Here is a 144,179-nt window from a genome sequence, read left to right on the forward strand (position 1 = left end):
GGGTCTGTCGAGGTGCTAAAGTCACATCCAAACAGTAATGATGCAGAAGGGATCTGTGTGAATCCCAGGATAACTATGGATGCCATTTAAATCCTTCAAGTGTGGCCCCCAAATCCAGCATTCCACAGAAAGGCTGATAATCACTGACTAAGGTAATCTGAGAATGTCTCTATTCCTTGCAAGCCTAATAATGGAATCACCATTTCATAGTTATTGGAAAGGTTGTTGAACAGTCGCTAATTATAATAATAGCTAATAATTGTGGGGTGCTAATCATAACCAGTGTGCTAATATTTTTTCCTAGAAGGTAGGTGCTATTACCATTTCTATTTCAATGGATGCAGCTGAGGCGCAAGGAAATTCAGTAACTTGCTGAAGGTCACATAGCTAGTAAAGACTAGAGCCAGGAAGAGGGATCATTCTTATTCTCTGATTCTAGGGGGAGGGTGTAGCCCAGTGTCTGGGAGTTAGATGGAGTCAGATTTTTCTAACGATAAGCAAGAACATCCAAACAGTAGAATGGGGAGTTTTAGAGAACAGCAAATTCTCCTCTAAGCAGAGGCAGCAATATAGTTTATTAAATGCGCTTTAGAAGAGATTCCTGCATTGGGTGACAGGTTGGACTAAATGCCTTTCAGGTCCTTTCAAAGAACCCCAAATTGTAAGTTTGCATCTTAGTAAAGTTTTGAATAGGGAAATGGACTATATGCTTATTTTTCTTTTAAATATGAACCGCCAAACTTCAATGTATATCGCGATGTGTGAGCTATTTGAGTAGACGTTCATGTTTATGGTCATGAACTTCCTCAGAATTCTTGAGGCACAGTAAAATGATTTTCCCTGTGGGGTTGTTTTCTTTTAGTCTTTTAGCTGAAGTAGTTGTAAAAGCCTTTCTGACCAGCAACAAAATATCTTTCTAAGCTTCAGAAGAGAAATAATTTGCATAAAACATCCTCCCACACTTATTTCTTTAATTGCAGACCAGAAGTACTGATCTTTTCATATGGACTTTCCTGCCACTTCTCACAAATCCTGTGTGTAGTGTGAAGACTACGTGTGTGGCATTAAAGACAGTGTTTGATAGCATTTGGGCTGTTTGGACTCTCCCTTTTAGACTGAAATGATATGTCTGGCTTTGTTTCCAGGGTTACAGAAACTTCTTGGTCTATTTCCATGACTGTGTCCAGTGGAAATGCACTACTCTGCTTTTCAGAAAAGCCTCTATAGGATAATGGAAATGTTAACCCGGAGAAGGAATATAGCTGTCAAAAAGGACTCCTCCTGGTTAACTGGTTCCAAATTTATAATCAGAGTCCAGCAACTGTTGTTTACAGAGGGCCTCTCATGTATGCTGCATTTCATGCAAAAGCCATAGCCAAGGCTACTCAGCCTCCTGCACTATGTTCTTGCTGTCTGAATTGAACTTTATAAAGGCGTTCCTGGAATCGTATTTTAACCAATGTGTTGAGACCTGCCCAGTCCAATTGAAGCTGTGCCGTTATATCCTCATTTGCATCTTTATTGACCAATCAGAGTGGCTCCATAAAGCCCAATCAGAATGCGGGATTCTGACCAATCAGGACAGTGCTATTTGGACCAATCAAACTGTGCAAATTTGGGTTCCTCATTTGTATAAAAATGGACCAGTCAAGACTAGGGTAGGCACTTTCTCTATATAAGTGGGGCCTCCCCCTTGTCTTGGGGAAGTGCATTTTCAGTTTTCTCCTAAGGCTGTGATACCATGGTTTGCAAACTATTCAACTGAAAAAAATCTCCTTTTTCTGCACCCCAGTTTGGGGACTCCTGTTGGCATTGGATTGAAGACAGTGACCTTTGGTCAACAGAGGCATAAGATGGCATCTCTAGTTGGATTTGGCTTTGGTTGAGCTGTTGCTATACCTGACAAAATTGATTTGGTTGTGGTTGATTATTTGGCCTGATGGTGTAAAATGGGCCCTGATGTTTTCCATGGGCAGAATATAAGAGTTGAATTGCATATAATTGCTTTTAAGGTCTTAGAGTAGTAACCATCTTAACCAAATGCATAGAGGTTTAGGGCTGTCATATGTACAACTTATTATTGTACCTACAATTAAGTAGTTAAATTATTTCAATTAAATTGAGTTTATTGAGCATATACTATTTTTTAAAATAAAACTTTATATTTTAGAGCAGGGGTCCCCAACCCCCAGTACACGGACCGGTACCAGTCCGTGGCCTGTTAGGAACCTGACTACACAGCAGGAGGTGAGTGGCTGATGAGCGAGTGAAGCTTCATCTGTATTTGCAGCCACTCCCCAGCACTAACATCACCACCTCAGCTCCACCTCAGATCATCAGGCATTAGATTCTCCTAGGAGCACCAGTCCCTGGTGCCAAAAAGGTTGGGGACCACCATTTTAGAGCTTTTGGGTCAACAACAAAATTGAGTACAAAATACAGAGTTCTCATATATTTCCTGCCCTCATATATACACACCCTGCCCATTATCGATATGCCTCCCCGGAGTGGTACCTTTATTATAATCGATGAATCTATATTGGCACACAATCATCACCCAAAGTCTATACTTTATGGTTCACTCTCGTACATTCTGTGGGTTTAGATAAATGTATGATGACATGTATCCTTCATTATACTATCATACAGAATAATTTCACTGCCTTAAAAATCCTTTGTGCTCTGCCTATTCATCTCCTCTTCCCCTCAGCCCCTGGCAACCACTGATCTTTTTATCATGTCTCTACTTTTGCCTTTTCCACAATGTTATATAGTTGGAATCATATAATATGTAGCCATTTCAAATTTGCTTCTTTTACTTAATAATATGCATTTAAGTTTCTTCCACATCTTTTCACGGCTTGATAGTTCATTTTTTAGTGCTGAATACTATTCCATCGACTAGATATACCACAGTTTATTTATCCATTCAACTACTGAATAACATTTTGGTTGCTTCCAAGTTTTGGCAATTATGAATAAAACTGCTATAAACATCAGTGTGCAGGTTTTTGTGTGGACATAAGTTTTCAACTTGATATTTGGGTAAATACCAAGGAGCACGATTGCTGGAGCATATGGTAAGAGTATATTTAGTTTTGTAAGAAACTGCCAAACTGTCTTCCAAAGTGGCTGTACCACTTTGCATTCCCACCACAATGAATGAGAATTCCTGTTGTTCCACATCCTCACCAGCATTTGGGGATTTCAGTGTTCTGGATTTTGGCTATTCTAACAGAGATGTAGTGGTATCTAATTGTCGTTTTAATTTGCAATTCCCTAAAAACATGTGACATCGAGCATTTTATCATATGCTCGTTTGCCATCTGTATATCTTTTTTGGTAAGATAACTGTTAATATCTTTTGCCCATTTCTGAGATTGGATTGTTCGATTTCTTATTGCTGAGTTTTAAAAGTTCTTTGTATATTTTGAATAACAGTCCTTTATCAGATATGTCTTTTGCAAATATTTTCTCCTAGTCTGTGGCTTATCTTCTCATTCTCCTGAACATATACTATTTTAAGAGTGTTCTGCTACATGTTATATGGGCATGTTCTATTTAAGACAGAATATCTACATTTTAAATTGCTTATTGGGAAATACCTATTTCCTGGATGCTTCTTTTATTTGGTACTGGTGAAGCTCTTTAGTGGATCGTGGTAGTGGTAAACACTCCAGAGAATTGGTATATTTGGGAAACTTGCTTCAATAATGTTTATTATAGTGAGAGGTCCATGATAAATCATGCTTTGGTAACTTATGTATAGAAAAGCTTGAGACTCTGACTTATCTGGAAGACAAGATGTCATTAGAATTCTAAGAAACATTAATGACTGATATTTATATATTTCTTTATGTACCGCTGTCACTGATATAACCTCATTTCAAGATTATGAAGTAGCGATGACTTTAAGAAATATGGTAATTTGGCCAAGAGAAATAAATTTTATTTTATTTGTCTTTTTTTTTACTTTGAAATATTTAAAAATATTTAAAAGAAGACCATTTCTAAATAGCGTAGAGTCACAGGTAGTACATCTCACATGACTTGAAACTTAGAGTCAACATTTTCAAATGAATATGACATGCTTAAACTTCAATAAATGTTAAACAGAACGCATCAGTGCGTCCATTTATAAGCAAAAAATAGGGCCCCAAAACCCAGTGTGAATTGGATATCAGGTACGTTCAATTTGGATGCACTATATAAGCACCCATCAGCTGGGGCGAAGGTCATTTTGGAGCGTAACGTCCAACTCTAAATCTTAAGTGAAAGTGAAATCTTAAATGAAAGTCAAACATTGGGCTGAAGAGTAGAACACACACTAGTGAGACAGCCAATGAGCCTGATCCAATATCTAGAACATGTGCTCTCAACACTCTGTCCAGTCCCAAAGAGGAAGAAATAGTCAAAGTGTTCAAATGTATCATTCCTCTGAGAAAACCAGAGAATGAGAAGGGGCAAGATAGGGCAAGAAAGAGAGGGGACAATCATATCTCTGACCAGGAAGATATGATGGTCACTCAAGTACAGGTCCTTCTTTTTGGTGAGGCTGATACGAATGTTCTTCAAAATTGCCTGAGCTGTGAGGTTTCCAAAGGCAAAGATAAAAAAACAGTTGCAAAGCATTCAGACTAGCAGGACACTGTGGCTAGGGCTCTGCGTGGTGCAAAAATCATGGGTGCAGGATCCTTGCAAGCCTGAGTTCCAGTCTTAGCTGTGTCTTTAATGGTTATATGACCTTGGGCAACTTATTTAAACTTCTGGGTTTGATCTTTTCGTTTGTGAGATGGTATAATAATTTCTGTTATTCAATACTATTGCAGGAATTTATGTCAAGTACGGGCCTATAGTAGGGATTCAATAAATGTTAAATAACTTAAAAAATCATTCAGGCCGTATTCATGTGTTTAATGATTCCACTGTAAGGAGCCCAGATGTACTTCAAATACACTTCTGCTTATACTGCTTGCTTTGGAATTGAAATATTGTGCACTAATGTGTTACCTCCTTAAGAGTGTTATTAAGCATGTTTCTGCTAGGATGCTTCAGTTGAAAATGGCAAAACCCCCAACTCAAACAGCTGGATATTGAATCATTCTTATTCCCAAGAAGAAAGGGACAATGAATATTTGAAGGCAACCAGCAGTCCTTGCCACTCAGGGCCACATGCTTCTTTATTCAGGCCCAGTGTACACAGAGTGTCTTTTGGGGGCACTTCGGTGTTTCTTTCTTGGAAAACCCCAGAAAACACATTTCATGTCTCATCGGCTCAAACTGGGTCTTGTATCTGTTCTTTCATCACTCACTGTGGGGGAGTGTGTGTGGGAGATGGTCAGTGCTGAGAGCTCTCTCCTGGATGGAAGTTGGGGCTGGTTCCCCCAGCCACATCCCTGGGACACTCAAGGACCCATGAATAAAACGGAAGGGACATCAGTACAAAGTTGGCCTCCATTCCATGCAGCCCTCTTTTCACTATCTAAAAAATTCTAGGACTTTTAACCTCTGATAAAAGCCTTGAATTTTAGATCCCTTATTTTTCTTTATGGATTTTTTCTGAAACTTCTCCAGTCTTTCCTGATTCATACTAGGCACAGTAACAAGCAGGCAAATCTCTAAAACTCTCTAAGCTTCAGTTTCCCCACCTATAAATGATGAGCATCATGGTATTTACCTTTCCCCAAATATCAAATGAGATGATACATGTGAGCATTTAATAAAGGTTAAATAATAAACATAATCATGCTTCCTGATTCTTGGATCCTATTCTTCTAGTTGTGTCTTTCTCCGTCATGCTTGTTTCTTTACCTGAAGCCTTTGAAACCTTTTGCTCTGCTCCATCTTCTGTTTTTGTAGTTTGTTTTTCTCTCCTTTGAAATTCTTCTCAATAAATGCCCCTGTGTCTATTTCTGACCGAATCTCTAATTTGCCAAAGTAACTTTCCGTGCCCAGAGGTGTGACAGTAAGGGAAAATGATTCAGGTGGGCAGAGAGGAGAAAAGAAGCTGTGTGGAACAGGTGGAGAGAAGGCTGATGTAGTCCTGCGTCATCCCCTTGCCTCCCCTCACCCCAACAGCCTCACCCCTGCCTAACCAGATGTTGACTTTTCTCCAGGTGGCTGAGTTACTTGGAAAAGGAAGAAGAATGTGCTCTATTTATTCAAGTTAATTTACATAAGAAATACATCCTCAGTCATTAGGTCTTGAAGATAATTGGTCTACATACTGCTTAGTGTTGAGCCTGTGAGTCTATTTAGTTTGGAAATGTAAAGGATAGGCTCTCTCCTGAGAAGTTGAGAAAGCCTCCTCCAGCTGCATCTGAGATGGTTTGTCCTCACCCTCTTACCTCCTTCCAGCCCTCTCTCCTTGTTTATGCGAGGCCAGAGGAGATGGGAGGATCGGCACAGTGTCCCATGAAAAGAGCTGCTCGTGAATCCCCGCCCTTGCATGTAGTGGAGAAGACCAGTGTTTCCCAGAGTGCTGCTTGCTGTTTAGTCTTAATTATCAGGGAGGGGATAATAGCTAACATCAATTGTCAGTCACTCTAAGCACTTTGCAGGTACAGTAATAGTAATAGCTAACAGTTAATAGGGTGCTTACTATGTGCCAAGTGTAGTTTAAATTGTTTTCTATATATTAATTTATGCTATTCCCTAGTACTTCTCTGAACTAACAGCATCTTCGTTTTATAGATGGGGAATGGAGCTCAGGTTAAACAACTTGCTTCGGGTCATTCAGCTAGAGTGAGCCCAGATTAAAACTAAAATTGTTTGGCTCTGTGTTCTTAACTGGTGCATTACTACCTCCCCATGAAGACGTTTTAGTATTATTATCATACTCATTTTACAGATAAGGAAACAAAGGAATAGAAAGAGTCTTGAATTCAAATGCAGCAAGAGATTCTGGAGCCTGGGTCTTACCTGCTATGTCATGCTACCTCCTCCGGGGACATGTGGGAGCATCTCTGACCCCACACTTCACACAGAGAAAGCTGAGGACCACATGTGACGATGAAACTAACCTAGAGCAACTAGTGGCATGGCACAGGATGGAAACCCATAGATCTTGGTATTGCTTCCGGGGCCTGGAGGGGAGTGAGGAAAGCAGGTCAACAAATCATGTCTCTGGCACCAGGAGCAGAATTCACTTGTGCTCTTGCTGACTCCTGATCTCTTCTTTTCACCCGGGGCGCTGTTGGTCAGGGTGTCTTGGGACCAGAGTGGGGCTTTGAAGCATCAAACACCACGCTCATAATCACACCAGTTACATAAGGGAACTAGCAAGGGGAGATATCACTTAAAATGTGATTGATTTATTTATGCTGTGCTTGGTTCCCTAAAGGGTTTATGACAGTATACAGATGCCTCCCATTGTGTTTTGGTTAGGCTTGTGTGACAGGATGGCTGAAACCCCAGCTCTCCCCGCTCTCCTCCCTAGGGACCCAGATGGACCCCCATCATCCTCCTGCACCTGCGTTTTTATCTTTAAATTAGAAACGATGTCTTCCTGGTGGAACTCGGCAAACATTAATGACAATTCATGTAAAGTTCCCAGCACAAGCCTGGCGCCCAGGAGGTGCTCGGTGGATAATGATGAAGATGGTGATGGTGGTGGTGGTGATGATTGTTATAAAGTGGGAGATGATGCAGCAAAGGGAAAACAAGGGCAAGTGTCATAAAACGGAGCCAGATTTAGGCTTATATAAAAATACCTGCCACGAAGCCCTACTGGCTCTCTTGGGGCCAGTGTGAGGGGAGAAACCTGGTCGGTGAATCATTCACAGTGCTCACAAGAGGAAAACAGCGTGCTCGGGAGAGGCAACTTCCCAGGCTGAGGCGGAAAGAAGGATCTCTCTTGAGTCCTTCTGAGGAGGATGCTGCAGTGTTGCAAACTGTGTCCTCAACAACTTCTTCAGCGTAAAACCAGTGACAATTGCCACTGGCTGTCTGTTAATAGAGGCTAATGACAAGAAGCCACCACGTAGTCCAACAGAAAGCATTGCACTGAGGCAGGGCCCAGGCACAGTGTTCTCACTGCCATGACTTCTCCAGGGGGTGAGAGCAGATGCTGATGTGTGTTATGAGGAGGCAGCAAGAGCCCTGGGTCCTCTGCACGTATCGCCTCAGTTAAGTCTTACAACAACCACATGAGATTGGTAATATGATCATCTCCATTTTGCAGCTGAGTAAGCTGAAGTCCGGAAAACAGGCCGCTGGGCTCCTGATTGCTAGCCAGGCTTCCACCCCGATAGGCAGGCTCCTGAGCTGGTGCCATTGCCCCTCTGTTGCTCTGGAAAACTGGTTGGACTCAACATCCTTATGGTGGTCCCTGGCAGGTGAGCCTTTGCCAGATCTTGGGTGGCAGTGAGTTCAAGAACGTGTGAACTCTGACGGGCAAACAAGGCATGAGGCCAGTCAGTGAAGAGCAGTAGTGTCCTTCCCCCATCAGCCGGGATGGCACTGGACCACCACACTCTTGTGCAGGACCTCAAACCCAATGCGCTCATGACCTCAGCTCAGCAAAGGGGAGGCCAAACAGGGGAGCAGGGCCAAGACTCACCTTAGATGGGCATCTTCAACCCACTCTAATGCACAGACAAATGAATCATTGAGGACCCAAAGTTCCCCAGGTATTATGGCTGCAAAAATTTTAGTCTGGAAAAGTGTCAAAGGCAGTTAAATTCCTGTTTTGGCTATTTTGAAAAATGAATATATGGCACCTATAGGATACTCAGTGCGCATTCCTTTTGTTGTGGTTTTTCCTTAATATATTGGACCCCTTAAACTATCTGGCAGGAAATGCTCCCAAAGCCTCCCCACCCTGTAACCACTAGCACAGTAGAATGTTCCAGAAAGGCCAAATATAGTATTGTGCTGTTTCTGCGTGGTAGGCATTGCATGGTTATCACTGTAACACAAGCAGGACTCTTTAAGTGGTGCGGCTTTTGGACTCCTCCTCTTCTCGTGTATCCATATTAATTGGCAGAGCCCCATCTTTCCTTCTGGGAGACCTGGGCCCTGCTCGAGGAGTCCCCTGAGGGCTTGTGGTCTCCTGCTCAGCTCGCCACCCCTGTCCAGTCTTGTCAGGTCCTGGTGGTGACTGCTGTTTTTCTGCCTATGTCACCTCCTGCTGTACAGGGCCCACTTGTCCTCAAAGTTTGGTCCAATGTGGAGGAATTGGAGCCCAGCACAGCACAAGCAATAGCAGAAAGCCAAACGTCCTGTCCCTTACCGGGATCGTGGGCTATGTTCCCTTAAGGCCCTGGCTTGCCATTATCTTCTTGGGTTTGCTCTTCCCCAGGAGCTGCTGTCTGCCCAGCTAACTGCTTCCTCAATCCCCAAATTCTGGTTACTTTCTTAGAGCAGAATTTAGCTCATTTTTTATTTTCCCCTTTACTTTCAGGCCATGCCTGGAGCTTGCTTATCTCACCCATAAAGTCTCATCCATGCTCATGTTGTATGTTTCTTCACTGTAAGATAATTTGTGTCCTAATATGTAAAAGTAGCCACAGTTATGGTTTTAAATAGCATATCCCCCCGCTGCATCATATGTATCAGAGCTTATAGAATAATTGGGAATCAAATTTTTATAAAGTAAGGACAAAATAATGATGTAATAAAAATGACCGGAAATGCACTGTTAAGCCCCCAAAAGACATGAAAAAAACGCAAATGCATATTACTAAATGAAAGAAGCCAATCTGAAAAGGCTACATACTCTATGATTCCAACTATATGACATTCTGGAAAAGGCAAAACTACAGAGACAGTAAAAAGAACAGTGGTTGCCAGGGGTTGAGGGGAGAGAGGGATGAATAGGTGAAGCCCAGAGGCTTTTTAAGGCAGTGAAACCATTCTGTACGATACTATAATGGTGGATATGTGTCACTGTACATTTGTCCAAACCTATAGAATGTACAACAAAAATGAATATAATGAATGTTAACTGCAGACTCTGAGTAATAATGATATGTCAATATGGGTTCATCTAATGTAACAAATGTGCCACTCTGGTGAGGGATGTTAAGAATGAGGGAGGCCGTGTGTGTGTGAGGAGAGTAGGGGTATATGGCAAATCTCTGTTCTGTCTGATCAGTTTTGCTATAAACCTAAAACTACTCTGAAAAAGAAAGTCTACTTTTAAAAAAATGACTCCATATGGGAGATGGCCACACAATATGATTAAGTAAAGAAAAGTGGTGCCAAAAATAAGGGAGAAGAGGAATAGACGGCTAGTGGCTAGGGGGGCCCCACTAGGCTTTCCAGAGAGAAAGTGGAAGTTGGACTGAGGTTGAGAGATGGATGGGATTTGATAACTGGGGAGTAGAGTAGGAGGGTGTCACAGCTTGAGCAAAGGGGTGGGAGGAGAAACAGCTTGAGCAAAGGCGTGACATGTGACCCACAGGACTGAGGGCCGAGCAGGAATCCAGGCTGGCGGGAAGAGTGAAGGTCCTCAGCAGGTAAGAAAGAGAAGCAGAAAGCTGCTGTGGAGCCCCTGCTGATGGTTTTCTGGTAGCATTTCAGAAGTGAACATGTTGATTGCAGTTCACTGGTAGGAGACAATCCAATGTGAACTGCTGGGGTGCAGCTCTGTAATTAAGTCTGTTTTCTTACAACATGTGTTTGTTTATTACAGAGAGCTGTGATAACTTGAGGGTGTTGTATCAACTTTGTCTCACACACCAGCTGAACTCAATGACACTAGCATCTTGGATTCCGACAGACAGGGTGTTATTACTGAACCACCAGGGAGGCAGCATAGGGCTGGACCGTGTTCGTGTGCAGTGTGGGCCCACTTGGCCTGAGTGAAGGCAGCAGAAACACCTTGAGCTGGAACCTCATGCCAGTGTCAGTTACTCCAGTAAATATCAAACTTCAACCTGTGTCTGAGTCACCTGGGTTGTTAAAACATAGAGTGCTGTGCCCTACTCCGAGTTCTTGATTTAGTAGGTCTGAAGCACAGACATAGAATTTGCATTTTTAGCAAGTTGCTAGGTGATGGTGATGCATGATGATGCTGACTGGGAGATCACACTTTGAGAACCACAAGCCTACTCTAGAGCCCCATTATTAACTTATAAAATTTCCCTCTCCAGTGCTGCTTCTGTAAAGGTATACCCTAAGAAACTTCAGATTTGGAGAGAAGAGTGAATGCAAGCCAAAAGATAGAAACAACCCAAATATTGATTAATGGATGAATGGATACACAAAATGTAGTGTATATCCATGTAATGGAATATTATTTAGCCATAAAAAGGAATGAAGTACTGATACTTGCTACAACATAGATGAGCCTTGAAAACATTGTTAAATGAAAGAAGTCAATTAAATAAGATCACATATTGCATGATTCCATTTATATGAAATGTCTGGAATAGGCTAATCCATAGAGACAGTAAGCAGATTGGTGGTTGCCAGAAGCTGGGGGTAGGAGGGAATGGGGACTGACTGCTTACTGGGTTTCTGTTTGGGCTGATGAAAAAGTTCTGGAGCTAGACAGTGGTGATGGTTGCACAACATCGAGTGTGTACTCAGTACCACTGAATTGTACATTTTAAAGTGATTAAAATGGTTAGTTTTACATTACATATATTTTACCGCAATAGTAAATAAAAAGAGTGAGAGGAGTGCTGTTCTAACTCAAATCGTGGGGCCAGCTGAACGATCTACAGGATTAAGGTGGGAAATGCAAGGGGCCTTAAATGAGTGATTCTCAGCCCTATTCATGAAAAATCACCTGGGGAGTTTTGTATGATACCCTTGTCTTAGCTACATCTAAGACCGATTAAATTGAAATCTCTGGAGGTGATGTCTAGGCATCAAGCATATATATATTTTTTAGTTAGTATGTATGACTCGTTTACTTTTTAAAAAAATAAAAAAAAATTTTATGGTGACATTGGTTAACGAAATCCAATAAGTTTCAGCTGTACACTTTAACAGTAAGGTGTATATATATTTAGACTGTATGATCACTTCCCATGGTTAGATTTCTTTCTGTCACCACATATTTGACCCCATTTACCCTGTCTACCTCTCCTCTCCCCACTACCTTCTGGTAACCACTAGTCTATTGTCTATGTCCCATGAATCTGTTTGTTTGTTCTGTTCATTTGTTGCTTTTAGGTTTATATCCCACCTATAAGTGATATCATGTGATTTTCAACTTTTTCTGTCTGGCTTATTTAGCTTAGCATGATTATCTCGAGGTCCATCCATGTTGTTGCAAATGGCAGTATTTCATCTCTTATTACGGCTGAGTAATATTCTATTGCATGTATGTACCACAGCTTCTTTAGCCAATCATCTACTGTAGCTTTGGTTGCTTCCATGTCCTGGCCACTGTGAATAGTGCTGCTATGAATATCAGTGTGCAAATATCTTTTCGGATATGGGTTTTCAAGTCTTTGGGATAAATACCAGTAGAGGGATTGCTGGATCATATGGTAGGTCAATTCTTAGTTTTTTGAGGAAACTCCACAGTTTTCCATAGTAGCTGTACCAATTTGCAGTCCCATCAGCAGAGTATGAGGGTTCCTTTTTCTCTGCAACCTCGCCAATATTTGTTATTGCTTGTCCTGTCGATTATAGCTATTCTAACAGATGTGAGATGGTATCTCATTGTGGTTTTGATTTGCATTTCCCTAATAGCTAGTTATGTTGAGCATCTTTTCATATATTTGTTGGCCATTTGTATGTCCTCTAGGGAGAAGTGTCTGTTCAGGTCCTCTGCCCATTTTTTGATTGGGTCATTTGTTTTTTTGTTGACATTGAGTTGTCTGAGTTCTTCGTACATTTTGGATATTAGGCCCTTATCGGAGGCATTGCTTGCAAATATATTTTCCCATTTGGATGGTTGTCTCTTTACCTTATTGATGGTTTCTTTTGCTGTGCAGAAGCTTTTTAGTTTGATGTAGCTCATTCATTTATTTTTGCTCTTACTTCCCTTGCTTTTGAGGTCAAATTCATAAAATCCTCTTTAAGTCCAAGGTCCTTGAGTTTAGTTCTTATATTTTCTTCTATGCATTTTGTTTCAGGTCTTATATTCAGGTCTTTAATATATTTTGAGTTAATTTTGGTGTGTAGTGATAGACAACAGTCTAGTTTCATTCTTTTGCAGGTGGCTTTCCAATTTTCCCAGCACCATTTATTGAAGAGGCTTTCCTTTCTCCACTGTATGTTTTTGACTTTTTTGTCGAAAATTATTTGCCCACATAAACACGGGTTTACTTCTGGACTCTCGATTCTGTTCCACTGGTCTCTGTGTTTGTTTTACTGCCAATACCATGCCATTTTGATTACTGTCACTTTGTAGTATAATTTGAAGTTGGGCAGAGTGATGCTAGGCATCAAACGTTTTAAAATCCAGCCCCAGATGGTTCTTATATACAACCAGGATTGAGAACACTGGCCCAAAATCTCAAGGGCCAAATGGGCTGATGACATAAATGCAAACTGACTTGAATGTCATCAGAATGAGCCTTTCACCTTCTCCGAACTTTGCTTGGAAGTGGTGTGGAGAGTAGAATGAGGAGGCTTTGGAATTAGTTTGAAAATTGGCTCTGCTACCAACTAGCTGTGTGACCTTGAGCAAACTACATAACCTCTCTGAACGTTTGTTTTTGCCAATGGAAAGTAGAAGTCTGTTTTCTCCTATGGAAAGAACACTATTTCATGTTTTTTGTTTGTTTGTTTTTTGAGGCTTACATAACACAGGACAGTTTCCCAGTTATAACAGTGTCAGACACTGTTTTGTCATCATGCACCTCTGCATCTCCTTCTAGACTGAAAGGGAGACATAGTGCCTTAGTTATGTGAAAACTCTAACCCTGCAGTATCTTGTGCTGTAAATTCAATTTTCTCCCTTTACCTGAGAGGAGATTGGGAATTAGTGATAATGGCCTCTGGAATCTATAATTGGAGAGGGGAAGAGATTGTTAGGCTGGTAGAAATCCTTTTTGCACTCATGCTCACACATTCAGTTGCGTACCAAGCTTTATAACGATGTCAATATACTTTACCATAAAAACAGATAAAATTCACGCACGAATTCCTGACAATAACTAAAACCGTTTGGATTCTTTCATGTTTCTGTTCAGTCCTTATTCGTAGGTAAAATAGGCAATATGTTTTTATTCAACTACAATTATGGCATGGATAAAATTTTATATTATGCTTTTTTTTTACTCTGTACTTTATCTTCTACATTTGTCCATAGTTCTTCATTACTGACATTTTAATGGCTTCATAGTATTTCATTGAGTTGCTTTACTATAATTTACTTTAATATTCCTCTACTGTTAAACCTTTTGATTGCTTCCAAGTTTTCAATATTAGAAACTGTGCTCAATGAAAATATTTCTGCATATAACTTCTAATGTCCTTTGGCTTATTTCCTTAAAACAAAATTCCCATAAGTTACTGGATCAACGGATCTGAACATTTTAAGGCTCTTGAATGCACCATCAAATTGCTTTGGTAAAGAATTATATCAATTTACGCTACTACCAGAGGGTGTGGGTGTATCATTTTCAATAACTTGCCAGCACTGAATTTCTTTTCCTTTCTCTTCTTTTTGTGAAAAGGCTTTATTACACACAGAGCGGAGGGAGCTCAGTCCTTCAAGGCTGCCGCCTTCCTCACATCTGCAAGGGCGTTGCTCAGCCCCTCTCTTCCTCTGGGCATAGATGTGTGTCCCCACCATTTTCTTGATGAACTTCAGGGCCCACTTGTCCTTAGAGACCTTGAGAGCTCTAGGCACAGTGCTCCTCAACTGCAAAGCCACACAGCTCTGGGATTGTGTCCTGCATGACCTTGGTGTGCTCAATGAGGCACTCGTGGTGGCTGCTGTGCCTCAGCTGGCTCACGTTCTCGGTCACCTTGTGACCCTTGTCAAGGCCCATGGCTATGGGGTAGCACAGAGCCATGGCTGCTGCTCCTCAGTGGCTGCTGTGGTGGAAGGCGCCAGCACTGAATGTCCTCATTTGAAAAAGCTTTACAAATTTTAATCTAATTTAATAAAAGCTAATAAGTTCTTGTGTCCATCTTTTTGGCAGCATTACATTCCTTCCCCAGTTCCTTTTGTGGTGGCATCCCACTATTTTGTAAAGTGCTGGGGGACAGTTTACAAACCTTGCACATTATAGAAAATCAGTGATTACTTTTTGAAGCAATGAATAATTCAGATAATCCCTCTTCCTAATAATTCTTTTGATTCTAATAGCAGATATATATATTTTTTACATAAACTAAATTACACTTTATTTCACTTATGTTGGCAGCCTCAGAGCTCTATGTGCTGGAAAAACATATGAAGATTTTCACTTGGTGGGAAGTAGATCTCCCCACAGCACAAAAGGAAAGCAGCTAAATCATTGCTCTTTTCTCCAGCCTCTTTCTGCACTCCCATCTCGTTTCTTGTCTACTCTGGAAGAGCCAGCACGACATGAATAAAGAAAAAGCAATTTGTAGAGTGCACGGGAGAAAAATGAACACAAATAGGCCCTTCCTAAGCTATGGAGCTTAGTTTTCACTCTTTCGAGCAGGAGAGGGTTCATGCATGCCCAGATGATAGTATTTGTACCCATTGATTGGAACAGTGCAGCTTGTGGTGATGGAAAGCTGCTGTGAATTCAATAATCTTTTTAAGTAGCTATGTATGTATTCTATTAATTGCAAGCATGTCTAAATAAATTTTGAAAATAATAATAAAGAACTTGCAGGAGACCAATTTATCCAGCTACATGCAATGGTTGTGGCTCATCTGCGTTCTTGAGTTCTTTGTGTCCTCTTCTGCACAACATTGGGAAATGCTGCTCTGAGAATAAGTCAGTATCTTAATATTATAACTAAGAGGTGCTTAACTAGTTAAAATGACTAAGGAAGTGCCTGTCATTGTCACTTGGACTTGATTGGTATTTATTACTGTAACCTGCTCCCCATTAGGCCTAGGCACTCCTTAATTTTTGAAGATGGCTAAGTTTAAAAGTTCACTTCCTGCCTATCCACTTTCTTCTATCAGTGACAGCAACAAACAATTAATGGCATTTCTTAAATGTCTTGCTGCCTGAAATAACACTTTCTTCCAATTAAAAAGTAACAAAGTCTGCACCTCTTCTCTGTTCCCTTCATTGGCCATAACATCTTGACATCTGCCTTTGTCTCCAGGTTTGTCTAAGACTTAGCTGACCTCTCAGAACAGTATGTTGTATGTTTCTGCTGGGGACAGATTGTTTGTGACTATGAATTCCAAAGGAAAGTTATCCTAGTGGTTTTCAGAGAGTCGACATATACCTGAGGGTCCCCTTGCCAGAGGGCAGCAGGGCCCCCAGAGATCCGACTCATCTCCTAGGTGAGTGATGGATCATGGCCGTGCTTAGGTGGTTGCAGGGCTGCATAACTCATGTACTTACACCCTTTCCCCTTCCCCATTTCCTATAAAGACACGCTGGCTCTCATTTACTCCAGCTTCACTCTTCAACATTCAACTTAGTCCGAATCACATCATGAATTCTTAAACTCAAGGGAGCAGAGAGGTCTTAACCCGCTGGTTTCCAAACCTGGCTTTTCGTCAGAGTCCTTTGGCAAACTTTTCTAAAATATGTGTTCTTGCTCCACACCTGTTCTGATTCATTAGGACCACGTGTAGACATGAAACCTGCATATTTTTGGTATTTTTTTTAACTCATTAGATCACTGGTTTATTATGAGAGGGTGTAACTCAGGAACAGCCAGATGGAGAGTTGCAGAGGACAAGGTGTGTGGGAAGGAGTGCAGAGCTTCCACGCCCCCTCCAGGCACGCCAGTCTCCCAGCACCCACAGAGTTCACCAACCCACAAGCTTTGAACCCTGCATTTGAAAAGCTCTCCTTGTGCTTCCGAAGTTTCCGGACCACCAACCTAACCAGGATCTCAGAGCAAGACTCCCTTGAATATCGTCTCTGGCAGGTGTTCACGCAACTTGCACTGGTATACCTCCAGCTATGGGGCACTCACTACTTTTCACAAGTGGAATAAGTTAAAACAGTTCTTCCTTATGGTGAATTGAAAGGTATTTCCACCATAAAAGTTCTAACTATTGGTCTTAATTACTCCTTTTAGAGCAACATGAAACAAAGTTATTCCTCCTTTTTCCCCAAACACTTGAAGACAACCACGTTTTCCTTTGCAGGCTCTCTCTTCCCATTTCTGGGCTCTCAGTCCTGGTCCTGCTCTGAATATGATTGGAGTGTTTATAATGAGTTTAGATATGTCTTCTAGATTATCTCTCTGAGAACTTTATGGAGTAGTTATCTTCCCAGTGTTAGAGATGACCGAGGTCCAGTCATGTTAAGTGACATGCCCCAGCTCCCACAACTAATAAGTAGCTGAATCAAAATTTGAACAATCTGTCTAACTCTAAAATCTGTACTCTTAGTGAGGATGTTCTGCTCCTAGTTTTTCCTTTCTTTTAAAAAATGCAGATAAATAGATACTTAAATTTAAGTATGTAAAAGTATATCCTTGCTCCCACCAATTTTTCTCTCTAGGGGCAGCCACTGTGACATTGGCGGAGTCCTTCTTAAGCATGCCACAAAAGCCAGAGGTTATGTTCAGAGCAGAAGGGAACACTGGCTCCTTTGCTATGGATGCCGTCTGCAGCGAGTGCCCCCTCTGATTGCATTGTACGCTGGGAGCAATGTGTAGGTCTCTTTGCTCACTCAGAACTCAAAGGCAAGTAAAATTTTAGTTTTTAAAATTTGTTTTAATAAACTATTGTTGATTCAGGTTCTATTCATTTTGTATCCTTGTAAATGGGTTTCTTGATCTTAAAAGGATTGTATGAATCCCCATTATTTTTCTTGTTGGTTGTAACCTATCCTTTCACCTCATATAGATCTTTTAGCCTCCTAGTTTGATCACCTATTAAACTATATAGCTCAATGTCATTCTTATATTTTAATATATATGCTCTCATTGTCCGAATCATTGATAAAAGTTTCATTGAAGACAGAACCAATGGCAGTTTCTGAGCAACTGTAGGGGAATTAATTAATTAGTACTCTTGGGTACAGTTATGCAATCAAATGTGAACACACCCAATGTTTAACTATTCAGTCTTATCTATAAGGGCATGAGAAATTTGGTCAAACGCCTTCCTGTCCACAGTGTTTTCCTGATTAATTAATCTAGTAAGCTTATACAAAAAGGGGAGTATTCAATTTTACTCTTAGCAAACCTATGTGAGTTCCTAATTCTCATCACCTTTCCTCCTTAGCATTCACAGACATCTTTTTCGTAGTCTACTCTAGAATTTTGCTGAGGGTTAATATCAACTTACATTTTTTGGGGTTCTGAGTGACTCAGAAAGGGGCAGAGTTCAGGCTAGGATGTGTTACAGTGGAGCCTGGAGTGGTAGGCAAGGCCAAGGCTAGTGGGATAGTGAACGAAGGCAGCTTGAGTCATGTGGTAGGTAGGTTAGTTAAGTGTATAGATGTCAGGGCTGGTTAATTAGAATGGAGAGTTTTCTAGAAGAGTCTACCCTAAGGATGCATCAAGGGGCAGGGAAAGATCAAGAATGGAATAAAGGCAGATGTTCATTCAGAGAGCAAAATAGCTAGGCAGGGAAAGGCTCGAGGCTGATGTTTGACTGAAACCAAGAAACCAAGAAAGCCCAAGGATCCGGGAGGTGAAGCCGAGGTAAGATAAGAGTGAGGATTGCCCTTGGAGGAGTGAGCTTCCTCATCGGGCCTTGTAATGGGACAACTTCATTCCCTGTCTCAGCAAATGACACTAACTTCCCACTGTCCAAACTAGAAATCTCAATGTCCTCCTTGAATCTTCCTGCTTGCTTATCTCCCCATAGACAGTTTAATCATCACGCCCTATCTTTACCTCTAATATTTCTACCTTAATATTTCCACAACTGCCTATTTCTCTCCATTGCTCTGCCATCACCCTAGCTACTGTCATCTCACTCTCAGATCACTACACAACTACTGCCCTGGCCCTCTTGCCTTCTGGTTTGACTTCCCATTCAGTCTCCACACTGTGGATTGAGTCCTTATTTTGAAACACAAACTTGATTACGTCTCTCCCCTGCTTAAAAGTTCTTCAGTGGTTTTTCTGTTACCTTCAGAATAAAATCAAGCCTTTTAGCAGGAATTAGCTGCCTCTCCCCAGAAAACCTCACTTCCCACTTCCTCCTACTTTATCTTGCATACTTCAGGCTCTGGTGGTTCATGTTTTGGGTGGTCATATTGTACTTGCTCTATTTTATGCCATCAACTATGATGCTCCTGCTGCCAGAAATATCTAGGCCCCTCTTACTGTCATCCACCCGACTAGTCGCTACTTCACTTGGCGTGTCTCCCCTTTCTATCACTCACTCCCCTCCCTGTTGTGAGGAATATGACCTTTGATGCCCTTCTCTTAAATCTTTTATAGGATATGATTACCTTGTATTGTAAAAACTGATTTATTTGCTTTTCTCTCCTCGTTTGTGAGCTTCTTGTGGGACAAAAAATGTCCTGGGGTCCCTAGAGCTTAGCACAGTGCTTGGCACATAGAGGTGAACAAAAAATGTTTGTTGAATCTAATTGTTCACTCATACATTCAGTAGGAATGAGAGAATAGCCCCTTTTTGAAGACCAGCCCTTTAACAAGTTCTCTATCTTGAGGTATGATTTTCCCCTTTCCAAGGCTTAGTCTCCTGGTACGTAATATTTACTGGTGGCAGAAAGGCATTGTTATTTAGAGTTCATTAATGTGGGAGGTATGATACTAGGTCAGATCTTCTAGTTCACAGGGAACTGAAGCTTTTTTGTCTGAAATCCTTGAAGCTTTTTTGGCTGAAATCCTTTTGTAACTTTGCTAAGGTAGCAGGCATTCTGATGCATAGTTGTGAGAGGGCATCAAGTTTGGTGGCCAAGAGGAGGAAAGGAGGAAGAAGGGGGTGGATTTGAGGGTAGGAAGGACCTATGGCTCCAGTCCATCAGAATAGGTGACGTAGGCAATGAGAAAGCGGACGAGGAAGTGTTATTCATCCTAGAGTTTTGAGTATGTGATAAAGTTGGTGAATTGGGGTATTTTGGTGAATATCTATCTATGCTAGGTTTCTCCAGAGAGACAGTTTGTTTAACTTAATCTTATAGACAGACCTGATCTGGTATAAGGTTATATATAAATTGGCCTGTCAGCAGAACATTTGTACTGGTAGTTATTCCTATAATGGTTTTAAGGGATTTGGGGGCTGGCAAAAACTGGGGTAAATGTAGCTGAACAAATGGGTGTTTTAGGGAAAATTTAACTGTAAGGAGCAGTGATTGCTTGGTGATGGTGGCAGCAGAGCATAGAGGAAAAGTCATCTTTAAGCTTCTGCTTTTCAGAAATTGGGGCATAAACTGGGACTACAGTATAGAAGCAACCCAGTTGAGAGCATTTATAAGAATGAAATGCATTTCATACGCACATATGGACAGTTGTAGCCACCCTGGGTTTCTTGCGGGTCTGATGGAAATGAGCTATATTAGCAAATGTATTAGTCAATATCATGAATAGTAGTGAAAGGCTCTGCCTTGAGGAGCTTACGATAACACCAATTACATCCATAACCCAGTTACTGTATTGAGGTACTGGGCATGTGGAAGAGAGTGAATGAAGAGTTGATCCAGGAATACTCCTTGAATACGTTCATTTTTTTGTCAGCATCTCATTCTAGAACTGCTAGAAGTTCCAACTTACAAAATGTCATGCAAACTGAGAAGTAAAGCATGGCCACCATATCTGGGTGTTGGTGTTTAGATAGAAAGCTTACCCAGCAGTTGGCACAGTGGCCAAGCAGTGGCCATGTTCTCTGCCTTTTGCTCCTACTCTCTACTGAGAAATCCAAAGATAGCAGGGCTGAGCTGTGGCAAATTTCTGGGCATTCTTGCCCATTGAGCCTGCTGCCTTGAATGGGGCTGGGTAGTCCTGTGGGCCAGAAGAGAAAATCCGTGTTTCTGGATGCTCCAGACGCTGTGTATATGATGTTGAATCAGTAGGTTTGGTGCTCAGTTTCAGCCTCTCAGACTCTGGAAATGCTGGAGCTCGCAGTGACCTGTGCATAGTATAATGGAATGCCTGATCCTTATCCCTCTAAATGAGATCAATAGGATCAAAATGTGACCTGATGGCCAAGTTCTTATTCCTCAGGTGATCTGTATTTGTGACCTGTCCAATATGGTAGCCACTAGCTATGTATGAGTGTTTATATGAAATTTAAACCGATTAATCAAAATAAGACATTCAGTTGTTAGTCACACTGGCTATATTTCAAGTGCTCCAAAACCACAAGTAGCTAGTGGCTACTGTATTGAAAAGTGCTGATTACAGAACATTTCTGTCACTGAAGAAAGTTCTGTTGAACAGTGCTGGTCTAGATCTCTTTGAAGAAGAATTTGTGAAAAGTCAGGCTCCTGTAGGGTCACCATGCTGGTGGTTTTTAGACCAGGTGAGGATAGAAGACAGTCAATTGTGATGATCAAGAGGCCCTCCTTGTCCCTATTGCTATGAGTCAGAACAGAGGTAATAGAGGTAACTCGTTTTTTTCAGGTCTTCAAAGATCCAGTGAATGACTCCTGAAAGGTGTAAATGTTTGGCAGCTGTTTTCTTGCGGGAGGTCTTCAAAATATATCATGCTTTAAGTTATTATAGCCTAGAAATTTACTTCCACCAGTTAAAAAAAAGTACTTCTGCAAGTTTTTTTTTTTCCATTTTGTTTTTAATATGTAAATCCAGAAGCATGTCAAGGTCTTCAAGACAAGGGTTGTGAAATTAACGTATACTTGAAAATTTTTCCTTAAAAGGTTATGTGTTACTATGCCCTAGATAGTCCTATCTCATATCGTAGGCTTCGGCAAATACTCTTTGGCAAATAATTTGTTCTGTGATGCTGCTAAATCTAACACATGAAAGATGGTCCTTCCCTTAAAAAATTGAGATACACAATACCAATTTCATAAACTTTAATTCACAAACCCTGTGATTATGAGAGGCACTTAAAGTATGATTGGCATTAAGATTACCCTTTATCATTGTGGTAGGCAGAATAATGGCCCCTCCAAAGATGTCTATGTCCTAATTCCCAGGATGTGTGAACATGTTAGTTTATATGGGAAAAGGGACTTTGCAGATGTGATTATGTTAATGATCTTGAGATGGGGAGATTGTCCTGGGTTATCTGAGTGGGCCCAATGTAATCACATGAGTCCCCAAAATAGAGAACCTTTCCCAGTTGTGGTCACAGAGAGAAATATGATCAACAAAAGATGGGTCAGGAAGATGTAACATTGCTGGCTTTGAAAACAGAGGAAGGGGCCATGAGCCAAGGAATGCAGGTGGCCCCTAGAAGCTGGAAAAGGCAAGGAAATAGATTATCCTGTAGAGCCACTGGAAAAAATACAGCCCTGCCCACACCTTAATTTTAGATTTCTGACCTCCAGAACTCTAAGGTAATAACTTTGTGTTGTTGAACCTGCTACATTTGTGGTAATTGTTAGCAGTAGCAATAGGAAACTGATTCACTTTTTATAGAGTGGAGGATTATCAAAAAACTTTTTTTGAAAAATGTAATTTAAGAAGATGGAATATTCATGTTCACTAATCAGTGCATTCTTAGATTGTAGACAATTCTGTATGGAGCCAAATTATAATAAAATCATTGCTTAGTAAGCATAGGAAACTTGTTTAATGATTAGGCTGAGTCCAGAAGGCTACTAAGTCTGTTTCTACGCCTTACTTATTTGGGTAGGTATAAGGCTTCTGAAAGTGTAATCCAGTAGGGAACGTGTCTGCCAAAAACTGGCCTAGTGAACTGGGCAGCAGCTGTGCATGACTGTGGCACTGAAAGCATTCTAATAATTTCGTAGCCTTAGAAAGCTTGTTTTATTTTTTCACAAAGAGGGCCAAAAAAGATGGGTGGAAAATAATTTTGAAAAAAATGTGATCTTGAAGAACTCTTTGTAGGGGCAGCAGGTAGACACTGTGGGATCTGTACCCCAGTGTATACCAGTGTGTGGCTGGTGGTAATTCTCATCATGGGCAAAGAAGGCAGGATCACAGCTTCTGAGGACTGAACATGTTCTCAGCTCTCAAATATAAAATCATAAATGGCCTTGACATTCATGGTGTTAGCCTTGACTCAGATAAGAATGACATTGAGCCTTACCAACCTCTCCAAGTTCCCTCAGTAGACCATGGCTAGGACTGGGAGATGGATCCCTTGTTTTGCTATGGCACAGCAGCACTTGCCTTCCAGAAAGCATTGTTTTACCTTCATAGAGAAAAGTTGTAATAGCTGCCACCAAGAACTCTGGAGTTTTGGCCACCAATTCTAACTCTCACTGGGTGGCTGACCATTTGTCTCCCTCCCTTTTTTTCATATAATAACAGTTTTATAATGAACTTGACTTCACATACAAAGTTAGAATGGCAGTTACACTAAAAATGAACTCATTAAAAAGTTTAAATATCATGTTATAGATATGCATTATCCAAAATTCCAGAATGTATTTAAACAGGTAACAGATATTGCTACCCATTTTTGGACAGATAGTATAACAGCATTGCTGAAACTGGCTCCCAGACAACTGTGGACCATCTACTCCTGTGTCTTAGGGAAGAAAGGAAGTCATGATACAGGCATTATTGATGCAATAATTCATTAATAATTTTCCTTATGACAATGCCAAAATTGGGCTCACATTTGTACTTTGTGAGGCAGCTGATGACTGTTACCCTTCTTCTATTCCTTGAGAGCTACCACTTACGGTATTGACATTATACATGTTCATTTCAAAAGGTACCAGAAATGGGAATATAAACCTTTTCACAAAGCAAAGCAAAATTCTTAGATGGTATCCAGCGTTGGTCTATAATTGATCTTAGACAATAGGACAACATCACCTTCTGGAAGTGATGAGGATTTGGTCCCCTCTAGTTGCAGGAGAAAGGTCCATGAGTTCTTCTATTTCATGGATCAAACTGCTATCATTAGGCCTTGAACCAGTACAGGGTCCTAATTCCTGCTGCTGAGCTGCTGGGTAAGTTAGGGCAGGTGAGGCTAAGGGTAGAACCAAAGCTAAAGGTTGGAGTAGTGCTCATTAAGGGGCTGGTTAGTATAGAATGAGGTTGGCAAGCATTTGGCCAGCAGGGCTTGGACTTAAGACTGAAGACTGGTCTGAGGGTAGTTCAGGGGTTATGGCAGCAAGACAGTTGGGTAAAGGAAGAAGCATACAAAGAAAGCCAGGCTGAGAAAGGCATGAGTTCCGACTGAAGCCAGGGTAAGTGCGTAACAGGTAAGCTAAGGTCACAGTGGGAGGCAGCGGGGTGCCATGGTCAAGAGCGTGGGTTTTTCATTCATGTGGAAGACTTGAATTTAATCCTGTCCTGCCAGTTACTAGCAATGTAATTTGGGTCAACTTACTTAAACCTGTCCCAGTTGAATCATCTCTAAAATTAGAATAATATTTATCCTGCAGGCGATTTTAAGAATTAGAAATAATACATATGAAACACCTCACATACTGTTTCTTCAACTGGGTTTATGGATATACTTTCAGGGGTCTAAATATTCTCTACAAAAATTTTATTTTCCACTCAATTTTTTTTCTTTTTTTAAAACATAGACTTCATATGTTTTTTAGAGCATTTTTAGGGTCATAGCAAAATTAAGTGGAAAGTACAGAGTTCCCATATACCTCCTGCCCCATACATGCACAGCCTCTCCCACTATCAACATCCTCCACCAGGGTGGTACATTTGTTACAGTCAATGAACCTATATTGACACATCATTATCATCCAAAGTCCATAGTTTATTTTAGGATTCAGTCTTGGTGTTGTGTATTCTACAGCTTTGGACAAATGTACAGTGACATGTATCTGCCATTATAGTATCATACAGAATAGTTTCACTGCCCTAAAAATCCTCTGCGCTCTGCCCGTTCATCTCTCCTTTCTTCCCCCTGCACTCCTGCCAACCACTGATCTTTTTACTGTCTCTATAGTCTTGTCTTTTCCAGACTGTCGTATAGTTGGAATCATTGAGTATGTAGCCTTTTCAGACTGGCTTCTCTCACTTAGTAATATGCATTTAAGATTCCTTCATGTTTTTCTTATCTTGATAGCTCTTTTGCTGAATACAATTCCATTGTTTGGATGTACCACAGTTTATTTTATTCATTAGCTCTGAACTTTTAATACGATGCTTTTCAAACTAAGGGGTCTTTGGATCTCTGTGGGGCTAAACATGTATTCTTGAGACTCAAGAGTATTAGAATTTGAGAAACACTAACCTATCATGTAGTAGGTGTTCAATAAATGTAAATAATAAATGACAAGATTATTACTCATAAAAGAGAAGCTAAAAATGTAGTGAAACAGGGCTGGGTGAGGCCTATGTTCATAAGATTTATCCCAGAGAGGAGAATCTTGTCACTTAGATTTGCTGACAAAGCTGTTTTTCTGTGGGCAGGGCAGATATGAGCTTCTTGTATGAGCTACCTGGGGCTGCCCAGTCTTCAAGGCAGATCCTTGGGGCAGATATGGACACTGCTGTGACCTGATAGTTTCTGATAGCCCCATATTTGAAACTTGGAGCATTTTCTCATTTTGGGTTTTCTGACACTATTCCCTTGCTCTGTGATTTTCAGAGATTATGGCGTGATTCCTCAATTACCTCAGCAAGGTCTTCCAGTTCCCAGGCTGTAATTCATGGGGCCTGGAGACCTGGAGTCATTTATAGCTGCTTGGGGCTCCCTCACTATCTCTCCATCTATCTTCAGCTTCTGTTTCCTCTTAACCATCTGTGTTTTGTTTTGCTGGGACTGGAGAGTCTGCTTCCAGATGGCAGGGACAGAAGTAAAACTGCAGCTGGGCAGTTCCATCATCTGTTCCCCCATGCACTCCAGGCCATCACCCTTCTCATTAATTTTCTTGCCCCAAACACAATTTTTATGAGGTCCATTTTTGCTCTCTGAGTGTTTTACAGGTCTGAGGCCAGAGCTATAACAGCACTAAAGCCTCTTCTGTCCTGTCCTGTCCTGTCCTGTCCTGTCCTGTCCTTCTTATATGCTCCTTGCTCTATCCCTTCATTGAAACCTTCCCTGGGCTGAGATAGAGTGGGTTTTATGTATCTCCTCAATGTTCACTTGAATTATGCCTTATTACATTTTCAGAACTTCATTTTTTAGAGCCCTCAATATTTCAAGTCATATTTCCTTTTAGCGCTGGAGTTAACAACCCTTGTTGTACCTTGGAAGGGACTAGAGCAACCAGAGCAACCTTTAAAAAGCACCAGTTCTTGGCCCCAATACAGACCAATTGAACCAAATCTCTAGGCAGGGCTCATGTATAGATTTTTTTTTTTTTAGGATGCCCAAATAACTATAAAAGAAGAAAATGTGTCAAAATGGACTTTATCAAAATTAAAAACTTCTGATCAAAAGATACTGTTAAGAAAAAGAAGAAAGAAGTCATAGCCTGGGAGAAAATATTTGACACATATATATCTGACACAGAACTTGTATCTAGCATATCTTAGCAATTCCTGCAACTCAGTAATAAAAAGACAAAGAGCCCAATTAAAAAACTGGCAAAAAAGCTTTAATAGGCACTTCACAAAGGAAAATATATAAATTACTCATAAGCACATGAAAATATTTAACATCAATGGTCATTAAGGAAATGCAAATTGAAACCAAAATGATATACCCGCTAATGGCTAAGTACCCCCCCCCAAACAAAACAAATAAACAAAATCCTTGACCACATGAGGATGCAATGCAGTGAGACCTCTCATTCATTTCTACTAGGAGAACAAAATGATGTGATCACTTTGGAAATTGGTCTGACAGGTTCTCATAAAGTAAACGTATACCTACCTAACTACGAAAATACTATTTCTAGGTTTTTATCCAAGAGAAATGAAAACATATGTATACTAAAAGGTTTAGGAGCTTCATTAATAGTGGCTCCAAATTGGAAACAATCCAAATATCCCTCACCTAGGGAATGGATGAACAAATAGTAGTATATCCATATAATAAGATGTTACTCAGTAACAGAAAAGGAGAGGACTACTGATGGATCTCAAAATCATGATGCCGAGTGAAAGAATCCACACACAAAAGAGTACCTACTATACAATTCACTTATATGAAGTTCTAGAACAGGCAAAACTAAGATATGGAGAAAGGAATCAGAACAGAGGCTGCCTGTAGGAAGGAGAGCTCTGTGAGTGACTGGGAAGTTCACGAGGGATCTTTCTGGGGTGACAGATAGGTCCTATATCTTGATCGTGGTGTGGGTTTATGCATTTGTCCAAACTCATTTCTTAAACTCATTAAGACACAAAGTGAGGTCTTGAATGGTGTACATTTAAATCTGTACATTCAATTTATATAAATTATACTTCAACCAGGGCAATTCAATGAACTAATTTCCTTAGATGATTTTGCTGCCCAGTAAAGGTTGAGAGGCAATGTTAGGGGGCTTCAGTTCATATTATGTCTTCTATCTTTTCCCTGCAGTTTGAAAAACCTTCTTTCCTAACACCCAGTCCCCTGTCTGCCATCACCCTGCATTCCAATCTCTTGTAATTGGGAACCCCAGAACACCATGAGCATCTTACCTAACATGTCTCTCATTCCTAGCACACCAGCTACAACTCCTTGTTGGTCAAAATGAAACCTAAAACACAGGGTCTCGGGTCATGATGGTGGAGTGGGTAAATGCTGTGCTTGCCTTCTCTCATGACCACATCAAAAGTACAACTAAACTACAGAATAGCCATCATTGAGAGTTGTCTAAAGTTTTGCTGAACAGAAATCCTACAACTGGCGACACACAGAAGAGGCCACCTAAGAGGGGAGGAGATGCTAAAAAGGCTAGTCCCACACTTATATGTGGTGGTTGAGAATCGGGAGAAATATGTAGGCTGCAGAGGTCCCTCTGAGGAGCGAGGAGTCCCAGCCCCACACTGGGATCCCCAGCTCAGAGTTCCACTGCTGGGAAGAGAAGTCCCACAAATTCTGGCTGTGAAAACCAGTGGAAATTGTGGCTGAGTAAGATGGAGGGCTGAGAGAGTCACAGACTTTCCTCTTAAAGGGTCCGCGCACAGACTCACTTGGTGACAGACTCACTTACTCTGAGCTCTAGCTCTAGATCAGGAGCACAAAATGTTCCAGGGACACACAGAGAAGAAATGAGTTGTCTGGCTTCAGGGTGAGGGCTGGAGGGACAGCTTTCTCCCAGATAGAAGTGCTGGCAGAGGGCATTGTTCCTTTACTAAGCCCTCCCCCACCCGGCTTGCAGACGCAGGTGACTGCCATATCTGAGTCTCCGTCAACACAGCTAACACTGGTCACCCCACCCAGGTGATTCCCTGAGACCCTATCCCTCCAGAGATGCAGGCCCGCCCAAGCCACTTCCAGTGGATTTTCCATATAAACGGCCTGTCTTGGCTCATACTGTGGACTTTCCTAAAAACTCTCAAAGCCTCACAAACCCAAATAAGCAGCATCTGACCTTAGCATGCTCCATACCTCTTGCTAAGCAGCCCCAAGCATGGCACCAGCAGCAGCCAGTCTTAGGCTGTGGCTTGGCCTCTAGAGGCACTTGTAAGCTCAGCGTGGATGGCAGCCATCTGAGGATTGCTTTATGACTCATGCCAGGTGGCCCTGGGCAGGGCACAGACTGCAGCTGAACTTGGCCTGTGGCAAGTTCAGGAGGCTCTGGCCTGTATGCCCAGTGTCTGGCTTCGGTCTGAGCCAAAGTACCACCTGGGGTTACATCTGAGGATGACACACCCAAAGAGCAGACAGGGTAGACACTAGAGCCCTGCTAAAGTGAATCTTGCTCTGTAGGGTCAGCCCCTGCACAACAGCTCCTCCACTGGTCACAGCCAGTCATCACAACCAATCAGCCCAAGGGATCAAACCATTGCATTGATGAGCAAATAGCAACCAATGCTCAGCTACAACAGGAGGACACGTACAACCCATACAAGGGACATACCTGGAGCACCCAACCCAGGTGACCAAGGAAGACTGTGCCACTGAGACCCATAGAATACCTAATAAGGCCACTCTACCAAGACCGGGAGACATAGCAGCCCTACCTAATACATAGAAATAAACACAAGTAGGCAGCCAAATGGGAAAACAAAGAAACATGTCCCAAATGAAAAACAAAACAAAGCTCTAGAAAAAAAGCTAAACAAAATGGAGACAAGCAATCTACCAGATGCTGTTCAAAACACTTGTTGTAAGGATACTCAATGAACTTAGGGGAAGAGTAGACAAACTCAGTGAGAACTTTAACAAAGAGCTAGAAAACATAAAAGTGGAGATAGAAAACATAAAAAAGAACCAGTCAGAAGTGAAGACTACAATAACTGAAATGAAGAATACCTTAGGAGGAATTTATAGTAGATTAGATGAAGCGGAGAATCAAATCAGCAATTTGGAAGATATGGTAGCAGAAAACATCCAATCAGAACAGGATAAGAAAAAGGAATCCAAAAAAATTAAGATACTTTAAGGGGCCCCTGAGACACCATCAAGTGTACCAACATTCTTATCATGGGGGGTACCAGAAGGAAAAGAGAGAGAGCAAGGGATTGAGAACTTATTTCAAGAAATAATGACTGAAAACGTCTCTATCCTGGTGAAAGAAATAGACATACAACCACAGGAAGCACAAAAGTCCCAAACAAGATGAACTCAAGGAGGCTCATATCAAGGCATATCACCATTAAAATGCCAAAGTTTAAAAAGAGAGAATCTTAAAAGGAGCAAGAGAAAAGCAGTTAGTTACATACAAAGGAGCTCCCATAAGACTTGTCAGCTGATTTTTCAAGAGAAACTTTGCAGTCCAGAAGGGATTAGCAGGAAATATTCAAAGTGATGAAAAGCAAGGACCTCTAACAAAGATTATTCTACCCAGTAAAGCTATCATTTATAATCAAAGGATAGTTAATGAATTCCCAGAGAAGAAAAAGCTAAAGGAGTTCATCACCACCAAGCCAGTATTACAGGAAATGTTGGAAGGACTTCTTTAAGAGGAAGAAGAAGAAAAAAGAAAAAAAAATTAATAATAAAATGGCAATCATTGCATATCTATCAACAATTACTTTGAATGTAAATGGATTAAATGTTCAAATCAAAAGACATAGGGTGGCTGAATGGATAAGAAAACAGGACCCTTACATATGCTGCGTACAAGAGACTCACTTCGGACTGAAAGTAAAGAGGTGAAAAAAGATATTTCATGAAAATGGAAACAAACAAAAAAGCTGGGGTAGTAATACTTAGACCAGACAAAACAAACTTTAAAACAAAGACTGTAACAAGAGACAAAGAAGGACCCAGTTATCCTACTTCTGAGTATTTATCTGAAGAAACTCAAAACTCTACTTTGAAGGGACATGTGAATCCATATGTTCATTGCAGCATTATTTACAGCAGCCAAGATATGGAGGCATCTTGGGTGTCCCTCAGTGGATGAATGGTTAAAGAAGAGATGGTGTGTGTGTGTGTGTGTGTGTGTGTGTGTGTGTGTGTGTATTACTGAGCCATATTACTGAGCCATAAAAAAGAATGAAGTCTGCCCTCTGCAACAACATGGATGGACCTAGAGGGTCTTGTGCTAAGTGAGTAAATGAGTCAGAGAAAGACAAATATCATATGCGTAATCTAGAGAATGGGATAAACAAACGACAGAAACAAACTCATAGATACAGAAAGCATTTTAATGGTTGTCAGATTGAAGTGTAGGGGATGGGCGAATGGGGAGGGGCTTAAGAAGTACAAATTGGTAGTTACGAAATAGTCATGAGGATGTAGAGTATAGTATGGGGAATCTAGTCAGCAGTATCGTAATAACTATGTATGGTGTCAGATGGGTACTGGACTTATTGGGGTGATCACTTCATAAGTTATATAAATGTCCAATCACTGTGTTACACACCTAAAACTAATATAATATTGTATCTCAACTATAATTCAAAAAAGTAAAAGTATAAAAATTAAACACATAAACGAACACAGAGTCTGCTTGCTGAGCAAGGGAATTGTCAGTAAGTTAACTGGAAAGATAACCAGCTCTTCCTGTGGGCGACCGAGACTTACAGCAGATGTCTGGGGAGTTGAAGTCCTCTGGCTTTGCTCTGTTATCTGTATGCAAAGGTTCATATTATGTTTTGGGAAAGTATCTTTCATCTACTTCATCGGATGGACATGTTTAAGCTTGTAGACTTACTGATTTTGATGAAGGTGAATGTGTTCTTATTTAAAGTAAATTATGTATCTCTTTTGTTAGATCTATTTCTTTTGAATAAAACATACTTCAAAAAATTACTGTTTTCATTCTTAACTCCCTCCCACCAAAACCCAGGGATATCTAGGAGGATGTTTTGACCATGGTGTGTCTATGTTTTCCAGCTTCTTATTGCACATCTCCTATGTCTTGCCATATTTTCTTATCTTTGGGAGATGCCAAGATTGGATTTTAGGTTATTTTTTTGATCTTGTGTCAGTCAGCTATGAGCAATACCGAGTAATATGTCATGTACTCATCAGCCTTAACTGCCCAGAACTCAGCTATAACTAAAAAGTAAATCACAAAGAGACTCCAAAGACAAAAAATGGGTGTCACACAATCCATATATTTTACTCAGAGCTGAGCCCCTTGGATTCTCACTCACAGTCAATTTACTCTTACCTGAGACACAGGTGTAACAATCCTCACAGCCTGGTTCAAAGCACCAAGTTAGAAGCAAACCAGAAGTGGCTCTATAGTCAGGTACATCGGTATCTGTAAAAAGGAACAGCCAACAGGAGAGAAAAGATGGTCTCTTCCATCTTTACCTTAACTTATTAAAATAAAAATGATAGAAAACTCTGGTGGCCATTAGCTTTAGGAGCATATATGTAAAACAATTCTCAATCTCTGGAAGAAAGACCATATTTGAGGTCAACACAAACCGACCTTGAGGGTGGTGCCTTTAAATCACCGAGAAAAGGCTAAATGTTCCCTGCACTTCTGTCCTTAAGGAGGCAGAAGAGTGTGTAATACAGTTTAGGAAGGTTATATCAAAATGGGTGGAAATAAATATTTTGACAGTTCAAGTAAACAAGTTTTAGTATCCTAGACCTTGACTCTCTTGGCTCAGCGCCTTCCCTGGAAGCTCCTGAGTGATGACATCACACTGCCTGAGTGGTGTTTGCAGTGGCAGGACAAGGCCCTCCCTGCTCTCCTCCATAACCAGCCCTTGCTCCCTTCTGCAGCCCTGATGCATGGCTCTGGGCTTCTAATCCGCCATTCTTTCTATTTACTCGGAAGGCCCTGCCTTTCTTCCTCGCAGTCTCTGGTAACTGCCATCCCCTATCTCCTCCTACCTCTAAATTCACAAGACTCTGGGTCTCTGATTGGACTCTTTACTCTGCAAATCAATCTGAAGCTCATTTGTTAATCCCCTGAATCTGAAATGAAAAGAAGCAATGTATACAGAAGTTCTACAGATGAAATGAAAATGTTGCTTGGAGTTTGTTTTTAAATAATTCATCAGGGCTAGGAAAAGGAAAGGCATAGAGAAAACAAGTTAGTTATTTACAACTGTTGGAGTTGGATGTTATGGGAACATTTCATATCAGATGCTCATTTCATATATTAGAAAATGTTCATTTAAAAAGTTTCAAAAGAAAATACGTGATGTCATATAACCTAATTTAAAGGTCTTACTATCATTTCCATGTGAAGCTGAAGAGGGAGCATATATTCACCTTTAACATCAGCTTAAGGTCACTCAAAATTGTGTCCTCAATAACTTCATCCAGGAAACAAAATATCTGGAACTTATTTTTTAAAAAAGAATCTCACAAGTATGTCTGCCTCTTACTGTCCAATGTACTTCATGGTGCAGAGTATTCAGAGCAGCTTTAAAATGTCAACATTAAAGGCAACTCCATGGAGTCAGGGACAAAAGCCAAGGTGAAGTCCTACTTTACCTTCGAAGAGTTCCAGCACCCAAGCTCAAGCCTACAGTTCAGCTCTGCAATTGAGATATCGAAGAGGCCAAGTTTGAACCCACATGAATTCTGTACCTTTGGGGACTTGAATCTTCAGAAACAAGCCTCTCTTTGTAACTTCCCTCCTCCATTGGCTTAGCTTTCCTTCCCTTCCTTTAATTTCTCTTTGCTTCCTCCCTCCCTCCTTTGCTCTCTCCCTTCCTTCCTTCTTTCCTTCTTTATATTTTCTCCCACATTTCTCGCCCGTTTATTGCAGATGATTTAATTATAACTTTAAAATTAAACACTGCCAAAATACCTTTTTTTTGTACTTCTTCCTTCATCTAGATTTATTATCCCCTATGTGCATAGTTCAGATTCCTGAAGAGCTTCTCTCATATAAGTGGAACAACCAAAAAATATTTTCAATACACATTCTTTTTGTTTGTTTCTTTTATCAGCTCTATTTTTTAAAAAATTTTAATTAGTTTCAAGTATACAGTACATTGGTTAGATATCTATATAGTTAGTAAAATGATCCCCCCAATTGCTCCCTCCCTCCCCTGACCCTCCATTTAGCCAATGTATTAATGCTAATTGCATTCTCTATGCCATGCTCCCCATCCCCGTGACCGTCCATCAGCTACTAATTTGTACTTCTATAACCCTTCACCCCATTCTCCCAGCCTCCCAACCCCTTCTCCTCTATCTGTCACCAAATTGTCCACTATATTTGTTCTTTTTTTCAAACTAGTCTGTTTTTGATTAGTTTGTTCTTTTTATTCCTTAAGTTTCACATATAAGTGAAATCATATAGTGTTTATCTTTCTCTATCTGACTTAAATACCTTCTAGGTCCATCAAAGCAATATCTTTTTTCATACTCTTCCTTTTCATATGTAGGGGTCTTGTTTCCTTATCCTTTCAGCCACTCTATCTTTTGGTTGGAGCACTTAATTTTTTTCCATTTAAGGTACTTATTGATAGGAATGTAGTTGTTACCATTCTTTATTCCTGTTTTTGATACATGTTTTTTCTTCTTAAAGAAATCCCTCCAACATTTCCTGTAATACTGGCTTAGTGGTGATAAATTCTTTTAGCTTATTTTTGTCTGGGAAGCTCTTTATCTGTCCTTCAACTCTAAATGATAGCTTTGCTGGATAAAGTATTTTTGGTTGTATATCCTGGGTCTTCATCATGTCGAATATTTTGTGCCAAACCCTTCTGTCCTGCATAGTTTCTTTTGAGAAATCAGCTGCCAGTCTTATGGGTGTTCCCTTGTAGGTAACTATTTGCTTTCCTCTTGCTGCTTTTAATGTTTTTTCTTTGTATTTAAGCTTTGGTATTTTAATTATGATGTGTCTTGGTGTGGGTCTCTTTGGATCCCTGATTTTGGGAATTCTCTGAGCTTCCTGGGGTTTTATGTCCATTTCCTTCACCAAGTTAGGGATGTTTTCTATCATTATTTCTTCAAACAGCTGTTCGACATCTTGATTTTCTTCTGTTATGCCAATCAGACGAATATTTGGAGCCTAATAGTGTCCTATGTGCTCCTTAAATTATTTTTATAGTCTTGGCATCTTTTTCTTGCCATTCCGACTGAGTGTCCTGATCGGCTTTCCTGTCCTCTAGATAGGGCATTTGATCCTTTTCTTTAGTCACTTTGTTTATTCCTTTGTTTATTCTATTTAATTTACTTCTCATCTCAGATAATGTGTTCTCCATTTCAGCCTGGTTCCCTTTTATAATTTCCATTTCCATTTTTATCTCTTTGTTAGAGTTCTCTACATTTCCCAAAAGTTTATTGAGCATCTTTATAACTAGTGTTTTGAACTCTGCATCTGTTTGATTACTTGACTCCATTATATCTGGATCTCTGTTCTGTTTTGTCATATGGTTTCTGCTTCTTTGTCTTCCAATTTTAGCTGACTTTCCATGTCTGTTTCTATGCACTAAGCAAAACTCCTAAGTCTCCCGGTCTTATTAATGTGGATTTGTGAAATAGGTGTCCAGTGGCACAGTCCTGAGAGGGGTTCAGTTGCAGGCCAAATTTAGCCCAAGCCTCTACCCCTCTGGGGCCACCTGTTAAGATTCAGCAAGCAATTTACAGATGCTGTGCTTATAGTTGCCTCAAAAGGCCACACCAGAAACCGAGGCCAGCTGCCTCCACCAGTGTGAGTCTCAGCAAAGAGCACCTGAGTCGCTGAGGATATACCTGGATGTGGCTTTGGTGGGGCCTGAGTTGGGGTAGGTGGGGTTTCAGGGAATCCTCTGGGCAGAACGACCTCTGTTATCCAGTTTGATGATATTACAGCTATTCAGTGGTAGCGGGGAGGGCTCAACAGGGAACAATGGATACTGTGGACACTTCTGTGCAGAGCGAGTCTCGCCTTGGCCCTCACTCTGACAATGTCTCCCTGTAAGTCAGTGGTGCCCCCTGTGCACAGCCCAGTGGGCACTGGTGCTCAGAGCGAGCAGGTCCATCACCCGAAAATCTGTTGGCGGTCACGGCCCCTTTAAGAGGCTTCCGCTGCTGCCGCAGCCTCCATCTCACTCAGCCGCTAGGGACCGGGCGCCCCGTGTCCTCCCTGCATCCTACCTTCTGCAGGGTGATTTCTTGGATTTCTTTGTAGTTGTATGGCTGTTCATCTAGATCTCAGGTGATTTTTCCTTGCTGCTGCTCCTTGTTTCCGTCACAACTTTGATTGGTTGCCAGAGGGATGAACAGAGCCTCTATCATCTATACTCCTTTTTCTTCTTTTAAACCACCACTACTACCACAAAAACCCATAGCATGTTCATATCAGTTCTCATAGTCATTGTAAAGATTAAGCTACAAGTGTGAAAGATAAGGGGAAACTAAGTAGAATAACTTTGATCATCATAATTATAATTTTATTATAGACACTTTTAAACATATAAATGTTTTATCTGACTAATATAATGAATCCTTTGTATCTATCTCCCAACGCCAATAGATGTTCACATGTGGCCAATCTCCTTTTATCTGTCCTCACCCGCTTCCCCCGACTCATTCCTACCGTCCTCCCCACCCCACTCCAGAAAAAGGCATCATCGTATTGTTTTATCTGTAAATACTTCAATAGTATCTCTAAGAGATAAGGTCTATCTTTCTTTTCTAACAATCACAATACCATCATCACATATAACATCACATATAAAATAACAGTAATTTGTTAATATAAAATATTCAGGCAGTGCTCAAATCTCCCTCATTATCTCACCATGTCTTTTTATTCTTAATTTGCTCAAATCAGGATCCAAATGAGATTCACACACTGCATTCAGTTGGAATGTCTCTTGTCTTTTCTAATCTACAGACCTCGTTTACCTCTCTCTTTTTTCTCCCTTGCCATTTATTTATTGAAGAAACTGGAATTTTCAACATTCTTGATTTTGCTGATTGCATCTTCATGGTATTGTTTAACATGTTCCTTTATTACCTGTAATTCCTGCAAGCTTTTAGTTATACCTGGAGGCTCATCACCATTATTAGTAATATCAAAGACTTCACTTCCAAGACCAACAATTTCCATGTATGACACCTTATCACACTGAGTAAGGTGGGTCCCAAACTCTCCTGAGGCAATAAAAATGAGAATAACTACTTTGCAGTAATGTCAAGTCCAGTCCCGGCTGACTTTACCAAAAAAAAAAAAAAAAAGTCTGGTTGGAATCCATCATTAGCTCCATGATGACTATCAGCTAGAATGTATTGGGCCTTTCCTCTGTACATGAGAATGAGCATGGACAGGTGGGAAGACTGTGAACATGGGAGTCAGACAGCTCTAGGTTTGAATTCTAACAGCCTTTTCTTAAGTAAATGCCTTTCCTAGTTAATATTTTTTGGTTTCAAATTCTTTTTTACATGAGGATAATATTTATCTCACCAGGCTGCTGAGATGCACTTGCCATATAGTATGTATTCAATAACCATTTCTTTTCCAACATAAGTTAAAAACGAGAATTGGTATCTAAAACTACAAATTCATAGAGTTTGTTTAAATCCCAATGCAAATATGGTATTCACCGGCTTCATAAACAATAGAGGAAGAAGGCTTTCAAGTAAGCCTTACGAAAGGACATGCAGAAAGGGAAAGGATATGAGAACAGGAAATATTACTCTCTTTCCCTTTTTCATGTACTCAGAAAATTCAGGAAATTCTTCCCAAAAGAAAGCATGACCCGTTTTAACCTAAAATTTTGCTATTCTCTGAACTGTGCTGGCTTGAGAACATATTTCTTTTACCAAAAGATGAGTTCACAATAAATGACTCAGAAACATATGGATGAAATTTCCCTTAAGCCACTCAGGGGATTAGAAATTAAGGGAAAGAGTGCTTGGCAAAATGCGTTTGGGATTTTGCCAAACCTAAACCAACTGAGAAATAGTTAAGACACAAGGCAGATCTCGAATGCTGCCAAGTTTACCCATTTTAGCAGGACAGGGATTTATAATTAGAGCTGCTTAGAAAAGCACGGCCTCATGGGTGGCAAAGGACAGAAAAGCCTTTGTCCTTAACGTCTCAACGGGGTTGCCCTTTCCTGCATGGACCTTTCGCAATGTACACACCCTTTTAATCATCAGGATCCGCAAAGCCACCTCCTGGGCTGCTCGGTTCATCTTCTGCACCAGGCCCCTGACATTCTCTCCAGGCCTCTCTTGTTTCCAAGCCAGGCTGGATGTTTCTCACAGTGGATTCCTGGATGAGGGAGAACAAATCTTGATGGTGTGTTTGAATTACAGTGAAGATCTATAATGGGGAAATATGATGAAGCAATTTCCTTCTCTGACATATATTTTTTTCCTTTGTCTCTTACCTTTGTTACCTTTCCATATTTCTCTGCTTTTCATGTTTTTTTTATTTTCTTCCCCTCTATAAATGAAGGGATTGGATCAGTTGTTTTCAAACTGTGCTGCCTAGAGCCTTTTAAATGCTTGGCTGAGCCCAGTGGAGATAGTGAAAGGGGCTCGCTTCAGAAAGGGGAAGGGGGCTCCTGCTTAAGATTTCAAATGAAGCAAGGGCTCTGAGGTTGAACAATTTGAGAATCATGAGACTGGACAAAATATCATGTCCCGTCTGATGAGACAGTCCTGGTGTCATATGCCACACTTCTCAGTCTCCACTCCTGACACCAATATCACTAAAGATGTGTACTAGCTTTTCTTTCCAGCATTCATCAGAATATGCCTGTGTGTCAGGCACCGTGCTAAGCACTGGGCATTTAGCAATGAACAAAACAGATCTGGTTCCCGCTTCCATAGAGCTAACAGATGACTTGGGGAGGCTGGTGTTAAACAAATGAATATATAAATCTAAATCAAGATATATTCTCCATGAAAAACAAAATCATGGTTGAAGTTTGAGCAGGCCTGGGGTTTGAGAGATACTATAGAGTGCTTCCTGTTCAAAGCATCTCCCCCGCCACTCTACAGCCTGGCTTGCTACTCTATAGACTAGCTGATCACTGTTAAGTCATCAAAAGTTTCCATTAAAACTATATCTCTTCCACTTGATAGGGGAGGGTCAAGAAATACAGAGTACAAAGTGGCTGATGGATCGAGCCAGCAGGTATTACAGAAAGCAAAGAGGACGAACTTGGGAGAACAGATGAGGGGTTTTGGTGGGCAAGGGTGGGAAGACTAACTGCTTAGTGGGCCTGGAGGATGTAAGAGGTTTAGAAAGGAGGTGACTCAAAGTGCAAATAAGGCCATGCCAATGACTCCCTTCACTTATTTCATGGTCGTAGCTAGAACTTACCTTAATTTCTTTCCCTCACTAAGTTTAATATGCTACACGTAGTGTTAACTCATTACTACATCTTACTCCTATTACTATTTCCTTGCCTCTGTCTAGCTCTTTTTCTTTGTACATTTTGTAAAAAGAAAAGGGATTTAAAATAATTTCTGGAGACATTTGCATGGTTTCTACTGTAGGTTTTACATGGTTCCTACTGTAGGTAAGGGGCAATGCCCACCAGTTTTGGCCTATGGTGTACCCGATCACTTATCTGGGTGTATGGAGGGGATTGGGCAGAGGGAGACTGGTTTATCAGCTTAAAGAGTTAAGACTCCTGTAGAGCACTAGATGGCAATATTTCTCTAAATCTAAACTTAGCGAAGGCCAGGACCTGTTGTTGACAGGTCAACCCTGCACAGCTGACAATACTAACACATTCTGTAATAACTGAACTTAGATATAGAGAAGACTGAAGCCAGATCTGGTGGAAGGAGAATCCTCAACAGTTCATCTCTCATGGCTTGTGGTCCATAAGAAAGGCTTAGTGGTGTTAGCTGTTTCTACTCTACCACCACCATTACCACCATCACTACCATAACTGTCATCACCATCACAACCACTATCATCACCATTACCATCACCACCATCACAACCATCATGACAACGATCACTACCACCACCGCCATCACTACCATCACCACCACCACTGTTACTACCTATCACAACCATCACCACCATCATCACCACTACTACTAATTGAGTCACACATGTTGCTATTGTTTTTGTGGGTGCTGAAAATGAAAACTTTATTCAAACCAATTCTGAGAGGAGATACTTAGTTAGAGATATATTTCTTCTTCTTCTTCTTCTTCTTCTTCTTTTTGTAAATATATGCTATAACTAGATTAGCAAACTGCTGCCTGGTATAGAAAATTAAGCAGAATTTCATTAATGAAGAATAATTTGTATTTGACATATCGGTTTTTTGATAGATAAGTAGTTGTTTCTTATCTTAAGCAACATTTGAAAACAGTGTCCTTCTGTGTGAACTGAAAATATCCTCCAGAGTTTTTTGCATTATTAATTTATTTTGCACACTCTTTCTACTTAGCAGCTACCCCCACTTCTCAGGTCCTGTCCTTTTAATTAACAACCTGTCACTGTATTTCAGTGTTTCTGTTGAGGCATACCAACTGAGCCATGATGAGTCAAAACACATCACTTGACAGAGAAACAACATTTGCTGAACTTCTTATACAAATGAGTTGGTCAAATGAACTGTTTCATGTGGATTAAAATTGAACAGAGGTGAGCTTATATGAAAGGCCGGGGATCAAGCTGTGCAAAGGGTAAGAATGGCAAGGGATGAGGTTAGCAAGGCAGAGTTATAGGACCAAAAGTTGATGGCTGGGCACTTATTTTAAATCACCTATTTTATGCCTCCTAGCTTCCACCTGACAGATGTAGATTTTTTTGCATAGATCCATTCATATGTTCAATCAACATTTAATGATTAACTTCTAACATATGCCCAATATGTTTCCATACACTAGGGATACAGCAATGAGCAAGATATCTGCCCTAATAATGCTTACATACTGGTAGAGGAGAAAAACAAAAACAAATATACAAATTGTTGAGTATAATTCAGGCTTGATAAGTGCCAATAAGAAGAATAAAGCAGGATTTGGACATAGCAATAGATGATGGCGTATGTGTTTGAGAGAGAGTGTGTGTGTTTTCGTTGGATAATTTAGTTAGATTCATCAAGGAAGGCTGCTTGGAAGGGATGGCATTTGAACAGACAGACCTGAATGAAATAAGGGATTGAGTCATGGGAGTGTCCCTGAGCTAAAATAAAACCACATGTCACCATTATTATGAACTGACCTAAGTCAATTTGGTCACAATGTACAGCTCTTAGGTTCTTGGTAGTTGATGATGGCTATTGAAAGAAAATTGAGGTAAATAAGGGCGAACTACTCTCCTACAGTTTTCTTTTCAGTTTGTGAAGAAAGGAAATCTTCTACCGAATTTGGTCATTCATATAGAAATTTATTAAGCACTTTTTTATTATCAGGTTCAAATAGTTTACACAAACTGGTAAGCTCAGTGGAGACTCAGCAGTCTGTCCTTTTAGGAGTCCTTACTGCTGCCTTGCTTGAGAGGGTCACTTGAAGTAGAGACAACAACGTACCAGAGGTGGGATTCTGTTACACTGAGACTCAGCAACAGGTGACCAGAGTGCTTCCTAACCTATGCAGAGACACTGGACAGTGCAAGATCAAGCCTCAGGGCCCACCTTTAAGGGTACCCATTAGTGATGGTTAATTTTATGTTTCAACTTGGCTAGGCTATGGTGCCCAGTTGCTCAGTCAAACACCAGTCTAGATGTTACTGTGAAGGCATTTCTTACATGTGATTAACACTTAAATTAGTAAACTTTGAGTAAAACAGTTTACCTCTGTAATGTGGGTGGGCCTCATCCAATCAGTTGAAGGCCTTAAGAGCAAAGACTAAGAAATCCAACCCACAGAGAAAGAAATTCTGACTCCAGATTGCAACATAGAGATTCTGCCTGAGTTTCTAGCCTTTAGACTCATCAGTTGACTCAAGAGTTGCAAGAATAACTTACTCAAATTACCAGTCAGCCAACATGCCTTTTGGCTTTGAGACTTGCTAACCCCACAATCATGTGAGCCAATATCTTAAGATAAATCTCAATCTCTCTCTCTCTCTTTCTCTCCCCCCACTCCTCCACCCCTTCTTTCCTCTTGGTTCTGTTTCTCTGGAAAACACTGACTCATACAGATTTTGGTACCAGGAAGTGAGGAGTAACCATTACAAATACCTAAAAATGTGAAAGTGGTTTTGGAATTGGGTAAGAGTAGGGGCTAATAAATTTGAAGTACATGGTAGAAAAAGCCTAGATTGCTTTGAAGAGGTTGTTGGTAGAAATATGAATGCTAAAAGAGATTCTAGTGAGAGCTCAGAAAGAAAGGACTGTAGAGAAAGTCTCTATTGTCTTAGAGAACTCATATATTAACATAAACAGAATGATGCTAGAAATAATGAGTGTTAATGGTGCTTCCTGTGAGGCCTCAGAATCTGGGATTCAGACAGGCATGGAGGCAAGACGATGTGAAGAGACACAGGGAGAAGAGAGCTACCTACAAGTAAAGGAGAGAGGCCTAGAACAGACCCTCCCTCACAGCCATCGGAAGGAACCAACTGTGCCAATATCTTGATCTTAGATTTCTACTTCTAGCCTCCAGAATTGTGTGACAGTAAGTATCTGTTGTGGAAGCCACCTGGTCTGTGGTGCTTTGTTATGGCAGCCACATCATGCAAATACGGTGCTGTAAGCCTCAATGATTTCCTGTACCCTATTTGTCACCCATCAAATTCTCTGGGAGCAGGTGCTGGTATAATATTTGGGATGCAAAATGTTTATTAGGGATTAAACCCTGTAAAAAGAAGGGGAAGGAACAATCATCAGAAACAAATGCAAATGACATGAAACCAATTAACATATATGGCCAGCTAGTTCTGCTCTAAAAAAAGCTTGAAATAATTGAATATCAGAAAAAGTATAGATAATTTTTAAACTTCATTTATACTTATTACACTTATTTCCCCTTACTAGTTTATAGAATATGATGTAATTAGGGATTTATCTATTTCCATATTGATGGAGCTTTATAGTCTACAACTTGAAGGGGATTTTTAATGCTAACAATATATTATGAATGTTAATAAAATAATAATATTCAGAAAAATTTAAGTTCAATAAAATTTAAGGTAAATTTTTTTAAAAGGAGTGAGAAGGAATCAGGGAAAAGCTGAATGATAATGCATGTTCAAGGAGGCCTCAGCTAACCCGACGCTGCGCACCAGATTGAATACTGCCCATTGGGATTGCCTTGCATTAAGTCAGAATGACTGGGATTTTATTTCCACTTGGCTCAGTCAATGGATAAGGCTTGTCTCAAGAAGGATGGCCGCAGGCAAGGAGGCTCTGCAATAAAAACCAACACTGAAGGAGTGGGCAGGTGAAGGTGTTTGCTGTCCACACTCCCCATGGTCGATGGGCGAGCCCTTCCTGGGGAAACCTGGCCATGCATCTCCTGTCTATCCCACTGTTCATGGAACAAACAGTGAAGAATGGTACGTGGCTAAAATGTTTTAGCCACGCTACCTATCTTGAATACCTTTATTTTACCACGAAGAGTTCATTTCTAATATACATCATACTTATTAACAATGAACTAATTTCAACAATAAAAATCTATTTCTGACATTCACAATGCTAATTAACAAAGCCTTAGGTATTCAGTGAGACTTCGATCACCAAAGCTCTTGAGGTGGCTGCCTCTGGAGTGTGGCTTTTCTGATAAAATACTAGCTGACTACCCTGGAGGAGAATTTTCCATTAGAGCAACTGACGGCCCTTAGTGTAAAAGCTAAAGCTTAAACAAATGAGCATATACGTAATATGACCAACTCTATCGTGCTGAAGTATTTTAAAATAAATCACAGACATCCCAACAACTCTCACTTAGATATGCTTGTCTTTGAGGTCTTTGACACCTGTTCTCTCACCTGGTCCAATCAGACTGTCTTAGAGATCATTTGGTTGCAAAAACTGGCACCTACTAGAACTAGTTGGAGTTTAATGGGGTACTGTCAGGATACAAAGATTCAACAGGCAACTCCCAGACACTGAGATTAACAATGAAGGCTTTTTGGACCACTCAGAATGGAGCTAGGTGTTGGGATTGCAAGCTTTTCTGGCCTCTCATGGGCCTCAGACTCTTCTCCTTTATGCTTTTCTCTGTGTGTCTGCTCCTGTCTCCCGCTTCCTTCTGCCTTTCCACTTACTCATTGGCACACTTCCCCAGTTTGAGTCTACATAACTACCATCATTTGACCATTGCCATGTCTCTTCAGTCAATGTCTTGAGAGAGAAAAAAAGAAGAGGAGGAAATATAACTAGCATATGGCCTTCCTATGGCCTGGGATCCTTTGAGTTATTTGAGCATTGTGATCCAGTTGTCTGTGGCCAGGGGTGTGGTGTGAGCAGGGTAAATGAGACTCCTCCCTCTAGGCACTGTGGGAGAACAAATTCCCCAAGAGGAAGGTGAAGATGGGAAGGCTCTGACCAGCGCTCTCTGGCATAGCCACTCCAATCCTACGTACTGGTAGTGCAATATCTTGTCAGAAAATTCCCTCACATGCACACTCGTGTGTGTGTGCATGTGTGTGCATGCACGTACACACGTGCACACCATGTGTAGTCAGTTAATCCAATCAAAGAGTTATTGCCATGTGCTCAAATTATAATATTTAAATATGCACCTAATATGTCTTTCTTGATTCTGTTTACGGAAATGTCTTCTCATTATCTTTCTCTGAAACCTTACCTGCTATGGATACCACGTTCTCGGTTGTAACCCGAAGAGGTCTGAATTGACCCTTCCTCAGAGATGGCTACTTCTACCAGCTCTGGGTGTCACAATGGCTAGAATGGTGCAGTTTCTTCCTCACAGACTACACATTTTCAAAGTCTGTGGTCAAATGGCTCATGGCCAACCCTATTCTAGAGTAGACTCTCCAAGGAAACTCTGGTCTCTACCTAAGCTCTAACAACCAGACCTCAGTGTAAGTCATCAACCCAGGGATTTGATCATGAAAGCAGAGCTGTTTTCTAGCCTGGGTACATAGAAACCTCAGATTGTTCTTGATGTTTTTCTTCATGCTTATTTGCATCATTTAGAATTTCTCAGGGACACTGGTGTGTCAACTAAGCTTATCAGCCAGGCATCCTTAAGCAGGCATAGCAATGACGCTAGGAGAACCCTGTGTTCAGCTTGCTGGAACTGCTTACTTCTGCCTAGGGCAGAGATAAGGCAGCCCTTGACCAGGATTGCAGGCTCCTTCATTCCCCATGTCCTTTCCCCCTGGCCTCATACAGGGGCAGAGCCTTTATCTCCAGTCAGAGGAAATACAGAAAAAGTGGAAACATCTCAGGCAGAAAGGACCCTGTCAAATTGGAGGCCTCAGAAATACCTATAAAGAAAAGTCATGTGGTTCCTTCCCAGACTCCCTTCGTTAGGGGTAGGAATAGGAGAGACCTGAGTAAAAACCTGTATTTACCTGTTCCCCCTCCCCCTTCCTTCTTAAGTTCATATGCCTAGAGAATTCATTGACTTCCATAAATAATTAGATAAGTATTTGCTAACATATTTTCCCCTGAAGTTTTTTGGAGAGGGGTGTCTAAAACTGAGGCAATGAATAAAATTTTTTTTCTTCTTTTCAGTTTTACTTCAACCTGGCTACCCTGGCAAGTATTCTCAAGTGCCAAACGGTCCAGACCTGTGTGGTTAGACCAGTAGTACTGGCCCTTGCCCCATGGCCCAGGAGACTTCCACCTGCGGTAGGGCAGGGCCATGGGGCTCTCGAGCTTCTGCTCCTTGCTGCTGCCTGATGTCTGTCTAGGTTTGTGGGTGATTCTACACACCAACTTTTCCATAGAGTCCCTCACGTGCAAATGGCTCTCAGATCAGCCATTAGGGGTCCCCTCGCTGCAGAGCCTCTGGTCTGTCTGGCTTGGTCATCTGCCTTCACAGCCCCCATTCCCAGGCCTTTGCCTAGGGATCCTTAGGGGTTAGGGATCTACCAAACAAAGCCCACAAAGCATTTGTTCATCCTGTCCCTTTTTGTCACAGTCTATCTGGATGATTCATTGGCAAGTGCCGATGACCCATTAGCGTGATCCCTGAGCTTAAAACACCAGAAAGCCTGCTTCTCTCTGAGAGCTGAGAGTACCCAGACTCCAGAAACCCCTTCAATTACTTCCTGAGAAACAACTCCTCCCTGCCCTACCTGCTCAGTGATTGACAGTGGGTCTTCTTGTTATAGCAGTAAACAATAAACAAAGGAAAGAACAAGTCAAAAACAAACCAGATTTAATTTTCAGTTTTGTAGATTCTTTCCCTTTACCCCTCCTGCACACAAACATTGTTTCTTCCCAATGGATACAGGAGTAGAAATATGAGAAAAGAGGTGGTAGGAGAGAGGACACCATTCTATTTAAAAGGACACATGTATAGACATATGTATGCGGGTGTTCTGTATGAGCCAATAATCGAGACAGAGGCACTACCAGTGTAGTGATCTGGAATCCAGACTCTGGAGCCCAATTGCGTGGGTCTGAGTCCTGGCTCTATCACTAACCCTGGGCTAGTTATCGAACTTCTCTATGGCTTGGTTTCCCCATCTAGTAAAATGGGGGATAATATTAGTACAACTGTCTCATAGCGTTGTGACTAAATAAGTTAACACATATTAAACATGTAGAAAAGAGTCTGGCATTTAGAAGGACTGGATAAAATGATTGATATATTATTATTGATTTCCATGATATAATATTTCTTTTTCTGTCACTATAAACTTGATTATCACAGCTTGTAAGTGGGGGGCAAGTCTAATTTATAATTTATTTGTAATGAATATATAGTTTCTTCCAAAAAAAGGTTTAAAGTGGTTGAACAATGACAGTAACTGGAGAATTCATCAGTGAGGTTCTTGTTTGTAGTCTTTTCGTAAAGGATAATAATTTTTAACTAGAGGGAAACACTGCCTTTTTGATTGTTTGTTTATGATGGTGGTACAGTAAAAAGCCCCCAATCCTTAAATAACGGATCTCGATAAAATAATAGGAATGATGTAGTGCTCAGTAACTCTTGTTGGAATGCAGGAATACTGTTTTTGAGCAGCTATGATGTGCCAGGACTAGATATTTTACACAGGTGATCCCTTTCATTCTCACAATCAGCTTAGTAATGGAGAAGGCACTGTTTTTCCCACTTTGCAGAAGAGGAAGCAAAGTCAGGGGTTTAAGTGACCTGCCCAGTTCACAAAAAAGGTAAATTGGAGAGTGGGGTTCAAGGCTAAGTCCAAGGCCAAAGACTTACTGCTCTGCCCTCACCCACCTTCTGATTGGGCAAGACACTTAACTTCTCCAGATTCTACAGAGGGAAAATGAAAGGAACTGGTATCTCCTGCCTCTTCACATCGGGATGAGAAAGGACAGGCCCCTTGTCGAGGTGCCTACCATTTTAATCTTGTGGAATTCATATCCCTTTTTGACATGCAAAGAGGCTGTAAACAATGAGCCTGACCTTAATTCAAACTCTAAGTAATTACGTTTCACAAGGAATGTAAACAGGGCTTTAATTGATTCATATGCTTGCAATTGGTGGTTCATTTATTACTGTCATCTCCATAATAGCCTCTTTCTGGGATCTGGGGACTGGGTTTCCACTGATTCGAGCTCAGGTCCAACATTTCTTAGTTGATTCATTCATTTTTTTAACAAGTTAATGGTGCTGTGATCTTTTCTGGGCTACAATCATGAACAAAGCAGACATGGCCCTGCTTCATGGTGCTCACAGTCGGATGGGCTGTAAAATGACCACAGAAAGAAATACACAGTGAAAACTGTGGTAAGAATCATGGTGAAAGGAACAAAAGTGCTTGGAGGGAGAATGATTAGGAACGGGTGGTCAAGGAAGGGACTCTTTGAAGAAGAACATTTAATTGAAGATGTGCAAGTTGAAAAGGAGCCAGTCAGAGGAAAGTGAAGTGTGTTTTCTTTATATATAAAGTAACATACACGTATTAGTCATTTACTGCTGCTGCTGCTCTCTTCCCACTATTGTTAACAATGTTTTTAGGGTACAAGACAGAGACCAAGATGGCAGTGAGATTTGCTGCCTTTCTCAATAATGCCTGGGCCAAGGAGCCAGTGTTGGTCGTGTCTTTCATCATCGAGGGCCCAGATATAATTATGCCCCACTCAGCCCTTACACCAATCATGCCACTATGATCAACCAGGCCACGCCCTACAAACTACACAGTGCCCTCTGGGATGATGGGAATGTGCCCATGTGCCAGCCACTCCAAGACCCCCAATACCCAAGTGTGGAGTGGCTAAAGAGACTACGAGCATCTCTGTTGACAGAGAGGAGACTCTTCCCCTTGGAGCCCCCAATAAAAGTGTGAAAACCAACCCCAGAAAAAAAATGATCTAGAAGAGTTACTGTATGATCCAGCAAAACTTCTAGGTATTTATCCAAGAACATAAAAACATGTTCATGAAAAAACTTGCATAGCAATGTTCACGGCAGTATTATTCATAATAGCCAAAAAGTAGGAAAAAACCCAAATGTCTATTATTGATGAATGAATGAATTAAATGTGGGATATCCATACAATAACATTATTTGGCAATAAAAATAAGTGAATTACTCACTCATGCTACAACATGGATGAACCATGAAAACATTATGATAAATGAAAGAAGTGTCAAAAAGACCACATATTGTATAATTCAACTTATATGAAATGTCCAAGATAGAGAAATCTAGAGAGACAGAAAGTAGATTAGTCGTTGCCAGGGGCTGTGGGAGGGAGTTGGAGGGACATGGGACTGTTAAGGGATGCAGGGTGATGAAAATGTTCTAAAATTGATTATGGCGACAGTTGCACAATTCTGAATACACTAAAAAAATCCTCACTGAACTGTAAACTTTAAGTAGATGCATTGTATAGTATATGCATTATATCTCAGTAAAGCCGTTATTAAAAGTAAGAATAATCTGGAGTTTTTTGGAGGCTTGAACTGAGCTCAGGCCCATGCTCACCATCGTCTTAGGCTCCCAGAGTTCTGTCCCCTGGAGTCATTCAGTGTCAACCCCTGGGGAAACCATGCTTATTCACTTATCCACCCCTGAAGCCAGGGAAGGAGCCCCGCCAGTGGATCCTGAGGGCTGAAAAATAGCAGAATATGTCACCCCAAAATACAACTGTAGGAGTTTAGACATGATACTCCAGAATATGATGCTTCAGTGTATTGATAATTTTGAGCTGAGGGCACTTATAAAACAGCAAATGCAAGGAGACACTTTCTCTGAATTCCTTCATCTGCCTAAAGACAGATCTCCCAAAAAGAACCCAATTGTCCTAAATCCCCTGCCTGGGAATTTTATCAACCAAGGAAGATTGACCATTATCACAGGAAAGGAGATTATTAGTGGATATCACACCCAGACAAACGTTGTCACCAACTATCACACATCCCATCTATTCTTCTGAGGGCCCGTTCTCTTTCCTATTCCCTCCCCTTCCCTATTAAGATGACATTCAAGCCTCAGTTCTAAGACCCAGGAGTTACTCATTTTCCCCTGGGTCTCTCTCATGTTTACATGAGGTATGTGTGTTAATACACTTCTGTTTGTTTTTCACTTGTTAATCTGTCTTTTACTACAGGGGTCTCAGCTAAAAACCCGGAGGGTAGAGGGCAGCTCCAGGGCCTTGGTGTCAGAGGGCCCCTCTCGTGATCCTCAGGGCTAGTCAGAGTGAGTGCTCCTGGGCTTCCAGAAGTGAGGGGGGCTGTGGACTTTCTTTATTTCCTTTCCCACAAGAGCTGAGGGGCTCTCACTGGAGGAGTGTTTGGGGGAGGGAGAGAATGGCACAGGGCAAGGGTATATAAAGTAAATTGATTAATTCCACCATTTTTTGAGCACTAGCTATGCATCTGGTAGAGTGTTCCATGTGAAGCAATTGGGATACAAAGAAGTATAAGAGCTTCCCTGACCTGGAAAAGCTTGCTGAGACTGGCTGAAGACAGACGCATGAGAGAGCTGTGGGTGCGATGTTAACGCAGTGAGCCTGTGAGTACAGGCCCGCAAAGCAGACACAGAAAGAGCTCATTTCTATTCCTACTAGACGCTCCGTGTCATCACATGGCTGCCATCGCTGTGAGTGTAGGCCTAGCTCTGTTCCTCAGGGGCGCCTGTGATGTAGGGCTGTTTGAATGCTGGAACCTAGGTACTGTGTCCTAGGGTTTGGGGTCCTGAAGCCTATAGTTCTAGTACTGTGCAAATGGGAACCATAAACAGAGCTTCCCCACAGATATAAAGGTGACCAGGTTTGCTGGCCAGCCCTGCAATGCCCATGGACCTGCTAAAGAAGCTGAACCTAATTGAATATTCACAGCAGCTCTTCTACTTCTGAAGTCCATAATGTTTCAAGTACATAATAGATCATGTAAGAGTTTGTAGGCTGTGAACAACGCATCCACAGGAAAGTGTATTCCAAGTTCTAAGTCAACAAATGTTTAGAACACAACTCCTTTGCTCATAAATTAGACATTTGCCGTAGCTGGATTTCAGGTAAGTCCCTTTAAATACTTTAAGGGCCTGAATCACTGGGCCAGACACGATGTGGGAGAAGGCTCTCCAGGTCTTTTATGTAAAGCTGGAGAGGTGCCTTCCCTAGAGTTTCCAGCCCTGCTAGGCCCCGGTAGAAACTAGGGTGCTAGAGGTCAGTAATAAGAGATCAAGGCATAGCTAGTGCCTCAGTGTCCTGTTCAGCCTCTGTGTGATTCTGGCCCAGCTGGGTCCTTGGTGCCGGGACCACATGCTTTCAGAAAGAGATGGGTGCTGACAAATGGACAACGGAACATCATAATGGCAGAAACAACCTCTGGGCTGGAAACAGAAGCTGTAGGAGTGAAAGCCCACAACAAATTTCAGACTATGACCGTTAGGATCTCTGGACCAGGAAGGCGATGGAAGGGGAGACTCGCCCTACCCTGGTGAAACGGCAGCATGAAGAACACTGTGCAGTCGGGCTGAAAATTAAACAGATGTGAGTTTCTTTAATTCAAAGGCTTAATTATTCTGACGTTTTCCATAACTTAATCTGAGCCATCACTTCAGCTGTAATTATGCATAATGAAATGGATTATTTACAGTAACTAATATGACAGGAAAAACTGAGAGGTGAGAATTGGTAACTTGGCAACTGTTTATTCATCTGTTTTTTCACCCCGTGTTTATTGAGTACCTACTGTGTTTATTGAGTACCTACTGTGTTTCAGCCTTTGCCATGGTCCTATAGATATCCTATTAGGAAAAAAATAGTATTGCTAGAGCCCATATTATGGGTCAGTCTCTTTCACTTCATTATCTTATGTACTGCTTGCAATAATCCTCCATGGCAGGAATCATTATCCCTGATTTATAGAAGCATAACTGAGATTCTGAAAGGTTAGGTAATTTGCCTAAGGTTACACAGCAAAACCTATGCTTTTTGCCATCTAACCTACCTCACACAGAAACCTACAGACTTAATCTTACTTCCTGGTTTCCTAAGAAAAGTATTGCTTGTTATTTTAAGCAGGCAAGAGAGTGATCAAAATTGTGCTTTGGGGAAATTAAGCTGACAGTTTTCTGTAGGATGCATCGGATGCTACTGAGACAGTCCAGGCCAGAGGCCAGGACCTTAGCCAGAGTGGTGACAGCGAGACTGAGAAAAGGCTGCAGGTGGCACTGTGGAGGCTAGAAGAGGTCTGCCAAGGGCTTGGATGCAATGGGAGGAGAAGGAAGGCAGCCTTACCGCCCGGGTTTGGGAAACAGGAGACACTGAGCCCCAGCTTGGCCACTGACTAGCAGCTTGACCTGGGACAAGTCACTAAAACCTCTCTAAGCCTTATTTCCCTTGTGCTCAGAAGGGTCTATAACCAGCTCACTTAGTCTCAATTCAGAGGCATATAAACTGAAATGGTTTTGTTTTTCCTCCAGTCATTGTTTTCAGCTGCCTCTGTTAAATCTCCCTCAATATCTTGTTTACTGGTCACTTTCGTGGTCCATCATAGTTTTTACAACTTCCATCTCAGAGTCGACTTAAGTCTTATTTCCTGACTTTCATCGCTATCTCTCTCCAGGGCTCATACTGACTAAATGGCCAATGGTGACTAAATGCTGGTTTGCTTGTGGGGGCACATCTGGTCTTTAGAGCTCCTGCGGGAACTTTCGCTGCACATGGCCCCGATGGGGAGGATCTGGCTCTATGTCCCCAACCCCTGCCTGTCACTAACCTTGGGCTGTAGGGTTCCCCTTCCACCATGGGAAGTTCTCAGGTGAAAGGAGCAGGACAGAGGGTCCAAGACCAGCTTCCTTCCACTGTATCTACTACTGTTCTTACTGTACCACGTCAAGGCAGACTGCTCCACCACCATCTGTGCTGCCATTGCTTTTTCTATGAATGGAGGCTGGACCCAAGCCCAGCTGAGTCACTCACCAGGCCTTGTAGCCTGGCACCGGGCTGCATGAGACATGAAAGCACCATTTGGCATAGCACCTGCCTCTGAGGGATGGGCCACATCACTGCCCAGTGGGCAGAAGCCTCACTCCTCCAATAATACTCCTCCACAGACTTCTCTGAGGGCTGGAGTGGCAGCAGCGGTGGGTAGAGTCAAAGGGCAGTGTCTATCGCCACCTTGAGGAGGGGTCTGGCTCCATCTCTGAGTCTGACTCATCAATTCAGTCAGCAGAAAAATTCCCACTTTCCTACCTCTGCGTCCGAGAAAGACAAAATACCTGGTGACAGAGTGATTGAGATCATCATGGATGAATATGCTTATGTCCAGCTTTTACTATCATCTCTGTTCTTTCTTTGGTCTTTGCTTCTTTTGGGGGGCTCTCTGTCCTCATAATAGGTGTGAAATTTTAAGATGGACTCCAAGCTGACAGAGTACCGTGTGGTCATGGAAGCAGGTAACCAAAGAACAAACAGTCCTGTGGTGTTTAAAGTCTCCCTTAGTTACCACCGAGCCTCTGTTTGATTTCTTGCATGGCAACAAAACTAGGAGGGCAAGATGAGTGGCATCTGAAATACACTTTTCTGAAATATACTTATAAAAGGTGGGATACAGCTCCTGGATAATTTGTTAGAAGAGTGCACAGAGGTCAACTCTCAATATGCAGGGAGCAGCCCTTTTCCTGGTTCTCCTGGGTGCCATGTCAGGTAGGAACTCCATTTTGCCATCTCGCTTGCCTTACTCAGTTTATATGATATTATTGTGTGATGAGGTCTCCAAAGAAGAAATTGCCTCTGGGAAGCCTAGATCAACTGTGGGCTTATCGTCATGATGAATGAGATGATGCAGCAACAGGGAGCTCTGGGAGGCTCGGGTAGGGGTAACCCAAAGAACAGGGGTGCCTAAAGAAGCCACAATCTAGCCCACGTTTGTGCAGACTTTACTTTCTCTCTTGTGTTAAATGGCCTGAGCTGTAAGTCCTTCCAAGATCCAAGGTTGGAAAAATAATTTTCCTAGCAGAGCTTTGTGCTGTAGGGGAGGAAAATTTTTCTACTCTCCTAGGTCCTTTTGGCTGGTCTATTAATTAAATCGACATAAGACAAATTAAGAATAGAAAAACAAATTTAATTATGTATGTATGGGGGCCCCATAAGAATACGAGACCTACAGGCAGTCAGGCAATTGAGCCTCACAATTAGAGGATACAGAGAGAATTTTGATCTCCAGGCCCTGCTGAGCTCCCCCAAAGCCCACCACACTTAGCCCATATTCTTTGCAGTTACCTTTGGTGATAGCTGTCTTCCTAGACCAGGACCTCTATCTAAATTCTTTAGGCAGTTAAAGGGGCAGTTAAAAAAAAAAAAGGAAACTGTTCCTGAAGTTTTGGGGCCTTGATTATTTTTAGCCTATAGTAGTCTGCATGCCAAAGTGGAACATTCTGGGGAGAACTTGTTTTGAACCCCTTCAGTGTGTATGTCAAGTCAGTCTTCGTGGAGATTCTAGCCTTTCTCTGGAGACTTTTGGGGGCAACTTGAGGCTAGCGAGTCATCCTGTGGAAAAAATGAGGTACTGAGGGGTGATTGTCTTAGTCTTGGGCAGAGAAAATGCCTTCTGGTGAGAGTCAAAAATCCGACCTACGCTTCTTGCACTCCCTCTTCCTTATTTAAGAGCTTTGAGAATCTTGGATGATCTTTTTAATGCTGTCAGCTTGGATTATTGAAATTGAGGTTTTTAAATTAAATCTTATTTTTGAATAGGTAGTATATGAATAATGTATGGAATTCAATCATGTTAAATTTGCTGATTAATTTGGAGGTAATTGACATTTTTTATAAGTTATACTTCAGTAAAATACTTAGAGGAGTGTCTGGTACGTAGTAAATGCTTAGGAAACGTTAGTCATTATTGTATATGACGCTGAGACTTCCTATCCAAGAACGGGGTTCCAAATACTTGTTCAAGTCTCCATTTGTTTTCCTCAGGAATATTTTAGAATTTCCTTTATAAAGGTCTTGCACATTCTGATTCTGTTTATTTCTAATTCTTTAACTTTCCCTTTTTTTTCCTGCATTTGTAAATGAAATCTTTTCTTCCCTTGTATTTTTAAATTGATATCATAATGTATAAAAGACTATAAATGAATGATCTTATTATTTGTAATGATTTTCAGTTGATTCTCATGCATTTTACAGGTTTGAAAATAATAAAAATTTGTACTTTTCCTCAACTATTTTCTATCCTTGTTTCTTTCTCTTAATTAATTTCTGGGCCTGTACCTTTAGACTGTTATTAACCAATGGTAAGAATGTACATTCTTGTTTTGTTCCCCATTAAGCATGACACTACTTTTTGGTGTAAAATGTTTTATATATTAAGAAAACAGCTCCCCCACCCCAGCTTTATTGAAATATAATAGACAATCAGTTGCTTATATTTACATTATACAATTCAATGAGATTTTTTTTCAATTATAGTTGGCACACAATAACATACCAGTTTCAGTTGTATAGCATACTGATCAGAGATCCATGTAACTCACAAAGTGATCACCCCACTAAATCTAGTACCTGTCTTCTTCCTTACATATTTATTACAACATTATTAACCATCTTTCCCACATTACGCTCTACATCTCCATGTCTCTTCTGCAACTATTCATTTGTACCTCTTAATCTCTTTGCCTTTCTCCCTCCAATCCCCCTCCCATCTAATATCCACCTAAACAGTCTCTGTATCTATGAGTTTATTTCATTTTGTTGTGTTGTTGATTTTGTTCTTTAGAGTCCACATGTATGTGAAATCATGTGATATTTGTCTTTCTTTATCCAACCTATTTCATTCAGCGCAATACCCTCTAGGTCCATCAAGGCAGTATCTTTTTCCATCCCCTTCCTTTTAGTCTGTGTGTGTCTTTTTATCTGAAGGGATCTTATTTTCTTATCCATTCAGCCACTCAATCTTTTGGTTAGAGCACTTAATTCTTTTCCATTTGAGGTACTTGTTGATAAGAATATAATAGTTATTACCATTCTTTATTCCTGTTTTGTCAACATGTTTTTTCTTCTTAAAGAAGTCCCTCCAACATTTCCTGTAATACTGGCGTGGTGGTGATAAATTCCCTTAGCTTATTGTCTCCGAAGCCCTTGATCTGTCCTTCAACTCTAAATGATAGATTTGCTGGTTAAAGTATTCTTGGTTGCAGATCCTGGGTTTTCATCACATCGAATATTTTGTGCCAGACCTTTCTGTCCTGCATAGTTTTTTTTTGAGAAATCAGCTGCCAGTCTTATGGGTGCTCTCTTGTAGGTAATTAACTGCTTTTCTCTTGCTGCTTTTAAGATTCTCTCTTCATATTTAACCTTTGGCATTTTAATTATGATGTGTCTTGGTGTGGGCCCCTTTTGATTTCTGGTTTTTGGGACTCTCTGAGTTTCATGGGGTTGTATGTCTATTTCCTTTACCAGATTAGGGATGTTTTCCATCATTATTTCTTCAAATAACTCTTCAATGTCTTTTTTTTTTCTTCCTAGTACCTCTATGACATGGATATTTTCACATTTAATAGTGTCCTATAGGTTCTCTAAATTATTGTTATAGTCTTGGCTTCTTTTTTCTTGCCATTCTGATTGATTGTCCTTGGCTTCCCCATCTTCTATGCTGGTGATTCGATTCTCTTCTTTATCCACTCTGTTTATTCCATCTAATATACTCTTCATCTCAGATAATGTGTTCTTCGTTTCTGACTGGCTCCTTTTTATAATTTCCATTTCCATTTTTATTTTATTTATTTATTTATTTTTAATCTCTTTGTTGAAGTTCTCACTGAATTCACCTACACTTCCTGGAAGTTCATTGAGCATCTTTATAACCAGTGTTTTGAACTCTGCATCCATTAGATTGCATGACTCCATTATTTCTTGTTCTCTGCTCTTTTCTCTCATATGGTTTCTGCTTCTTTGTCTTCCATTTTGGCTGCCTTTTCATGTCTGTTTCTATGTGCTAAGCAAAGCTCCTAAGTATCTTGGTCTTATTAGTGTGGATTTGTGTAGTAGGTGTCCAATGGCACAGTCCTGAGAGGGGTTCAGTGACAGGCCAAACTTAGCCTCAGCCTGTGCCCCTCTGGGGCCACTAGTTAAGATTCAGCAAGCAATCCACAGATGCTGTGTTTATAGTTGCCTCAAGAGGTCATGCCAGAAACCAAGGCCAGCTGCCACCAGTCTGTCTTGGCACTGCTCTGCAAGGAGCACCTGACTTGCTGAGGATACACCTGGATGTGGCTTGGATGGAGCCACGAGTTGGGGGAGGCGTAGTTTCAGGGAATCCTCTGGGTGGAGTGACCTCTGTTATCCAGTTTGATGATGTCTCAGCTATAATGGCACTGAATCTGCATGCTGGGAGGGGGAAGGGCTCAACAGAGGAACAATGGATACCTTCGGCACTTCTATACAGAGTCTCGCCTTGGCCCTCACTGCAACAACTCAGTGTCCCCCTGTAAGTCCTGCCACTGGTGCTCAGAGCGAGCAGATCCGTCACCACAAGTCCAGTCATCGATACGGCCCCTTTAAGAGATGTCTGCAGCTGCCGGCTGCCACTGCTATGGCCTCTGTCCCACTCAGCTGCTCTGGACCAGGCAGCCTCGCGTCATCTCTCTGACCTACCTCCTCCCATTGCAGGGTGTTTTTAAATTTCTTTCCCTAATTGTTGGGCTTGTTCATCTAGATCCAAGGTGATTTTCCTTGCTGTTTGCTCTTTTTGTCACAACTTTGATTTGGTCGCCAGAGGGATGAACAGAGCCTCTCCCACCTAAGCCAATTTTTCTCTCTCAAGAAAATAGCTTTTTAAAAAAATAGTGGAGAATGCAGAATACAAAATCTTGTTTTAATTTTTAAATTTTTAAATTTTTTCAATTACAGTTGACATTCAATATAATTTTATATTAGTTACAGGCGTATGGCATAGTAATTAGACATTTATATAAGCTTTTATTTTTATTTAGGGTATTTATCTCTAAATCAAAATGGATTTTTAAATCAAATTCTTTTTCAAGATCTATAGAAATAATAATTTGATTTTCCCCTTGATCTGCTAATAAGATAAATAACTGAGTTTCTTAATATTGAACACTCTTTAATCTTAGGCTTTTAGACTCAGCAGAGAGTGGGAGGAAGCTAGGCCTTGAGCAGATGAACTGAAGTAAACATTTGAGGTTTTTCCCAGAAATATAGGCTTTTATAGCCATAATCATTTGAGATAAGAGGTGACGTTTATTGCCATTGGGGGAAGAGTGAGGTTAGAAAAACCCAATGTCTCATACTAAACACTATCATTTAGAACTTTATCATCAGATGTGTGAAAGGAACTAATCACAAAGGTTTGCAAGAAATATTTGAGATTTCTTATAAAAACCACATTCAAATCTCTCCCTCTCCAAATGACCATGATTAGACCATGCTTTTGCTCCTACAGGTCAAATCCTGTTTTTTTTGGAAGGTCTGCTGTGATACAAACTGTTTCTTATCTTTTTTTCAAGTCTAAGAACCTGACCCTTCCCATCACTCTCAAATATCAGGGTCACAGAGGATTGGACAAGGGGGACAGTCATACCAGTACCTGCATTCAAGGTATGAGAAGCAGGCATCACCATAATAATTTGAAACAAAATAACAAGCTCCAGTATCCTATCATTTGGTCTAACTCCTATGTATCTTCCAGGGCCCCACTCAAGCCCCACCTTCCTCATGGAGGCTTCCCAGATTGCCCTAGCTCTTAGTAGGCACTCTTCCAGCTGCACGCTGGTACTCCTCTTGCCTGCACATGGTATGCATGCCAATGGTTTAATAAGTGCCTAACACAGAACAACTGCTCAGTGGAAGGTGGCATTAGTTACTTTACTGTAATTCATCTGGTATGTGTCTGTCCTGTCTCCTCAACTGGAATGTCAGCCCTGCAATAACAGGTTTCATATCTCTTATTGCTCTGTGGTCCCTGAGTGCCACATGCTTACAGGATATCCAATAAATGTTTTTGTTTATCATCATCTCTTTTGGGGTCTTCTTTTTTCGCTTTTACTGATACTCCTTAAATGCAGAAATTTAGATCTTCTGCCTGCTTAATAGTGTCATGTTAATTAGCTTCTGTCCTTTCTACCTCCTATTAAGATGAGAGAAATGAAACAGTTTCTCTTTGAGACACTATAGTGTCTCAAAGACACTATAGGCCCTGCAAGAACATAAACTACACAAAACTCTCAACTGGACCTGTGGAAAGAGTTGAGACAAAACAATCTTCTGACTCTATCAGTACCAAAGGACCATGTGCCATTCCCAGAAGATAGAGGACTTAGCAAAGCCCCTTTGGTATGTTTAAATAAACTGTACACTGAAGTTGTCTACATTTTGAGAAAGCCTCCAGGGAACTAGCTTTTTCAGGGAATTCCAGGGAATTACTCTTATGGAAATGAAAAATACCAAAGTGTTTAATGAAAGAAGGGGTCCATGGTAGCTGGAAGATCTGCATGAATATGAAAAAGGTACTAGGCCCATTGACCTGAGTTTTGTCCACTGAGCCCCCGGCATGGGTCCTGGGAGTTTGGGAGTGGTTTGTACCAGCCTGTAAGCATTGCTCATTAATAACAGTGAGATTAATGATTTGCACTTGATCTGGGCGAGACCCTTGGAGCGCTCTGTTGTGGAAGCTGGCTATGTAACAAGATGGCATCTACATGACCAGCAAAATATAAACATTTCCAGCAGACTCTATTTTGGGCTCCCTGGTTTCAAGATATTAGTGGGTATATTAGTGGCTCCTGATCTGGGCAAGAGCATTTTGTCATGGCCCTTAGGAAAAAGAGTACAGCAGGAGCTGGCCCCTGGCCGCTCCAGTCCTCATGTTGTGAGGCAGCTTTCAATTATGAGGCATATCTTTAATGTTGTTGCTATGCTGCCTTTTCTGTAGCAAACTGTAGATTTATAAGCATTCTTTTTGGGGTCCTGTGAGTCTTCTTTAGCACTTGAACCCTGTTTAATGACCACTGTTAGTATAGTATCACAGTCCTGAGAGATAGGGTTGACAAAGAGCCCCAGAGAAGTTAGGGGACCAGCCCAAAGTCCCAGGTCAAGTAGAAGCAAGGGTCAAACTTGAAGTTGCTCTTTTCACACTTTCCTCTGATTTCTTTCACTACCTTTTTGATTAGTTACTAGAGAATGAAGAGATATTTATTGTCAGTCTCAGGTGAATACTGCCCTGCATACAGAAAACAGCTGTAAGTGAGAGCAGCTGCAACCCAGAGGGAGCGATGACATCAGCCCTCATTCCCTAAACTACATCATTACCTTTAGTGTCCAAGGCCCAGTGTTGGCAGCTTCTTCCTCTATAACTGAAGCTGCAGAGGCCTTAATTATTCTAACACGCACTCCAGGAAAAGGCTTCGTTGGTCCATTTCTGGCAAAGCAGTGATTTTGCTCATTTTAACAAGCGAAGCCATCATCAATCCAGATCTTAACCACAAGTGAGATATTTCAGTGGGCTCAGTGACTGACAATAAATCTTTGGCGTGCTTTTTCTTCTTCAAAGTGTATGCTTCAAGCAATTTTAATTTGATTCTTAATTAAGATGCATGTGTAAGTCAAATTTCATTAAGGCCTCTTTCTTGTTCTACAGCATTCAGACCACCAAAGACAGTTTGGATGACCAGCCTTGGAAGGGAAGCACATGGTATCTTAGGGAGAGCCAGTCCCTGACTCTTAACATTCACCCTACCACTGATTAGTTGGATGCCTTTGGACACACCCTTTAAACTTATTTGCATAATGAATAGGTTAAACATTTTGTGACTTTTTTGTCTTATTAATGCTCTATTTTTAAGGTGAGGAACCTAGCCACTGATTATTATTATTATTATTATTGCTATTACAACTGCTGCTACTATTTTTTTTTTAAGTAGCAAGGAAGTTGGAGAACCTGGGTATTGAATTAAGAGTCAAGAGAGCCCAGCTTAGCTACCTTTCCCCAGAGTGTCTACTATAATTTTAGAATTCAGTTGCATGACCCTGACACACATGAACATCTTCAGCAAGAATGCCAGCATATCCAAGGTCACAGTCCGGCTTTATCCATTCGTGGAAGAGACAGTTTCCAACACAAATTGTTTGAGGGGCACTGGATAGATATCCTTCTCTCTCCAAAACATCTTCCTCACTGCCTGAGAAATATGACCATTCAAGGAAGACTATGAAAAGTTCTGTCAATGTAAGGAGAAAGCATGGAGCCATGCAGAGTCCTGTTCTTGAAGTTAGATGCTTGGGCTGGAAGGCTGGTTCTTTTGTGAAATTAGTCTCTCAAATACAGGGCTTACTGAAATTATAATTAATGTAAGAAGCTCAATGGATACACTCCCAGCAAAGCAAACTAGGAGCTGTCAGCTAGGAATATTAGGGGGGCACAGTTTCCTTAGCTTCCCGTTCCCCAAAGGAGACACGCTGAGGTGGTGGCTACAGCAATCTGCCTGTTTAGAGTGAGGCAGTGGAAAGCCCTGAGTAGAACTTCCCAAGCCTCTCGAACCCGAGCCCACATTGAGCTAATATTTCAGCACGATTCTTTATGTTTTTCCAAAAGCAGCCTTTTATAGATCTCATCACCCAAATCTAATATCTGGGTTGAGGGGCCACTTTCTTACTAGCCCCCAGAGCCATCTTGCTCCACTTACTGAGTATGTAATCTCAGGAGTGTGAAATGGCTATGGCAATACTTACGTCGTGCTGAGAGTGGATGAGATTAGGCAGTAAAGTAGCTAGCACAACGCCTGGTGAGTAGGTGCTTAGTAAACACAAGTGGTTACTGGTGTTAGTTTATTCATTTGGGCTGGGCACCACCTTACTCCAAGGAATTCTTGAGAAAAACCTAGTGAGCTATATCTTTGCTTAGATATGAGCAGAGGCTTCCTTCCTTCTTGGCTGAGGAACAAGTCCTGGGGGTGGGTGGGAGGGGGCGGAGAAATTGACAAATTGCCAATCTTTCATTTTGCTTATGACTATTTTTGTCCTGCTGAATAGAATAGGAAACATGCTCATGAACAGCTGCGGGGGGAGGCAGGGGATTTTCATTTGTGGGAAAAGAGGGCAAGAGGGATTTATGCCTAAAAAATCCAACCCACCAAAGCGACCGATTATTTTGCTCATTTGGAAAAGCTATTTTTGGGAACTATTTGCCTCTAGGTGCTCTAAGTATACTATATAGCTTTTGGTTTTTTATCACAAGAATGCTATAATACTAAAGTCAATTTTAATAGATTAAAAAACCTATTCATATTCACATCACCCTAAACATCAGCTATTTTGATATCTGAGTCCTTGTACCATCCTTGTCAATAAAACTGGATAATTCTACGAGCAAAAATAACTTATGCATAATACATTTTAGTCTTTAATCTAAATAAGATAATTTTAGATTTATGAAAGTTTGTATCAATGAATGTGTTCATATTTCAATTTTTCCTACATTTCCATTATTTCTTTGCATCCCCTCTCCCAAATTTGAAATAAAAACATTCTCTTAAAAAAACCAGTATTTTCCCACATCCTGTTTGTTTCTAGAAACTTTATACCTTCAAGTAGGAGAGATCCTTCCACTGTCACCCTGTACCTCCTCCCATTGCAAGCGGTTTACCTCCGGTGTCTAATGATGGCCAAGATCAGGGACCTGACTGAGAAGTAGCACAGCAGTGTACATTTTGGCTTTGTTACTTACTACGTAGTCTCCCTTTATCCATGGTTTTGCTTTCCACAGTTTCTGTCACCCTCGGTCAACTGCGGTCTGAAATATTGAATGGAAAATTACATAAATTAACAATTCATTAGTTTTAAATTGCATGCTGTTCTGAATAGCGTGATGAAATCTCTTGTCATCTGTAGTCCTCCTTCTCTGTCCTGCTTGGGATGTGAATCATCCCTTTGTCCAGGGTTTCCATGCTGTAAAGACTCCCTTCCTGTTAGTTACTTAGCAGCCATCTCTCAAGGTATCCCAGTGCTTGTGTTCAAGTAACTCTTATTTTAATTATGGCCCCAAAGCAAAAGAGTAGTAATGCTGGTAATTTGGATATGTCAAAGAGAAGCTGTAAAATGCTTCTTTTAAGTGAAAAGGTAAGTACAGAAAGATATTTTGAGAGAGAAACCACATTCATATAACCTTTATTACAGTATATTCTTATAATTGTTCTATTTTATTATTGTTGTAGTAATCTCTTACTTCGCCTAATTTATAAATTAAACTGTAGCATACGTATGTGTATATAGGAAAAAGATAGTATATATAGGGTTTAGCACTGTCTGTGGTTTCAGACATCCACTGGGGGTCTTGGGCCATATCCTTGAGGATAAAGGGGGACTACTGTATTTACATAGCTTGGTTTACTCATCTGTAAAATAATGACATGATATCTATCTGAGAGGATTGTTTTGAGGAGTAAATGACTGAAAGAATTTTACATTATGCCCTATTTGGAACATCAAATAAATTGTAATTGTATTAGTTTCTGCGTCTTGTGTAACAAATTACCACAAATGGGATGGCTTAAAACAACAGACATTTATTCTCTCACAGTTTAGGAGATCAGATGTCTGAAATCAAGGGGTTGGCAGGGTTGGTTCCTGCGAGAAGCTTTGAGGGAGAATCTGTTCCATGCTACCTCACAGCTTCTGGTGGTTGCTTGCCATTCCTTGGCTTGTACCTGCATCCCTTCAATTTTTGCCTCTGTCATAACATTCTTCCGTGTGTATCTGTGTCCTGTCCTTATAAGAACACCAGTCATTGGGTTTAGAGCCCATCCTAATCTAGTAATGATGTCCTCTTAACTAATTACATCTGCAAAGACTCTACTTCCAAATAAAGAACATTCTGAGGTTTGAGGAGGATGTGAATTTTTGGGGGGACACTATTCAACTTCCTATAGTAACCATCATTGTGAAAACATGAAAGAACATGACCTGTTGCTCTCCTCTGTACTGGCCAAGCCTTGCAGAGCATCAAGGAGAAAGCAGAATGTCCCAAGGCTTTCCTGGAAAGAAATATACTTTCTCTTAAATTATAAAATCTCCTGTCTATAATGCAGTCCAAGGCAATTCGCATGCCTTCCCTGAATATCTCATTTCCTTTTCTGTGAAACAGGAGCTTATCAACCAAAGGGTACTGACCAACTCTGTACATGACACCTGTAGCACCCAATAATAACCGATGATTATCCTTGAGATTTCTTATGGATCTGGGGAGATCTACCATGATTTTGGAGCATTCCGGTGATGCACACTCAATTCTCAGATGACCTCATAAATCAAACACTCACACAGAGAAGAAAAAGAAACTCTTGTAACTACCAGGCTCTGTAGGAGAGAGACACTGTCATGGCTAGACTAGGTCCTTTAAGTGGGTGTCTATCTGCTAAGGTGTCATGTTTCTCTTCCCCTGGCTCTTCACAGAGACTGGGAGAAAAGAGAAGGAAAGCAGGGAGACAAGAGAAAAGCAGCAGTCCTGTTTACGGAATGACAGAAGCAGAGCTCATGGTTGTTTGGTGGTGGTTGTTTTCCTGGCTCTGAGAAGATCTCGCATTCCCATTTCCAGTTCTTGGCAAGAGAATCTGTTCTTGGGGAGTGACCAGGTTCCATCGTTGCTCCTAGCTACAAGTTAAAGCCACAGAACAAGTTGTTAAGTCCCTGTTCTCATCACAAGGCTTTGTGTTCATGCCATTTTGCATCTTTTTAAAATCCACAGGAAGTGAGGCACTACACCTAATCCACTTACCTGCTACGAGCAACGTAACAGAGAATGCTCTACCTGAGACTTCAGTGCACAAGTTTTCTGTGAAATTATCAGCATCACTGTCACCTGTGATCTCAGGGTTTCCCCTAATAATCAACTCGAATCCTCTCACCGAAGCCTTCAGGGTGAACTGGCTGTCAGACACTGACTTTGAGGTAAGTACCATCTTATTCTCAATGGGAGCTATCTGCAAAGAGGGGTCCTGAAGATGAGGGGCAGGTGTGATTCTAGATCAGTGGTCATTTCCTCCTCTTTAATATTTCCTCTTGTAAGATCAGGAAGTCCCGTTTGGGGCATCTTCGAACCTTCTGTGCTAGATGCCCCTCTAGACCTTGAACCTTTTTTCTCTACTTAATCCAGTCCAACTGAACATTATGCTCAATTTGTTGCAAAGAAAAGGCTTGTTTCTTATTGCCGACCACCTTCGCATGATATCAAGTGTTAGGTGTGCTGACAGAAACTAGATTCTTTGTGTGGAATAGTTTGAATATTGATCTTCTTAAAGGCCAGACCCTGATAAACTTGTGTCTGGTGATTTTGCTTTCCTATGATTCTTACTTTGAATTGTTCAGAAAGAAATCTATGAGGAAACTTATTTAATACGGAAGAACACACCCTTAGTAAAAATATAAGTGTAAATGTTCAGCCCTACTCTGTGAATGTTTCCTCTTGGATAATTCAGACCCAATCATCCACATTCAAGAACCAAGACACCACTGCTCTGTTTTCTAGTTTGTCATTTGAATCTTTCCAATGTTTTCATCCTCCTTAGGCAGGACAAATCTGATCATTGCATGTTTTCCACTAGTAACCTCAGAGGCCTTCTAAGGATGTTTTTAGGATCCAGGTGTCTGGACCTACTTATAATTCATTGTCCCCCACCTCCACCCTTTCCTCAGCTGGCATAAGAACCTCCCACAGTTATCATCAGCCCTGCCCCTGGTCTTGACTGCCATTGCTGTGGGGTTCTGGTCGGACCCAGTGGGATCAGCCTGCTTGGCCTAGGCACGGTTGCCTCCCTGCGGTACATACTGGGTGTTCTTAAACCCAGCTGATCATCAGAGTCACTGTGGAACCCATGACTTAAGGGCCATAGCCCGAGCATCTGGTATTCTCAGCACCCAAGGGGTAGGTCCTCAGGTATGTAAGGAGCACACATTCAGGTGGCTTCCCCTCAGCATGCAGTGTACATTCCCAGGTCCCAGATGCTGGTTCTGTGACTTATCCGCACTATCTGCTCCCTTGACGTCTGCCTCTTCTTTAACAGCTGTTGCTAGTCTGTTTCTATAAGCCTTGCCAATTGCTTATACTTAGAGAGCATGCAGTATATGCCAGACACAGTTGAACATGCTTTACACATGTTTACTCTCAATTTTTATTTGTACTATTTTATCTGTATTATTCCATAATTTTATTTGTGTTATTACCCTCTCTTTACAATGGGTAAAATGAAGCAAAATTTAACAATAAGGTTAAATAACTTGCCCTGGGTTTACAAGCTGTTAGGTAGCTGAGCTGAAATTGGAATCCAGGCAGTCTGACTTCAGAGCTCTCACCATAATTTGACAATGGCTTTATTGAGATATAATTCACATAGCATACAATTCACCCACTGAAAGTGTACAGTTCAGTGGTTTTTATGATATTCTCAGACCATCACTACAATCTAATGTTAGAATATTTTAATCACTCCAAAATGAAATCCTGACTCCATTAGCAGTCATTTCCCTGCCTCTACCCCTTCAGTCCCTGACAACCACCAATCTACCTTCTGTTTTAATGGATTTACCTATTCTGAGCATTTCATATGAATGGAATCATATTATATATGGTTGTTTATGATTGACTTCTTTCCTATAAGCATAAAATATCATAGCATGGATCAGTACTTTATTCCTTTTTATGGCTGAATAATATTCCACTGTATGGACATACCGAATTTTGTCTATTTATCAGTTGACAGATTTTTGGGTCGTTTCCACTTGAGAGCTCTCATTCACAGTCTCTATAGTCTACTGCCTTTAATGATAATGATGATCATGCTGCTTCAAATTTGCAGAGGTTCCAAAGCACATTCATAGCTTGATTGTTACTTGGTTGTTAACTACTAACTGATATTATCACCACTTAAATATTTTTTTATTTCTAATTTAGAAAAAAGATAACAAAGAGACAGTAAGGTTAATTGATTTTTCCAAGATCACATAGCCATAAAGGATGAAATAAAAACTTAACTCAGGTCTTCTGACTCCCAATCTTAGGCTCCTTCTCCTGCATTGCCATGCATAACTGCTGCTATTTTGATGAGCGCCCAAGTCCTTCTGTATGGGACATGGCCTTCCCACATGCCATGCAGTTCAAGCAGAGCTGTCAGTCAAGAAAGAATTCTAGCCTGTTCCTGACCTCTAGAAATGGCAAATTTCTTAGCCCTTCAATTGATCTAGGCTCAAGTGTTCACCATATTGTCCCAGTTTTGGTGCCCTCCTGGCACCACAGTCTGCAGTTGATACTAGGATGGGCCATGGCTGTGGGCAAACATGGGAGAAGTGGCTCCTCCTTGGGCAACCTTGACACTCTACAGGATAATGAATCTCACAGTGAAGTTTTTGGGCCTGTAGCCTAGAGGTCTGGTCAGTGTTGGCTTTGGGACTCAGTTGCGCAGAGCTTTCTGAGGGTGACCTTTAATCATGACAGAAGCCAGGCCTCTCTGCTTTCAAACACAGCTGTTGAGACTTCTGGTGATGTTGGGGTGGGAGGGGAGGAGGATGGATAAGAACGAGGATAATGATGATGATGATGATGATGATAAGAGCTCGCATTTATGAACCATTTACCATATATTAGGAATTCCCTTGAACATTTTGTAAACTCACTCATTTAATCCTCATAACAACACTATGAAATGGTGTACTATTATATGCATGTTAAAGGTGGGGAAACTGAGGCACAGAGAAGTCGAGCAACTTGCTCAAGTTCACATAGCTAATTGGTGGCAGACTTGAGGTTTGAGATCAGGCAGGCTGGCCCCAAGAGCCCTCGCTCATTACCACCCCCACTGCTGGCTCGCTATTGCCCAGCAAGAGAGATGCCAGAGCCTCATTGGTCCATGTGACTGATCATTGGTCAAAAGATTTTCTCCTAGAGCAGCACCAAGAAGGATAGCTCTGAGAAGCCAGGGAGGTGTGACAGTGGGCTCAGCAGCATAAAAACTGGAGCTCTCTGAGGTCAAGTGGAGGCCACATCTGTCCCTCTTCCATTTGCCTATCTCGGAGCATGACTCTGCTCTGTTCTCATCTACTGTCATGAGCGCTGTGGTATAAATCAGGAAACAGAGGCAGCTGCTCTGGTAAAATTACCTTCCCTAAACAGTTTTTTCCCTAAACAGTAAATATGCTCAGCCTAGTCCAGACAGACCTCGAACTTAATATGCTTTAAACCAGACTTACTACCACAAAAACTGCGGCCAGATTGCCCGCAACCAAATCAAGATTCCCCGCAACCAAATCAAGATTCCCCCATTCTCAGTTGTGGCCTTTTGCAGTTCCTTCTCTATTCTGTTCTAGTCTCCTTATGTATGAAATTAGGAGACTTTTTACTAACCTATTGTTGTTGTGATAAATATTAAAATACCTAACAAAATGGCTTGGCAAGAGCCTGGCATGCAAACGTTTAATAAATGCCGGTAACAACAAGAACAAAAACAACTTTTCCATTTGTGTTGATAGCAACCCAATTCCTTTGGTTCCAAGATATAACATTTTTGGATCTTTTCTGATTGCTCTATTTCCTTCCTCTGGGGTATTAAATCTCGTTCCCAAGGGAAAGGGGCTGTCAATAGGCAATATTGTGGTTAAGGACCTGTCCAGGCTTGGGGTTCAGGAGAGAACTCTAAGCTTAGCAGGAAGCTAGGGTATAAATCAGGAAACAGAGGCAGCTGCTCTGGTAAAATTACCTTCCCTAAACAGTTTTTCCTGAGGGTTTGCTCAGTGCCAGTCATCTAGGTTTTCCATGGATTAGATCATTTAATCCTCACAAAAGCCCTATAAAGCGGATGTTCTTCTTATCTCCATTTTACAAATGGGGAAACTGAGGCTACAGGAAGGTTAAGTAATGGGAAGGCTGGGCTCAGATTCTATGCTCTTGACCGCTATGTTATACCGCCTCTTATTTACCACATGCCAACCATTGATACGGGTCATCTCCACTTGTGTGTATATCAGGCTGATCCTGCTTGTGGATGGAGGCAAGGTTACCTCGTTTTTCCTCTCAACACTCCTTCGTACATTCTCCCTCCACTACACACACTCATTCACGCTGATGGCTGTCCTCTCTTAACCAATCCAGATCTTGCAAAGTCAAACATGATACTTGCTGCCTTCTCCATGAAGCCTTCTCTGACTAAACACAGCTTACAATGAACTCTCTTCCTTCTGATTTTCCATAGTACCCTGATCTAGCTCTTTGTTATAATAACCTTATATTATAACATGTCTGTTTAACCATGGCAAAAATTAACTTACCTAATTCTAATCATGAGGAAACAAAATCAAGGAATGGTGAAGTGACTCTCCCAAGGTCACACAGAAGTTCAGCGGTGGAAATGGAATCAGACCTAAGTGCTTTCCTCACTACAGGATACTGAATGCCTCACTGTCAGGCCCAAGTTGTACTAATAACTAAAAGTTTCTATTAGCATAATTAAAACATTTAATCCTTGATGTCCCAAAAGACTCTGTGCCTTCTGGCAGCTCACCAACAGGGATGTAGATGTTAGAGGTCAGAGACTGGCCTCCAGTTAGCCTAGCCTCCACAGAACCCTCCTACCATGGAGCACCTGGGCTCCTGCTAGCAAAAGTCTAGATTCTGGTGATATCTCTCTGGCGCTGGTTCTTGGTATCCCTCTCACATCTCCAAAACACCTGTAGTGCCAAGAACAATGTTCCAACACTGGAAGAAAGTATGGGAAGGCACACACACAAAACTAAACAGGCAGTTGATGTTAGTAAATATCATTCCTTATTTCTGCAGATGTATCCTTTCCTTGTTTATTCTTGGAAGTGGCCTTGGGAAAATTAGAATGGAGTGATGAGTCAAGATGTAATTTAATAGCAGTCCCAGGAAAGTGTAGCATCTTGTTCTGAAAGATGAGAAAATCCTACTACATTTTGAGTTGTTAAAGGACTTGTCTAGGAGCCTACCCCAAGTAGCGATAGGTTTTTAAATTCTTGGGCTATCCATCTCTAGTCGATGCAACCAGAATTTCTCCTGAATATTTTTCTTTCCTGTGAAAAGCAGCATCATACACAGCAGTCCCTTTAGTGAAGGGTTGCGGGGCTTATGTTTGGAAGGACTAAGGCAAACTACCCGTTCCTTTGAATGTGAGTGAAAAATGGTTTCCAGGATGCTGGTTGCTTCCTTCTTAGTAATATCCCTTTGCAAAACTCAAGCATACAAAGCAGGCCTCTTTCATGTGATTACTAAGAAATCTGCGTTTACTTTTAGGTTGTCACCACTGGAAAGGAGCAACTAGATTTTGAAACAGGACCAAAGATATTTGATTTGCAAATTTACATTAAGGATGACGTTGGTGCCACTGACCTGCAGGTCCTAACTGTCCAGGTAACAGATGTGAATGAGCCACCTCAGTTTCTAGGCAACTTGGCCAAAGGTAAGATACACTGGGGTGTGCAATGAAACCCAGACAGTGGCACAGGGAAGACCCTGGGGGATGGAGAAAAACAGAAAAGTAAATAAACAAGCAGCTGTTTCCCTGAAAAAGGCAGCTGCTTAATGAGCAGGGAATAAATAAAATGTCCTTCAGCCCAGGACTCCCAATAATTGTGCCCAGCAATTTACAAAGCCCTTCACAACCACGGTTTCTCTTAGGCGTCTCTTAGTCCTGGGGAGGCAGCTGAGGATCAGGACCTCAGGTGGATCGTTCTGGAGGAACCTGGGCCAAGCTCATCGGGCTCATCACTGCACACTAGTCATCGACTGACTTGTTCATTCTCTCCATGGATGCTGATGCCTTGAGGGCAGTGTGTGTGTGGCATCTGCCACAGAGTAGAGACAATACACATAAGAGTGAAGGGTAACTTCCTGCACGATCTCCCCCAAGCTCATGGCTTTGAATGCCATTCATACTAACAACCTCCAAGTCTATGTTTTAGTTCAGGTTCTCCTCTGAACTGCCTCAAATATCCAAATGTCTTACCTAACACCTCTACTTGGATAACTAATAGACATCTGTAATATTGTGATTTATAATAAAAAAATATATATATTTGGTCTTCCTCCGTTTCTGACGCAAAGCTCCTAAAACCCTTGGATTTCTTGTGATGAGAGCAATAAAGGTATCTTTTCTTATGTTAATGATGTGGCATTTGAAATGCTCCTAGGTCACCTAAGTATGGCAATTGTGGCCAGTGGAGCCAATCATGTATTTGGAGGGTTGGAACTTTCAGTCCCCTCCACACACACTCTCTCACCCACTGCCGCCACTGCAGGAGGGGAGACTGAGTTCAATCACCAATGGCCAATGATTTAACAAATTATGCCCATGTGTTGAAGCCTCCATAAAAATTCAAAAGGGTGGGGCTCAGAGAGCTTCCAGGTTGGTGGAGATTCAGAGTGGTATGCCTGGAGAGCTGGAAATTCAGTGCTTTTTCTCTGCTTTGTGCCCTATGAACCTCTTCCATCTGGCTGTTCCTGAGTTATATCCTTTCATAATAAACCAGTAATCAAGTAAGTAAAATGTTTCCTTGAGTTCTGTGATTCCCTCTAGCAAATTGAGCACAAAGTGGGGTGGGGTGGGGTGGGGGGGTGTAGAAACCTCAGATTTATAGCTGGTGGGTCAGAAGCATAGGTGACAACCTAAACTTGAATTGAGCTAAATTGTAGAACATCCAGCTGGTGTCAGAGAATTGCTTGATGGTATAAGAACCAGCCCCCCACCCCACACCCATACACACACACACACACACTGGAATTGGTGTCAGAATATGAAATCTCAAACTTAACATGTTCCTAAACCAAATTCTTGACTCCTACTCCACCCCTCTGACCCCCACCATCCCCACCCAAAGCTGCTTTTCCTGTTTTTCCTATTTAAATTAATGGCAACTTCATTCTTCCAGTAGCTTGGACCAAAACAATGAAGTCAACTTTGACTTCTTTCTGTCTCTCACACCCAAGGTAAAATCCATTAGGAAATCTTACCAACTTCTAAACCTGTGCAGAATCCTACTTGTCCCTAGCCTGTTCACCTCTACCTCCACTAGTCATGTCTCGCTTGGGTTGCTGTAGTGGCTGGCTAACTGGGCTCTCTGCTCTGCCCTTGCCCTCTGCTGTTGATTCTCCATATAGTGGCCAGAGGGATCCTGTTATACATCACTTAAATCAAGGCACTCCTTTGCTTAAAACTCTGCAAGATACTTTCCATCTCAGTCAAAAGGAGAGTGAGAGTCTCTTTAAGGCCCCAGCAAATCGGCAAGCCCATACAACCCTCACGGCCTGCCATGTCTTTCCCACACATCTCCTGGTCACCCGCTCTGCACCAGCAGTCCTGGCCTGCTCACCCATCTGTGAGTACTCCAGGCACGACCCTACCTTGGCATCTTGGCATTTGCTCTTTCCTCCTCTTCTTCCCCGGTAACTCTATGGCTCTCCCACATTTCTTTGAGAATTTTGGTTCAAATGTCAACAAACCTTTCATAAGCACTCTATTTCACAGTGTAACCCAACTCAACAACACTTCTTTCCCTGATTTTCCTTCACAATGTTGTTCAATAACTTGCACACATTCTACTCATTTATTTTATTATCGATAAAATAAATATTTTATTATTGATATCTCCACACGAGAATGCAAGCTCATGTGAGCAGGGTTTTGTGTTTTGTCAACTGCTGTATGCCCAATGTGTAGATCAGTAAACATTTGTTTAGTGAAAGCATGAGCAGAGATAAAGTGAATGAAGGCTGAAGATAAGCTGTAAGATGGCTCGAGTTCAAATTTTGATTCTATTCCTTACTGACTGAGGCAACCTCAATACTTCTCTGAGCCTGTTTTCTTATTTATAAAGTGGAAAAAATTACAATACCTACTTTCTAGGGCTGTTAAAGGAGGGAACATATGTTAAGTCCTCAGCACAGTGCCTCAGAACAGAGTGAGTTAATGTTAACATTCTCAGTCATCTCTCAGAGAGATTCTCAGAAGGAGATGCCAGAGAGAGAGCATGACAACTCCTCAGGCAGGACTGGTGGTACCAAGTGACACTGCCTGCTCTTCCCTCCCTCTGACATCCAGGAACTCTGAAGTAGATGAAATCAATTTTTTGTACCCTTTCCTGAGCCTCTGCAGCCCTCTCTCCCCTCTGATTTAGTCTCTTCTCTATTCTATTTAAGGCCTCTCATTTTAGGGACTCGTTTCTGCTAAGATGCTAAGTGCACTTTAAGGGGCGACCTTAGCTCTGTTCAGAAGGAATTTGCACATGAAAGGGGATCTGGAACATGGGGCAGCCTCATCCTGGATGTTCCTACCTGTGGTTACTTTCCAACTCTCTTATCGTCTCCCTCTCCCCCACCAAACAATAGTACCTTAGGTCACCTCTCATTGGAGGAAATACGTGAAGACTTGATGACAGCTTGGCCAACCCTAGCACTTTATTAATTCCCATAAACAAATCCACTCCTACAAGTTGGCTATGGTCTCCCTTATGGCCTTTATTATTCCTGCCCTCTTTCCCACAGTGCCAAAGTGCTTGGTTTACTTGGCCGTGTTTGGTTTCCTTTGGTTTCCTTTGGCTGCTCTGGTTTTGGAATTCCTTGTTTGTTTTATCTAATAAAATGTTTCTTATTTCACTGTGATGTGGGTATAGGTCAAGACCTCTACATAGTGGAAGGAGCAAACCCTGGATTCATTTACCAGGTTGAGGCCTTCGATCCGGAAGACACAAGTCGAAACATACCCCTCAGTGTAAGTCTCCTTGTTAAACTTCTCCACGTTGCTTTTGATTCAGGAGCCTGGCATCTCGGCAGGGTGGGCCTGGGCAGTGACAAGGGGAGGAATATGCTGCCAAAGCATGGAGGACAGAGGAGGTTGGAATGGGTAAGGGGGTTCTGGAGACAGACACCCCAGATTGGCTACATGGTTCTGTGTGATCTTGGACAAATTCTTAACCTCTCTGAGCTTCAATTTCTTCATCTGTCAAATGGAAGAATAATAATACCTACCACAGTAAGGGGATTGTAAATATTAGAGAATGCATGTAAAGCCACTTAGCACAGTGCCTGGCATACTGAAATCGCTCAATATTTTTTAATTCTAAGGTAATAAAAATCCAGGTATATATTTTTAAAATAAGCATAAATCGTATACTCTAAAGAGAGGCATTAACACTTCCTTTTCAGAGATGAAACCAAGCTGCTTGGAGCCAAGTTAAAAAAAAAAATTAAAAGAGAGTCTCAAGAATGCCAAAGAAAAAGAGGAATTATTCTATACAGGAAAGCAGGGGATTCTGTCCTGGAGAGTTGCTTCATGGTTCAGTTTGAGACAACTGCTCTCTCTTCTTTTCCTTTTTAAATCAGTTTCCTTTGATGGAGCTGCCAGTGGAGCTCTTGTAACTATCAAATCTCAGGTGAAGAAGGCTCTTAGCTTGTCCCTGGGCAAGGATGCCCCAGCGCTACCTCTGCCCACCAGAGCGGACGTGGGCACCCACCGCAGCTGGGCAGCCGAGGTTGAAGAGAATAATGTCACTGGACTAACTTTGGAGCAGGCAACACTCCTGCAAACCCCGCCTTACAGAGGAGAGAATACTTGAAATATGACACTCGGGGAATTGGTAACACTAGGAGGCTGTTTCTGCTGTTTGCTGCATGGTTTGCAGCTTCAGTGGGACTACTTTTTCTAAAGGGGAGGAAGTTAGTTAGCCTTGGGAATAAACTCCATAAATAAACAATATAATATGGTCTACAGGCTCTGAAAAAAAGCTGTTTAAAATTATTGGACACATGTTAGGGAATAGTCTGTTATTATTAGAATAAATTCCTTCTGTCAAAAAACAAAAACAACTGTTAGCAAACCTAAAAGGCGCTGGAGAGAAAAAGGGGAGACTTTATTCCGGTAACAGTTTGCAAACTGGGGGGACGCAGTCTCTGGCAAATATCGAAAATGTGCTTTGTGGAGACAAGGGGAATGCTGCATTTTATAGGGAAAGTTCCCACCCTGGTTCCAGATTTCTCCAATATTATGCAAAGGAGGGACCCAAATTGCACACTCTGTTGGTCCAAATTACTCAGTCCTGATTGGTTGGCTTCATGAGGTCTGATTGGTCAATAAAGATGCAAGGCTAGAGCTGCAAGGTTCCGATTGGATGGGGGCAGGTCTCAGTCCATTGATTAAAAGATGAAACTGGAAACTGAAACTGGAAGCACAGTGGAGGAAGTTGCCGGCTCAGTCTGAGATTCTTCTCAGTACACAGAATATGCAAGAGGCCTCTGTCAGCAGATGGCTAGTAGACTCATTTATAAAATTTGGACCCATAGTTGACCATTGGGAGTCCATCCCAGCACATAAAATTTTTCTTGGGGTTCACATCCAATGACTCGTTCTTCTCGGGTTACACTTAACTCCTTTATTTAAGATTCTATTTGCACGAATAAGTAAAATGAATAAACAAATGCTTAATGGGTCCCTATTTTGTACTAAGGACAATACTAGGTGCTTTAAATTTATACTTATTAATAACATACTCTATATTAGTTACGAATGTGTTTGTCTAAAAATAACAGAAAACTTAACCACAGTGGAGGATATGGGATATTTTTTAAGAAGTCCAGAGGCAGACAGGCAGGCGATGCAGAGCTTGCACAGCAGCTCCCCTCAAAAACCTGGGCTCTTCCTATCTTTCTGCTCTTCCATTCAGAGTACGTTGGATATGTCCTCTTTATCTTCACCTCATGATTACAGATGGCTGCTACACCTCCAGCCTTTACCTCTAAGTTCCAGGCAGGAAGAGGAAGAAAAAAAAAGAAAACATGAAGAGGTATAGGGTGAAAGGGACAGGCCAGCCCAGTCTGTCCCTTTTCTTGGTAGGAAAACAAAGACTCTCCTGGAGGTCCTACCCAGAGGACTTCTGCTTATTTCTCACTGGCCAGAACTATCTCCTGTGGCCACTGTTGCTTGATGGTAACCAGGGGAAAAGGGATTTGGGATGGAGATGACGTTAGCAACCCCAAGTATAATACCTCGCTTCAATTTCAACATTTACCAAGAATCCACTATGTGCCAAGTTTTCTATTAGACACTTCGGTTACAAAGATGAGTAAGATGCATCTTTGTATCTCAAGAAGTTTACAGTCTAGATTGGAGACGTTATGCATACACCAAATAATTATAATTCAATAAAGTAATTATTATAAAGTTTGTACAGGATGCAGTGGGAGCAGAGTGGAAGGAATCTCAGCTGCTGAGAAAAGTATTTATTTTTAAATCTACCTTTTTAATATATTTCCAAATTATGCAGAAGGAACAAGGTCATGGCTCCTTTAAAAACACCTCCCAGATCAGGTTGTTCCTTTCAGATGAAGGGAAGCTGCCCAGGTGGGGAGCAAATGCAGCAGGTGTTGCCCCTTTAAAAGAAAATATACCATCAAAAGAGGGCTATGAGCAGCTGCAGCGTCGTGGAAGCTGCAACAGGGTGGCTGCCGCTGTGGCTCCTGCAGCAGCGTCTTTAGGAGTCGTTTGGGGAGGGGGCACTTCCAGTCACAGCAGAAAGTGTTAATGAAGTATTTAACACCTGTGCTGAAACTAACAGCTGCGCAGAAAGTCGACAGCCAGCCTGCAGGAGCAGTGAACAGAATCTAGAATGAACATTTCTCAGACTAGAAAAAGGAAATAACAGTTTAGGCAGTAACATACAGTGGACTTTGTACTTCCACATCTTTTTCTGGTCTCTTCAAGGTGCTAAATGACAAGTTTTGCTCTGTACAAGGAGAAAAAAGATAGGTTAGTTTGCTAATGACCGGACCTGTGCATCTCAACCTTGGCTGTAGATTGAAACCACCAGAGGAACTTAAAACACATACACATATCTGGGTCCCCCCTCTAAAAGTCTGATGTGACTGGCCTGGGGTATGGCCCAGGCATCAGGCTTTTAAAGCCCCCAGGTGATCTCATATGCCGACCGGGCTGAGAATTGCTGCTTTAAGACACGGTTTTCAAACTTCCCAAGTCTCTCTCTGAGTTTGGATTCTGTGGGTCTGGGAGTCTGTGTATTTGCCAAATACTCTGGGCGATTCTTCTGGTCAGAAAGGCTGGGAACACTGGTTTATGACTTTCTCAGAGGGTGTTCAGGCTGCTTTAAATCATGCAGATTCCTGGATTCAGCTTCAGAATGCTGAATTGGAACACACGCTTCCCAGGTGATTCTGATGCACTCCCCCCTTTGAGAACCACTGAACAAACAAACAAACACAGACTTTAATAAACACTGAAGCATGTGCATAAAGCCACCTAGGCTTGGTTTGTGCCTGTCATCTTACCTGATAGGTTCCAGGAGTCACCTTGCTGGTGGCAGCAACTAGAGGAGGAAGGATGAATTAAAACTAGCTATAGGAATTCTCCAGAAACCCCAGCTCCTTTAAAATGACAAATCCTACAACCCTTGGCCAACTTAATGACGTGAAACAGTGTCATAGATGATGTAAAATTGTGGCTAATGCAGAAACCACTGGTCTTTGCTTCCTCATTTTTAGAGAAATTTAAAGAGCATGTGGTCATACCTTGCTGGGACCAGCAGTGGCCAACAGAGCTGGAATGTGAGCCAGAAAGAAGTACTGTGTGTGAATTTTTAAATGTTCTAGTAGCTACATTAAAAAACTAAAACAAAACAGGTAAAATTAATTTTAATATAGTTTATTTAACTCGATATATCTGAACTATTATCATTTCAACGTATAATCAACAAAAACTATTCATGCAATATTTTAGATCCTTTTTTCATAGTAAGTCTTCAGACTTATTGTGTATTTTACACATGCAGCTCAACTCCTTTCAGACCAGCCACACTGCAAAAGTTCAGTAGTCACAGGTGCCTGTGGCTAGTGGCCTCTGTGTCGGATGGTGCAGGCTCAGATCCCGCAGCAGCTCCCCGTCCCTGTGCACCTTCTGTGCTTTGACGGGGTGCAGGTGAAGCACAGAGGCAGGTGTCAATGGTGGGCTCAGCACACAGAGATGCGCAGGATGATCTGCATGTGAATAATTGTATTTACCATCATTTCTTCCCTGGCCCCCTCCCCCTGCCCTTTCTCTGCATCCTGAAGGAGGCTCTGTGAGGCCCGGCCTGCACCCACTCACTCCAGACTCCCTCCCCTACTTCTGCTTGGAAATGGCCACAGTGACTGCTGCACAGCCTCCTCCTCCTCCGGGACCCTAAGGACGTTAATCAGTTTCACAGCTGGAGGCAGAGTGATCTAGTACAGCAATTCCTCCATTAAGGGGCTTTCTCTTGGCCTTTCCATTAGGAAGGACTTTTGCATGAAGTTAAATGTGCTTTGTCTTCACCAGGAAAGACAAAGGATTCAATTAAAAGAGCAAGAACCTTGCTAGTAGCTGGGCTACGGGGAGGGCAATGGAAAGTGATTCTCTCTGCCTCCATCTTGGTCATGGCTCCAAGAAGTGGCGGCAAGTTGTGCTTTTAATCTTCCCGAGAATAAAGTAATTGCCCCGGGATGAGAGTTTTCAGGTCCACTGAGCACCCTGTGTTTCGAGATGAGGGAGAGAACCGAGGCCCTTGCTTGGGCCAGGTAACTCCAGTGAGAACTGAAGTCTCTCACCCAACTCCCGCTCATCCCCTTCTACTGTGTTCTGGAAAATTCTGTCTTTAGTGTCTCACCTCTTTCCCGAGTGACAGCACCCCTTCTTCTTCATGCACCTCCACCCCCACCACACACACACACAGATACACACTACCCATTCACGTGCCCCCCTGGCACCTGCCTGCTAACTCAGGAACCACCACTGAAGTCTGTGAAAAACACATTCTGACCAGGTGCTTGTTAAAATGCTCAAGAAAGGAGAAAGCAGTGGTATTGGACAACTCCCACTCCAAATACATCACCAAATGATGACTGTACATTGGGAGAGACTCTTTCTCAAATAGACAGGGATGATTGTCCTTAAGAATAGTGAAGCCTCAGTCAAAGAACAGGACCCAGGCTAATTATAAAAAAAGAATATGAGAGGATGGGATCTGCAGCTTTATCAGTAAAGGATGACATATCTATAGCATTTTGCGTTTATAAATGTGGCTCTTTTAAAAACATTCAAATGCTTGCCCATAACCCACTTAGCTCACCCACATAACACAATAGAAGAAGCCTGAGCCAAGTTAAGGGCTTGCAGTAGTTTTTTTTTATGGTACTGGTTTTTTTTTTCCTCCTAAGCCCCCTTCCTCCCCACTCCTGTCTCCCACCTCCCACCTCTGAGCTGGAACAGGGATGGAATAGGGAAAAAGAGGAATTAAGGCTTTTATAAAACATTCAGATTACACTGAAAAATATAATAGAAATGTGGCATCATATTTATAACTTACAACAGCCTAGTCAGAAGATGGTGCCCAGTGCTGTTAGCCCTCTGGGGCTGTTAGCCCTTTAGTGGGGGGCGGTGGTTGGGGCATGTTCTCAGTGGCTTTTAGAGTCGTGGACACTCCCTGGACTTGGGAGGGATAAGGGTCCTTTCTTCACTCTGAAAACTTGACTGATCTGTTCTTAGAAGGCTGAATTCTTGTTGCTCAATTCCATTGTAGGCCTGAAAGCAACTGATGGGTACAAACCGGCGCAGGTTGAATTATTATTCACCTGTGACTCCAACTGCAGTAGGGGAGCCAGCCCGGAGGTAGAGTGCCCTCCCCAGGGAGCCTGACATTTCAGGAAACTGGGCCAGCTCCTTCTCACCCTCCTTCCTCCCTACACCAGTGGCACCATAAAGGGTGAATGGGGCAGGAAGCTCTGCTAGTTGTCTTCCACACTGAAGCTTTTGTGTCTGTGAGCAAATGGTAGCTGCCAACGGGCTGCAAATAGAGAAACCTGGGGTGGTGGTAAAGGAATATTCCCAAGCGGGAAAACGGGAGAGCTTGTGTGACAAGCATTTGTTAACCGAATTGATCTGATTACTCAGGACTTTTCTTAGCCAGTACTGGAGCAGAGAGGGGCTGCAGTTGCTTTTCATTCTATTTAATTTCTGTTTTCCAAGAATGAATATCAAGGGAGCAGCTTTGATTAAACAAGCCTTTAAAAGGGGAGAGAATGCCAGGTTTTACAGAAAGCTTTCTGAGTTGCTGGCAAATGGCCACATGACACAATATTTTTAGTCTATGGATATTATCTCCTTTCTAAGTACAAAACTGCTATTCCCATTAACACAAGCTTGCAGGTTCAGGGATAAAGGAAATTAGCCTGGCGCTAAAAGAAAAAAATTAAGATTCCAGGAAATCAGCCTCTTAATAAAATTAAGAAGAATTCCCCATGTTCCTAGTTCTGCAGTTTTACCCTTTCTATCTGCTGCTATTTATTTTTTCTTTCTTGCTGAGATTGAGGGCAAAACTAGAGAAGATTTCATAACCGAGACTAGCATTACCAAATTCAAACAGATTTTAAAAAAATTTTGGCAAGATTTTTGTTGTTGCTTTTAAAAAGATTTTTAAAAAGATTGTAAGATTAAGGTAGGCTTGCTGGTCTCAGATGGGAAATAGGCAAGAAGAAAACCCCAATATTTAACATTTAACAAATATGTTAAATTATGTGTTAGGCACTAGAGATATATCAGTGAAGAAAATGAAGAAGCCCTTCCCCTCATGGACGTTACATTCTAACTGGACAGTAGTAGTTGACAGACACTGAGGTTTACCATGTACTTGGCACTGTTCTAGAACTTTACATGATCCTCCCATGGGGCATGCCCTATTGTTATTACTCTTTGTTGCACAAGCCCTTACAGTTGGAAAATGGCAGAGCCAGGATTCAGATTCAGCTGTCTGGTTACAGGGCCAAAACACTTAACTCAACTGTCCCGATTGGTCACTCTTACATTCCCGATGGGCCTTTGAGTCTTTCTTCTCTGTTCCTATCATAGCCTGTTTTTCTCTCTTGGAGCACCTTTCCCACATCTTCTTTGTATGTTCCCTCAGTTGATCAGAAGCTTTCAGAGAGCAAGACCCGTCTGTAGTCTCTGTGTCCCAAGATCTTACACTGTTGGAGACCGACCGGAACTGGGGACCTATCTCTTAGAGCATTTCCAAACACATGTGGAAAGTCATGCTCATTCAGTGTGTAGTAATGCCTCCTTGAGGTCTATAAACCCTGCCGTTGCATCTAGCTTTAGTCTCAGCTCTGTGGGTACGTGAGGATTCTCTGCAGAGAAGACTCTGCTCAAAGACATGGAACTGCTCTGCGTGCAGGCAGCTGAGGCCCAGGCCACTGCTGCCCAGGCAGTGAGTGGGAGAGTTGGTTGGGGCTTGGGATCTAAACATCACACTCTGAGTGCTGCTAAGTGCTTATATACTGAGTAGGAACCATCTAACTGACCAGTAAGAAAGACTTAGTAAAATAACCCCCTCCAGGAGAATGCTGTGCCATCATTAACCAACCAGGCTATAAAATAAGATTTAGGAATATGAGGAAATGCTCAAGCTATTCCTGAAAATAACAATATTATAATTTTGATTAGAACATCATCCCAATATTTTTGGAGGGTGTATGTTTGCATAGAGAAGAACAGAAGGGTATCCAAGAAAATGAGATTTTTAAAGGTGACTAATATTAAGTTTCTTTTTTATACTTCTCTGTTTTTCCCAATTTTTTTTTTTGTAAAACATATGTTCATTAGAACTAGGCAAATGTTATTAAATAACAAACGGAAAGTAAACACTTTAAAAAATGGTTTAAAAACCTTATATTGGCCCCAGAGGGGACCTTTAATCTATTTTCTGTGCATCCTCTCTTCTCCTGTGAGGAGCTCAGGTGCGATCGCAACGTAGCAAATCACTGGGTTGGAATCCTTGGCTGGTGTTTCTTTTGATTTTAGACTTCAGAGCCTGTGGCTCTGGTTGCAAAACCTCCACCGATGAACTGATCCAGAGATCTAAGGCCTTGTGGAGAGATCATCTCTCATCCTAGTAGGAAATAATGAAATCTTCTAACCTTAGAGTCCTTTAGAACAAATGAATATATACACATGTGAGCCTCAAGTGTGGCTGCAGCCTGTCTCACTTTACAGCATGCATTCAGAGTTAATCCTCAACAATAACGTGGATGAGCAGCTGGTGGTATCATCCCTAAGTCACAGGCAAGGAAGGGACTTGCCCCAGACCCTGTGGTGAGAACCAGAACTCCGGCTCAGCTCTGATCCAGGTCCTTTCCTTGCACTGTTGACTCCACCATGGGAGCAAGGACACAATCTTGATGAGCACCATCTAGAGCACAGGGGCGGTCCTTCCATGGGCTGGCACTTTGTGAGCTGGGCGAATAAGCCTGTGTTCCTGTCAGAACAAGTGGTGCTGGTCAGGAGATCATCGAGAGGGCTGGGCTAAGCACTGGAGCCAAGGAGGACAAAGATTTCATCTCTCCAAGATGTGGGAAGACCTGACCTGTGGCCACAACCCGGAGCTCAGATTTTAAAACAGCCCTTCTATACCTCCAAACCAGCTTTCAACTTGGACTCTGCTAAGTTTCGTTCTCTCTCACACTTGTCCGTTCCCTTTGCCCTTCCATTATTTCAATGAATGATGCTCGTGCATGTTTTTGCACCCCACTATACCATACGTTCTGTTAAAGGTAGAGACCAGATCTCATTTACTTTAGTATCACCCTATTACCTAATGGTAGCTGTGTTTAAATAGTGTTCACTAAAGCCAAGACATAGAATCAAAGCCAGAAATTGTCTTGGGAGGCAGAAATGAGAATGTGGTGACAGAGTTAAAGAGACTAGATCCAGAAGTAGAATGCCCAGACAGGGGCCTTTTATATGTGCTCTATAATCAAAGCAGGATCCAGCGACCAGCTTATGAGGATGTGGCCAATCAGGGACAGAGGCTCAGACCACAGATCTAGAAGTTTCTTGATTTAAGAATCAGTAAGTCTGAGAACTGCCCATTCTTAGACTTGTATACCAGGAATGTACCATGAGCCAAGAATATAAAATGGAAATTGAAAAACTTGTCTTCTGGGGAAAGATGCATAGGTATGTTTAGTTACATTCTTTTTTTCCTTATTTTTCAGTATGCCCTGGTTTCTACCACAAAGAACTTCAGAATGTCTGCTGATGGTAACTTCTTCTCCACAACAGAATTTGACTTTGAAGCAGGACACAATAGGTAGCCTTTGCTAATGACCTTGCTTGAAGTATGACCTCGCTTGAAGTCCCGTTTATCTGAGGGTCAAGGAGCAGGCATGGTACAGCCTGAGGGAAAGTAAGGGGTCCTGAGCAATTTGCTGCCTTCCTGCCAAGTTCAGAGGGTAGCGAGCCCCAAAGGGGAATAGGAAATAAGGCAGTTATCTGGAAGGCCTCTTTCCCCATCCAAAATCTTCATCTCCAGATAATAAGAATGACCGTGTGAGAGAGGGCTCCTGAAGCATCTGGAGGTTGCCTCAGATGCCCCGTCAGCTTGGGGAGGCAGCTGTCAGAGCTGTTTGCTAACATGAAAGCAGGATGCAGGAGGTAAGAAGGCCTCTGAGAAAAGACGTGTGGAGAGTCCAGGGTATGAGGATGAAAACACACGGGCCTTGAGGGCCTACCTAGGTTTGGCTCTTGGCTCTACACCAAGTGTGAGAACCAGGGCTAGTTACTAATCTATGGGAGCCTCAGTTTCCTCACGCGGGCATCATACACACTTTGCTGTGATGTGAGGAGCGATGGAGATGGAGTGTATGACATGGTGGGCATGAGCAGCCTCTTGGTGAGATGGTGGCTGTAAATAACAACTACAGGGTGAGAAATGCAAAAGTGGGTTTTTAGAGATGGGGAAAGAAAGGTGGACATAGCAGATCTGATTCTGTAGGAGCATCTAGAGTGGGATGACCAGAAGGGGACAGAATTCTCCCTCCTCCTACCCCATTTTGAGGCAGTGTCGGCAAAGCTAGATTCCCTCACTTGGGATCTTCCCCTGACAGTCACGATCTCATCGTGGAAGTGAGAGACAGCCAAGGGCTCAGAGCCTCCACATCACTGCAGGTGAACATCGTGAACATCAACGATGAAACCCCGCGCTTCACCAGGTAGGCCTGGGGGCGGTCAGGGCTCCAGGGGTGCAGGTCTACCTCCCTCAGGTGGCCAAGCCTCCTCAGACACACTTAATACAAGACAGTGGGGTGCCCTGGAGAGGAGAGATAAGGGGCCCGAGATCTTCAGTGTCCTTTACCTGGGCTTCTGGACTTCTATCTTCTACTTTTGCTCCCCCTGCCTCTATACCCCAACATTCGCCTGTACCACAGGATTGTGGGTATGTGGGAAGGGGATGGGGCCAGACATGATGCCCCTGGTGCAAGGGCTTATGGAGAAGGTAAATACAGTAGTCCCCTCTTAGCCACGGTTTTGCTTTTCATGGTTTCAGTTACCCAGGGTCAATCATTGTCTGAAAATATGAAATGGAAGATTCCAGAAACAAGAAATTCATAAGTTTTCAATTGCACATGATTCTGAGTAGTGTGACGAATCTTGTGATGTCTGCTCCATTCCACTTGGGATGTGAATTATCCCTTCATTCAGCATATCCACGCCGTATTTGGTCCCCTTACCCTCACCCTTAGTCACTTAGTAGCGTCTGGGTTATCAGATCTACTGTCATGGAATGGCAGTTTTGTGTTCAAATTACCCTTATTTTACTTAATAATGGCCCCAAAGCACAAGAGTAGTGATGGTGGCAATTCAGATATGCCAAAGAAAAGCTGTAAAGTGCTTTCTGTAAGTGAAAAGATTAAAGTTTTTGACTTAATAAGGAAAGAAAAAAAAATCGTATGCTGGAGTTGCTAAGATCTATGGTAGAAACAAACATTCTATCCATGAAATTGCCTAATTTGTAAATTATATTTTATCATAGATATTTATGTATAGGAAAAAATTAGTCTGTATACGATTCGGTACTATCTGGGGGGACTTGGAATGTATTCTACACAAATAAGGGGGAACTACTGTATAAGGCAGGTACTTTTATGATACAGTGCTCAACACTAACAGTAGCAGAATCCTGCAGCCCACATCGTCAGTCAAGACTTTGTAAAACCCACTCTTAGAGTGTTACTCTCTCTGCCTGAGAGGAGGGCGATTCTGATAGTGCCTCAGAGGCTTGCTCACTGCCAGGTGCTCTAAGTTCCTTCGTGCCATGGAGAATCCAGAAAAGAGATCTGGCTGTTTCTGGCAGCTTCTACATCAAGCAGAGGTGAGGAAGGTAAGTGAACCTGGTGGAGGCAGCCTGTGGGAATGTGCCTGGCACCAGCCCAGGCACAAAGGGGAGACCTGAGCCTGTCGGAGATAGGGGTTTAGGAGGGGAAGATGGGATTTTGAGCTAGCATATCCCCTGCAAACAGCCTGGCTGACTGTGTGAGACTGCCCACCCCAGTTGCTGAGGTAGGCTCAGCAGCCAACCACAAGGAAACTGGCAAAGTTGGCTACCTGGGGTTAACTGCATTGATGTCTATGAATAAATTCAGCCTAGGAAACTCTGCAACAAAAACTGGGCCCCAGAACTATGCAGAATGCTTGCAAAAGTATTTTGAGATTAGGAGACATTAGGGCCACCTCATTCCCAGGCTAACCTGGTGTCATTTGGCAAAACACACATTTATGAAACTTCTGGATTTTAGCATGGTCTATACCCCAGTTGCTGGGTGTTGGTATGGAGGGAACAGCAGCAGACACACTCCCATGTAATGTTTCTCATCAACACCTGTTGCCATGTTACACTCAGAAGAATGACACAGTGCATTTCTGCAGAGAGGTTCCTGCAGGAGCACAGCCCCGGCAGTTCATAAATAGTTGTGACATCGAAGCCTGGATTCTGACTCAAGTATTGGCCCACACAGCACTGTGGATTCATCAGTAACCCGCAGAGGGAGGAATGGCTGTGGGGCTAGAGCAGATGCATTCTGCAGTGCCCTCTTCACACCCCCCGTCTGTGAGGTGGGAAAGCAAGCTAATGAGGTTACAAACGGGAAAACAATTTCTTCCAAGGGGCAGAACTTGTAGATCATCTGGTTTGGACTGTGTCTTCCAAAATAAAGCAGTTGACCTCAGCAGAAAGAGAACATAACCTTGGCTGGATGTTTGGGCCAGTCTGAAACTCTGATTCTCATTTTCGGTTTGAGAGATGAACCTGTTAGGCTCCATCCCAGACAGAGAACATGACTCATGTGACCATCTAATCGTTAAAAACAGCCCAGAGCAGTCTACTTCATTTCAAACAGTGTCCCACGGATATTGGTAGGGATGGGTCTGAGAGAGCCTGTGCTCTAGAAGGGAGATTTGGGGTAGGTTGGCTGCCCCGATGTTGCCCAGGCTGCTCAATCAGAGTCAGCTTCACCCCTCAGTCTTCTACAATTTGGAAAAGCTTGCTCGGTTTCAAACTAGGTGCTGATGTTGAGAGCTTTCATGGTTCTCTTGAACCATGATCCTTCTTTTCTCCCCAAATCAGCTCTAAGAGCTAAGACTAACCATAAATTGTTTATCCATTAAATTAAATCCTCAAACTGATCCAAGTATACTGTTAGAGTGTGAAGTAGAAATGTAAAATGTGGAAACAACTCATCTATCTTTACTATTTGTTGAGGTCCTACAATTACTACAACCAAAGCCAGTAGTATTTCTGTTGTTGAAAATGTTTCGCCATTTTATCACTGGGTGGTGACAAACATCTGAATTTTTTATGGACTCATAATGTGTACTCCAGGATTCTGCTATTATTCGAGTTGAGCACTTGATTATAAAAGTACTGGACTTATATTTACTCTCTATATGGTAAGCAGAATGCTTGTTATTTTTTGCAAAGCACTGTGTTTTAGAGTTGGGCAGATAGGTCTTTCTACACTTTTACCCATTTCTTTTGTATTTACTCACAGTCCTTTTCACATAAGGTGTGTGGCAATGTATACACACCTTATGCACTTACTGAATACTCGTTCATAGTTATGAAATCATTGCGGTCACCCAGGATTCATCCTTTCCTTTGAGTGTGGCCACTGGCCCTCATCTATCCATCAACCAGGCTCTGCAGGTCCCGTGTTATAGGAGGAAGGTACGGGCATGTAACTGGCATGAGAGCATTACCCTGTCAGGTGGCTGCAGGGCCCCTGCCTTACTTGTGCTTTGCATAGAGCTTGACTGTGGTCTGAAGGTAACACCTTTACATTAAATGATATTTTATTTATTTTCGGGTCTCGGATCCCCAAACCAAACAAACCAAAGATTTGATCTTCTGCCAGGCTCCATGTCAGGTCAGCCCAGGGGAGAAAGTTTTACCTGAGGAGCTGGAATTTACCAGTAGCCTCACCAATAGCCCCCTTCAGAGGATCCTGATTTCATGGAGTGCCCAGCATGGACTAGATGAGCCTGCAGGACAAGATGTTTTAAATAGCTGCACTAATGACATTTTGAGCTAGAAACTTCCTTGTGATGGGGGGTTGAGGTAAGGGAGGGAAGAGGGGCTGTCCTGTGCCTTGTGGGATGTCTAGCAGCAACCCTGACTTTATCCCCTGGATGGCAACAGCAGCCCTGTCCCTCAGTTATGACAACCAATATAACTGTCCCCAGTTGAGAACCACTGTATTAGGGAAGATGGGATGGTGGGAGGGAGGGTATTCTCCTCTCAAGGTGTCTTGGGTCTGTCCTATGAGAAGCTAGGAACCTGTGATTATCATCTCTGGTGATTCCTTATCATAGTCCTGGTTAAACTTTAAAGTACACATCAGTCCCTCAGACATCTTGTGAAAACGCAAATCCTGATTCCGCGGGCTGGAGAGGGCCTGAGATTTGCACTGCCTGGGAGCCTGTTCGAAATGCAGGGAACACACTTGGAGTAGCAGGGGCAAGGTTGTGAGGGTGGCATGAGTGTCTTGGAGATCCCCTTGTTGGAGGTTAACAGAACCCACTTCAGGTAACCAAAGAAAAATATAACGAGTTAGAAACTGGGGCTCTCAGATGATAGACATAAGGGCTTAGTCCAGCCTAAGGAGCTGGCGCTACAGGCTTCTCTCGCTCTGGTTCCTGCCGCCCCTGCCTCCTTGGCCCCACCCACTTGTCTATTCCTTGACCCATCAGTGGGCACAGTACAGATTCCCTGAGAAGAGGGTGTGTGAGGTAAGTAAACGGATTAATAGGCTGCTTTAGTGGGACATTGCTAGGGAGAGGCCCCGGAGCACTGGGGGTGGCTTCTTGATCTGAACAAGATCACTGTCCCCCAACTTGGAAAGCACCTACAGGAGGTTATTTCACGAGTAGCGGGCGGGCCCAGGGTCTAGGGAGGAGCCCTAGTCAGGAGGTCCCACCTTTCCCTGCCTGCCAGATTCCAGCTGGAGCTTCCTTGTCTTTCTACGTCTGACTCCACATATCCTCCAGGGTGATGAGAAAGAGCTGCAGGAATACCCTGAGCTCAGGAAATGGATGCCATCATCTAGAGCTGAGGTGCAGTCTCCCCTCTTAAAGAAGATCCCACGTGGGAAAATTCACACTTAAGAAACTGGCAAATGAGAGGTGACTATTTGTCCCACTGAAATGATTTTCCCTCAGTAAAAAGACTTCTTGCAAAATTATTTTAAACAATAAGCTTCCCTTGGTGCATTCGAAATTACTCAATTTACCCAAGTTGTGTAGTTAAAACTTCGAACCCACCTGTCATATTACTGGCCTTTTCCAAAGGCAGTGGAGGTCTGAGGAAGGTGGGTACACTGGCAATTTGGGGTTATTTTGCAGAAGTCATCCTTGGAGGGCAGAGAGCTGACTTTGGCTTCTGCCCAGGGGGCTCATTTCTGCATTCAGAGAGCTGACCTCATGATTAATGGTACTTGGAAGGTGCACAGTTCTGTGCATAAATTCTGCCTCCACAAGCAAAAAAAAAAGACAAGAAAGAAATAAAAACTAAGTAGAGCAGAAGCACTAAAATAGTGAAGGTATACAATTTATCTGGTTTTTGGTGTCTGCCATGGGATGGGAGTCAGGAACCTGCAGTTCTGGACATTATGTCCAGATGGATTTTAAATATAATTCAGGAAACTTTTGCACAAGAATCGAGAGAAAGAAAGAAGATGGCTGGACAGACCAACTATCTTTATTTTAAAAAATGTTAATGCTAATCTGAAATGGCACCAGGCTGGGTGAAGTCAGAGACCACAGCCGATGTAAATCAGAGCAATAACAGCATGGTGCTTTCTTTGCTTCCACAGGGATGTGATCTTTGGAAATACAAAAGCCAGTCTCTTCTCCTTTCAGCTGCTGAGTTCTCTCTCTGAGCATGTTGATGCAGCTTCAACAGCTCAGGGCTATATTTAGCATTAACCAAAATACCCACCTCCCAGACTCCACCCTCCCGTGCCCCTGAAAATTAGCTGTGTCTGCTGTATTTCTGTTCCAGCCCAACTCGAGTGTATGTGATTCCAGAGGAGCTGGGTCCAGGAACCATTGTGGCCAATGTCACAGCTGAGGACCCTGATGATCAAGGTTTTACCAGCTTCCTCCTCTACAGCATCACTACTGTTAACAGCTATTTCATGATAAATCAGTGTAAGTCACTCACACACACACATTATTCATGTGCATCCTTTAATTCAGCCACATGGATTGTTTTTCAGATATTTTATGTCTTCTGATCTGGGCATGCCTTTCTGTCTAGAGTATCATAAGTTACCAGGGTAATAAGCATATTAAAAACAGCTGGCATGGGAGTTGGGGAAACTAAACATGTTGACAAATGTATCACTGCTTCACTGTTGAGGCAGGTTCTTATGTAAGGATGGGTGAGTTCACTATCCTGAGGGTACCTTAAAGTCTTCTGAAGAGAGGGTCTAGACCAGCATTGTCCAACAAAAATAGAATGGAAGCCACATAAGTCATGTAAAAGTCTCTAGTAGCCACATTTTTAAAGAATAAAAAGAAACAAGTGAAATTAACTTTAATAAAACATTTTATTTAACCCAACAGATCCAAAATAGCATTTTAACATGTAGTCAATATTTAATAGTTATTGAGATATTTTGAATTATTATTTTTTATAACAAATTTTTGAAGTTTGTTCTAAATTTTATATTCACTACAAATCTCAATTCAGACGGGTCACATTTCGAGTGCTACAGAGGCTCATGTGCCTAGTGATTCCTGTATTGGATCCCTTCAATCGAGATCAGTCTGTGGGATTGCTAGGAATTATTTTCCAATCTAAGTGTCTCAGTGCAGAGAAGGACAGTTTATTCCTCTCACAAAGTCCATCTTTTTTCAGGATCCTAGTACATAACGGGCTCTATGCGGGGTGATCCACATGCATTCCATCTTAAGTACACAGCGCAGCAACTCAATGACCTATCATAATCTGCATTTTACAGAGGAGAAAACTGAGGCTTAGGGAGAGATTCAGACAGGTGAAGTGACTTGTCCAAGGTCTCACAGCTTATAGGCTGTGAGGCAGAGATGCAAACCAAAGCTGCCCAACTCAGAGTCTGCCCTCTTTACCACTCCCAGCCTATACTACCTTGGAAGGCCCTATCACATCACCAAATAGTACTTTGCTTTACTTAATGGTTTTGTGGAGGCCAGCATTGACAATCTCAGAAAGACAATGTATTATTTGCCCTATGGCCTTTAGGGCAAAGGATACCTGCTCTCAGGAGAGGCAGGCAAAGGCAATAATCATGCTCTGTCTCTGAAACTCCCGAGCACTCTGTCATCAAGGACCTGACTGTGTAAGGATCGATAACCACAGTTTAGAATTCTGTTCACTCTAGTATTAAAATTGAACTTTTAACAAGTACAATATTTAGGGAGGAGCATATGTAAGACTTTGGTTGCAAGTAACAGAAACTGAAGCAAGTCAAATCAAGCAAGATCTAAAGAAAGGTAGGGACATCTATCAACAGGATACTGGGCATCTTACAAGAAAGAATGGGGCAGCCAGGGGATAGGAAGGGTGGGAACCAGCACTGCCCCAGTGACTTCAGCAGCTAGAGTTCTGGCCTCTTACCTATAGCTTCACTGTTAACCTGACTTGTTACCCAACTTGTATCTCTCAGTTAAAATTCTCCAGTAAGGGAACCCAGTGGGTCAGTCTAGAGTCAGCTGCCTACCAGTCCAGTCAGCTATGGGCAACGGCTGCTGCCAGGGGCCCAACCCCGAAGTTTGCATTGAAAAATTCTAGAAGGGTCAGGCCAGACTCCCCAATCAATGTCTAATAGAGAAACTTACATAAATTTTTAGAAAATGTGTTCAGGTGAGGATATTCTCTGTGTAAGCCAGTTCTCACATCAGAATGCTATTTTTGACTTGCTACAAGTCTCCATCGGCCTTTACTTTTCATTTCTCTCTAAAGAGTCGTGTTCTAACCCTTGCCTTCTTAGTGACTGGTACCATCCAAGTGGCCCGCAGGCTAGACCGAGATGCGGGCAAATTAAGACAAAATCCCACCATTTCTCTGGAAGTTCTGGTGAAGGATAGACCTTTTGGGGGTCAAGAGAATCGCATGCAGATAACCTTCCAGGTGGCGGACATTAATGACAACCCTGCTACTTGCACCACGTTCACCTTCAGGTATTCACATTCTTAGACACATGCTGGGCATTTCACCTCCTCTGTCATCCCTGGCCCATTGGCCTCTCTGGTTATTCTCTGGTGAAACTGAAGAGTTATGGGCTTTGGGACATGGCTCATGAAAACGAGTAGATTTGAACTGTCCAAGTAATTGACAGGTTTTCCTTACATCATCCTTTCTTCTTCCTTCTCTTTTATTTTCTTTCCTCTTTGTTGTCTCTCTTCTCCACTTTCTTTCTGTGTTAAAAAATATTTTTATTTTGCTCTCTTCTATAACATGTTCATCTCTTTTGGTGAAAAGTACCACGGGGACTTGTTAGACCCTCTCCGGGCTCTGCCTTTCCTTTATTTACTGCCGCTGTTGGCAAGACAATGTTGTTAGTTAGCAGTTATAATAGATACTTGAGACTTAGGATTAGTAACTAGGAGATCCCAGAGAAACATGCCACCAGTAATATGAATAAATCAAACCGAGTATTTACTTAAGACAAAACAAAGCATCTAATTTACGTTACACAAATTAATTGCATGTAAACAAAAGGCAGTGGAAAGGAGAAAAATGCAGATATAAGTGAGATACAAGTTATTTTGTGTATTTTGACCTGTTCTTTGTCTCACAATCCATTCACCATTATTTTAAAATAAAGTCCCTTGTGATTCTGGGTTAACATGCCTCTTCGAAAACAGTATTGTCTTTCTACTATTTTGTTTAAATGCCACAATATTAATAATTCCCTGGGTTAGCGTCATCTCTGTGGTGGTTTCAACATAGCTAATCTCCAGTTTCCTGGGAGTCTGAAGGTGGCTCCTCTTGGGGATGGGGAAGGCACCTCTGCAGTAACCCTTGCTGAGAGAGTGCCCTGCATCTGGAGCCAGACTGAGGACCAAAGTAGGTCTCGTTTTCAGATGTCCCCATGGAGAGTCTCTTTGGCTGAGTTTATCTTTGACGGGTTTCACAAATTGACTTTTTAAACTCCAGGTGACTTTGGACACCAACACAATACATAGTGTGGTTGTTCAAAGGAGAAAGGACCCTAGACAAAGATTGTCCAGGGCAAGCAATAGAAATATAAATTCTTTTATTATGCTGATGAACATCTCTCTGTTCTCTCAATTGACATACCCACGTAATGCTCAGATTCAGTGTGGCCTTGAGTCTGATATCAAAACCAGTAAGCCCTGTTCTGGATACATTCCATTGCCCCTTCAGATCCAGCCTCCAGCCTCCTCACTCTGCTCTGTCTCCCACGATCTACAGGATCTACATGAATATTTGCCAGCGCCCTTGCCCTGTGGCTTCTGGTTGGCCAATGGGGAGCCTGGAAGGAAGGGGAGTGTGAAGTCAGTGTATTTATCCCCCTGGCTCCCTCCCTGTCAGCTGGATGAGTCCCTCTATGTTCTGAAGGTCTCAGTTTCTATAAGGCAGCTTTCTTCGCACAGCACTCTCTGTCTGGGGGTTCGAGTTTCAGGAACTGCTCCCTCCAATGGCTTCTGCAGGGCTAGAAATGGTAAGGAAGCTTCTCTCTTACTGGCCCATTTCTTGATGCAATTTCCATATACCCTGTGTGTAGATCTGTAATAGCTTCTTTACTAAACTTCCCCTAGAATTATGCCAATTTGCCATCTGTTTTCTGCTGAGGCCCCGATCAAGTCAATAATAGTATTGACCATATGATAGGTTCCTATCCCTACTTTAACCTTCGAGTCTGTTTGATGGGTGGAAGTCATTGTCATGAGTAGTTAGAATTGTGACTTCCACACCATTATATGCATAAATTGAATCCACTTCCGTTAAGAGAAGTCTGGGCCCTGCAGATGGAGGTGAGATGACATGCAAAGTCACACTTGTACTTTCTTTGAAAATCTAAATCTATGCTGGCATTCTTGGCTGGCTCCAGTGCATCCTGGGGAATTCCTCTCCTGATATGCAGCTCTTCTAGTCCCTCCTGCTCTTCTTCTGGTCCCCTGCCCTGCGAGGTGGAGGACAGGGATCGAGTGGTAAGAACTCTGGGTGTCAGAAACTGAAGAGGACTGTGCTGTCTCCAAACTTTCTTGTCAGCTTTCTCCCCTTAGTGCAGTTCTATTAAGTCCATACTGTGGCTTCCTGCCGTCCAGAGTTCCCTGATATGAGGGATGACTGCATTCTGTATTAACTGGTAAAATCACACTTCGAATATCCTAGGCTGTCCAGGCAAGCCTATACAGAATCCTGCTCTTGATAATTTCACCAGCCAGTCACTGGACTAGTAGTAGTTATTATTGAAGACACCTCCAATAAACATTCAAGTCCCTCCTCTGGGCTTTTCCAGTGAGTGACTCGCCGCCACCCTGTGAAAGCCAAGATGTGAGGAAGGACAACAAGAGTGTTCCTTTGCTTTGCAGTCCCTGAAGCGGAGGTCTTAACTCTGAAATCCAGCTTCGTTTGCATACTCCATGGGCTAGGAAACCCTGACCTTGCATCGCCCGCCATCCTGCCATCTTTACCTCCTCCTTTCCCACAGAGCCAGAGCGGAAGCACACAGGCAGGTCAAAACACACCAAACAACAGGACAGGTGTTACCCTTGGCTCTAATAACACAGTCCCTGAATATTTACTCTTTCTTCAGGGCTCTTTGTGTGGTCCCTCTAAGCGAGTTTGTGAGAGCAAGTAGAGGAGGGTGGGAGGAGACTGGTAGGTGGCTATGTACCTAGGCCCCTGCTGCCCATGGGGGCTCTCAGGCTGGGCAGAGATGGAAACAATCCTGAGGCCGAGGCCCTTGCGTTTTCCCAGGCTAGTAATGAATGAGCCTAGGGCTCTGATGGAGGCATCAAAGGCCCATGACAGCCCTTGCTCTGGTTGTAAATTGTCAAACGCTGGCTGAAAGTGCTTCTCAAGCTGTTTGTGAGCCAGAGGCGGAGAAGGTCGGCTAATTTCAGAAGGCGGCTGGGCCAGTCACCTTTGCCTAGGGAGGGAACCGTGGTCAGATGGCTGGGAGCTGGGGCAGCCTGCCTTTGAGGCAGGGATTGATGAATGAGGGGGAGTGGTTTTCCAAGTCAAGGGTTTAGGGAAAAATACCAAGTGTCAGTGAAGAATGAAAAGAACAGGCCAGGCAGCCCTAAGGGGCTGAGTGTGGAGGCCTCTTTTGGAGTGTGAAATGTCTGGATTCAAGACCCTGGATTCTTTGGATGATACAGCCTCCTGGCTCTGTAGAATTAGAATTGAGGCTCAGGTTCTCTAGCCATCTGTGGAACTGGAGATTTATTGATTAATGGAATGTAAAGTAGAATTTACAGTGACTAACACAGAACAGAGAATAGTGCCTGGATGTATCAACTTTCTTGGACAGGTCTTGAAACTACTCTGAACCACTCTTTCTTCACCTATAAAATGGAGACAAGAATACAAACCTTTTGGCGATGAGGGAATTAGAGATAGTGTTTTTAAAGTGCTTCGAATGATACAGCTTATCATTGGTGTTTAATAAATAGTATCCATGCTAAGTACTTATGGGTAAAACCATGACGCTGTGCATGCAAGACAGGAATGGAAATGCTTAGACTCCAACCCTGCTGAAACACAGAGGCTATCCTTGCCAATGAAGCATCATGGAAATTCAGTTACGCCTGTCAGAAAAACTGCTTTCCAGAAAGCAAACCCAGTTACCCTCAGCAGCCCAAAACCATCCTTGCTGTCAGACTTTGCTCCACGTTTGCTGAGCCCAAAGCCCATGTTAGTCGCCATTAAGAGATGATGTGGAATGTAGAAGGGAGCATAATTTGGTTTCAGAAAGAGGTGATAATACATAGGATTAAAGAATTTAATACATGTTAGTCTGGGTGATCGGAGAACAAGATTCCAAGATTAGATGTGCAAGGCTTTTGTTAGGGAAAATGCCCATGAGAGACAAAGGGGAGAGAGTTAGACAAAGATATTGGTCGTTGACATTTTAGGCAAGGTAGCCAGGATAACCTTCTGAGAAGGTGATATCGGATTAGGGACTAAATGTAAAAGAGCAGTCGATGTGGATATTGGTGGAAAGGCATCCACAGTAAGTGGAATGGCCTCGAAGTCAGAGATGGAGGGTTGCCGGGAGCCAGTGGAGAGTGCCCGAGGAGACGTGTTAGTAGGTGATAATTCAGACAGGTAAGGGAGAGGTGGGGTGGTGCGCATCATAAAGAGTCCTGAAGATCAAAGTGAAGACTTTGAAATGAGGAGCCAGTTGGGATTTGGGAGCAGGGAAGTGACATGACCTGACATTTTTAACAGGATCTGCCTGGCTGTCATGTGAAGAATAGTCTAAAGGGAGGACAGGACAGAGCAGGGGCTCCAGTTCGGCGGTTACTGCAATAACTATGGACTTGCTTTGAACTGAAATTAAAGTAGAGATGTCTACTAGGGCCTGTGTCAGAAGAAGCACTCAATCACAATCTGCTGGGGAAAATATTGAATCGTGTCTCTTTGCCAGCATTTTGGTGCCTGAAAGAGCGGCCAAGGGAACGTCACTTCTGGACCTGAACACAGTCTGCTTCGATGGTGACAGTGAAGCACCATACAGCCAGTTCAACTTCACCACACCATCTGGAGTGGGGAGCAGCAGCAGATTTTTACAGGATCCAGCTGGCTCTGGGAAAATTGTGGTCAGTTAATGGTCATTGCATCATTGAAAGGGCATGGGGGAAGCTGGTCTAATACGCATAGTGCTTTTGCTGCCCCAGAGAGAGAAATTTCCACAGTAACTCCCCCTCCAAGTAGCTGTAATTGACAAACTTAATAGTGACTCTGTTTTCCCATTTGCTCTTAATTTTACCCAAGTTCCAGAAATCATCTGTTATGCATCGTTGTGCCTGGGGTGCTAAGGGCTGGATTCTTTCTCATATAGCTGCAGTATTTGTGCCTGCTTAGCTGCTCCACAGTCATGATAGTGCCCTCTGGGCTCAAACACTCTTGAGTATTTGAGTGTTCCTTCCTGACCCTCGGAAGTGTGAGGCAAGATTAGTCTGAGGCGAGATTAATCAGGTCCAGGGCCATGAGTGCATTGTGTGAAATTCAGCCTTCTAGAACCTCTAGAAACCTAAAGGAGAATAAGAAAGTGAGGCTGTACGGGTAGCCCCACTCCACAGCATCCCCGTGGGGGCAAAAGCAGAGGTGGAAGCAGGATGGGCATAAAAGCCTGTCTGAAGGAGTCATGTGAGACCTTCACCTATAGGGTTCCCACTGGAGGGTGTTGGGAAGGAGGAGAGAAAAATGGAAGGTCAAGGGGTGGTGTGGGGTCTTGGAAGGGAGTGATCCTATTTAGGAGGTCTTGGCATCAGAGATCAAGCCTCAGGGAGGAGAGCAGCCAGCCCACTATGCGTCCTCTTGCTCATCTTCTTCTCTACTCCCATCCCAAGCCCTTTCGATCCCCAAGAAAGTCTTACCAATTTTATTCATCGTGTCAGCTAAAAAGTAATGTCTATTTTTCCTGTTTAGGAAATTAATACACGTTTACTGTAGAAAATGTAGAAAACACAGAAAAGCTTTAACATTCAGTGATAACTGCTATTAACATTTTGATATATTTCCTTCTTGTCTTCTCTCTTGTACACAGATTTGGTGCCTATTCTACCCATATATGCATACATATTTTAAATGATGGAAATATCCATGTATTTAAGAACCTATATCATGCTTCTTTTCAATTAACCTGAAGTCTTGAGCCTATGCTGTTGGGCAATAGTTGCTTGATGAACACCTTTAAACATAGATTATCTCTCCTCATAAATTCTTTCAAATAAATTCTCTAGCAGTGAGCAAAAGTATGGATGTAAGTTTTTAAAGCTCCTCATGCAGGCAAAATGCTTTCCAGAAAGGCTTTCCACTAACAGATATGAAAATGTCATCGGTTCAATTAAAAGGATTGTTTTATTCTGTGTAATCTGAAATCTCTGTTTTGATCTAGTTGATTGGTGATCTAGATTATGAAAATCCAAGTAATCTAGCAGCCGGCAATAAATACACTGTGGCAATCCAGGTGCAGGATGTTGCCCCTCCTTACTATAAAAGCAAGTATCATTTTCATTTATTTTATGAAGCATCTTCCTTGAGTGGCAATGACTAGAGTGCTTGGCAATACTCAGTACTGGGCTAGGTATTTGTGTTCCAAAGATTTCAAAAAACCCCCAAACTTGAGAATCAGACCAGCCTCTTCTTGTCTTTCACCAGGACACTTAGTCTCCTAGTCCTTTCTTCTATGCCACTTCCTAAAATCGCAAGGGTCTGCTGCTTTCCCCCTGCCCCGCCCCCATCCCACTGGTACTGCTCTGATGCAGAACCTCCTCTTTCTGGGCTAAATTTCAACACTGAGAGTCTGTTAGGATCAGTCTCCCTTGCCTTTAGTCTTGCCCTTTTCCAAAGCATCCTCCACATTTCTGACAGTGATTTTCAGGAAATGCAAATGCTGTCATATTACTTCCTTGCTTAAAACCCTTGAGTGTCTCTTCATAGCTGTCAAGTTCAAGTTCAAGTTCAAACTCTTTGGCTTGGCACACAATGACTTTCATCATCTGGCCCCTGCCTAATTCTATAGCTTCAATTCTAGTCGCTTGCCTCTAATCACCCCCCACCTCCCCTTTTTTTCTAACTAGGCCAAACAGCTTGCAGTTTTTCTGAGTGAATCATGGAGTTTTCTACCTTGGTATCCATGCACTTGCCTAGAATAGCTCCCATTCCCCCCTTGCCCCATTTGTCTGGCTCTAATTATCTTTGAAAGGTTCAGCTTGCACTTCCTCCAGCTTCCATAGTCATCTGTATATGTGTTTATCAAAAGGCAGCTACCCTGAGCATCTTGAAGGCAGAAACTGCCAAGTCATATTCACCTGTATTTCCCATATTTTGCACAGAACCTGTTACACAGAAGATGCTTTTAAAATGTTGAATAAACAAGCGAATGAATAGAATATTGTGATTTAAATTTTTTTCTATTTCTGTTTTTAGATAACATCTACCTTTATGTCCTGACAAGCCCAGAAAATGAGTTTCCTCTTCTCTTTGATGGGCTGCCCTATGTATTTAACGTGTCAGAAATAAGCCCAGGTAAGTGACAGATGAGAAATAGGCCACAGTGCTCTTGACAGACTTTGTCCAGAGGCATGTTCGGGGGAGGGAAAGCTACCTTCCAGGGGCCCTGAGTGGTATGCACGACTCAAAGACTGAATCGTGTTTATTGCGTCTCTTATTTCTTTTTAAATTGTCCTCATTGCTGAGGAGCCCTTCAGGCAAAATCTAGATTTCGAAAACTGTTGATTAAACTGTGTTTCTCTGAACCCCCTGATTGCTTCCTTCTGTGTGTCTGATTCCTCTAATCCTCTCTTTTTGTAGCCAAAGTTTTCCCTTGGTCTCCACTGTGATTTTTATCCAACTCACTCAGAGAATTGAAATTTAAAAATAGGGGAAAAGCTTTCCATTTCTAGAGTTTCTTCATTTAGAAACAAAATAAAGACTTTTTTCTTGCCCTTAATAGGATTCACCGGAGGCCTCTTTTTTTGCCCTTTATGACACCTGGACTTCTGCAGGCTCTTCCCACATTAAAGAAAGGACTCCCCACTTTCAGCTTCAGTTTCTCCCCAACTCTTTCAGTTTGAAGGTGGCCCTGTTAACTCCATTATAATAGACATCATCGCAGTGTTTGATCCTTTTATCATAGATACTTCTATATTTAAAAAAAAAAAACAAAAAACCAAACACTCCTAAAATTACCTCCTTCCTCTTTTATTCTCTTCTTATAATGGTCTCCATTTCCTAACATTAAGTTTTAAACAAAACACAAAACAGGGTCTGATGGAAATGCTTCTAATTCTTTAACTCTTACCTAGTGAATAACAAATGCAACAGGAATAGGCTTTTTATGAATTCACGGATCTTCCTACAATTATTGATCACCTACTTTGGGTCAAGCAGTTACTGCTGGGGCTATGTAGTTGAATAAGAGGTTTCTGTCCTCAAGGAGTATAATTTATGAAAAAGGACTTCTACAAAATAGGCAAGCCGGAACTCTAGCAGCCCCACCAACATGATTTGTGAAATAAATGCAATGGAACAGTATTTTGAGCAAGGATTGATTGACACCTGTAAAATTTGTTAAAACATTCCTCTTGTAAGGAAATATAGTAATCTTAAGTTATATTTTAAAGAATCTATACTCTGTCATCCTCAGTTGCAAACTCTTAAAAATGGTTTATTTTTCATCTTGCGTAAAAGAGTAATTCGTGCTCATTATAGAAAAATGTGAAAAATACAAAAGACTTTTAGACACCATTGCTGCAAAAAGATGTGTGAGGATGTTCTTTGTAGCGTCGTTTATGATAGCCTAATGATTGGCGTGCTTGGAGTCTATGTAATGGCATACACTGTCTTTTACACCTCACAGTACTACTTGGATCTTAGGGCCAGTGACTAGTGGGTGCTCGTTAGCATAATTTGAATGTACTAGAATTGAAGATGTGAGACATCATCAAAGGGGCCTCCAAAAACCTTTCTGCCCATGGCGCTGAGAACCGCTGCTCCTAGACCCTACCCATGTCCCAAAGCAGGACTAACTTCAGGCACTTTGTTCCTTCAGCTGGAACTAGGGTTGGACAGGTGCGAGCCTCTGATAAAGACTTCCCGCAGAGCAGCATCTTGTACTCCATCTCCACTGGAGGGGCCAGCCTCCAGTATCCAAACATATTTTGGATTAATCCCAAAATGGGAGAACTCCGGCTGGTGACTAAAGTGGACTACGAGACAACTCCCATCTATATTCTCCGAATCCAGGCCACCAACGGCGAGGACACGAGCTCAGCCACTGTGAGTGGGGCTGTTTGGTGCATTCACACCAGCCCGAATAGTTGACTTAGGGTCTCTCTGGTACCCTCCAGGTGCGGCTATGGCAATAAGGGATCTTCATAGGGCATATCCTGCAGATGTGACGGGAAATGACTATGGGTGTCCAAGATAGCCCAACTGGACACACAAAGCAGTGCCTAGGAAATAAAGATTGACACCCAAATGTGTGGGTGACTGGGAGGCGCGCTGAGATTGACGGCCACTCTGTGGGACAAGTACCCTCCTGTTGCCCTTTAAATCTCCCTTTGCTTTCACGGTGGGCTGCTGGAGAGAAACACAGGTGCCAGAAGCGGGGTGTGGTCTTATAGTTTTGCATTTCCTCCCTCCCTCCCAGTAGTGTTGCCATGTTCCTTCCCCACCCCCAACACACCAGATAGGGCAGGTCCTAAAATGATGTGGCTTGGCATGGAGTTACACTGCTTCGCAACCTTTGGTATTGGGAATCTGATTAAATGGAGATTCTGAGTTTGCAAGTCTGAGCAGGGCCTGACAATCTGCATTCTAAACCTGCTTCCAAGCGGTGCTGATGCAGCTAGCTGGTCCAGGGCTGTACTTTAAGTAACAAGGTTTTTATCAGGTCTGTGCTGTCAGTGGTTAGGATTATCTGAGGGTATTGTGATAGCCACAAAGATGGAACTATTTCTTGCTCTTTCCCATTAGTTAAGTGAAAAAGCATAAAACAAAATGAACTCTGAGCCGGCAGCAGGCAGCCCTCTGGGATGGAGAGAATGACTGGTTCAGAGTCAGGAGACCGAGTTCATTTCTCAACTTTGATCCCAATTTTCCAAGGGGGTCTGAGCCATGCTTATCGTTGTGTCCCAGTTTCTCTGTCTCTTAAATGGAGAGTCACTCGATCGCCTAATGCCTGACTAGTCCAGTTCCTCTCATGACTTGCTTTGAATTAACAGGATAATGGTTTTTAATGATGTGTGAGCCTCAGCATTGCCTGCTGAGGAAAAGATGTACTAAGTTGGAGATAATTGTAGTGTTTGTCAGGCTAGCTTTTTGAGAAAAATGAATGGATTCCACTTTGGGAGCTAACTAGAATGAACATTTCAATTTATTCCTGGGCTCAGAAATAGCCGAAATCCCCAAATTTCAAAGGTAGAATAAATACGACTCAAAATGCATAAGCTTTTAAAAAGAGTGATGATCACATAAGTCCCTTTTAGGGCTGACATTCTATGATTCTGTGCTGGCAGGTGTCCCAGTCCATATTCCAATTCACCAGGCATAAAAGACTGTGATGAAAGAGAATACACTGGCCCTGCTTGTGGCAGGTGAGCACCACCAGCTTAGTGCAGTGCTAATAGCCCAGGACATAGATGAGATCGGCTCAGCCAGGTGTGCTCATTCTATCCTGGTGGTTTTCCACCCTGGCTGCTTATTAGAATCAGCTGGGGGAACATTAAAACAGTGCCTGGGCCCCACCCTGTAAGGAGTCCAATTCGTTTGGTCTGGAGTGGGCCTGAGAAAGTTGAGCCAAGGTTGAGAACCATTGTTCTATATTCCATAGTTAAAGATGCAACTTCCAATTCACAAGGGCAGTGAGCAAGAAAATACAGGGGGTCACCGTAAATCCATAATCATTACTGGAAAAACAATTCAGCATTATCTGGGGATGAGCCCGATGTGTCCTGGTGAATGTGTATGGGGGTACGTGGTACATATGCTATGTATATACATAACACATATATTATGTACATGTATGCATGTGTGTGCGCACACGCACACACATACACACACACAGAGTATAGAAGTCAATAGTATGGGACTTGGAGTAGGACAGACCTGCATGCTCTGGTACCAGCTGAATGGCCTTAGGTCAATTATCTAATCTCTCTAAGCCTCAGTTGCCTTATCTGTAGAATGGGAATGAGCATATTATCTATTTCAGAAAGAGTTAAATGAGCTAGTCTGCAAAGGTGCACACAGTGAGCACTTAGTAAGTGTTAGCTACTAGCAATGGCCACCTTCTTGCTGTTCTAGGTTACTGTGAACATCCTGGATGAAAATGATGAAAAGCCAATTTGTATCCCAAACTCTTATTTCCTGGCCATCCCAGTGGATCTGAAAGTTGGCACAAATATTCAAAATTTCAAGCTGACTTGTACTGATCGTGATTCCAGCCCCAGGTCTTTTCGTTACTCCATTGGCCCAGGTATAGTACCTGACATCGACAGTCCTGGCCCGGCTCTTGGGGTCAGAGGCCTTAGCCGCTGTTCAGCGGGTATGGGGTGGAGTCCGTGGGCACAGTGGGTATGGTTAGGAGGAAGCAGGCATGAGAGGTGTAATAGTCCCAGTGTCTCCCAGTCCTCCTCTTGGCTTCCCCTTCTCTCACCTAACTCTTCTCAGACTCCCACACGAGACTGCCCAAATGCCCAAGGGAGAGTGAATCCCACTGATGGTGACACCTCCCCATAGTCTGATAGTTCCCAGACTATCACATGATTCATGAATCATATTAGTGTAGTTAAAATTTTTTATTTTAGTGCAACTGCTCCACCACCTCTTTTCCTGCAAGCTTGTAGTAGGGGGCAGGGAATCCCAGTCCTCTCTCTGGATAATAATAGATTAAATAGATTAAATGCATTTTGAAATGTGTCCTCAGGAATTCTCTTCTGCTCCATTCATTTTCTCTCTTTAAAAATATACCATTGTGGGGGAAAAAAGAGCACCCCTCAATGGAAATGAGACCAAAATAGCTCATCTAATGAAGTGCTGGGGCCAGAGATTTAAACCCAAACAAGCAGAGCAATTCCACGTGAAAGACTAAAAACCCATCTCAGCCGCCTGCTGAGCCCTGGCAGAGCATGAACTCTGAACAGTAGGAAGCCTCTCGAGCAGGCTGAGTCACAAAACCCAGGGGCAGAGACTGCCTTGAGACTGCAGTTGCCAAAGATGGAAATAATCCATACTGAGAACCTTCGGGCCTTTATGGGGCACTTCGCTCGCTGCTAAGAGAGTAAAAATTGCATCATCTCCTGCTCCATTTACTGGTTTTCAGTCGGTAATGAGTCTGGAGCCACCAGAGGAATGAACAAGGGCTGCTTGGGCAGGAAGCCTCCCTGCCTGGCTCCCTGAGCTGTGAGCCCTGAGCCCCAGCAGACTGTGAGAGAGGCGGGAATGGGGTGGATTCCGGAGGACTGGGGACTGCAATCCCTGCCAAGCTAGAAGGCACCTTGCTTTGGGGGACGTCCAGGACATCTGTCGCCAGTTCAGTGTGACCAGCCAAGTTCCACAAAAGGCACAGAGTGAGTCTGGCCTATGGCTAGAGATGTGGCCCCTCTAGCCTCTTGCTGCCCACTCAGTGCTCTGAGTGTAAGTTATACGTTGTCACCTAATAAAAGCTGCATGATAAGGATTGGCTAGAGAGGCTAGGATTATGGAATCTCTGCCTGATGCTCTGCAAGATGGTGGCCATCTCCTGGGACAGGCATACCGTTGTCCTTTTCTGGTTTCATTCTCATTTCAGCCACAACTGGTTGTGAGCAAGAGTTTCTCTGTACTGAATGACTCTCTGGTATGGTTATGGCCGGTACCCCTGGTGCACTGGAAACACTGCGTGCACCCGGGGTGCGGAGGTTTTCAGAAAGGACCGGCTGCAGTGTTTCTCTAAACCTTTATTCTCACTGTCTTCTCTTCCTTTGCCCCAAATCCTTGTCTCATATCTCATATAGGTAATGTCAACAGTCATTTCACCTTCTCTCCCAATGCTGGGTCCAACGTTACACGCCTGCTCCTTGCAACTCCCTTTGACTACACTGGTGGGCTTGATACGAGCTGGGACTACAACCTACTCATCTACATAACTGATGACAACTTGCTGTCCAGCAGGAAGAAAGCAGAGGCTCTTGTTGAAACAGGGACAGTGACGCTGAGTATTAGTGTCATTCCTCACCCAACCACGATTGTCACCACGGCCCCCAGGGTAAGGGCTTTGGGACAGGGACTCCCCAGTTACATCCCTTGTGATTAACATTGACAGAGCTCCTTTTGCCCAGGAGAAATGTGGGATGAACTGAAAAGAGTTGAGATATTAGGATATTGCCAGGAATGGCAACCATGGGCTGGACTGGAGTGGCCACTGGAGAGTGGATAAAGGTTCGAATTAGACCTGGGACTAGGAGAACCGTTGAGTTTTCCTCTTCCGGTAAACAAAGGTGTGCATTTGTTCAGGGACTTGTGATAGATCAGGTATTGACCATCTATGTGGTGCTTGTAGCACAGGAGACAATTTTCAGGGGCACATGGCCAGTTGCTACTTTGACAACCCCTTCTCTGCTTGCTCTTAAGAGCCATGGCAAGTCCACATCTATGAAAGCAGGTAGCTGCTAGGTGCCCTTCTCCACTCCTTTTGAAGAGTCACCATGTACCAATCTATACCCTACTCCCCACCTCTACTCTGTTAAAATTGATTCATTCAATCTACAAATATTGATTTAAGACCTATAATATGCCAATCACTTTGGTGAGCAAGCTCCAAATGATCTCTACTTTCATGGAACTTATAGTATGGGTCAGTGGTTTTCACAGTGTGGTCCTCAGACTAGCAGCATCAGCATCACCTGGAAATTTATTAGAATTATATATTCTTGGGCCCACTCCGAAATATTAGAGTTATACCTCACCCAGCCATGATCATCACCACGACCTCTTAGAAAAGATGTTAGAACCTGGAATCCCCAACTATATCTCCAGACCTATTAGATCAGAAACTCTGGAGATGGGGCCCAGCAATCTGTTTTTTCAATAAGCCTTCCAGGAGGTTCTGATGCGCACTAAAGTTTGAGAGCCACTTAACTAGAGGGGAAGATAGATTACAAACAAGTATGAAATTTAATAAAATAACTACATATTGTGGTAAATGGTAGGAAGAAAAATAAGTAGGTACCGTAATAGAACCAGTGTGGTAAAGGAAGAGAGTCTTAGAATCTGACAAGATCATCTCCCCCTGCACCTTGGAGGAACTGGCTTATGTTTGTGCTGACTCTTTGTCCCCTTTCCTCCTGTTCCTAATAAAAGTTACACACCCTTGGTTGGCAGCCCTATAGTTGCAGGATGCCAGAGGAAAAGTAATCAGAACCCTAGAAAACCACCTAGGACAGGTGGCCCAATTCTGCTTCTCAGAATCTTACCAAGAACAGGTTAAGGTTCATCTCCAAGTGCTTGAGTGAATATTACCCCAGCGAATGGAGGCATAAGGTAGCCTTAAGGGCCTTCCGTTGTGGTAAGATCCAGTAAGATTCTCTGAGTAAGGACTTGCCACCTTTCTGGGGCTTACAACGTGTCCCAGTTGCGAGATCTCCACTCCTGAAATCTCCATAACTTGTTTGTTATCTGTCTCCTACTCTAAGAAGCAAATTCTGAACTTGAGGTTGTACTGTGATATCAGCCCACTCATCTGGCAGCGCAGCTCGTAGTGAGTGAACACTGACAAAACTATAAAGTGTTAAAAAAACAACTTGCATGGCTCATGCCTTTCCAGTGAGAGACAACAGCTATATTAGTCCTTGGGTTATGCCACGTTTGGCAGGGGAAAAAAGCCATGGAATTTTTAGCTTTTGGGAAGGGGAAAAAGAGAATAAAATTAGGCCTAGGTTTGCTTTTCAGTTCCCTAAATGTTCTGGGTTTTGATCTAATGGATGTCTGGAAAGACTATAAATAAGGTGATGAGTTGAAGCAGCAAGAACTATGAGTACACAGATGCCCAATTTATAGAACAAGAACAAAGGGCAAAACAAACACTCGACAGGTGGGAGTGCTAATGTTGGAAACCCTACCACCCTCCACTCACCCTTCCTCATCTCTGTCATTCAAGCCCAGGATCACCTACCAGATCCTGAAGAAAAATATATATTCTCCATCAGCGTGGTACGTGCCTTTTGTCATCACTCTGGGCTCCATATTGCTTCTGGGTCTCCTTGTTTCCCTGATCATCCTGTTGGCCAAAGCCATCCACACACACTGTCCCTGCAAGACTGGGAAGCACAAGAAGCCTCTGTAAGTTGCCAGTGGGCTGGGCCCTACCACCACATTCGTTAGGACACTGTTTCCAGTGATATCAGGAGAGGGAAAGATAGAGATTGTGATTGCTTTTCAGGGTAGAGAGGGGGCTGGAGTGAAGAAGGAAAAAGACATACGGGGAAAGAACCCTAGCTCGCCCTTGGTCCTGGTATACCCTCTTCATCACCTGCTGGGCCAGGAGACTCTTCCTTTGGTTTTCTTGGGCACCTGCCTTGTCCTTGATGTGTTCGCAATGAAATTGGGGCTTCGATCTCTTAGTGACTTGCCCTGAATAAATACTTTAGAAAAAAAAAGCCCAGTTGTGAGTAGTGTTAGAATATACTATGCTCTTATTTGTAAAATCTTGAATGGATGGGCTGAAATTAGAGGAAACACAAAAAACTGATAAGGAAATTAAGCTTTTGACTGCAGTGATTCAATTGGGCTTTTGTGTGACTAAATAACCATTGTTACTTTGCACGTGGCCCTGATCTCTCTTTCTCAAGAGCTGCAAACATAGGTCTGTTTTCTCTCCTGTAACACCCTATGGAGTCTCTTTTACTGGCTAAAATGAGGTACTAGAGTGAAGTGAAAAGAACACCGAGCTTCCCCCAGAGCCAGTTTCTTGAGTCTCATTAGCTCTTACAACAAGAGCATGATGGTTCTAAGGCTGGGCTTTGGAATTAGACAAGGCCTGGGTTCAAATCCTAGCTCTACCATTTTCTGGGTATATGGCTTTGGGGAAGTGACGACCACTGTGAATTTCAGTGTCCTTATTTGAAAACTAAACTGTTAGATGACCATATGCAAAGAAAGCACTTAGCACACTGTTCCTGATGTAGAGTAAATGCTTAATACGCTATTTAAAAAATATTGTCGCATTATTTTTTATGGTTGATTGCGCTCAGGATTCTAGATTCCAAGTTTAGCTATAACCCAAGAATCCTGGGGTATTAGAACTTGAGTTTTGGAATTTCTCACTGGCAAAAAAGAAGGGGTGATAAGACTCATGTGCCTTTTAAAGGTATTTTGAAGATTAACTAATACTATCAAATAATTTAAAACCTATGGATGAAAGACTGTATAAAAGTATAAGACATTAGCAGAAAGATGTACTTTGCATTTTGCCATTTTTATTAGGGAAGTTTGTTGCTATTGGCAACCTTGACTTCAAGGTAAGAAATCCTTGAGCATCTGCTGAAATTAAAAAAGGCATTTTTGTTTGGACTCTACACCAAATTGATTTGAAGAAAAAAATTTGGCTCCAAAAGAGTAATGCCTAAGCTTGTAAGGATGGTTGTGCTCTCTGCAATGGGATTTGGTTGGAAGTTCTTTAAGGATGTCATCTAATAGATGCTGCAACTCACGCAATTTATGGTTAAATGTTAAATATGCACCTTGAACCTGGTCGCTTTAACTTACATCCTAAATATTAATCATTTTCAACATGGTTGTCTTAAAAAAGAAAACCTAGCTAGTAATTCAGACTCAGACCTGTCCTCTCTGGAAATTAGTTGTAACATGTGGCAGCCAATATTTGTCCAATAGCAAGATAGAATGAAATTAGAGTCACAGTATTATAGAATCTAAGGTTATCATGGGAAGAGTCTTAGAGTCCAAGTCCAACTCTTCATGATACAGGTAACCAGAGTTTAACTGCTAGCCCTCCAACCTTCCTGCTGGGAGCTAAGCCATCAGCTCAGCTAGCTACTAGGGAGAAAAATAGGGTAGGAAGAATTGCTGGCCAGTCTGATTGGGGTTGTTATGCCCTCACCCAGTGTCATCAGAGAAGTTATATTCCCTCAAGTTCCACAAAGCAATAGTTTTCAAACTTATCAAACTCTCAGAATCCCCTTAGTCCCAAACCAATAGTGATGGAGCTGTTCTATTTGGAGCAGGGGTGGGAGCCCAGCCTTCGATTTAGTCCCCATCCTTGGCCCCTTTCAATCATCTCCTGGGTCTCAAGGACCGCACTTACCCAAAAGCCCCATGCTGTAGTGGGTGTACCTGTGCAGAATAATCTCTTGTCTGCAGGTTAATTCTTGTCTATTCTTTTTTTTTTTTTCTCCCATAGGGTGAAGAAAGGAGGTATGTGTGTATGATGCCTATCCCTTTTGTTCGTTGCTGTTGTTTTTTATTTGTTTGTTTATTTATTTATGCTTGTTCTGTTGTACTACATGAAAGGGCTCCAACTTGGCAGAGAATCAACATGCAATCATGTCTTGGTGGGTTTTCAACCACAACATCCATAGATGGAATGAAACAGAGGTCACACGTAGCTGGAGAAAGGGAAGGGCCGGGTACACAGTGTCATTGGCTCACTTGGATTTTTCATTTTGGTCCACCTGTTCCCTACCAGAGTCACCTCCTAGTTCAACTTAAGCACCTAGAGGTCTGTTCCCCACCAAGTGGGACAGGAATGAAGAATTCTCTGCAGGTTAAACACAGACAATATCTATGCTCTGCTGCTCGCAGAGGGGCGTGACCCCTCCTGAGGACAGCTTATGTTCTGTATTAGACAGATGCTTTATTCTCAGATTGTAATGGATTTGATCATTTTCACAAGTTATTTTGATCAGGCTAGTTAGAAAGGGTTGCTGGGTGTGGTCAGATGGGCTGTGAGAACTGAATGATTTCAGGGGCATTGGTGAATTGAGCAAGAGCCATCTGACCAACTCCAAGCTTGAGGAGATGTCACTACCTGGCCCCTGATGTCTCAGGGAGAATCCAGGCTGTGGGGAGAGATGAGACAAAGAATTAGAAAGTGTGTGTTTAGAAAATGACTGCTTTAATAACCCTATCCATAGGCGTGTGTGTCTGACGTACGCAAGGCACATCTAAGCAGGGTTAGACTTTTGATTATTACAGTTATTAGTCATACTGAATGAGATGGTTTTAATAAATAAGATTTTTGAAAACTCTCACCCTCGTTACTTTTTAAAAAGGGCATAGGGAATGGATACAAAGAATCCTCACATTACAAACAAATATATCAACTCAATCTTTCTTACCTATAAAGCCATTTAAAAACTAATTTCCTAGGTCCAATAATAACAATAAATTGGAAAAAGAGTAGAAAATATATTTTTTTTAGTTCCATGTATGGTGTGTGTATGTGTGTTTCTGAGAAGATGGAAAGCCATCAACAAACAATGTTGACAGACAGGAAATATTTTGCTAGGTCTGCAATACTGATTTCAAAGGCTGTTTAAGAGAAATCCCATTGCGGGAGTAAAATTTTAAGGTCAATTTAGTGTCCAAGAAGCTTAACGTCTGCCTGCTCTATTCCCAGCCAAAATGAAGTCTACGAAGGGAGAAGTTGTCGTGGTAAGTGTGCTTGGCTGTGGGGCACCTGGCTTGGGGGTGGGGGATGATGGGGGCACCCATCCCCCTCTCAAGCAGGCCCTGCCACAGCCTCATGGGGGTGTTTATCATTCAGGGAGATGCTTGTATTTGGCCACTGGAACAGATTGCTGTGTGACGAGCTCCTGATAGAATTTGTTCCCTCCACTGAACATGTCTGCTGATATATTTGCAGAAGAACTAGATTTCATAAATATTAAATAGTGGTGTTTATTATCTACACCAGCTCTCCAGGAGAGTGAGTTGGGAGAGAGGAGCTTGAAGACCAGAATTGAAGCTTCAGCCTTCAATGGGATTTATTTTTCCTTTGCTCTTCTATAACCTTTTGGAAAAAGTGATAAAGAGCAGTGCTTGGGTTTGGGAGTGGCTCTGCCCACTTGGCCATATAACTTTGTGGACTCCCTCAGCCTCTTTTAGCTTTAGAGTCCTCATTTGTGAAATGGGAGTGAGAGCACCTGCCCTGAGATAACAGGTAGAGAAACAGGTAGAGATAACAGGTAGAGAAACATTTTGAAAAATTTTAAGAGTCACACAGATGCAAAGTGTTATAGGACAGCTGGGGAGTCACCTCCCACTTTACCTCCTTTTTTTTTTTTAACTGAACATGATCCACCCACAGGGAAGTGATGAAACTTGAAGGTGACACCCCTTCCCCGCTCCCCAGCTCTGCTCCATCACCTGATGATAAAACTTTGTTACGATCCAAGACCCATAACTTTAGGGAATGAGGAGGACAATCTGGTGTGCTGTAATTTTTGCTCCATGTTCATACACATAAGTACTTATAGGTTTGGTCTGTCTACAGGCAGGAGGAAGAAGCAATCTCTTGTCTCCAGGTCTTATTGCAAGTACCCTTGGTGATGCCGCTCAGAGACTGCCTTAGAAATACGTAATATTAAATTAATCAATTAAATAAATAAATCCCAACAACCATAAAAAAGTAAGGCTGCTGAGCTGATCAAATGGATGAAACCCATATGGGCTCTAATTCCTATTTCTTCAGTGTTGGGGAGCTATGGGCAAGTGAGTAGATAAAAACTGGTGGTTGAAGGGCCCACTAAGCTCCAAACATCCTCATGAGCATAAAGAATGGCACCACTGGAGGGCACCATTGGTGAATTCACCATTCACCATTGGTGAATTCAAGAGCGCAGATGAGGGGAAGACAAGGAGCACAGAACTTAGATAAGGCAGGTTAGTCCCTGATGAAACACTGCACTGACTAGGCAAGGGGACACAGCCGGAACCTGGACTGGGAGCACGTGGGTGCTCGTCGACGCCTGCCTTGCACGTTTGCCAGACAGACCCCACTTCGGCAGTGCAGACGTCAGCTGGCATTGCGGGGCATTTCTGCTCCTCCTTCTATGCAGCTTAGATATCATTTACTCAGGTGCTTTCATATGCCCCATGTCTGGATTGAATGTCCTCCTTTCACTCCCACCTGTGCCCCCATAGCATCCTATATTCCCCATCATAGCCCTTATCACTCTGTATTGTACCACCTGTTTGTCAATGGCGCCCACTTGATTGCTAGCTTTGTGTGGGCAGTAACCCCACCTGCCTTGTTCACAGCTGTGTCCCCAGCATTTGCACAGTGCCTATTGAATAATTAAATGTCAAGAAGACTCTGGTCAAGGAACTGGGGCTGTGAGGTTGAGCGGCCTTGCCTGAGGGGAGGCTTGAAGGGTTGGGCTTAAAGCTGTCTCTGTCTTCTCTTTAGGAAACAATCCAGATGAGCACTGTCTTTGATGGAGAAGCCATAGACCCAGGTAATCAAGTGGTAGTGCCACCCATCAGAGTGTTTTGCATATTCCAGAATATTCTGATATTCTTCTCTTAACTCAGTTTGTCAGTCTCTCTGGTTATGTTGCCTATACAGCGCTGACCCTTCTAGGCTTCTGTACAACATGAGATCAGCCCTGAACTGAGTTGGCTTGCAGATACACATGATCACGTGTGAGGCCTCATAGAGTTTCCACCTCCAGGCTCCACTCAAGGACCATGCCTCTGTCTAGGCCCCTCTGCCTAATCCATGAACCAGTTCAGGGAATTGGTGAATTCAAGAACCCACATTTTTTTTCTTGCTTATTTGGATTCAACCCTTACCCCGCATCCTTTCTGAATGCTTCCAACACCATCCTCTTGGTAGTGAGAGATATGGAGAAATGGCAAGCTTGGCTTGTTTTTTTCTAGATCAGGGCCAAGAATTTCTTCTTGGTCGGAAAGATGAACATAAGGTAAAGCTGGCCTCCAGAGCTCTCATCACTCCCATGAAATCAGCTCCAAATTTAGCTCCTTTACACACATCCCTCCACTTACAAAGGCTCAATTATAGACGTGAATAAAGGGAAGGAAACCAAATTCAGGAAGCAAGTGTGTTGGCTTCCTGCCACTCACATGCAAACGGATCGGTCCTCCTCGGAAGGAGGATGGCTCCTCTCCAGGAGAGGCTGCTGCCGCTGCTGGAATTAAATTTCCCTCTATTATTAGGTACTTGTTACCATAATGTGCCCACATTAGCATAAGTGCTGGTGGGATCCTCAGCAGAGAGGCCACTCATGCTGCATAGAAATGGCAGGAGCAGGGGCTCGCCTGAAACTCCGAGGTAAAAGCTAGGCAGGACCCAGGCCGGTACCTTGCATTTATGTGTTTGAGAGAAGAAAAAAGGGAGAAATGAGCCAACTGGACGAACGTGAACAGACACATCAATTAGTGTCTGCTGGCTCAGACACAGTAAAAATGGCTTCTCTGCATCATCTCAACTGGGGCCAGATTTGTGTGTCTGTGTCTACAAATCTCCGCTGACCTAATATAAATAAAAATCAAAGTCTTTTCCTCCTTACTTGGTGAATTCCTTTTAATAGCAGGAATTCAGGGTACTTTTAAAACAAGCAAATCAGAATGAAATGGGTAACCCTATTAGAAATTGAACTCAATTTAGCCAAAGCTACCATGGAGTTCCAGATTTATGTGGCCTTCTAATCTCGAAACTGAGGTGGCCTTGAGAATCTCCTAAACCTTTCTATCTACAGAGGCATGGTATTTGTTACCTGTATGGTCGGAGCTGTGGAGAGGGAAGGCTAGTAACTATTGCGCTCTTCACAAGCCTGCTTTCTATCTAAGTGATTCACACCTTTTAGCATATTTCATCTTTTCCTGGGGGTGAGAATAGAGCAGGGTGGAGATGGGGGAAGAGAGAATCAATTGAATTCCTTTGTTTATATGGTTGTCGTATATTTTTTCCCTAGTTACTGGGGCAAAATATGAATTCAACTCAAAAACTGGAGCCAGAAGGTGGAAAGATCCCTTACCGGAAATGCCAAAGTGGAGAGAGTCTGGACCCCAAGGAGCTGCACTGAGCAGAGCGGTCTCTGCGGAAGGGACCAGGCCACTGAGGAGCACCGACAAGGAAGGAGATGGGCTGAGTGGCCAAGCGCAGGCAGAGGCTGCAGGCCCTGGTTTCAGAAGCCAGGATGGCAAGCCAGGCATCCCAAAGAACAGAACCCTCTCGAGCACGTCTTCCCCCAAGCTGCATCCAGGAATTTAAGCAGTCTGGTTGCTGGTCCCATGGCGGAGCACAGGGGAGGGACCTTTACTGAGGGAGGGACCTTGACCCTAAATTCCATGAGGGCATTTGAGTTTCCATAAAAGTCGAAATGTGGCCTGAAGGGACTTGGAGATCCAGAGTCCCAAGTGGGATGTTTAAAACAACAGAAAGGGCTTCGATCGCTTAGCTACCTTTTTCTGAGATGGTACAGAAGAAACTTCTCTCAGGTCTCTGTGCTTCTGATCAGCTGGACTGTTACCTTTCGGATGCAGAACCGTTGTGCTGCTTCTTCCCGTTGACTGCTGGGAAACTCCATTCGGATCACGCCTAGGAAGTGTGCAGAGCTCCCTGACATAAATGCCAAGAACCTCCCTCACATCCGATTTCACCTTATTTTGCTGGCCTCATTTTACTGTCACCCAGATTTCAACACCATACACCTTTGTAAGTCACTGGAAATCTTTTTCAAAAGAAGCAGGGCAGTGAAAAAAAGTGAGCAAATGAATAATGAACTGTTTATCTGGGAAGAAGAAAACAATAGACACTTTCTTTTATTCTCTCTTTTTTTTATTGAGGTATAAATTATATTTAATAAGTGCACAGATATAAGTTATAGACTCCTCCCAGAGGCAACCACTATTCTAATCTTTATTGTCATAAATTAGTTTGGCTTTTTGAATTTTATATAAATGGAATTGCACAAAATGTGCTCTTTCGTGTCTGGTTTCTTTTGCTCAGCATCATGTCTGTGAGGTTCACCCATGTCATACTCAAAAACTGGAGTATGATCAGCAGTCAGATCTCTTCGCTATTGTGTTTTATCTTATTGTAGGAATATGGCACAATTTAGTTATCCATTCTGTATTTGGGTGACTGCTTCAGGTTTTTCACTATTATAAATCACAGCGTTAGGAACTTTCTTGTACATGTTTTCTAATGAGCATAAACGCATATTTCTTCTGAGCATATTCCTAGGACTGGAAATGATCAAGCCATTGCTGGAATCTGCTGAGAATTCCAAATTTGGTGGCTCCAATCTACACTTCCACCAGCAATGATTGAGAGTTCCGACTGCTTTACTTCCTTGCCAACACTTGGTGTTGTCAGTCCTTTTAATTTTAGCCATCTGGATTAAAATTTTTCTTGAAACGAGTCACTCTTTTTCTTAAAGTTAAACAACACCAATCTTACAACCTCCTTGCCCTGCTCCTCCCCTGCCTCCTATTAGAGGAGAACCACAGGACTCAGAGTGGAGACGCAAGCTCCAGCTAACCCTGCAACTGGGATTTTCACCTGTGGGTATGAGCAATGAACTAAAAATAAACCATACCATGATGTGATGGGAAATGGAACTCTTTGGCGTACGTCTAGAAAAAGCTGAGAAATCCTTGTTTTCCCTCCATGTCTTGCTCCCCAGCTGCTGAGACACTAATTCAGTACTCACAAGATAGAACCAGGCGAGAGTGCATTAGAGCAGCACCCTCTTCCCAGTTGGGGAGCCAGATGAGAACTCCCCACAATGGCCTGTAGGGGGCAGGCAGGATCCATCCTGCAAATGCAGAACTTAAGAGGAAGCAGCTGCTAGTTTATTGTGTGCCTGTTCACCAGTATGACTTCTCAAGAAAAAGAAACATTAAAAAATGCCCTGTCCTGGCCTAGAGCAGTCGTGATTTATTAATGAGGGTTGGTTGCCAGGGAACTTCCTTGAATAGGTTTAAATTTTGCAAAAGAAGGCAGAGCTGTTCATTTGTGGAGGTTAAAGTGGGTGAAGTGGCTGATTACCCATTTAAGACTCTGAAAGTCTGTGGAGCCCTGAGTAAAACGCCTTCCTCAGAAGCACTCAGCCTCAATGCAAGTAAAATGAGGCTCAGAGAAGGCTGAAGGGGGACCTAATAACTGTTTATGAGCCCATTAAGGATGATTAAAAGGAGGGCGGTGAGCAGCTGTTCTCCCTTCTCCGGTGATGACAGGGGGAAAGGGAATCGTGCTTCTCGGCCAGAGAGATTTAAGTTAGGAAAAGGGAGGGACTTCCTGAGGGCTTGACGGGCTCGCTTCTTCGCTGGTGATAGACAGGGAGAACAGCTTGTTTTCCCAGCCCCACGACAAGGGGTACCAGGAGGCTTCGGCCAAGAGAAGCTCTGCCTTTTCTTTTCCATATTTGGCTATTTTATTAGAGGAAATCAGAAATCTGAGGTCCAGGGCTGAGGTCATTGGTTTCTAGCATTTACCAGTTTCTAAAATAAAGAAGTTATCTGAATGAAATAAAGCCACAGACCATTGTGGATCTTGTGAAAGTTTACTCCCATTTCTCTCCCAAGGCCTTAAACAAGTATGAATTTATTATAGCTAATGATGACCTGCCTGATTCGGAGTCATTATAAAATCGGGGCAAAGACGTTCAGGAATTAAACCTGGTGGGACCCATAATTGTTGAGGGATTGAAACCGCTTGGTGAATTCTCAAGCTCGAGCCTTTAATCATGCTCGGTAGGAGGCAGGGACCACATCTCCACCTGCTTGTGTCAAAAGCCTGTGTGGTTCAGAAAAAGAAACCGGGCAACGACACGTGCACTCGTCAGAGCCCTCTCTCATGTCCGTAGTTCTAGTGTTTGCATTTTCATGTCACGTGTTTTCTATATAATGGCTGAAAAAATTAAAGCAACAAAATGAGTGAATATAGAAAATGATCGCTATTGAAACTTGGCATTTCTTATTTCAGACTTAATGTGTGTGTTCATACCTCCCCTTCATTCAATAAATATTTATAGCGCATCTACTGTGTGCCAGGCATTGACTCGTTGGTAAACACAGCGGGCCCAGAGGCCTGCCCTTGAGGAGCTTGCGTCCTGTCTCCCACCGCTGAGTGCAGCCTGCTCTTGAGCCAACCCCGAGGTCCCAGTTCCAGTTCCATTTCCCAAAGTTCTAGTTCCAGTTCTATCTTGGCCTGTTTATCTCTTGGTATTTTGAGTGTTCTCTGAAAGGCAAATTAACCCCAACCTGGAATCTCCTTTCTGGAAAAAACAGATAGTTTGGAACCATTTAAATGTTTTTTAAAAAACTTAATGGAAGCCCTCGTCAGAAAATAGTTGAGATACCCAAACAGGGGCCCCAGCCTTGGGCTATCAGGCTAGCATCCTGTTTGTACACCTCCAGATGGCAGCTCTGAAGCAATTGTGACTTCTGTGTGTGGAGGATGGAAAGAGCCTGAGGTCAGTGAGACCTTTGATCTGGGGAACAAGGAAAAGGTCAAATGTGAGGGAAGGTGGGGGGCACTCAGATCACTGACACTCTCTTACGCGTCACCTGTATTGGAAGCGAGATGTGGCTCCTGTTCTAGGGGAACAATCCAACCGAGAGGAGAACAAGCTCATTGAAAAAACAGCCAGCTACCACATGAGCACTTTATGAGAACTAGATGAGTTTCATAAGCAGTTAGTGCTAGAGAAAGCAGACATGGGCCAGAGAGGTCTCTGAAAATATAATGGGAGACCTGGGATTTGAGTGGGATCTTAATGATAGAAATGAGTTCAAAATGGGAGAGAAGAGAAATTTTGACCAAAGGCTAAAGCATTCAGAATTCTGGTCTTCAATCCATTTCCCACCAATACTTGTTCTGTGTAACCTGGAGTGAATAACCACAACCCACTACAGAGCCTTCTGGGTATGTAGCAAGCACTCAACAGACATTTGTAGAATTGGATTGAATTAAGCAAGCTTGTAGTTGGTTTTCTATTCAGTTCATGTAGCCGAGTCACAATTTTTCTAACCAGATCTAGACAGACATTACTGAGTGCCTACTAGGTACAAGGCACGGTTCTAGACGCTGGCGAGCCAACAGTAAATAAAGCAATATTTTTAATATTTATATCCTAATGAGAGATGAGACCGAATATACAAGTGAACAATGGCCAAACCATATATAAAGATAGAACTCTGACCTATAACCTGCGGCAACCTGCCTAGGAGACCAATACCTTTTCCATGAAGCTGAGAAATCACTTTTTAACAAGCCCCAAGTGGCCAGGCCTTAATTAATACAACGAAGAGCTTCTCTAATTTTTGTCCTTGCTTCCAACTTAGAGAAAGCTAAATATACACCCTTAACAAATCACACAGGATGCCCCCCACCTACACTTTCCTCATGCCAACCGCCTCCAATCCAGGCACACCTGAAACCTTCACTTTTGCCATTATAAAGATTTCCCACTCCCCTGCCCACCTTTGAGTCTGCTAAGACGCAAGTGTCAGTGGCTGACTCCCTCGCTATAGTTAGCTATGAATGAATAGCCTTTGCTTTTCCCATATGGTTGGTCGTTGTTCATTTCCACAGGGATAATAGACATATATATATATAGTGGTAAATGCTATTGAGAAAAGTAAACAGGGTCAGGGTTACAGAGGGTGGGAATGGCCAGCAGGGTGATCAGGGAAGGCCCCTATGGTCAGGTGAGAGTGAGGCAGAGGAGAAAGAACCATGCAGATAACTGGGCAGAGAGTACAAAGGCAGGGTGAGGTGAGCAATAGAGCGATAAGTCTGAGGACTGAAGGAGGTGACTCCAGACAGGTGCGTGGGGGAGTGGGCATGTACCTGGAGGGGTGGGGCAGGGGTACGTGGTCTGTGAGGCGTGTGTGGCCGGGTTGGGGCATGGTGTGCTCATCACAGAGGGCCTCATGGGCCATTGTAAAGACTTTGGCTTTTACTACTCTAAGGGTGATAGGGAGTCGTTGCAGGGTTTTGAGAAGAGGAATGACATAATTTGATTTATGTTTTGAAAGCATGTCTCTGATTGCTGATTTGAGAATGAATTTCAGGGAGGCGGCAGGGAACAGGGGTGGATTAATCCAGATTAGGCGGCTATTGGATTAATCCCGATATGAGATGGCAGTGGCTTGGTCCAGGCTGGCAGAGGTGGAGGATGGAGGAAGAGGGTGTATGAAAACCTTGCAGGACCTTCCTGAAGGAGTGTCCCAGCTATGAGGGGAGTTCTGTTTTTTGGGCCCTACTCCTGTACTACATAAAGGGGCCCCAGCAGGGTTTAGCCTTGCCCTCTGTGGAAGCCACCAGAAACAGCTATTTCAGACCTCACTGAGCAGTTCTTCCCCAATGGGACCGCCCATCCTTCATCTGTGAAATCTGCTGCTATCAGGGGATGGTGGTCACGTGTATGGTGGGGAGAAAAGGGTAAAGATTTTGCTGCACTGAACTTCCTGTCAAGATTCCAAACCAGCTTCAAGGAAACAGAAGAAACAGGCCTGAATGGTGTTTTCTAGGTCTGTATTCCATACCCTGCTGTGAGAAAGAGGGCAGCACCTCATTCAAGCTGAACAGTGCATGAGATAAGTGCTCCGTCTGAAAAAGTGCAGCTCTGATCAAATGCCTTTCACCAGGAAACCTGTGTTGTATGAAAAAAATTGTCGCCTGTGACTCCTAAGAGAGTCTAAGTTCTTAGGAAACTCGTTTGTTCAGAGAGAAAAAAAGAAGTGTGTCCTGGAAAACTGGATCAGATTTTTGGTGACAGTCCTCACTTAAAATGGTGCATGCCCATGAGTACAAACCGTGACTATCAGTCCTGATTTTGGATTTGAAAGACATGATCTTTGTAAGCATAAGACCGAGGCAAAGCTTATGAGCTTTGCATTCTTCCCTCCTGTGTGGTGCCACTTGGAGGTGAGCACCCTGCTGCCCTCACACTGGGCCTCAGTGTACTCACAAACTCTTTAATTTGGGGGATATCCGGGAATAGTCTGTAGCTGCGGTAGCCCCTTCAGAACCAGGTGGGGCTGAGAGAGGGAAGCTAGTTAATCTGATTTATAGGCAAAGCTCACAAGAGCTTCACTCCTGCCACTGCCCGTCTTATTTGTCCACAGTCAGAACACACTCCAGCAGCATGCTAACATGGTTGTTTTTTGGTAAGGATTTTATTATTTGTATTGTGATTTAATTTACATACCATAAAATTCGGTGTTTTTTAGTGTATTCAGAGTTGTGCGACCATCATCACTGTCTAATTCTAAAACATTTTATCACCCCCAAAATAAATCCTATACCTGTTAGTAGTCATTCCCCAACCCCAAGCCCTGGTATCCAGTAATACTGTCTGTCTCTATGGATTTGCCTATTCTGGACACTTCATATAAATAGAATCATACAATATTTGTCCTTTTGCATCTGGCTTATTTCACTTAGCATAATGTTTTCAAGATTCATCTATGTTGCAGCAGATATCAGTACTTCATTCCTTTTCATGGCTTAATAATGTTCTAGTGTATGGATATATCTCATTTTCTTTATCCATTCATCAGTCGATAGATATTTGGGTTGTTTCTACCTTTTGGTTATTATGAATAATGCTGTAATGAACATTCATGTACATGTTTTGTGTGAACATATGTTCTAATTTCTCTTAGAGTCTCTCAAGGAGTGGAATTGCTGGGTCATATGGCAATTTTATGTCTATCTATCTAACTGCCAGACTGCTTTCCAAAGTGGCTGCACCATTTTACGTTCTCACCAGCAATGCATGAGGGTGTGAGAAACTTTTAAAATAGGCAAGTGAGGAGCCCTCAAACCAGGTTGCAGTGTGGAATGTTCAGCCTCTCCCAAATCCCATCAGCTCTGGCAGAAGCAGTCTGGGCTTGGCCTGGATCCACCACACTGAGCTTCACAGTAGCAGCTTCCTCTGTACCTGAGTCCTCTGCAGATAGGCCTCTACAAACCTCAGGATTGCAACTAGGTGTCTAACATGTGCTGAACATGCTACCTACGTGATCTCTAATCCTCACAATACACTTTTGAGGACGGTCCGGTTATCTGCCTTTTACAGGTGAGAAAACTGAGGGGTGGAGAGATAAGGGAACTTGCCAGAGGTCAGGGAGCCAGTAAACCAACCTGGTTGTGTCTTCTCCAGCCTGTGCAGGAGAGGCTCGGCTATGGCCTTTGATTTGTGTTCTGGTGGGGAAACATGTCAGATGACTGAAGCTTCAGATAGATCCTCTGACCAAATAACTCTCTTCTCTGAAAGTCCAAGGCTTCTCATGGATGCAGTAATAAAACCTTTACAGGTATAGCATCAAAACTAGCTTCTGGATGAGCAGATATGCTCTGAGAGTGTCCCCTTCTGCGTGGCTTGGGCTGGGACTCAAAATAGCTGCTTTCCTCTCAGTCCTGCCAAGCCCAGATTTGGGTTGTGTAAAGGCAAAGTATATTCTTCTTTCTGTTCTATATACATTTCCCACCTATCTACTTCTCAACAAAAGCAGTCTTTTCTCTGCTACGAGTACTCAAATGCCTTCCAAGGACATTAAACCAAGATAAGGGTCACTCAGAAACAGCTCCCTCTTCCCAAAGAGGAAGGGGATGCAGTTACTAATGTTGGCCAGCAGGGGCTCTTTTGCTATTTAGCTTCCTCTGAAAGGTCCAGAAGGGCCTCTGGTAAAAGATTGGCTCCTTCTTCCCATTTTTCCCCAAGCTTTTCAGAGTCTGTGGTCTCAGGTTCTGCAGACGGCAGCCGAAGGGCACCTACAAAAACCCACCGCAGCAATGTGGTAGTTGGACACCAGGGAGTGTGTACCAAACCTAGGGAGGTAGGATGTGCTGGCTCCACCGGTAAGTGGCTTTTTCCCGGAAGGCCCCAGGACAGCCATCAGAGCACTTTGCCAAGCAAACTATGGCCATTTACCAAGACAGCTCTCAGCTGGGCTCAGAACAACTTTATGGCTGTTGACATAAGTAGAGAGGGTTGGAATCTGCAGTGGTACTTGGTATCTCTGAATACATACCACTGGCTTTTGTTTTCTTGCCACAGATTCAGGAGAATGAGACTCCCAAACTCTACGGTTTTGTCTGGTTGATGTGTGCTGCTGTGTCTGTGTAAGTGTCCCTATAGTAATAATTAAAATCGCCTTGCATTTATAGAATGATTGCAGTGTGCAAGATCCTTTGAGGTTCTTTGTATTTACAATTTTATTTAATATATGCATCTGAGGGTACTATCTAATTTGCTTATGGAGAATTGCGGCTCAGAAAGAGTGAGTGACCTGCCAAATGTCTCACAGCTAGTAAGTGGCAGAGGAAGGTGGGGTCTGAAAGCAGGTGTGGCTTCTAAGCCCCTTTATGGCAGGACTAGGGTCTGGAATTCCTGGTAAAAAGTTTAGCCTCTCGTTGCTCCCACTCCAACACTAACTTAATCTTGCCAGCTGCTTTGGAAGGAGGCAAGGCTGGGGGTAGAATCAAAAGGTGAAAGTGAGGACGGAATCTGCTTTATGCGGAGGCTGTTTTGGGTGCCTTGAAATTCACCAGGACTCGGGCAAGCCTTCTAGGATGGAGCCCTTGGCACGGAGCAGCTGAGCTCATTGTGTCAGAGGGCACCAGGAGAGAAAGATAAAAAGGGGCGTGAAGAGGCAGAAAGGGAGTGGGAGAGCAAGGTAGAGGCAAGGGATGTTCACATGAAGAGCAGAGAGAGAGGTGGCGCTGTGTCTGGTGGCCTGAAGACCCTTGCGGAAGAGCCCGCTGCCTGGGGGGCTGGTAGAGCAAGCACAGCCTTCATTCTCTCGAGCAGGCCAACAAAGGGCAGCTGAATCATAGGGTTTCTCAAGAAATAAAAATTCCTAGCACACCCCTGGGGCCTCGGGGAGAAAAACTGACAACGTGTTGATTGAAAACAGACTACGCTGATGTGTGCCCACAGCGTGAGGTCTGGCTCTCGCAGGTTCACAGCGACATCTAGTGGTCCCCATAGGCACCTGCCGCCTCCGTGGATACGATGAGGCCTGTGGTCTGTTGAGAATATTTGGGTTCTACAGCAGACATTTCCTATTTTCCCTTGCTGTCAGAGCCCGTAATTTACTTTGTGGAACATATCAGCATTATGAGGGGAGTTTTGCACATCCCCGGGGTGGGGGTCAGGGGGCCACTGGTCAAAGATCGGACCACCTAGTGTAATCAGTTATGTACATCCAACTGCACTGGTTAGATTTTTCTGAAATGGTCATTATTTCCTCTGATTTTATTATTTTCACCTATTAAGTATAACTAAATGTATTTAATGGTGATACCTTTTGAAGACTTTTACACAAATGAATTCTCCAATCTGAGGCATTTCTTTGTTAGACTACGTGTTTAGAAAATATAATGACAATACTTCTATATTAGGTCAAAGACCTTGGTTTCCACAGTGACCCTGATCAATAAGTTTGCATAAAAGTGCAAACTAGTCATCTCTTTATGGATAATGACACTTGAGCGTTTTTGTTCCCATCCTTGCCTCCCCTCGCTCCATTTAAGCTTTGGCTAGTTTACTTGTCTGAAGCCTCCCGGGGGCCAGAGTATATCTCGTGTTAGTACAATGCCTGGGACATAGCTGATATTCAAAAACTATTTCTTAATTGAGTGACTTCAGCTCTTGACTGAGCGGTGGGGAACCACAGGAGGGAGGTCAGGTAATCCAAGCTCCTGGCAAGTGCTGCTGTAGGATTCTAGACTCTGAAGGGAACTTATCAGACCAGGAAGACCCTTGCCTGGTAACTCAGCTTCTTGTCAATGGCTGGGGATGGTCTGTGGTTAAATAGTAGCCCAGTGTGGCCTTCATGGAGCTCTGTAAAAAGGCCTATTAAATGTCTGTGGGTTAGCACTCTTGAGAGTGCTCCATGTGGCCGTGCTTTACAGACTCCCTCAAAAGACCCTTTTGAAGAAGAAACCATGAGCTTCTGTTATCCCATCTTGCTGGGAAGGAAACACCACTTTCAAGCTAAATTTTATCCCAGTTACATTGGCCAAATTACTTATATTAACTGGGTTCCATTGGTTGCAAAAATCAGAGACTCACAGATTTGCTAGGAGGCCACATGTGGAAATAACGAGCCTTGGCCCCATTGCTTGATCTCTCCAGGACTCAGAAGATCCAGAAGACCTGACTCTTTGAAGCATGAGATTGTGAATGTGGGTCATATTGGTGCCAGCCCAACATCATTTGAATAGCCTTCCTAAATTAGGAAAATAGGTCATGTTGGGGACATTACCTCAGCAGGGTGGAGATCAGAACTGTTTCCCAGACTAACTTTGCAGCTAAGACACAAGCATGTTACCTAGGCTCTGCCGATTCGGTGCAACAACATGAAGCTTTAATATGAAAGAGTGAAAAGCAGGGAAGCAACTGCTGTGTGGGATCGCATCTTGGCGATGAAGGCAGAGCATGGCAGGGGAGCCTCCAGAGGCAGCGAGGGGCAGAGATGCTCCCAGTGGCATGTGCCAAAGGCAGTGGGATCAAGCCTGTGAACAGTCCAGTGGGGATTTGGGTCTTGTTCTCGGTGTAGAGTTTCTAGCCCCATCCTCTAACTCTGCCAGGCATTCTGTGAGCCATAAGTATCTTTTAATCCATTCTTTATCTGTTTAAACAAACTAGAGTAGGTTTTGTTGTTTGTAAATAAGAACACTGATTGATAAATCCATTCTGAAAGTATAGTTAGGCCTCTTGGAGACTAGGATCAGAGAGTCATTTGACATTCAAGGCAGCTATTGGACATTAATGTCAGTTCAAGGATCATTACTCTAGAGAGGTTGCACTATTTTGTTTGCGGCTGAGGTGGATATATATCTGTTGTGTTCAATACCCCTCCAGTAATGACCCTTTTCTACTGTTATGTCTTGTGTTCTGGTGGATGGACATCATGCCCTAGATCTAGAGCTGAGCACATGACTCAGGCCAGGCCAAGCAGATCTCTGATTCTGCCTGGTCCAAGTGATTGGTGCAGGGATGGCTACATGTCCCAAGGAGACCAGTGAGAACTGTCGCTGAGACTTGTGCTGTACGCCTATGGAATCACTCTTTTTTTTTTTTTGCTGAGGCTGCTATGTTGGAGGGAGGTAAGCATGAAACAGGAAGCCAGTGTTGGCCACCATGTCGAGTGTGGGAACAACCTGCCAACCAAAAAATAAAGCCAACTGGAAGAAAGCAGTGTAAGAGGTAGAGAAGTACTAATTCCTGTTGATATTGTGCATTTGGCTCCAGCCATGACTGAATCTATCCTTAGATTTTTCAATTATGCGAGCCATCCGATTCCTTCATAAATTAATTTGAGATGAGTTTCTGCCACTTAAAATCTAAAGGGCCCTGACTAATATAATGGTGCCTATTCAAATACTAAAATTTTTGGCAAGCATTTAAAAAGATTAAATTTCATCCCTGCTTATCATACTATTCACTTGGTTGCTCTTCAGGCCTGTGTCTTCATTTACAGATAGCGGTTATGGCCCCAACTGTGCTCTCTTCTATACTCACAAGTCCAAGTGTTCACACATCCTGGGAAACACACGGTTCCATGGCACATGCTTGTAATTATACTCTACCTCTCCCCTCCAATGTGCCAGTTTGGGATTCTCCCGTTGCACATGAAGCACTCCTCTCAACATTCTGTCTGAGGAAAGCAGATGTTAACAATATATATCTTCAGTTGCAACAAAAGGTACATCCTCCATCTTGAACACAAGGTGGTATCCGCCTGTGAGGGCAGGCTGCTAGCTCATGTGCAAAGGCATTTGGGTTCAGAACTGCTGGTCCTGGGGCTCTGGCATCAGTGTGACTCAGTGGCTGCACTCTTCACTCACTTCTAAGTCTATCTTCATGATTCTTGTCCTGTTACCTGCTGGCTCAGTTTCTCTTTATTTCCAAAATCAATTTCCTGAGTGAAAAATATATAATTTGATTGATATAATTACTATCTCTAATTCTCATTTAGACTGGGTTGATTGAGCTGGCCCACTTCACAGAGTACCGGCTAATCTGTGGGTGGGAGTCCCTGGACAAGGCACCTACCCCGGTCCAATCACATGTGGCTAAGAGAGGTGCGGGTCAGATGATAAAAACACTTTAGCAAAGTCTGGGTGAGGAAAGCTTGGGGACACTTCCCTCCTTAGGGGCTACGACTGGGGAAGTTTTTCTTAGCCAGGAATGGTGAGTGTCATAGCTTATTTGACTGGTACCTTCTCCCATCCTATAAATACAGAACAAAATCATGATAGTGATAGGGATGGGGATGTGATGATGATAGGGATGGGGGATGTGGATTCTGGTATTAGATAAACTTGGGGTCAAATTGGCTCTTTGCGACCCTGAGTAAGTTATTTAACATCCTTGTTCTTCTGCTTCCTACCATGTAAAATGCGAATGATGATGACCTAAATCTGCCCCCAAACTGAATGTGTATATTCTAGCCAGGTGGGATTTCCCTGGGGAGCCACCAGACCTTTTTGCTAGAGACCTGCCAGGGCTGCCTGCACTTAGGAGCCCTTCCATGTGAGGGTGACAGAAACATCATAGGCTGGCACTGTGGAAATCACCTGTCAGCTCTGTTCCTTCTGCCTCTCTAGGGGCCTTGGGCCAAACGTCACTGGTCCCAGAGGAGATGAGCAAGGCAACAGCTGACATGGAGTGCATGAGTCTGGACGTGGGCCATTCACTGGGTGGAAAATGTGTTGAGCACTGGCGGATGTAGTGACCCACCGCTCTCAGTTTGGAGTTTTCTTTTAGGGCCCATTGCTGCCTGATGTTACTGGGCACAGGACTTCCAGTGCAGGGGAAGGGCATGGGGAGGAGCCCCCACCTTTGCCATCCCCCCTCGTCTGTGACCATCCCCTGTCTCTGAGAAAGTGGCTCAACAGGACAAGTCCCTAATCTGAGCTTAGCCGGGCTTTTGTGAAATCCTTGATTTGGGGAACTGGCAAATCTATTAAGAATAGTATCTGGGAGGTGACGGCCCAGGCAGATCTAGGACTCATAGACTCATCATCATTAGAAGGACTGATGTGCAGGGATTTTCAGTTTGCAGGGAGCTTTCACATGCCTCTTGCCAATCTTAGAACAGACTTGTGGGTTGGGCAGAGTTTAGAGATGAGAAAACTCTCTACAGAGTTTTAAATCTGCAAATAGCTATTGAGGTCATCTGCCTCAACCCCTGAGTTATGTAGATAAGAGGAGGAAAGCCCAGCGAGGGCAAGGCAACAGCTGACTAGGAGCAGTGCTAGACCCTGCTCAGCCATCCCGTCCTTCTACCACGCCACGCTGTACCTGAGGCAGGGGAGCCCCGAATGCCCAGGTGGGGATCAGCTCCCGCAATAGTCCTTGGCAGATGGGTATAAAGCTGCCTGCGTTACTAGTCCAGCTTTCAGCTGCCCTAAGGAGCCTCTCTGGGTCTTTGCAAGTCTCAAACTGGGAATATCAGACTTCAGGCAAGAATTCTTCAACCCTGAGGATGAGTCAGCCGGGTTCGGTGAGCATTCCTTGGCCTGTACTGGTTTTCCCAGAATCCCCTAAAGTGTGGCACTTGGTCAGGATGGAACTTGAAGGATTTCTCCCTGGTTTTAATCCATCAAAATTGTTGAGCACAAACTATTTTCCCAGCACTGGACTAGTATGTGCCACTCGAGGTCAGGGGCTGACCCTTCCCTGTTGAAAGACTTGAGTCCTTAGCACAAGTAAGGACTGAGTGGGGGAAGGGGAGGGCATGTAAAAAGAAACTTTATGGGGGGAGGTGGGTGGCAGGTACACTTTCACTTCTCCCAGAAAGGCGGCACCACGGGAGGATGGCCATGCCTACGGTTTGTCTGAGTAGCAGGGCACTGACTGGGAGTGCCTTTTGGGTGACATTGCCTATACAAGCACACTTCCTCAGAAACACATCTGCTCAACTGCACTAAAACCAGCATCTTTGCTGACTTAATTTAGCATCCATTAAGTTCATATTCAAATGATCAAGCAGGGGAGGGAAGAGGAGGAGTTACAATACCCACAGAGGGCGGGAGAGACATTTTAAAATGTATGAAGATCTGTGTACCAGATGTTTGTTTCACCTAAAGAAAATAAAACAACACAGAGTAAAACACTGCAACCAAACACTCTGACTCTGACAGCAGAAATGGAAAGTTTGGTGTGTTGAAAAACAAAATTCGACAGAGTAAATCTGAATATCTAATTGGTTTTACCAAATGATTTATGCATCCAGCAGCGCCCCACCCAGCAACTAGATGGGCACCCCAAGGAGTTGTACAAAACAGAAGGTTTTCATAGGTGGGCAAAGGAGTTATTAAAAAAAGAAAAAAAAAGGATTATTTTTGGGCCAGGACATCTGTTTTTGGGGGTGAGGATTTATCATGCAGATTGCCTGTTCTTCCTATGGGGATGGAGAGGGCCCATGTAACAGAACACCTCACTGGGGTTGACCAGAAATTCCTGACTGGTTTGTTAAAATTATGATTCTGGGAGAGGTTTAAACTGCAATTAAATCTAAGTCTGTTATTATGAGCTTTTAGTATGAGTGACGCCATTTTGGGACTGCGCTTTTCTCTTTAACAGGTGTTTCTCATGTTTTGCTTTTCGGTCTACTGCAAGTTCCCACTGCGAGGCCACCACGCGTCTGTCCACTGGTGGGCTCTAGACAGTCATGGGGGTCCCAGCTCTTTGTGTGAGCTATATGGTCGTGGCTGAGGCAATCAAACCCTCCAGAATCTTGAATGACTCGGGGGCCCTTGCACATGGAGAGCTGCAGATCGTCAGGCTGTGCAGGGGGCTGTGCCAGAGGCAGGCGTGAACCTTGAGGAACATCCAGCTTCCCCTGGGTTGGCAGGGCAGCTCAGGAGGGCTCTCCCTGCATTGCTCAGAAGGCAAGCTGGCTGGAACCAGGCCATCCCCCGCAGTGGGAAGGGCGGCACCCACGCTCAGTTCCTGCAGACCAGAGGCTTCCTTTTTACCCCGTCAGTGCCCAGGGAGCGTCGTGACATCCCACACAATGCCCGTACATCTCCTGTGTGGGAGCAAAGCAGCCATGTGTTCCCCCAGGGACTTGGGGAGAGGGGTCCTCCTCTGCAGCTCAGATTGACCCCGTGGGCCCAGCTCACCCTGCCCCCAGGGGGGATGACAGGATGGAGGACATGTGCCTGCTTGTTTCTTCATGCTCTCCTGTGGCCTTGTGAGTCACCCCTCCTCCTTCAAGCCTATTTCTTAACCCAGGGGTCCCCAAGCCCCAGGCCTTAGACTGGTACCGGTCCGTTGCCTGTTAGGAACAGGGCTGCACAGTAGGAGGTGAGCGGTGGGCCAGCGAGAGAAGCTTCATCTGTATTTGCAGCCGTTCCCCAGTCCTAGCATCATTGTCTCAGCTCCACCTCAGGTCATCGGGAATTAGATTCTCATAGGCGCACCGGTCCCTCTTGCCAAAAAAGTTGGGGACCACTGTCTTAACCCATGCTATGTGATGTTATAAAATTGTCTCAAAACTGGTTCACTAGGGGAGGAACCCAGACAGAACCTACAAGGCAGGACACCCGGACACAGTATTTACTCACTCATCAGAGATGCTTCTGGCCATCACACTTGGAACCACAAAGACCAGTCCCTACGAGCCTTTAATGTCTCTACCAAGCCCAGAGGCCCAATGCCGGGGACGGGGAGAGGGGGAGGCAGGGGTCCCTAATGAGCTATGGGTACAGAACTCCTGTAAGTGGTGACTGTACAAGGACTGTGGCTGTTTCTGCCAATGCTCCCGGGACAGTTCTTCTCATTTCTCCCTTCTAAGAGCCACCGCCATCCCAGCTCACCTGCCCGTGACCTCAGCACTCAGCCCATCACTGCCTGCTTTGCCACTCTCAAAGTGGAAATGGAAATGGACAATTCTGCTGGTTTGCTGGGATGCAGTTGTGTATCTTCCTGAAGATATTCCAAGCATTTGCCTATAGCTTGTGTCCCTGGGAGAGTCAGCGGCTTTGCTCCCTGACAGAGGAGAAGAGGAGGGTGGTCTGTCTGAAAACCTACCAGGCCCCAATGAGCAGCATGCATGAGCTTAGGCTGGTGGGGTAGCTGGGAAAACAGCCATTGAGATCTCTCCCACCGAGTTCCTTCACAGCTGTGCTCCTTCACATCTCAGGGCCTTGTACCTGCAACTCCATGTCTGGAATTCATTCACCACACATTTGTGAGCTTCTCTTATACACCAGGCACTGTCTCCATGGTGCTGGGTGAACCACACGATGTGGTGGGGATGGAGAATGGCAGTGAGGTATGGCCTGCGCTTTTTTCGTCTCTGGTACCCCGTGTGCCAGAGCGTCACAGTGAGGACATCTGAACAGTGGTTCTCAGGATTGATCAGCAAAGAAACCCATAGGGACACAGGAGTCGGGAGAGAAATGTTTGACTCAGAGGGCAGTCCCAGAGGACTGGAAATTCAACCCCTCTCTTTCCCAATGTTCATCAGAGCAATGGCTCTCCAACTTTTTCACCACGAGCCATAATAAGAAATATGTCTGACATTACAATCCGGTACACACATAGGCATGTAAGTGTACACATATGAATATATACACAGTGGGCAAAACTTTATATTACTGAACTTTAATATGTATGATGAACTCTGATATATTTTTTATCCTATCCTATCTTATCCTATTCTATCCTATTTCATTTTATCCAAAATGCTTGAATGCATGAATTTTGCCGCCCACTAATGGAAGGCAAATGTCAGTTTGAAAAACACCAAAGTTGGGAAAGAAAGAAAGGTGACAGAAAGGAAGAAAGGTGTGGCAGGAAGAAGTGACAATCAACTCTTTAAAAATGTATTCAATGAACCTTCTACTTAGATTCTTCTATAAATCAAATCAGTCTACTATGAATTTGCATTTACGAAGACCCAACCTTCTGCTTTTGGGTTCATTTAAAACAAAGTATAGCTTACTGGCCAATCCAGTCCTCTGCCTGTTTTTGTAGGCCTGTGAGCTAAGAGTAAATTTAAATGGAAAAAAAAATCAAAAGAAGAATAATTTTGCAATATATGAAAATTATATGAAATTCAAATTTCAGTGTCTCTATTTATTGGCTCACAGCCACACTTGTCATTTGCATATCGTCTGTGACTGCTTTTGCGTTATAATGGCAGACTTGAGCCTGACCCAAAAAGCCTAAAATATTTACTCTGTGGCCTTTTACAGAAAGACTTTGTCAACCTCTGGCTTAAAGCATGGTGTTTCTTATGCGAGGGATGGGGTGACCCCCCCCAAAAAAACGATTCTGGTGCAGGGCCTTTGAGGGACCTGCTGAGTGAGGACATCTGGCTTTGCCAGGCTTCCTTCTCAGAGCCTTCTCTTCGGCCAGCAGCAGAGCCCCTTGGTGTGGGGACTCATCCTAACCACCTGACTGGCTGAATGAGCAGATGCCCAGAGACCACCGACGGCTCTCAGGCACTGAGACCAGGCCCGTGGGACCAGGCTGGGGCTGGGGCTCGGGGAGTGCAGCCTTAGAAGAATTAGCACTGGACTTTTCCACTTGACCTTTCTCTTCTCTCCTGTTTTGCCAGCAACACTTTCCTCTGGTCTTTTTCTATTTTTCTTTGGGCTTATATGGTCTCTGGGTCACAAATTCCCAACAAAGGTGTGGCAAAATCAGTTTTTGAAATACTAATTAATGCCTTTCCCCGCTCCTGGTCTTTTAACGCCCTCTCCACCGCCCCCATTCAAACCCCCCACCAGTCCCAAAGGCCAGGCTGTTCTGTGCCCTTGTCTCAAGGGAGTTGGGATGGGGGAATGGGGAACTTCTTGGTTTTAACTTCAAGGTTAGGGAGGTTCTGAGAACTCTCAGCAAAATCTGTTTTAGGGGACCATTACGGTAGAGAGCAAGGCCCTCCCTCATTCTCGGGGCTGAAGTGGGTGGGGAAGCAAAAGGGGATGCCGTGTGCAGAGAAGTCAATGGCATGAAGGAGGGAGAAACAGCTCCTGAAGACCCAGTCCAGCACTCAAGTCTTGTCAGCAGGCTACCTCAACATCAGCTTCCACTAAAGCAAGAGGAGAATAACAGAAGAGAGGTTAAGTTTCCTCATTTCCCCACACCTCTGGCCTGGACCTGTAGTAACTTTTTATAATTTGAGAGATAGAGAAAGGTTTTCTCCAGGCCCCACCCCGCTCCAAAGGATTGTGGGCAAACTCTTTTCCTCTCATCTTCCAGGTTTAAAAGCTTGACCTGCATTTCACAGAAGTCAGCTGCTGTTCAATTACAGTAGATTGCCTGATGTCATTTATTTTCTCCTGTATACTTGAAGTTAGGACAGCTATAATTTGAAATGGAAATTTATGCAAATACTATGTAAATTAGGTCATTCCCAGATTAACTGGGGGGAAAAATCTGGTCGCCTTAGCAGGCACCATCTGTTCCTTTCTCATTCTTTCCATGTCTGAACCCCAACCCCCTTTCCCATCCACTTTAAAACTTGTTTTCCTATGGCTGTGAAAAGAGGTCTTTCAAGGAAAACAAATCACCCATTAATTTTCCAGGTGGCCAATTCCGATGTCCATTCTGTTGTGGAAAGAGGCTCAGGTGAGTGGCTGGGAAGAGGTTTAGGGTTAACTGCAGGTTAGTGGCACTTGGAGAGAGCTCCTGGGGCTGGCTGTGTTGGCCTGGCTTGTTCTGAACAGAAGATTGGGATCTCAGAGTGAGCTGTCACAGCCACACATCTGCCATGCTCCCTCTCTTTCCTCTTGATCTCTGTTTCCCTTATAATTCTTCCTTTCCTCCTTTTCTTTGCCTTTGCCTGAAGCCCTGGAGGAGCTCTCTTATTCCCTGTTGTGGCAATTGGAGCAGAAAGGTTTGGGAACTGTGCAATCTTGGGAACTTTGGGTCCAGGTGTATGCGAGTTGGGGGGACTTCAGTGCCCAGGCTTCCCATCCCTTGGCCATGGCTACAGCCCATTCCTGCTTTGCGGCAGTGTCAGCTTCAGTCTTGCTCTGGGAAGGCAGAGCCTAGTATCTGTGAAGCTAGAGGAAGTTTCTATTCTACAACACTTGAGCCTTCCTTTCCTCATAAATGCTGTTAATGTGAGGAAAGTGGAGGGCTCTTGGCTCCTTTGTTCAGCATCACTTTCTCCTTGAAGGTAGTAAAAGTAAGCAGACTCCCCTGAAGCTCATTAGCTCCTCCATCAATGAAGAAGCCTCATGGAACAGAGCTACAGCTGACTCACAGCAAATAAGTAACTTCAGCATAAATACTCTTGTTGCTATTAGCCACCGAGATCCTCAGGTTGTTTGTTATTGCAGCAAAACTTCATGAGAGCTAACTAGCATACCCTCTATAGTCGTCATTAATCTTTTCCCAAAGCCATCTCAAATTTCAAGAAATTCTTTAATGTACTCATGAGATATTTTATCAGTCTGAGGCCAAACAAAAATCAAAGCATCTTCATAAAAATTTGCTTTTTTTCTTGATTCATAATATGACAGTACAAATTGCACTTGTATAAATGGCTTCAAAACTAGATCTCCAGGCAGTGGGAACACTCAGTACAAAGGCCCCGAGGCAGGAATGTAAGGAGCCTGGTGTGATTAGCTCAGAGTAAGCAAGTGGGCGGGTAATAGGAAATGAGTTCTGAGTGTTGAAGGGGGGAGAGTGATGGATGGGCTTGCACTTGGCCCCAGAGAAGTTGCAATTTCAGAAAAGAAGCACAAGGTGGCGCCATGACACTCTTCACAGTCACCCTTGACCATGTATGCTGATGTTAGAAGAGGCTGCACACACCTCCCCTCCTTCCGCAAAAAAAAGGAGTCTGCCAGGGAATCGAAGTCCAGTAGGGTCTAAACAAATCATAAGCCACAGACTCTTAGAACTAGAACTTATAAGATCTCCCAATCAAGTCATTAGCCATGTGGGGTCTGTGATGCCTACGAAGGGACTCCAGCATTCTGGGAAGCCTCTGAATTGCAAAATGCATTTTTTCAGGGGAAAACTCCAAAATTTTCATTCCAAAGGGTCTATGACCTCAAAAAGGTAACAAACTTCTGACTCCAACCGGTCCCCTGAGGCCAGACTTGATGAGAATTGCTCAGTAGCAGGCGGCCTGGGCCAAGCCCATTTTACCGGGTGCCCAGGAGACTGGAGCTTGTAAGCCCTGTTCTCTCTCAGTGGAGGGACCCAGAGGATGCCCTGAATCTCCAGGCCTGAGGACACTGGGGCGTCCTTCAAGAGACTAGAGCTTTTGTGACGGGCCTGAAACTCCCATGCACACTCTCTACTATTTTTAGGCCAAACAAAGAACGACCTCGCACACTGATGCACTGCTGGTTCTCACAAACACCTAGATGCTTTTTTGATAAATAAAATATTGTTGCACTTAATGTAGTTACTGAATTCACAGTCACTTTGATCATTATATAGTATCTCACCTACTGGAGGCTCTATGTAATTCTAATGTATATTGGATTCCACATAAGTTTATTATAATGAGGGGGTTATCTGCCAAATATTTTGAACTAAATGGGAATGTTTATACTCAGAATGGTTGGAACCATGGTCTGTGGTGAGAGAGAAAGGAGACCATGATGTGGAGAAATCTGAAAACCAAGATGTGGGCAGGAGATGGACGCATGGGCCGGAACCGAGACTCGAGCCCATGGGACCGCTCAAGTGGAACCAGAGGCAGAAACCGAGGCTCTTTTCTCTGACAGGGAAGATGCAAATGTTTAATTCAGCATCTTGTTGAAAAAAGAAAAAAAAAGTCCTATGATACTACTCTACTTATTGTTGGTGTTTTAAAAGCCAATTAAACCGCAAACTTACCAGGGGAAGCCCAGCTCCCTCCTCCTCCTCTCCCTCAAAGCAGTACTCAGAGAGTTCAAACATCGACCTCAGGGAGTTAGACCTGCAGGTAGGTGGTTCCATGGGGACCCTTTCAAGCCAAGCCATGAGCAGAAGGGGCTCCTTTCAAGGCTTCCTCTTAGCATTTCTGCACTTCACCGCCTAAGCATGACCTCCAGACATGGGCTCAGGGGCCAGAGCTACTGAATATTAATCGAGGGCCTCCTGGGAGACTGCGAACAGGAAAAGCAGGCCAGGTGGGTATCTGTGGAGCCTGTCTGACTTCACAAGATTCAAGTTGCCCAGCTTACTCTGCCGAAACATGCCCTGCCCTGCCCTGCCACCCTCCTCGGGAGGCAGATGTGGACTGGCCACTGGCGGAGAGTTTGCTCGTTGTTGCCATTCTCTCTCTCTGTCTCTCTGTCTCTCTGTCTCTCTGTCTCTCTGTCTCTCTCTCTCTTTTAGGTGAGGCAACCCTTGGTTGACCTCACAGACTGCAAGGACCTTGTCAGCTTACAATCCTCTATTTTTCACTCCTACAGCACCTGGTCTTCCTAGGTGGTCTCCCATCCAAGTATTAACCAGGCCCAATCCTGCTTAGTTTCCGAGATCAGACGAGATCCAGTATGTTCCGGGTGGCATGGCTGTAATACCTTGTTGCCATTCTCCATACCGACTTCCACTGCCCTCCCAGACCCAACTGTGTCTCCATTGTCCACAGTGGCCTGAACTGACCAGCTCAGCCTGGAGCCCTGCCCAGAGAAGATGCAGGCTACCACGCCATCACAAAGCTATGCTTTGTGGCCATGACAGGAGGGTTTGTTAATAGCTGTGAGATGGTCCCTGGCAGATCCTGACATGTGGTAAGCAGACAGCTCTGTGCTGCTCACAGTATTTTGAGTCCTCAGCTGGATGCAGTGTCCACTTTGTCTGGGATGTATTGCTTTCGCTTCCACATGGCTCCCTTTGGCCTCAGGTTCACTGGCACCTTTCGTGCTGACCCAGAGCAGGGGTAGGGTGGCACAGGCGCGGCAGCTGGGGCCTGGTGCCCGTTGTTGTGCAGATTGGCAGCAATGGCACCATTAAGGTTGTGCAGGGCCCTTACACGGTGGTCCTCCTGGTGTCAAGACATGCTCAGAGCCTGCCTGCCCATCCCCACCTCGGGGCCAGGATTCCTAAACAGCGGCAGGATTCTGTGGGTGCAATAGCCTAGCAGAAGGAAATGGAAGCAAATACCTCGGTGTAGGGAAGAAGTTCTTAACAAAGACACACACACACACACACACCCCCCATAAGATAAAAGATTAATAATTTCAACTATATTAAATTTGAGAACTTTAATTCAGCATAGATATTTTAAAGAAACTCAAAAGATAAGCCATAAACTGAGAAAGGATATGTGTAACACACAGGTGACAAAGGATTAGAATCAAGACTATATCAAGAGTTCAGCACTCTTGGCAGAGTGTAGAGAGTAGGAAATAAACAAATGGTTTAGTAGAAAAATGGGCAGAAACCATGAACAGACATGTAATAGAAGAGGAAATACATGGGGTTCGTGAGCGCATGGCGATACCAACCTTGTCAGCATCCAGGACAATGCAAGCCAAGATCGCAACGAGATGTCGTTCCTCCAGTGCAGGCATCCGGAACCCTCCTGGCCCGGAGAGCCGTACTCGGATGGTTTTCAGTGACCTGGGGACTTGTCCTGGGAGGCCTGGCCTATCGGGCTCTTGCAGAGCCTCTAGTTTGCCCTTCCCCAAATATCTTCTCACCTAAAGCCCAAGTGGTACCCCTGCCCTTTCCCTTCCAGTGGCAGGGGGCCGATCACCCCGTCTCAGGCAGATTCCCCCCCTATAACCTCATTCTCGGTGTCTTCTCTCAGTTCTTCTCCCAGATCTCAGCCTGGCCAAAGAGGCTGTAAGGACATCTTCAAACAGAAAATCAGCCCACGTCATCTTACAAGCCCATGGGGATCTCAGGGCAGGCTATTTATGACCAGGGAAATATGCCGATGGTTAGCACGTTCTAGACCAAGTCCAGATTAAGAGAGGCTCCCTCAGCTGACCGTAAAGCCCCCTCCTCCCAGAGGCAGTGCCGTGCCACTGGCCCAGGAGAAAGCCACATGTGATACAGGGGCCGCACCCCTAACGGGCTGCTCAATCCAGAGTCTTGCTTGCACTTTTCCTTTGGAGACCCTTTCTGATCAACCTTTAAGAACCGAAACAGGCAACTAGAAGAATATCCTGAAATGGCTGGCCCAACGCTTGGAATGAGAACTAAATAATACTTAGCCTGTGGTGAACTTTTGCATAATTATGTGTCCAACAAATAACAAAATATTGAGCAGTGGGGTCTGGGGCCACTTTCAAACTTGGTGCCCTTAGGAGTTGGTGAGACCTATATACAGTCAGCTGCGGTCTGCTTCCCTTGCTGCTGTGCTCTCAGAAATCTATATTGCGGCTCCTCTGTCTCCCTCAGGGCCCACCCTGTGTATATTCCAGGCCAGCCCAGGCCAGCATGGTCGCCATCCTCCTTTATTATGGTCTTTCTAAAACAGCAGGGAAGGTAGGTTTTCGATCTGCAGAGGCTCCGCCTGGACAGTCTTATCAACTGTATTATTCCTAATAAGATTTCTTCTTTTTTCCTCGGTTCCTTTCTCTTTTTTTCTGTCTTTCTTTTACTCAACAAACCAAGTTTTCATCAGGTACCATATAGTCTTCTAGGCACTGAGTATACATCGGTGACCAAAATAATCACAAATCCCTGCTCTCATGGAAATGATATTCCAATGGGGGAGACAGGACAGCAAATAAAAAGTGGAACCTATGACATGTGAAAAGTGATGGGCAGTCCTGGGATCAACTTCTATTTGCACAACACTGACCACTGAGCGATAACGAGCGTGGATTGAGCCAGGCACTGCATTCGGTAACTTATGTGCATTATCTCATTTAAATTGCGTAACAACAGCCCATGTGGTAGGTGCTCTTTTCATCCTCAGTTTCCAGGTGAGGAAACCGGCACACAAGAACTCTCCAAGTTCACCCAGCTTCTAGGAAAGGGTGTTAGAATTTAAATCTAAACAGTGGGAGTCTGTCTTCATTCATACGCCTCCCAGCTCTGCCCTGACCCTCCTCAGCACTCACTCAGTAGCCTCCAGGCCACACCGTAGCGAGGAGGTCACCTCTGGACGGCACCTCTGGATCTCATCACACCAAGGAGGGGGTGCGTAGCCTCTGAACATTTGGGTGATGAAAGGAGTTTTTCAGTGCGTCTGAAATGACCACTATTCTCCTACTGTGCAGAAGGCCTCACCTGTCCTGTATGCCACCATCTTACCTGGTCCTGGCAATGGCTGCCAGGTGCACAGCTCAGGCCCCAGCACGCCCCAGCCTGAAACAAAGCACAAATCTAGAGTGCCTTTGTTGCCCAGGACCCCAACAACGCAGGGACTAAGGGAGATCCTGGCTCTGTGGAGACAGCTTGAATGTGCCTGGGGCAAGGCTAAAAGTGATCTCAGACTCAGAGAGGCCCCCATCCCCTCAGTGCTTGCTACTCTTTTCCCAAAGTGGGGTCCGTAGTATGAGGGGTACTCTCCACGTCCCTCCCCTGCCCATAATGACAGGAAGTTGAACACAGGAAAGAAACAGCACGCGTGTGTGCAGGTGTGAACTTGTGCATGTACGCAAAATGTCTTATCAAAGCTCAGTCCATGAGGCTGAATAATAATACTCCTTCCTTCCTGGCCTGGAGTGGGAAGAGCGCCAAGTCTATGTTGGAGAAATGAATTTCAGTCCTTCCAGTAATAAGCTGTGCGACCTTGGGCAAGTTGCTAAAACTCTCTGCTTTTGTCTATAAAATGGGGCTAAGAACTTCTTTCTTGCCTGCCTCCTCAATAACTTACTGAGTATGCTTGGTAAACTTTAAAGTGATATGCACATCCATCATGGTTGCAGCAACTGAAATGCGGAATCCCGTCAGAAGGAATCACCGTAAGACTCATTTAGATTTAGGACAACTGGGGGTTAAAATTCCCACTTATCCTGGCTCACTGGCACAGGCCGCAGTATTGAAAACCCTCCGCTCTGTTCCAGAAGCATTATTCAAAGACCTATCCCCTTCCCTTCCTCTGCTGCCGCGAACAGGTGAAAAGCTGGTCAGCCAGAGAAGTGGGCGGGGCTGCGGAGAGCAGATGCCTTAAGGATTGGGTTGCGGGAAACCCTTCCACAGGGCGGGGCTCATCCAAGCTGTGTTTCAACAGGGCCCTGCTGCACACAGCACCCTTGTCAGGGGCAACAGCTGCAGCATAAGGCCTCTCCCCAAGCTAACTATGAGCCCAGCAGATGTGCCATCCACTCTTCATAGTGACAGATGTGACCCTAAAACCAGTAAGATCTCTGCCCTGGCAGGCTCAGCTGGCTTTCTCACTCTCTCTGGAGGAAAGTTGCTTGGAAAAAGAGAACTCTCATATCCTGGGCCCCCTCCTGCTTGCCATATGTTACTTGGTTTAATCCAGCCATCAGCTCTGCAAAGTATTAGCCACATTTCATATTAGAGAAAGCCGAGCCTTAGAGAGGTAGTGGCATCGATCTCAGCTATGCAGCTCAAATTGGAACCTGGATTGTTGGATCCCAAATCATGGGCTCTGACAGGGCTCATTATTACCCAGGCAATAAATTATTTCTAAGTACCTGTGAGTGCCGGGACTGCTGGGCATACGAACCTCTCCGGAGGCAAAGCCTGCCTGCCTAAAAGGCCTTGGAACAAACAGATAGCACTGCAAGGCAAGGGTCTCAATGGGCATTCGTTCTGTGTCCACACTCTGGCCTTGAAGAGGGTCGAATGGGACAGCTGTCAGGCCCGGGATGACCAGCCATTGCTCGGGCTGGGGAGTCAGCCATTAGGGCTGGAAGGACTGATGAATCCTCCCAACCAAACCCCTTGGTGCATTAGAAGGTCTTTCTGGGCCCTGAGGATTGCGACCAATGACTTGTGATGAAGTTAGTTGGGAGTTTGGCCAGGACTTGGACTTTTCTGCCCCCACTGCTGTGGGCTGAAGCTTGAAGGAGTGAGGCCGGTGTGGCTGTGGTGGCTAAGGGCCAGGCCCGAGGGACCAGAGCCTGGAGTCTGAGCTGATCTGAGCCTGCTGAGCCCCCTGGGCCTGGCGAGAAGTTGTTTCTACTTCTTGGCAGCCTCAGTTCTGGGAGCCAGGCCAGCATTTGTAACCTTTCCCCTCCTTTTCCCTTTTGTAAAAGGAGAAACTGCTCTGTGCTGCCAGAGCCAGCAGCCTGCTCGTGGGTACACTGCCCACCCTTTGGCTGGACTAGAGAGTGAGACCTGTTAGGAGCCCCTTTCTCTCTGGATCTAGCCATCTGGGGCCTTCTCCTCCTGCAGCAGCTGGAATCCACTCTCCTGTAGCCCCCTATCCTCATGGGGCTCCCCTTTCCTGGTTTCAACGCCCCCGTGCCCTTTATCCCTTAAAGCAAGCAGCTTGTTGTCAGTCTGACATCTCCAGTGGATGGGGGTTCGCAGAAAGGGCCCCACTGTCCATGGTGACATGGGTGACTAAGAGACAGCTTTACCTGAGATTCTCTGAGGTATGTCCAAGAGGAGGGAAGCCTCCTTCACCCGTGTGCGCAGGCTCTTGCCTCTAGGGCTCGCTGTTCCTATTTGAAATACAGTGTTCTGGGATGAGTGGTTTCCTTTCCAGAATGCTACGTGACCTGTTTGCCCACCCTTCTCCCAACCCGAGTGCCCCGTGCCAGACTGCAAATTATTACACACAACACACTGAACCTTCGTTTATAAGTCTCTTATTTGGTGACGTGATTTTCTATGACTTTCCCTGAAGCCTTTTATCTAAATAAGTTCTTCTTCTAGGCAAACAGGAGGGGAGATCGATTCACTATCCTCGGAAATCGGGAAGTATGAAATTACATGTCCTCTGCTGCTGAAGGACAATGAGCTCCTGGGAGGAGGGCTGGCACTCCCAACAGAGGTCAGTGGGTGCCTTGGCCCTGAGCTGGGCTGTGACCATGGCACCTTCCTGGATGGTGGGCTGCTCCCTTGAGGATCCCCCAGGCCCCAAGGACTCAGGCTTCCCTCATTTGGGAATGGGGCACTAAGCCCTGTCCCAGGGCCCCTCTGAGAGCTAAGCAGTGTGAGAGGAATGCCAAGGCAGCCAGCGCCAGGCATTTCCACAGCTTTGAGTGGCTCCTCTACGGTCTGCAGAGTTTTGGAAGTCCCCACCAGACAGTGATGTCACCTTAAGCTTTTTAATATTGGGCCATACGTGATACTGGATTGGTGTTAATTTTGCCTCAAGATCTATGATTACTTTCCATATAATAGTTTAAAAAGGACAGTGAATTTGACAGAGTCATTTGAAAGACAGTACTTTTTTAGACCCTAGGGACAGTGCAAGCCAGGCAAGGAGGTCTGGTCATACTTCCCTACCTCTAAAGGGCCACGTGCTGGAGGTGAAAGAGTCAAACATATCAGATCAAATCCTGGCTCTGCTGTGTGTCTTTGGGCAAGTTAGCCAATTGACTACTCTGCGCTTCTGTTTCCTCCTCTGTCAAAGGGAATGATAATACCTTTCTCACTGTGTTGTTGTGAAGGCTAAGTAAGGAAATGAATGTAAACTTCCTCATGCAATACCTGGCACATAGCAAGTGCTTAGTCAATGAGAATTCTCTTTCTCTTCTGCAATCTGGAATGCCTAAGGAGTCTACCATGAAGATTCTGTCAACATTTACTAGAGGAGTTGCCTGAGAGATGAGAAATGTTAGGGAAGGGCCTTAGAAAGGAAATGGAGTCTATGAGAATGTCATGCGGTCACCAGGAATCAAGGATATGAGAAGTTCTTCAGCAGAAATTAGGTTAACTCTTTTTTTGAATCCTAGTGATAGATGCTTTACAATATGAGTATGAATAGAGAAATGAAAACATTTTCCGTTAGTGATATAAGAAAACCATCTCTTTGACCTAGGGCAACAAGCCGTAGTTAGCTCAATGCTACCCTCCAGGTACACGGGGCCCATCCTACATACTGATTCCATCTCCTTTCCCAGCCCTGGGCCTTGGGATATGTGTAAAAGTCTTCATACATGCATAAGAATAATTCCTCAAGACCACTGTGTGTTTCCTCCCAATCTTTTTGTTCCTCAATAAAACAGAAATGATCAAGGTAAAATAACCTGGGTCCCTGGAAATTGAGTTCCTGTCCAGTACTCCTTGGATGTTCCAATCCCTAAGGCTGCCTTCGGCAGAGACCAGCAGCAAATTCCAGGCCTCTTCAGGAAAGTTTCCTTTAATAACACCCACCTACACACACGAAACACAGGGGTCCCTGGAATTGTCAAAAGAGACAAGGAGACAAAAAAACGTCAACAAGAAAGTTCCTTGCAGTTTTGTGCCAAACAACCCAACTGCCCATCAACAGGGGAATGGAAAATAAATTGTGGAATATTTATACAATGAAATATTGCACAGCTATGAAAAAGAGCAAATTTCTGAAATAGGCAATAATGTGAAGCTTACAACAACAGGAAACTCAGTCATTATGCTGAGAGAAAGAAGCTAAACACAGGAAAGTACATACTGTACGATTCTGTTTACATTAAGTTCAAGAATTGGCAAAACTAATCTGAGATAATAGAAGTGAGAACAATGGTTACCTTGGGGTAGGGATGGTTACCCTGTACTTGGAAGGGCACAGGTAACATCTCTGGGGAGATGGAGATGTTCCGTATCTTGGTTTTAGTGGTGGTTATATGAGTGTATGCACAGATAAAAATTCATAGAGCTGTGCACTCAAAAACAGTTCATTTTACCACGTACAAATTAAAAAAATTAAAATGTTTACATCAATAACATATTGAAAAAGGAGAAATTAGAGCAGTGTGAAAAGGTCAAGTTAGATGGGGGCTGTCCAACTTGGAACTGGCCTCAGTCATCAGAAAGCCCTGTAACCTGCTGCTCCGCTGGGTCTGAGAGCCACAGGGCTGAGGCACTCCTCTGCTGAGCTACATTTTGACCCTGGCACCAGCAGTAGACCACTGGCCATTGGATTTTTTTCAAGTAATTCTTCCAGGCCTTGCGAATAATATTAAGCCAACATTTTGCCCCTTTGAGTTTCTCCTCCCTCAAGTATGTCCCCATTTCCCTTGAACTCCTTGATGCGTTCATGTAGTCACCCCAATAGCCATCTGTGACTCTTACTCACTTGTACCCCACATACAATCAATCATCAAGTCCTATCAGTTCTATGTCCTTAACAGCTTTAACCCTCATCCATTTCTCTCCACCCCTGATGTCCTGAACCCAGAGTACCATCATCTTCCTAGATTATGCACCAACCTCCTCTCTGGTCTTCCAGCATCCTGTGGTCTTGCTCTTTTCTGACGAACTCCCCACACTGCTAAAGGGTTCGTTGCCCTAAAATGCAAATCATAAAATACTTTAAAGGGTTTCCATAGTTCCCAGATGATAGGATGGTCATAGATAGATAGGATGGTCAGGGAAGGCTGTTCTAATGAGATGATATTTGAGCAGAAGCCTGAGGATGAGATTGCTCGCCACCTCACACCCCAAGTATATGCAATAGTCATTGATCTCCTGGTAATTCCTAGAATAGGTTGTGCTTCATGGGCCTCAGACCTTTGTACATACTGCTTCCTCTACCTGCAATTCTCCATGCTGTCAAAGACTGTGCAGGCAATTTCCCCCTACTTGTGGGCTAATACATTAGTCTGCCACAATTTTATGGATGTTGGTAAAAGTCATGAGACTCCTGGGTCAGAGAAGGACAGTTTATTACTCCTACAGATAGTAGTAGCCAGAGTGAGCAGTTTTACACTGTTTTTCTGACCCCAGATAACTTACTTATTAGACCTCATCTATCTTACCGAATTGTGGTGTTGGGTTAACTGTTATGGAAGGAAATGAGACCATAAAAATCAAAATGAGAATAGTTGAGAAAAAAGTACATGGAGTCAACTGCAACAGTGACAGAATTTTGATACTGGCCTCAGTATTAGATGATGGAAGCTTCACAGTGAACAGCTCCTGTCCTTGAGAATTTGCTCAGGGCCTGGTAGGGAGACGGACATGTCTACAGATAAACTGTAAGGCTGTGCGCTTAAGTTCTGGTAGAGATGTGCATGAAGGGTTATGGAAGCCCACAGAATGAGAGCAGGAGGCCACTAAGGCAAAATCTTGACAGATGGGCAAGAATTTCTCAGAAGGACTTAAGTATTGCTCTTGAAAGCAGCAGTGCATCCAGGGGGAGCACAAGTGCATTTCTGAGGCCTTACGTTTCACATTTACACAGAATGGCATGTGTTTTTTTTTTTTGGTGAGGAAGGGGTATGTAAAATTCCTGCCAGGTGCTCAGATGCTCAGTGCCCAGACGAGGTGAAATTCCTTTCAGGTGCTGCAGTGCAAAGAATGGGAAGAGAGAGCTGCAGGACTAGGGTGCTGGGGTCATGCCCTCTAGGGTGGGGTTGGCCGTGGCTCGTCATTCCAGAAAACATCCTCAGGCCCTTTGCCACAGCCAGAATCTGCTCTGCTCTCCCTGGTGAGAACATGCCCTGGATTCCACCACGCCTGCTCATCATGCCCAGCTGGCAGGATTTCAGAATCAGTGCTGCAAGCAGGCTACTCCCCACTTACAAAGCTGTTTAGGACACCCTGGGGCCAGAGGAGGCTACCTCTGGTTCCTAGATTCAGGATGAGCCTGGCATATCCCAACTTCACCATACACTACCCACACTGTCTTCAGGCTGGTTTCTGTCTTTTGAGAGCAAAAAGCTCTGCAGAGGTGAGGGTGAGAAAAGCTACAGACATGTCAAGACAGCAAGGGCCTAGAGTTGATCCCCGATCCCCTCTAATTCCTTTAACTGGCAGGTGAAGAATTGGAGGCCCTGGAGAGGGCAGGGGACCTGGCCAGGACAATGTAATTGTTGTCCTCTACTACATCGTTCTAGCTTTCTCTGAGGTCCCCTAATACTCCCTGTGGGCCTGTTAGAACCCGAGCCTTTCATACTGAAGGCACCCACAAATTTGTCTCCTCCTAGCTAGATTGCAAGGCCTCTGAGAGAGGAACTGCCCCTTTCTCATCTAGCATGTAGTAGGAGCTCAGTAAGCGCCTGAAAAAAGACGAAAGTCATAAGGCTGGGTGGAAATGGCTTGCACTATTTTGGGTTATTGCTTCTTAAACACAAGTGAAGGGGCTTAGCTGGACCCAACTATAGAAGAAACGGTCTGTCTTCATCTAAAAAGTAATGTTACAAGTTAAAAAAAAAAAAGCCTTAATATTTTCTTTCCAAATCTTTGAGAATCGAGATTATGCCCTTTTGATTCTGTGTCTCCTCTTACCTTTTCCACTGCACCCCACCCCCAGCCCACGGCCCTGTCCTCCTACATACTTAATACCCCAGTCTGAGAAGTGTCATGGGGAGAGCTGCGCTGAGCTGGTGACTTACTCCCTGGCTGTCCTTCTCTGACTCTCTCTCACTGCCTCGGCTGGGCCTGTCCACTTGGCCTTGGACGGGAAGGAGGAAGTAAGAAGCTTGGAGGTGGAGTGGGAAAGAGGAGGAAATTCCACAGGTGCCCAGTCTTCCATGAAGCATTGTCTTGTAAGGTTCCCAAAGGAGCTAAGACCCTCCACCTATCCACCCCTGAGGAAAGAGCTTTCCCGGGGAGGAAGAGAAGTATGCACAGAAAAGGAGCCACATATTAAACCCGACAAGCTTGAGACCAAAGTAACCATATAGGGTGGTCTGAACACAAAAATTCTTAACTAAAAGCCGGTCACGGTGGGTAGTCACATCCTAGGCCTATCTTAACTTTGAAATTGTCTATTGTCTTTGTGCATCTAAGATAACATACCTTTGAAATGTTAGAGTGATTTTCTTTTCCAGACCCCTCAAAGGTGCAACCACTGGCATCAGAACACAGGACCACATTGTTATCTTGTTGTCCACATACCATCCCTATGTGCTGTGAATGTTATCTATCTGTACTCACCAACGTAAAAGAGGTATGTGTGTCTCCGTTTTACTTTTTATCCAGTCTCAGAGATTTCCCTGCCTCCTTAATCTACCAACAATTAATTTCATGTAACCCTTTTAATGTCTTCTTCTCCTAATATATAAATTAAGCCGCAAAATTGCCATTCTCTGGAGCATTTTCTCAGTCCGTTGAGATTTTGCTTCCTCGCAATTGTCATCAGTTTGGCTCAAATGAACTCTTACAAGATTTTTTCTTAGGCTGGATGTTCTTTTGT

General features: G+C 43.4%; 1 protein-coding gene and 2 pseudogenes across 3 annotated transcripts; 1 reads left to right on the forward strand and 2 right to left on the reverse strand.

Annotated features, from left to right (window-relative positions):
* Positions 1-14,613: 14,613 nt before the first annotated feature.
* LOC120591561 (60S ribosomal protein L36-like) lies at positions 14,614-14,927 on the reverse strand (annotated as a pseudogene).
* A 37,573-nt stretch (positions 14,928-52,500) lies between these two features.
* Positions 52,501-112,998, forward strand: CDHR3 (cadherin related family member 3). 3 transcript variants are annotated; one of them, XM_039849067.1, is made up of 19 exons: positions 52,501-52,661; positions 63,715-63,917; positions 69,265-69,430; positions 72,639-72,736; positions 82,036-82,130; positions 82,927-83,031; positions 88,374-88,522; positions 90,346-90,535; positions 94,912-95,152; positions 96,454-96,556; positions 97,488-97,586; positions 99,112-99,338; positions 101,367-101,538; positions 103,058-103,308; positions 105,199-105,380; positions 107,458-107,471; positions 108,676-108,710; positions 110,467-110,515; positions 111,995-112,998. In XM_039849067.1, the coding sequence occupies exons 1-19, from the start codon at positions 52,616-52,618 to the stop codon at positions 112,291-112,293; spliced, it is 2,724 nt and encodes a 907-aa protein (XP_039705001.1). In that variant the 5' UTR covers positions 52,501-52,615; the 3' UTR covers positions 112,294-112,998. The 3 variants fall into 3 exon arrangements, with proteins under 3 accessions (XP_039705001.1, XP_039705003.1, XP_039705002.1); XM_039849069.1 differs by having other exon boundaries at positions 105,199-105,251; XM_039849068.1 differs by having other exon boundaries at positions 94,981-95,152.
* A 20,421-nt stretch (positions 112,999-133,419) lies between these two features.
* On the reverse strand, positions 133,420-133,538 carry LOC120591887 (uncharacterized; annotated as a pseudogene).
* Positions 133,539-144,179: the final 10,641 nt, after the last annotated feature.

The sequence above is a fragment of the Pteropus medius genome, unplaced genomic scaffold (genome assembly GCF_902729225.1).
Source record: "Pteropus medius unplaced genomic scaffold, Ma_sr-lr_union100, whole genome shotgun sequence".
In the NCBI taxonomy this organism is placed as follows: domain Eukaryota; kingdom Metazoa; phylum Chordata; class Mammalia; order Chiroptera; family Pteropodidae; genus Pteropus; species Pteropus medius.

Coding starts and splice junctions, on each gene's coding strand:
- CDHR3 (XM_039849067.1), top strand. CDS start 52,616: ATGCAGGGAGCAGCCCTTTTCCTGGTTCTCCTGGGTGCCATGTCAG. Junction 97,587..99,111: donor CGTGTCAGAAATAAGCCCAG/GTAAGTGACAGA, acceptor TTGTTCCTTCAG/CTGGAACTAGGGTTGGACAG. Junction 101,539..103,057: donor TCGTTACTCCATTGGCCCAG/GTATAGTACCTG, acceptor TATCTCATATAG/GTAATGTCAACAGTCATTTC.